Here is a 118,050-nt window from a genome sequence, read left to right as displayed (position 1 = left end):
CAAAACATCATTCCAGTTCAATTTCAACAGCCATAATTTCTGCATAAATATTTTTGCTACAATTATAACTGGAGAAATTATACCCAATGGGTCAAAGATGCGAGATATGACGGATAACACTTGCCGTTTCGTAACCTTTACGTTGTCTTCGATTTTAACGTTGAAGCTCAAACAATCTCCTTTTGACTTCCATAAAATACCTAATGCTTTAGATTCTTCTGATTTACCAAAGGGATATGTTTTGTCGTTTGTTTGACACAGTTCAGTAGCATTACTACACCACTTATGGAGTAACATACCTCCACTCTTCAAAATGCCTATTAACTGATTTTGAAGTTCTAACGCAGAACTTAGCGACTCAGCTCCAGATAGAATATCGTCCATGTACATGTCTTCTCTCAGTACAGGTGCTGCTAAAGGAAATTTATCTCCTTCATCCTTTGACAGCTGTACAAGTGTTCTCATTGCTAAAAATGGCGCACTCACAGTTCCATAGGTAACGGTGGTTAGCTCAAAGTTTTTAACTGGCTTATCAATGCCTTCTTTCCATAAAATCCTTTGCAACTTCCATTGATCTGGATGGATAGAAATAGCTCGATACATCTTTTGTATATCAGCAGTGAAAGCAAAAATATATTTCCTGAATCTCACCATAATTGAGAATAAATCATCTTGTATCACACCTCCATTATACTGTATAGAATTTAGAGAGTTTCCTTTGCTTGTCAAAGAAGAAGCGTTAAATACTACCCTCAAGGGAGTCGACTTACTTTTCTCTTCTCCCCTATATACTCCAATATGAGGAATGTAATATGAACCTCGTTCCTCCTCGCTTTCACTCACCTCAACCATATGTCCTAACTGTTGATATTCTTTTAAAAAATCTGAATATAATTTTAAATATTCGAGGTTCTTTACTAAGCGTTTCCATAAGGAATTTAATTTACTCGTTGCAATTTGTTTAGAACTTCCTAAAGTGTCTGGATCCTCCTTTAATGGCATTTTAACAACGTACCTACCGGTTTTATCTCGTGTGTAATTTTCTACGAAATGTTTTTCACAAGTTAAAAATTCTTTGTTTTTGGGTTTATCAGTTTCAATATTTTCTAATTCCCAAAATTTTCTAAGAGTTTTATCTAAGTTGTCTTCTTCCTTTATCAACCCACAATGAACCCTGTTTTCAGTCTCTGTTGGAATACTTCCAGACACGATAAAACCAAAAACTGTATCTTGAAAAATAAGATCAGGATTATTCATTCGAATTTGACTTGGTTTCAAAAGTTCATAAAAAACTCCCGCTGCCAACAACATATCTACCCTTTCTGGAACATTAAATCCTTCATCTGCTAATTTTAAATTAGGAAGATCTTGCACTGAAATTTTAATTTTGCGCGAAGGTGTTAAATCAGCAGTTATTTTTGGAATTACTAAAAAGTCGAAATTCTTTATAAAAGTTCCTTCTTTATTGCATATCGAAGCATTAATTTTATGCTTTATTGTTAAAGTAGCATCATTTATTCCCGAAACGGAAATGTTTGTTTTTTCTTTCTTTAACTGCAAATGCTCAATAAAATTCCGTGTCAAAAAGTTCGACATATCCCCCCGTCCAGCAAACACTTCACTCTGTGTTTTTTCCCCTCGTTATCAATTAGAAAACATACGGCTGTTGAAAGCAGAACCGTACTCTGTTTATTCGAATAATTGCTAATAAATGCCTTTTGAACGAACTCCTGCGCATTAACATTCAAGGTCGATGAGTCATCTCGTTTGGGAATGTTGCAGTCAGATACATTTGTTTTGTTTTTATTTTGTTCCGATGAACATTCTTTCTCCTTTACGATATTATTTACTTTCGGAAAGTGAATAGTTTTGTGGTGCCGTTTTTGACAAAAACAAGAATATTTCGATGGGCAATTTGATACTGAATGCATATGTAGACAGTTAAAACATAATTTATTAGTTTTCACAACCTGTACTCTTTCTTGTACCGGTAATTTTAAATACGATGGGCATTTTGCCAATCCGTGATTCTCGTGGCATAAAATACAGTTCTCAGTTTTAACATCTGATAAAAACACTTTAGCTACACTTTTTGAGCTATTATACTTACGATTAACATGAGAATTCTCAATAAGAGGTTTTCCTCGTGACGTGAAATATAAATCTATTTCTTTACCCAACTCACTAGGTGAAAACCATGAATCACCTTGCCTCACAGCAATGTGAGAAGCTGTTCCCGTATCTAAAGATTGGTATAATCTATCTGAAACTATTAGTTGTTTGAGAGTCTCGAAGTCAGTTACCTTCCTTAATTTTAAATAATAATCCCAAGTAGTTACTAAGCGAGAAGCAAACTGCACATGAGTTTCATGTGGTTGTTTAACAGTTTTTCTAAAGTTTTCTAAACACGAATATGGTGTTGGCTGAAACTCCTTCAGAACTACTACTTTTACTTTTTCATAATTCGCGATATCCTTATCATGTAAATAGGTTATTATATTCGAAGCTTTGTCTCCTAACAGATTTAACAGAATTTCTGCTTTATAGTCCTCCGAAACATTTTTTGTAATAAACGCTCGTTCTAATGACGAAAAGAAAAATCCCCAACTCTCAGGCCGTATAGGAATTTTTACAGTTAAGGTTCTGATACTTTTTATTAATTGATCTAGTGACTCTGATTTTGTTTCGGTTTCGCTTACACCATCAAGTTTAGCTTCTGCTTTAAGCTTAGCCGACTCTAACTCATTCTTTGATCTCTCAAGTTTTATTTTTTCTAACTCGACAAGTTTTTGCTCTTTTTGCTCTTCCTGTTTTCTATTTTCGATAATAGAGTTTGCTATCTCTTTTACTAAATCTTGTTTAGTTTTAAAAATTTCACTATTCTCAATAATATCAGTCAAATCTGCTATAGTCATTTTTTCGTCAACATTTAGATTTATTTCTAAGGCAATAAGCCTTAAATCTTCTTTTTTAGCACCCTTAAATAACATTGTTATTTATAACAGAACAAGCACAGAAAGTACAGAATTAACAAGAGAGGAATCACTTACCTCTGCAGTGATTCACTTTCGATGAATATCCTTATCCAAAATCAGCGATATTCGTTGAAAAGAACAAGCTTGGAATACTGGCAAACACAAACACTCCTGTGTTCTCAAAAACGAAACACTATTTACTCACGCTCCGGTCGACTACGACCAGATATGTTTTGGTCTCGTCCCGAATAACACACACTAAATAAATTCGCTGGTTCGATTCTTTATTAATTCTCATAATTAATTACAATCACTCATTAACTCATAGCTGTGACCAGCCCTCATACACCGTCGATGGCGATTCTCAAACTCGTTAGATCATCACATTACAGATGCGCATGCGTGGATTACATTACAGATGCGCAGGCGCGAACAATGAACTTTTGTATTACAACTTAGAAAATAAACAGCTCATGTTAATTAACATAACAAATCATCCACTCTTGCGAGATTTAACAGAACATAACGGTCAAAGTAAAACATACGCAATTAATGTTTAAGATCACATGCCAAAGCCCTACTGCAAGCTTTGGCTCTGGTCCTTTAACCACATGAGTGAAACACAACTGGCAAAAGACTAAAGCCTATTTGATCCAGGTAATCTAGGAACTGGATGTAAATTTAAGGAGACAGGTCAGCGGTCGCCGTCAAAAGCATTCTCTTAACTTCAAGAACTATTTTCCAATATACGTTAACTAATTTGTATCCTGGTGGGAGCGACGAAATTAGAAGTGGCACTAAAGGTAAAAATAATAAGATAACGAATTAGTAAACATAAAACGCTACACATTTTATTTGGAGCAAAAAATAAGACTTGTAAATCAATATTACTTCCGAATGCGTGCCTATCTTTTCTTGAGAAACAAACTCTTGGATTGATTAAGACATTCAAAACAAGAAAAAACACTTCCCATCACACACACCATACCTACACAGGTTTAAATTTTATCTTCCAGGAAGTGCAATAAATATACGAGAGCTTAATACGATGTGTCTTAACACGAGAGCTTGCTTGAGAACGGATAAGCTTCTTATTTCTGATAGTTATAGTAGCGATCATGATGATCTTGTTGTTGTACAACTCCGGCCTCAGAGTCTGTGCAACCAGTGCGCCTGCACCAAACGACGGTAATTATGGGCAGCCAATTTTTTAGAATTTAGGAAGGCTGTAGGCGGCAGAAGCTTGTACCGGGCGGCAAAAAGTACGACGCCCCCTACTCTGCCGTTGAATCTGCTGACTTCGTGCCGGTGATTTCAGGTCCTCGCGATTTACAACAGAACGGGAAGCATATTTCACAAGTGCACATCTGTGTAGCCACCGAGGGAGTGGTTTCTAGGATGGACCAATGGGCATCAGGTAATATTTCTGTCATGTCACATGACCTTTCGCATGCTTTAAGATTTAAGTAAGATGGTTGAAAATATTCTGTCACGCAATTTTCTGTACAAAATAATTAAAGCATCGTCGATTTCTTCTGAAACTTTTCATTGTGAAATTGGATCAAATATAAGCAATTGTGAAGATTTCACTACCTGGATGAAGGAATTTGAAATAAACACAAACAAATGCTGGATACTCCGCAAAAATATCCAAGTGAAATATTACTTAATAAGTGGTAAATAAGATGAAGAAAGAAATATGTGATAACATCTGAGCCCAAATGATATCTTTACAAAAAACTATACATATGAAAAAAATATTTATACCAATTATATATGTAAATAGAAGTCAGTAATTTTTATTGCAGTCTATATGAAAAAGGTGTTATAATAACCAATGCAGAATTTTATTCGAAGTGAATTTTACTAATTTGGATTCGTATATATTTAGTGTGTTAAATTTCACATTTAATAACTGCTCACTCTTACATGTACTGCATACACAAGAAATACTCATCAAACTGAACGAATTTATCTTATTCACAACGAATATATTCAATTTACTCACGTATTAACTTTTAATGTTAACAATGAATATAATCAGATCATACGCAATATTACTCTGAATCTTAAAGCAAAAGAATGCAAGCACTGAAATAAGTAAACACTAGATTCATTGTAACACTTACAGTCCTTATCAGCAGAATTTAAAAAAAAATTGTACACTTGAATTCTCTTAATCCACAGGTGTTAGTAAATGCATAATATTCGAGGCTAATTGTAGCTTGAGTCATTTTCTCAATGTAAAGAGCGATGATATGCCGTGAACATGAATCCAAATATTAATGCGTGATAAAAATCGCGAAAGTGAAATGTCAGCGATTAATTAAACTCGTAAAACGAAAGCACTACGAGATTTTCTACTATTACGCCATACATTTATAATTGCGAAACAAATACAAATTAAAGCGTAAACAACATATGCTCAGAGGCTTGAAGATTTAGCGTCACAAGAGCAATAGAAGCTCATTGGTCCATTTTCAAAGCCCCTCCCTCAGTGGCTACGATGATGTGCACTTGTGTAATATGCTTCCCGTTCGCATATTTCACAAGTGCACATCAGCGTACCCACTGAGGAAGGGGTTTCGAAAATGAACCAATGAGCTACTATTGCTCTTGGTGACGCTAAATCTTCGTGCGTGTGACCGTATGTTGTTTACGTTTTAATTTGCATTTGTTTCGAAGTTATAAATATATGGCGTAATAGTAGAAAATCTCGTAGTGCTTTCGTTTTCTGAGTTTGATTAATCGCTGACATTTCACTTTCGCGATTTTTATTACGCATTAATATTAGGATTGATGTTCACGGCATATTATGTGGATTAAGAGAATTCAAGTGTACATTTTCTTAATTCAGCTGAGAATGACGGAAAGTGTTACAAAGAATCTAGCATTTTCTTATTTCAGTTCTTGCATTCTTTTGATCTTAAAGTGTAAGATTCAGAATACATATGATCTGATTATATTCATTGCTAACATTAAAAATTATATGTGAATAAATTGAATATACTCGTTGTGAATACGATAAATTCACTCTGTTTGGTAAGTTTTTCTTGTGTAGACAGTACATTTAAGAGTGAGCAGTTATTAAATGCGTAACACACTAAATGTATACGAATGCAAATTAGTAAAGTTCACTTTGAATAAAATTCTGCATCGGTTATTATTATAGAACATCTTTTTCATATAGACGCAATAAAAAGTGCTGACTTCTATGTACATGTATAATTGGTGTAAATATTTTTCGGATACGCGTAGTTTTATGTAAAGATTGCATTTAAGCTCAGATGTTTATCACATATTTCTTTCTTCATCTTATTTACCACTTATTAAGTAGTATTTCACATCGATATTTTTGCGAAGTATCCAATATGTGTTTGCATTTATTTCAACCAGGTAATGAAATCTTCATAATTTCCTATAATAGATTTAACTTCGCAATGAAGAGTTTCAGAAGCAGTCGACGATGCTTTAATTATTTTGTACAGAAATTGCGTGGCAGTAATTTTCAACCATCTTGCTTAAATCTTAAAGCAGGCGAAAGGTCATGTGACATAACAGAAATATTACTGGATGCTCATTGGTCCATCCTAAAAGCCACTCTCTCGGTGGCTACACAGATGTGCACTTGTGAAATATGCGAACGGGAAGGAGACTCGTTGCGCCAAGTTTCCAAATACTGTCAAAGTTTTTAAAGGGCTAAACAATAGTAAAATATTAAGATATCGGCTCAAACACATCCAGGGTTGTGACTTCACATGGAAAAGAACACTTGCAGACTTTTTAGAAGGATGTAACCCATAGGTTCCCTAAGTTCTTTTTTTTTTTTTTTTTTTTTGGTTAGGCCTCCCTACTGCCGAAAATATGACTTCCAGAGCTCCTTTCCCTAATAATAATAATAATAATAATAATAGTATTATCTACCTATAAGGTATTTAGAACAAAAACATAATTTAAAGGTTTTATTTTATAAATATACTCTTTCATACACATATGATAAGGAAACATGTGATACACATATGATAAATCAATGAGACGGATGTGCTTGCATGTTTTTGACAAAATATTCAGTTCTTGGCTGAATAGATGAAATTGCACAATGTAAATCATTTGCAACATTGAGTTTGCTTCTACACTTCGTTTTAATTGCTGCAACTGCTGAAAACGCTTTTTCTCACAAATGAGTACTTGAAAATGGTAAGTACAGTAGTAGTGCTTCCTCTGCTAAGCTGAGATAAACTTTGAGATATTTCACCCAAAATAATAGCCTATCTATCCTCTAGAATTCATATTTGGCTGCAGAATCATTTTAATTTCCAAAGCTCTCTCTTGTAGTGTTTCTTTTTTCCATTTTCATCTATGTCAAAGTGAAAAGGATCGTTCAACATTCTATAAATATTTTTATAATATGAGTTAGGAAAGTAACGTTTCAATTCATACGTGAGGTGTTACAGATGATTTGATATTTTATTCTTAGTATTGGTATCTTTAAAAACCTCCTTAAAGCGCCGTTCTTCCAGGATTTCAAATAATTTGGGAAAGCAGGAATAATCGCAGGATTAAGTTTTACGATCCCAGAGATGCAACTTATTAGTGCATGCTATAATTGCATCCAGATGATAAATTATGTTAGAATCTCCATCTAGTAATTTCAAGTTTAATGAAACGAAAATATCTGACAGATGAGCCAATACAACTTGAATTTTCGGAATTCCACATACAATTCAGTTTAAATTTCCAAAAACTGATTCACTTGATCTTGAAATTCAAATAATCCTCCTAACATATTTTCTTTTAAGAGCCAACGTACTTCCGTATGAATTAACACTGTTTTATGTTCTGTTCCCAAATCTTCACAAAGGGCCGTAAAAAGTCGAGTATTTAAAGCACTCTTTTGAACATGATTGACAATTTCGATGAATAATTTTTAAGACATCGTTGAGTTCGTTTGGTAGTGTTTTAGCTGTGAAGGCTCTATGGTGTATAACGTAGTGAATAGCTTTGATATTGAAATTTTTTTTTTTTTTTTTTTTTTTTTTTTCTCAGACCATCTGTACGAATACTGAGGGTAATCCAAGCATTGACGGAGCGCCGCATGTGCATACGCCTATCAGCTTTTGCCATGGCAGTTCATATTTGCCAAAGTATTCAAAGATTGCTGTCATTATATGAACTGCTTTTGAAGTAGTGGTTAACTCTGTAGAAAACAGAATCTTGTCTTCAATTGTTTCATTGTGTATGAACCGAACGCAAACTATCAGTTGACAACATTTTGCAACATCTGTACTCTCGTCCAAATGTAGAACGAAAAAAATTAATCATTTCACGGCCTGCACTAATTGACATTTTGTCTTCGGCCATATTATCAGTGCGACAAAGTGTTATCGGAAAGCGGTATTTGTGAAAGTTTTTGTTTACTTTCTAGTCACCTGCTTTCAACAGGCAAGATTTGACAATTGTTTCTTCAGTAATATGACTTTTCTTCGCCTTTTGCGGATAATTCATACGAAGCTTCCAGCGCTTTTTCAGATAACTGAGTAAAGGATTCAATATTATGATGCTTCAGATTTGAACATTTTGCAGCAAAAAACTCCTTTGGCTTTTCTTTTGACGCTCTATGTTTTTTTCCGACAAATGTCACTCCAGCCGAGAATATCTTATAGCATCATTGCTGAATATTTCGAACAAATAACAAAGTGCGGCTGGTCGACACCATTTTTTATTATAGCAGTAAAACCATATTTAATATAATCATCATTGTATGTGAGTTTTCTCCCCAAACTCATGTCAAACAAACTATCGATTTGTTTTTACAAAATAACAAATCGATAGTTTATTTTCGCACTAAAAATACCCTTAACTTTTGTATTTAGAACTCGCACACAGTGGTATCACAGAACTTTGAATCGTGCAACAATGGCACGCAGCCATTGTTACTGATGTTGCCATTGTTGCTGATATCAGCACTGTTGCCACTAGGAAAAATAAGGGTGTTAATTCTGTGCAGTTTTTAAATTTAATGTTTCTCTTGGATACTGGACGCTTGTCGAGAGGCACTTGGATACGACGTTTGTCGAGAGGACGTTTGTTTTCCGGTACATTTTAAAAGCTAGACGAAGGCTGGCCGCATAGCGGCTAATTTGCAATAAATAACTCAAGAGTAATTGTTGGATTTATTTTTAATATACAATGGTATCCTCTTATCCTTGGGTAATTTGTACCAGGATTTAGGGCGAATACGTGAAACTACGGATAACAAAGAAGGGAATGGGACTCTTCACCGTCGCCATTTCGCTTCTGCCGTTTCGATGTCGCAATTTCGCCGTCATGCCATTTTGCCATCGAGGCGATTCGCCGTCAAGACATATTTTTCTTTACATGCCAATTATATTAAGTTTATTTAGTTTAATAACTTTGTTTAACTATAGTATACCTCTGGCTAACTTAAATTTTAAAAGAAAAGAAAAAGCTTTTGCAATTAAACACATCTTCTAGAATTACTAAAATATTAACGAAAACAAATGAATTAAAACTTTTTGAATACTACATAAAATGTTTTTGCATACAATTTTATACAAATATATCCTTAACCATAACATAAAAGTTAATTTACTAACCTATATACCTCTCTATATATTTATTCATTTTAAGAGAGTAATGAGCTAATATCCAAAGTAATTCCGTTTCCAATTAAGATTTTATAAAAGTGTGACTTTCCTGCTTGCATGAGTCATTGGCTAGCATTCTCTGAAATAACTGATTAAAACTTCAAGAAATTTTCTCGAATCGTGTAGACATTGTACCTGCATAATTTTAGAAACTATAATATAACAGAATACCTCAGCGGTTTAGCCTATAATTATGAAATTTGATAATTTTGTTCTATTTGATACTGACATAATTTTCTAACTATGTGTAATTTCTTTATATCCCAAATTTTCAAACAAGTAATTATATATTATAAGCAACCTTTATTACGCATTTCATTTCCACTTGATGGCGAAATGGCCCAAAACGAATCAGCTGCCGGCGGATTGCCTTAACGGCGACGGCATTTCGCTGACAAGTGCTAGACCCAATAACGAACGATATGTAGACAGGAATATCCACATGATATGTATAAATTCCATGAAGTTTAGTAGATAAATTAGGCATAATAAGACATCATCAATATTTATAAAAAATAATAAATTCACTGTACACTATACCCCTTCATACATAGTATTATGATTACAATAATGTAAAATTTTCACATGGCTTTGCCATACCATCACCTTAATCACAACGGATGTATTACAACTGTGAACTATAGACTGTACGTATCGCATGAAAAAAAAAAAAAAAAAAAAAAATGGGACTGCTACTTTATCTGACTGATAAACCGTGAGATCTCTCTTAATATTCTCAACAGTAAAAATGATGAGGAAATAAATTATGTTTTATCCCCAAAACTAATTTAATAAAAAATTTAAAGCATAAATATAAAGCACAGTAATATTTTATAGTATCAATAAAGGCAATTAAATATTAGCAATTTTTAGATTTTGCCGTTTTTTACAAAATAAAAAAGGTACTAAGAAGCTAGAAAATTTAAGTAAATTTAAAATTTCGCTTACTGCATATTTATCAAAACATGTATAAACAATAATATCGCAAAAGAAAAAAATTCAAATTTAAATTTATTTTCTATTTTAAATATAAAGTTTAGTACTTGCAAGGCATTTTTATTGGTTATACTTTGTAATTCAAATTAGCAAAAAATTATTCTTAGACTGATACTTTTTTAGTCCGGACTGACGCTTTTTTAGTCTTAGACTGACACAATTCAGAAAAAAATTAATTTTAGACTGACACTTTTTTTTTCAAATAATTCTAACATGTTTAATTAATAATTAAATAACTTACTTTAATTTAAACAAAAAATAAATGAATTATGATTTTTTTTTTAAAGTTTTCGGAGAAAATTTACCAAGTAGGATAAAACTAGAGAATAAATAATAACAACGTAGTCTCTTTCTCTCTCTCTTATACTACACTGACTACCAATAAGTATTTGGACACCTATTCAAATGACGATATCTGCGGTCCTAAGGTACGTCACGGACTCCGCCGGTATATATCGTGTAGGAAACAGCATCGGCTTTAGTCGCATGCAAGATGCCTCGCACTTCGGAGCTCTCTGATTTCGAGAAAAGTATGATTATCGGGTATCACAAATGTGCCCGATCCTTAAGGGACATGTTTAATGATCTGAAGTACCCAAAATCGACAGTAGCCTATGTGATTAAGAAGTGGAAGGTGAGCGGTGATTGTCGGAATGTGCCCCGAGTCGGCAGACCAACGAAACTGGGAGATAGAGACCGACGAGTGCCGTCCAGAGAAATTCGGAAGAACCGCACCCAACCGATGGCCCTCATCCGCGAGGAGTTTCAACAGGCATCCGGGAGTATTGTTTCAATGATTATCGGGTATCACAAATGTGCCCGATCCTTAAGGGACATGTTTAATGATCTGAAGTACCCAAAATCGACAGTAGCCTATGTGATTAAGAAGTGGAAGGTGAGCGGTGATTGTCGGAATGTGCCCCGAGTCGGCAGACCAACGAAACTGGGAGATAGAGACCGACGAGTGCCGTCCAGAGAAATTCGGAAGAACCGCACCCAACCGATGGCCCTCATCCGCGAGGAGTTTCAACAGGCATCCGGGAGTATTGTTTCAATGAATACCATCCGTAAGGAAGCACATCTGCTTGGTTTTCATGATCGTACTGCTGCCCATAAGCCTTTGATCACAAAGTCCAACCGCGCTGCTCGGTTAATGTGGTGCAAAGCACATCGAAATTGAACTATACATCAGTGGAAACGGGTTCTTTGGAGTGACGAATCAAGGTTCACCCTTTACCTTTCGGATGGCAGGGTCTGGGTCTGGCGTCTACCTGGAGAACGTCTCCTGCCAGAATGCATTGTGCAAACAGTCAAGTTCGGCGGAGGTGGAATTATGGTCTGGGGGTGTTTCTCCTGCTATGGGCTGGGACCCTTTGTCCCCATTCATGGTAAGCTCAACTCCGATGCCTACTGAACTATTTTGGATGACAATGTGCTTCCTACGTTGTGGCAGTTTTACGGGTTGAACCCCTGTTACTTTCAGGACGACAATGCCAGTTGTCATGTTTCGACGTTAACCAAGGCTTGGTATGGTGCCAATGGAGTTCATCGAATGGACTGGCCTGCCCAGAGTCCAGACCTGAACCCTATCGAGAAACTCTGGGACGAGTCACATCGCCGAATTCAGGGGTGTACTACCCGTGCAAAATTGGGGAATATATCTTCTCCAAGCCGAGTGGAAGAAAATACCACTAGCTGTCATACAAAGACTTGTGGAAAGTATGCCCCGGAGGGTCCACGCTGTAATTACCTCTCGTGGAGGCTCTACCAACTATTGATTTTGGATAAAGTTAGTTTTTCTTTTCTATCACAGGTGTCCAAATACTTATTGGTAGGTCAGTGTATAACTTCTCATTTGATGGCATTTTGATTTTGATGAAGTTTACAGCTTTGAAATTACCTTCATCACCGACTATAGACGCTCATCGGTCAACCGAATTCTTTTCTTATTAATTTCCAACTGCGAAAAAAAGCTGCTCGCATATAAATGTATTACCTAACAAAGGGATTATTCTTAGTGAAAAATCCATAACGGAGTTTATTTATTTTTTGACAAGTAAGAATAAAAGTTAATAAAAATCTGTATTTTCAAATCTTCGAATAAGATTTAGTCACATTGTAAATTAATTGCCATCATTTGAAGATTTTCTTGCTGCGTTATTCATGCTTGTTTTTAAAGCTAAAATTTTTTAAATACGTATTTGAACAAATAAATAACTGAAATGTACTCGCGGGCCGCCAATTTGAGACCACTGATTTAGAGCACTCCAGGTAATCCTCAGGGAATATTTTATGATTTTCGTGAAATATTCTCAAAATGTTCTAAGCATATTCCAATTAGGAATGTTCTTTTAATCTAATTCTAAAAACAATATGCTTGAAGCATAACTGTATTTCATTCCTCAAGTCAAGTTTGCTATTTCAAATTCCAATTTATTCTTCTGATTCAGCAAGGGCAGATTTCTAACATTTCCCGAAATCACGAAGTTACTTTGCGCTTCAGAATCAAAAGGTCATTCATTCCTGAAGTCCAGTTTGCTATTTCAAGCTCCACTCTCTTGTTTTGATGTAACACCGTTAGATTTCAGGTTGTTTTTTTCTTTTAAATTGAAATTGTTATGCGCTCCTGAACAAAAAAAAAAAAAAAAAAAAAAAAAAAAAATCCTGAAAATTTGTGAAAAATCATTGCTGAAGTTAAGGATGCTATTTCAAGTTCCTCTTTTCTTCTAAATTGAGTACTAATAGATTTCTGGACCTATTTTTTCCTCCAGAATAAAGTAATTATTCATCCCTAAATATTCCTGAAAATCATTCCGGAAATTAACTCTGCTATGCCAAGCTATTCTTCTTTTCTAAAGCTAGTAGAGTCCTAACTTTTCTTACTATCAAGGCTAAATCATTTAAATCCTGAAAATTTCTGAAAAAAGTTATTCCTGAAAGCAAGGCTGCTATCTCAAGTCAAACTCTGTTCTGATATGTATATCCATCTGCATATGTATATGTACATGGTAGTTATAATTAAAGTTATCCTATTTACATCTATGTAAAGCACGTTCTGGTAGACCTATTTCGTTGAAACTTGATATATATACTTTATAGACTATCGGGAAATGAAAACTGCAATTAAAAATAATAGTTCAAATATCAAACACCAAATGAGGAGACGCATGAAGGACAATAAACGCAAACTGTAAGCCCAAAATTTTATTTAATCACAACATTTGTCCAATGTGTAGTCCATTTGCGTCAATCGCACGTCCAAAGTGTGTTATCACGTGTTCGACACTAGCGCGGTGAGTTTCTCGATCAGTTGCAGCAACATACTTCCTCCACAGACGCGATCTTTCAGACATCCTCACAACCATTCAGACTTCATAGGATTTCAGACGGAGAATGAGGAAGGTAAGAAGTCAAAAGACTTCTCGAAATGACACGATCATCTCCAAAGATATCCGCGATAAAACACTTTTGAGTGACCTGAGGAGTGTTCTCCTCAAAAAGGAACCAAGATTGAAATCAGTAGTAAAACCATACCATATAGGAATGTAATCAGCATGCAGAGACTATTCACGCACAACATTAGGTCTTGCAGAACTCCATATGCGACATTTCTTAGTAATAACTGCTCCATCTAGAGTAAAACGCGAGTCGTCCGACTGCAAAATGTTCCAAGGCTATCAACGGCTATTCAAGCCAAAAGAAGGCTAGCAAAACCAGTGCGTTTGTCTGGGTCTGCAAAAAGCAGCTCTTGCGGAACATGGATCTTGTATGTGTATGTATATGATTTTGCAATAGATCGCAGAATTCCTATTATCGACCAAAAGAGAAACAAATCCCGTGACACCACACGAGCTCTTGTCAAAGAATATTGAGAACCGAACGCTTTCCCACCATGGCAAGAGCGACTTCTTCCAGTTTTATATGAAATTTTTTTCCGTCATCTTCCTTGCTCATTACACAGCTCCCCAGTCTCTAGAAATTTATTATACATCTTTTTCAAAACCTTCCTTGACATAAGCCCTTTTCGTAAGCCTCTCAAATGTCGATATTCTCGCTGTCCATTTGAAAAATTACTGCTGTTCTGATAAAACATCTTGATCAGTAAAGCACGATCTTTCTTCTCTGAAGGCAAGATGAAGAACGATTCTACAACATTGACTACTGACATTTTAGAATGCTCCATATTTGCATAACTTCCTTTCCACATTGTATGAGAAACGCCTTCTGTCAGTCGAAATTTGAAATATTAATTTTTATTTCAGATTTCTTTTCCCCGTGGTCCACATAATGTATATACCAAGTTAGAACAAAATAAGTCCATCAGAACGGGCTCTACGTAGGACTAAATAAGGTAATTTTAATTGTAGCCACTCTATAGTTTACATTTCACATGATGCGGAAGCAGTTAATGTTACTTTAACTAGAAAAAAATTCCTTTGCTTTTTCACTGCCACATGTTTAATATGATCACTATTTTCAGTTTTCTATCGACGAAAAAAGATAATACAGGCATTCCGTCAATCGTGATAATGTATTTGAAGCATTATTAGCAAGCCACCCAGACGGTATAGTAGTTAGTGGAGCCTAGTGGGGTAACGAAATGGCCCGGGTTCGAATCTTGAAGAAGGTATGGATGATTGTAAATGTATAGTGTCTTTGCGGCATCGGGGCACTCTAAAGGTATGGCAAGCCGAAAGTCTTCTCGTGTGGTTTGCTGGCAGGGGAGAGGGGTGGGTGCGATCCACGGATGGAAGACCCCCTGACTGTTCCCCAGGATCCTCTCCCTCAAAGTTGGGTGGAAGTAAAAGTCCAGTCTCAGGCTCTAGCAATCAATCCTCCATGAAATGTGGACTCGACAACAATATTAGCATTTAATGCTAACTTTGGTAAGCAGAAAGGATATGTTTAAAATAAATTTTGAGTATAAGATCTTAAAATCTGTAACACAAAAGCAATAAAAGTTTTGAAATACTAAAATATATTTGTATTCTCATGGCCAACTATATTATAACCAGTGTTAGAATTTGACAAGAATGAGAATATATGTATATAAAAGACAAAAATAACTATACACATGAAACGATAATACAGGCAGCGGATGGTTTACGCAAATTTAAATGGGACACGTGCCCTGGGCTTCCACTTTCAGGAGAGTCTCCAGATCATTCAGAAGTATTTAAAATATGACAAATTTTGTATTCTCCCCCGTGACTAGATTTAAACGTAAAATTAGAAGCAAGAACATGATTTTCAATTTAATTTTTTGGGAAGGGAGAAGTTTGTGGGTGAGTGTCTTTTTTTCAAAAATAGACTCTTATCTCCCACTCTCACAGGCAAGCGATACCGTAAACTTAAAATTTTTAAGTCCCACCACTGACTGAGCGTGAATACTGTTAGTTCGACTTGGTTTGGATTCCAGCCCAGATGAATGGGTTGACTGCTTGGTTGGCTTTTGCGGTTTTCTCCACGGAATACCAGCCAGTTTTCCTCAGAAAGTCCTCCACGAAGGACATCTCTTAGGCAGATATCCCAAATGGTTTTGCCATATTCAAATAACCTAATCACGATTTGTAAATTAAGTTATTTAATAATGGCAAAGCATATAAGGGCCATCTGCCTTAGAAAAGGAATACCATCGTGGAGGACTTTTTAAGGGAACTGGCTTGTCTTCACTTTACACATGGAAAAGACAAAACATCAAATACTGTTCACCTAGAATTGAACTCAGATCAAACTTCCAGTATTCAGCGGTCAGCCATTCGCACGTCTGATTTGTACATTAACGCTTACTTGCATAGCCATCGTGCAATCACCATATTTTAAGCTTATGATATGTCACATGACTATTATTGACATAACTAGAGAGGAATGGAAGACGTGTTCCTCCCTGGATGGCATTTTTCAAGTTAAACATATTATGGAAGTTTATTCACATTAGATCTTCAAAGCACAAAGAAGGATTGGGATTCATTTAAATTATATAGCAAAACTCACTATATTTATCTGTCTAATAGAAGGGACGTGTTTGCGAAGGTCGAAAGTGACTCATATTCACGCCATGCATGCATGAATACAATGTTGCATAATCTTCTCACATATAGTAAAACACGAAAACGCTCATGCAGCCATCCTGAGATTTAACTAGTTTATACTGATAGGTTGCACTATCAGTATTTAGCAATCTTAACGAGTTTGTTGATGTGAAGATTACGAGTTGTTATACGATATGGAGAAGACAATTGTTCTCACACTGGACAAAGTATTCACAGAAATTACAAAGCGATTTCATTTTAATAATGTTCTTCTTTTGCCTTCCTTACTCCATCTAAACGTTTGAATGAAAATTACGAATATCAATAAAATTATGATCACAATGACAAAAATAAAAAAAAGATTTCCTTATTGACAGAGAAATGGCTCAGAGTTTTATTTCTGTTACTGCTTAGGAACAGGAAATAGGTTTGAAAGTTTTTTTACTTAATTCTCCGAATTTTCCTCACATTTGCTGTTAAGTGCCACTTGTTGTGAGAGGAATTTTTCTAAACACAAATGCGTTAAGAAGGTACATACAAGATCAAAATATGAATACCTCATATTTAAGAAATCTTACTGTACCGTCTCTGGAAAAGCAACAGGAGTACAAACTTCTAAAATGGCATTGGCGATTTTACTAACAGAACAACAAGCAAAATAGCATTTTAGAATATTGAAATTAAAGTTTTATTTCAAAGATAAGCATAAAGCTTTCACCCACTATATATAAATATAGTTTTGATATTTTAGTGATTTTTTAGAATGCACAGAGAGGGGCGGCAAATGGGTTGGTCCGAGCGGCAGAACCTCTGTCTTCGTCACTGGTGACTATGAGTGTCTTCCGACTATCATACGCATTATTCGATTATTAATTTTATAAACAATCTAACAAGCAAATCATTATTAAGAGCAATGTCACGTCTTGTACAAGAAACATTTTGAAATGTGAACAATAACTTTGGAAAAATTTTGATTGAAACGAAGGCCTAAAAATGTTTCAAATAGAGTTGAGTAGTGCTAACATATAAAGAAAAGATGAAGGATGACTACGTTACCTGGCATTTTTATGGAGGGAACTAACTTTTCATTCAACGTATCTTCTTCATAACTTTCTACATATGTTATCCACTGTCTTTCGAAAATGTACAGTAAAATTAAATTAAATTTTCATATATTTTATCAGTTTAATATCATGTTAAAGCTTTTTGTCTTAGATGTTATCATTTCCATTTACTTTATATTAGGAAGTTTTGTATGAACTAATGTTGCAAATTTTAAACGAGTAATCATCTATTGTCTAGGAACAAAATCCATTTTACATTAATTTCTACAGAGAAAATAGTTTCGGTTTATGAGCATTTCGAGAAGAAGGAATAGCCTTTGTGAACAATCCAATTCGTAAACCGAGGTGTCATTATATTAAAAAAAACTTGTCTGTTGGAAATGTGCTAAAATGAATTAAAACCTTTAAAGAAGCAGATTCCACCCCAGGCCTCCAGTTTCATAAACTGGGGCTTGAATACTGGACATATTTCTTGAGATATCAAATTAACAAAGGTAAATGAACTATTTCATGCTGGTATATGCATTTGCTATCAAAAGATAAAGTCTAATTGCCCAAAGCAATTTTTATTTCAATGGCTACATATAAGGCACAAGAAATATATCTTATTACATGTTATCACAGAGAGTATTACATATCACAGGTTCACAGAAAATTCATCCTTTAGTGTTATGTTAACATAAACTGAAGGAAAGCACCTCACTGAAATATATCATGAATAGCAGCATACTTATTTATTGATGGAAATTTTAAAAAATTATTAACACTTAAAATATGCTAGAAATATTAACATATGCCTTTCCTTGTTCAAAAAAGATTATTTACATTTTAAAATCGATTATTTAGAAATTATTAAAATTATTTAGTTCATAGATACAGCTAATTGAGTTTAACAAAATTCAGAAGATTTAAAAACTTTTAAAACACCATTAACAAATTATTAAAATTGGAATACATTACGGATATCATTTTCTTTCTAAGCATGGATGACCCAAAAAAAAAAAAAAAGGGGGGGGGGTTTAAACATTTCATTGAATGATGACAATAAATAAACGGTGTCCTAAATTAAATTCTGAATTTAAAATTTTCAGCATACAGTTTAATGAAATGCAACAAATGATAGTAACATAATTTATACAAATAATTTCAAGTATTTTTCAAGTAAAAGTAAAAAGTAAGGTGTAAAGTATCTAAACTGAGATGTCTGTGTTTGAAATATCCAAATGGAAATATACTCTCTGTCATGTTTAATTATAAAAATGTTTCTTGTTTGGTTATTTTAATTTGGCAAATTAAAAGATTATCCACTTATGCAGGTAAGTTCACATAGGAAAAAAAGAAACTCGCTTATATATTTTGCAGTGTTCATGCACACAATGCAGTTTTCCTATCGGGAATAACACTGTCAATGCTCTATGGATTTCTGATACAGTCTGGTGTCTGATGCTTCCTTGGTCTGGTGTCTGATGCACGTATATAATTTTTGTCGAAAATAGCTTATACAACTCAATACAATGGGCAACTGTAAAATATATGAAATATGGACCAGAGTCAAGTAGGAAATCTTTGAATGTCTATTACTAAACAGTTTTTCATGGTTGTTGCAACAAGTTTTATGACACTGAAAAAAAAATCTTATTTCAAAGACTTTGGGGGCATGCAAGTCCACAAAACTGCTGAAGAAAGATGTTGAAAGGCACTGTAGTTGGTCGTGACTGTTAAAAGGAAGACTGCTGAAGAATAACATTTCATAATTATCATTGTTATATACACCAAGATGTAAAAGTAAAAAGTTATTTTATAGTTCTCCTAACCATATTCCATCCTTCTAACCTATTTGACAGAAGACACCACTTGAAGTTAACATGCAGACTACTGATCCTAGGGAAAACATTCTTGTTTCACAGATATCAATGTACAAGTTTTGCAACAGAGATCAAGATTCGATTTACAAACTGATTCTCATTTCTCTAGAAAAAGTACAGAGCTTGCACTTGATCGCGAATGAAACATTTTTGAAAGTGGTAGTTAACTATTTCTGGTATCATTATATTAAAGAAGTTAATCATTACTCCAGATGTTTAGAAACTAATATGAATGTTATTACTAGAGAGAAAAGGTAAAGTCTTTCAGAAAAGCCGTCGATTTCCCCCCCCTTTCAATACATCACTGTATTTAACATCACAGTGCTCAGTTTGTCAATGAATACTTGCAGAAACAAGAAATTCAAAGACTGATTTGATTAGCCAGGATTTCTATCGAAATTCAGTTTTTAATATCCCTCACTTACTCCGATTTTCTGTCCCCAAACATGGTAAATTAATTATCAGATTTAATATGAGTAATGGAATAATACTAACATTTACTATAAAATAAATGAAATAACAATTAAGAACATTAAAAATGTTTATCTTACTTGTCATTATGAACCAAATGAAAGATATATTTATATATAGAGAGAGAGACAGACAGAATATACAATTAAACCATTAAAAAATAGCTAGTATTTTTAAAAGGAAATATCAAACACTGGGAAAACTGTTCATTCAGAAAAAGAAATTTGAACAGTATCTCATTCAAAATAAATATTACTCTTCTGATATTTTATAATAAAACAAAGAATTTAAAATTACATTGGACTGACTATTATCTAAAAATAATATTTAATATAGTATTACACTATACTTATTACATTATTGAGAAGATCACTAGCAGGTGCAGGGGGAAAAAACAATAGTATGAAAGATATAAGTTACATAAAATATTTTCTTATAAGAACAACAAAGGTGCTGTAACTCCTCATTGGCTTCTTTTTAAGAGGGGCAATATATATTTATTTTGCATTATTTTAAAACATGAGTTTGTCATTATTTGACAGAATGACCCATACTGCTTAACTTCCCTCACTTTTTGAGAAAAGGTTTCATTTTCCTCAACATCATTGTAAAACATTCATACTTTTCCTAATAATTTTTCATTCCCTTGACTTTCTACTAAGAGAGAACCCTGCTAACCAGACTGTTACATCAGCATTTCTTCTGATCAAGCACAGAACTTTCATAAAAGATATGCTTCAGCTTTAGCATCCAATCCACAATTCTTCATTAATTTAAGATTGTTCTCATAAAGAAATAGAATTCCTTATATTAAGGCATCACCAATACTCTTGTGATGACAAAAATGTGTTGATACAGTAGTTATAAGAGGTGATTGTATACAGCATGTTATATAGTACCAACCTATTGGCATGGTGATAAAGGAGCTGGATGGCATAGCCTTGGGCCCTGGTTTGAATCTCAGAGAAGGTACGGACAGTTGTGAACATATAGTGTCTTGGCAGCATGGGAGTACTTAAAATACCTGTCGAGCCAAAAATTCTCTTTACAGGTTAGATGTACGAGAAGAGAAATAGCATCTGTTTTCAAAGGAGCTTACCATCTAAATTAGGACAGAGCTAGGTAAACTCACACTATCAGCTATAAGGTCCTCAAGGCTTAGGCCATGAAAGGCATAACCCTTTCCCTCCTGGTTATGATGAATTCATGGATCTGTTTAAATTACTGATCATATCAGGAAGATTAATCACAAGAACAGGCATACTGAATACTTTTTATGATGTGTTATGGATCACACTAGGTGACAATGGATCTGGTCTAGACCATGGATTTAGACAACAGATCTGATCTAGACGATGGATAGATTATATATAGATATGGTTTAGGCTTTACCTAAATATATTTATAGATCTGATCTAGACTATATATAGATACATACAGATCTAGTGTAGACTATGAAACACAATGGGATGTTAAGTCATATAAACAACATTTTAAAGAGTTCACATGATATTTAATTATCAAACATTTAAAGTTCAAGATTTGAAAACATAACTATGTGTATGCAAAATATATACCTAGTATTTTTTTATATTTAAAGATTTATTAAATTTATCAATTTAGTATTTTTATATGCCAAAAGTTTCTGCTTTCTATTGTCTAACATCGCACCTAATTTACTTTGTGGAATTTAATTTTGGACACTAGAGAAGCACTGTATAATAGATATATCTACAAAATATATATAAATATGATTTAATATGATCATATAAAAAATTCATATTACATACAAAAGATAAAAATTGCCTGCCTTAAAATATACCAACATTAAAAACAATTACAAGTTTTTCTCACACTGAAGTACAACACTGATGTTACAAGAACCACCAAACATTACTCCATTTTGAATTCATAAGTTTACACTAGACGATGAATGTTAAAATGCATTCACAATAGATATATCAAATTACATATTTGAAAATGAACAGAAATATCTACAATCAACAAAGTACACGTTTCAATATTTTTGTCATCTAATAAATTCAAACTAAAAAGTAAAAGACTTATACTCCTTGTGATCAGACATATGAATCGTATCTGCATCACAATTTCTTTAAGAAATAAAAATATACTGTAATTATTTTTGTTTACCTTTTTACTAATCTGCTATTGATTTTACATATAAAATACATTTCATTCATACAAATTATATGTACTGGAAAGACTTAGCTATACAATCCATTGATATTATAATTGAATTATATTGTATTCTAATCCATAGTATTCATTCTTCAGAGTTCATGTGTACTGCTAAATTGTGGTCAATAATCATTACACTAAAGACTGAAGCAGACTGATTCTTCGCACACAATTTAAAAAGAGCTGAAATTATTTGTATTCCAGCAAACAATTAAATTGATATTTAGTTTCTAATATTTGCATTACTAAACTATTAAATATTAAAAAACAAATTTCACTTTGAATAGCATAGTTTGTTAAATATTTAGCATATTAACCATTACTTTTCAATTAATAAAATTCTTGATTAAATTAACTGACATTTGATCAAATCAAAACTAAAGTGTTATCTAAATAGATAAATGGAATGTAAATCTTGTTCTTTTTCTGTCAGAAACATATAAGCATGCACATACGGGGGAAAAAAAAAAAAAAAAAAAAAAGAACTGGGATCAATGTACAATATTAATTTAAAGTTCATATATTTCCTAAAATTTAACAGTTATAACTAAACAATTATCACAATGCAAAAAACTAAAATTTCATAAATAAGACAATCACCAATTTGGTAAAGAAAAAAAAGCAGGAAGAAAGTTTATTCTAGCAAGTTCCTTAATTTTTTCCAAGCATTTTCTAATTACAAGCTATTACAAAATCTATGGTTTATTTGGTAATTTTTTCTATAAATATCAGTTATATTTTTTAAATTTTGCTTCAGTGATAAATCGGATCAAGATTTCACAATTGGCAGATGAATATTTTAACCACTGATGACACTCCTTTTATCCAATTCTTTAACTGTAGCAGTTTTTGAGATCTCTCTCAATATCTTCCTACAACATTTTCTTTCTAAATTCTTAAAACAAAATTTAAAACATTATTTTGCACTTGGATATTTGTCAATATATCACCAGCAATTTATTGACTCCTTTTGACAATAAAAATATATTTCCCACATCAGCAGATCAATTAAAAAGTTTTTTTTAATTGCCAGGGCATATTTGCAGTGGATATTGCATACATAATCACATCAAACAGATTGTTATTCTCTGCAATTATCTCTGCCTCCATAGGAGCTTTATTAAATAAAAAAGAAAATAACTTCCCTCACACCAATTCCCAGATCTTATTCTAATGCTTTGTTAGCTGTTGTTAGCATTACATTTTTATCCAACATTTTCTGTTATACATAGTTTTGCTGCGGGGTAATTGGAACACTCATTATCCTTTGGTAAAATACTACTATGCCAAGAAATAAAGGATTGCTTTCTCTTCATTTCTCAGCAAGTCTACCATACATATGATGTAAAAATGCAGGAAAAATTGACACTAGGTGAACAAGCATTGTCTTGAATACATGACTGCCTTCGTGATAAAAAAGATTACCAAAACATTACACTATGTGGATATGTGCTTGCTGTAATTGGTCAGAATTCAATACTGAAATAAGCGGAAGGAAAAAAATTATCCCTTTCTATAAGAATATGGAACAATTTCCAGGGTCCCTAGAATGCTTGCAGAAAAGCAGGCATGGATAGTATTACTATGGGTTCCAGCTAATACACAAGTTTCATTAATTCAATGCATAAGGGCTTTTGTACATGCAATTCGAGTATTTTAAGATATAACAGCTATAAGCATTAATACAGATTTGGTACTTTCTCACTGAAGTGCCCACCATGGTTACTCATCAGAACTGGCACACTCAATTATTGTAATTTGCCAACTTATTGATTCTCAGACGCTGGTCACCAAAATATTGCCAAAAGTATATATTTATATATATGGTAGTCACTTTAACAAGGAAATATCATTGATTTTTAATTGGAAAAAACATCAACTATTCCAAAAAAAGGAAAGAAAATAACTAACACATAGATATGAATGTGGTTTTGAACCCAAACAAAAAACTGCATACGCAATGATCTCACTGATTGCTAAAATGCATCTGCCTGATATGGAAACAACAAAGGGAACATAATGGAATGCCAGACATTATCTCAGCTTATACACTGATTAAATTTTGAAACAGAAAAGCATTTACATGACTTAGTTATGAGTGTGAGTGTTTTTAAATAAAAAACTTTCATTGATTTGAAGCATTTTTGATAGCAGATATAAACAGAAATTAGTGCAACATGATTAAAATGTAAACTATGATTATCCAATGAAGTTTTCAAAATAAAATATTAGAAAAGTACACTTGGTATATGCAAGTAAATAAACAATTTTTTTTTTTTTTTTTTTTTTACTGTGGATGGATTCAATACTTTGATACAGGCCAATCTTGAAGCATGGGTGACATCTTCAAGAAGCATGGCAGACTTTAGGGTCATTATGGAAAGTGTTAGCCATATGTTACTCACATGTCTTCATGGACTAACACGGTTAAAATATTCAACTAGTACGATGTGAAAATAAATCAAGGAGTTATTCAAAACCTTAAATGTAAATATAGGAATTCTTGGTGCTTATGAACTATCACAGCCACCTTAGCAGAGGTCAAGAAATTTTCAAAATGAACCAAACTCTGGTAACCATGCTCGTAACAATTCTTCAGTCAAGCAATGTCACCTTTTTTGTATGGTTTCAATTTGTGGTATTCCAAGTTCCAACTATTTTTAGAACCAAATCATTATATTTTTGCCATCAAATTAATTTTAAAATATTTGAAATTTGCCAGCAATGGAAGAAAATGCTGTTCAACATCTGCAAAATCGGTAAATGGAACAATGGTTTTGAAGCTGTTGTTAAAGTGCTCGTCATTAAATTTCCTCTATAAAAAAGAAATAAAAATTACTTGTAAGTACTTTACTGATTGATTTTTGGTACAAATACCGAATCAGAATTTAAAAATATGCATGTAATAACATTTATGTATGCAATAAAATTTTCCTTTGAAATGAATGAAGATTTATATCATTCTTTTTTTTCCCCCTGTAAAAAAACACCAAATTATGCCAGGTGGTTGCATTACTATGTAAGTACCAAATTCTTTTGTGCAAAATTTCTGGAATTCCAACTGCAGTGTAAAAAATTTAAGTTGAAATCAAGACAAATGACGTAATTTTCATGGCTGCTTGAAAATTGTAATTATGTAAAAAATATAATGTAACAAAAAGCTTGCTGAAAACTTCAATCAAATACAAAAAGCTAATGAGACAATGGACAACCAAGTTGAAGTATTGAAAACAGTCAAAAGCCTTCTTTTAAATAACCCATTAATCACACTTTCAGATAATGCATAATAAAATTTTAGTGTGATATTCCAGTATGTTTGATAATACAGCATCACTAAAGTCTGAAGGTGGTTGAATTATTTAACTTTTGCTATACATTACTTTTGGTAATGTTACATACATTCTTATAAGTATGTGTATGATAATAACATATTTATAATAACATATTAATATGCACTTAAAATTCAGCTCCAAAGTTTGCTGATGTTAAATTCTTCATCAAGAGAGGAAGGGCTTACATCATTAAAGGACTTTTATCCAACGGGGAAAAAAAAAGTGTTATTGCACAATTAACAAGTAATCATAACTAATACTATTATATAACATACAACAAAGTGACATTTGTGTTACAAGTATATATACATTAGTATATTAATAAAACAATAATATTCATTAAGAATAAGGGACTAGAATTTATATGTAGTTGGTTGACTGCTCTAAATCTAACAAAAATATACAATCCCTGAAAAATGCATTTTAAAAACCTGACAAAAACTAAAAATTTATTCCCTATAACAAAAACAAAACAAACTAAAGGCTTTTATTAAGGGGTCTGATCAAACAATTTTGAAATAATGCATTTACATAACCCCCCAAAAAATATCAAAAATGTACACTTCATAAAAGTTCGAAAACAGGCCTTACATCTTAAACCTAGCATACATGAACATTTTTCTGATACATGTTCAACATCAACATCTTTTACCATATGCATCTAATTAATTATTATCATAAGTATTCAAACCTAATAATTATCATCAGAAACTTATAAGAGATCGAATAACGAAAGAGAAAACATCTTTGCTCACCTACATTGAAGAACAAGGTTAGCAAAAAACACAAGCCTCCGCCAATATAAATAATATACATGCTCGAGCATTTCCACAAATTGGAAATGTATTATGTGTAGTTTTTTAATTAGTGCAAAGGGGGCCCAACAAACTAACAGATTGTGATACTGTATAATTTTTGACATACTGTGATGGTACATAAGAAGTACATAGCTAAGACATTATGTCGGAAGTTCTGAATCAAAGAGGACTTTTATTTCATCTCACCAATAAGTTATACAGCAATGTAATTTCAAAAAAGTAGGAAAAATCAACATCAATGAGTTTTCCCCCTTCCCCACCCCCTTCTGAAAAAAATAAATTACAAAAAGAATCAGCATGGATAACATGATTTTGCAGTTGTCAACTAACAAAGAGTAATGATTAAATTCTTCCAAAGCAAAAACATAATCCATACTGAAACATTTTATTCAAGAAACAACAAAATCAAATTGTATTTTACTACTCTGAAGTATCAAAACGGCACTGTAATGAGAGACCAATCTGGAAGAAAAAAGCTTTACAGAGCGGATACTGGAAAAAAAAAGATTTGCAGATTTCAACAGCTTTTCAGTTTACATACTTTCTGGTGTCAAGAGTTATAGAATTCTGGCAACTGCAACTAAAAATGAATCACTGTACAACTACCAACTGCAATAATTACATATATTCTTATTTGTGAATCTTTGTTCCCGCCTGCAATAATTACATACATTTTTATTTTACAGTTTTTGTTTCTTGTATTTACTTTGGATTTAATAAAATTAATTTCTTGAAGCTGTCTACTTGCTATTCATATCAGTTAAAATTTATGCCAATATTTATCTTTGGTACATATATATTTGTATATTCCATTAATAAAAAGTACCTTGATATGCATGTATAATACATATGCAATAAATATAACTAATACAGTACAAAGTCTTTAATCCGAACGTCCATAATCCGGACCTCAAAGCTACAAACTTTCTGTGCATGTGTAGCGTTTACACATGCACATATGCTTTATGCAGGTGCATAATACCTTTACGCATATGCATAATACCTTTACACATACGCATAATATGTTTACACATGCATGTTTAATGTATAATGGACGGTATAAGCTAGGCTAAAATTATCTAATTATCTATTTCAGTTAATGTTGCAGATTGCATTGTTCCTTAACTTTCTAAATGGATACGGCTTATTATTTTTTGCAGACTGTTAGAGCAATTTTATAAAAAGTAAGCTTGAACTTTCGATTCTGTCAAAAAGAGTTTCCGATTCTGGAGCTGCCAAAGGATCTACAAATCAAAAGCATGTTTCAATGTTCATCAAACAAAAAGTGGAATTGCTGCAAAAAATGGATAAAGGCATGAAGAAAGTGACAGAGAGGTTAGTGAAAAAGAAAAAATTTCGATTGGCAAGTTAGTCAGTATTCTCGGCACTGCAATTACAGGACTTGAACAACGGAACTTTGTAACTGAACAAGAAATTATGTCTGTTTATAGAATTACAGAGAAAGTATTAGCACATAAAAAAGCAACTTAAACAACTTACATTGAAAGAAATGTTTAATAAAGTAAACAAATAAATATATAGCTTTTTTTTGTTACATTTTAGATCATAATTGCTCTTTATTTCATAAATTACAGTTTCATATTTTTAATTTAATAAGTTCTGCATGCCATCTTACCAGATTTAAACTGATTATCTATAATCCAGAGAAACCCCTAATTCGGAATCTCCAAAGTCCCGACGAGCCCGGATTAAAGACTTCATACTGTATATGTGTATAAATAAAATACACAGAATACAAATTCACAAAATACACTATATTTTTTTAAATACAATTTTTTAATCACCTTTAATGGAAGTGTACTTTAAAGAAAGCGCACCAACATAAATTTTAAAAGTACACTTTTGTAATTATTTTTAATGAAATAAATACAGAAGTATGCTTTCTAAATTTAATAGATTTATTTTGCTTTCTAATATCATACACTAGATATATAAAAGTAAATATATCAAATAAATAATGTATATACGTAATATTAAGTAAAGAATATTCATACACATTTAATGAGTTAGGAATAATCAGTAGTAATAAGAATATAATGAAGAATAAACAAGGTAAATAAATTAAATAGGAAAAGAATGCCAATTTAAAACTTCAAATTAAGCAGAACAGCAACCTTAGTTTGACAGAGATTTTAAATAAAATTCTACTGATTTTGAGGGTCTTCAGATACATGTGCCTTTTCTTCAAGAGCAAAAACAATTCTGCATATTGTGAGAAATCTTGCAAAGTCCACAAAGTTTTTTTTTTTGCTCCTGAAAATGAGGAACCTATGTCTAAATGTCCTCAGAACTGATGGCTTTGTTTAAAATCTATGCCAAACTAATGTTAAACTAAAACTGAATTATTTTAAATTTTCATACGAAGTATTTTTTACATAAAAAAATTCTTGTCATTATCAGAAATGCTAATTCAATTCAGGATTTTATGTGATTACCGATCGATTAATATGTCTTTTGAAAATAAACAATATATGTCACATTTAAGAAACTACGATATATATTTAATGGAGCATAAGTTTTCAAAATAATGATAATGCCATGTGCAAAGTAAGTTATTTTTGTTTTGTTTTGTGTGTGTGTTGTGTGCAGTTTGTAAAAATGAAAATTTGTACTGCTTAATGAATTTCTGGTCAAGAGCAAAATATTTTGTAATATAATTAATCATAAATAACAACTTTCGAACGAAATTGACAAATTTACTAAAGCAACAATTAAAATTCATTATTTATATTTAAATACTTTTTACATCTGAAATATATTTCATCATGCAGGACATGTTATTTATGCACATGTACGAGAACAGTTTAAATTCACATTAAGGAAGGAAATTTACATTACTTTTCTAACATTGTTTTCTCCTCTTTTATAACCACATAACATTCATACTCTATTTTGATTTGGAATATTTTCTATTATAGGACAAGATGCATCATACACGGTTTTACAGAAAGATAATTACATGCATCAATGTTGCCATTTTGCCAGGGTTAGATTAAATGCATTCTTATCTCTAGTAACAATATTCTTGTTTTCAGAATAAGTATTATCAATAATTCAAAATAACTATCATAAACAAAAAGTATTTAAAGAATGTCATTTTGTTTCATTTTTTTTAATGAAATGACGACCTAAAAAGTATATTTCTTATGTTTAGAAAATTTTAGTACAGCTAAAACAAGCTGATGATAAAAGTATGTTTTTTTTTTTTTTTTTTTTTTTTTTGTTAGCAACAGAAGTTAGCACACATACTTTTCCAGAGAAAACTATTTTACACATGCTGTCCTTTAATGAAAAGTATCCTTAATGTATTCACTTAATCAAGGTTTTTTCCCCCTCATGCCAAATATTATAACTTCAATTCCTTGTTTTCTATTAATTGAATACTGCAGAACCAATTACTTAATGGTAAAATTCAAGTATCATACATGCCTTTTATATTATCATACCAGAAAAAAAAATACTGATGACAGTTGCACAAGAAAATGCAAAACTCTACAGTATTATTTACAATAAAGATAGCATTCTCATATCAAAATCAGACTTAATACTCATAATATATTCACAATCTAGACTGGACAATCTAGATTTGGATTTATGTTATCAAAATAAGCAAATTTTAATTAAAATGATTCTCAAGAATCTGAATATAATGATTCATTCCACTTTGAACCATGAGCATCGCTAGATGAACGTCTGTTCTTCTGAACAGTTTCCTCACTTCTAGAGGGTTCTAAATTCTGAGCAGTGCCATAACTGAATGAGTAACTTCTTTCATAAGACGTTCCAGGCCAACAATTAATAACTGCTTCAGATGAGGTAAGAAGACCCGAAGTTTCACCACAGTCCACTGTGGGTAATAATGGAGTAGCATGGTTGGGAACTGTGACTGATTTAACAATACTACGTGTCCCAGATGTTGCCAAAAAGCAAAACATAGGTACAAAAACAATAACTGATATTACCGCTATAACTATTACGACAATACCCCAGACAGTGTTCTTAACTGGAATTACACCTAAAAGAAAAAACACCAAAATACAATCACCAACAAAATACAAAATAAAGATTAATTTTAAAACTACAGAAATTTTTAGAAAAGTTTACAAATGCATTTTTTTGCTTTTTCTTAAAAACCAAGATATAATGAAAATATGACTGAAGAAAATAACAGATGCAGTGTTTAAATTTTAAGTAACATACAAAGCTATCATAAAATGTTATCATTTAAATACTACAAGTATTCAAAGACATCCTCTGAGCACTCTGAAGACAGAGGATAAATACAAATGTCCATAAATTTCTGAATATAAGTCATTCTGTAAATCAGCTGAGATATAACATTTCGCTGCGTATACTCAGCCAAAATTGAAAACCTGAGTATAAGCCTAATTTAAAATTGCTTTGAAGATGCAACAATACATCAATGAAATTGCAAATAAATGAATAACTAAACTAAACCTATAACACAAGCTGGAGGTAAATGTCAAGTTCTCATCGATTATAAAATTGACAATACTTCTTTTGACACCCGTAATTTCTTAATTCTCTCAACTTTGTGCACGCACAATGTTTAACACATTGGCAATGGTGTGGCAAATTTTTCTTTGGTTCTTCATTCTGAAAACCTGGTTCATAATCAGGAGAGCACTTTTCCCCTAAATATGCCCTTATTTTTAACAGAAAAATAAAATTCTGGATTTCTGCTATGTAGTAAAAGACACCGGGGTGGGGGGGGGGAACATTTTTTTGCTAATCTTAAATTAAAAGTTATCATTTTTGATGAGCAAGATCATATCATCTACAAAGCAAATAGCATCAAAGATAATGATAAAATGAAAGATGGTGGCATTTACCCACACCTGCCTGCAACAGACACAGATGTCCAAGAAGTACTACAAGGTTTCAACTTTGATACTGATAATAAAAAATTTGATTAATGTGTATTAGAATGAAATGAAATAAAAATAAGTACAAAGTCCAAAATCCGGAATGATCCAAAATCCGAACCTCAAAGGCACCACCACCACTTTCTTTTGTATGCTTTATGCATGCACATTTGATCCCCCCTTCCACACATAACACATGGAGAGTCTCGATTAAGTTCATTTCGGCACTAAATAAAATAACTTGTTATTGAAGAAACAACTATTTTAGAATAAATTTTTATAATCAATAATTTGGCTCCATTGCTGCTATCTGCTTAGCATACAGGGTTTGTTCAGGAAGTAGTAGGGCTGACTTTTTCCCGCCAAAACGTGGCAAAGAGGGGGATGTTACTGCACAGGTTGGGCTGTGGGGGATCATAGCTACCAGCACACCAGTCGCCAGTTATCTCCAAGCCTTCATGAAGTATAGATCGAGTTTCAGGTGAGCCCCTTTCAAGGTGCTTTGCCATCTCCACAGAGAATCGTTTGTTAGAGCAGCGTTACGCGGTGAAATTTTGCTTCAAACTGCAATTGAGATCCCATGACATGATCAAGACTGCTTATGGGAGTGAGTTCAATCAAGTGTTTTTGAATGGCACCAATTGCTTCAGGAGGGAAGAAAGCAAGTTGAAGGTGAGCAACGGTCAGGACGTCCTTCAATGGAAAAAAGTGACCAAAACTTAGTGAAAGTGCAAAATCTTTTGAATTCCTACTGCGTCAGACTCAGAAAATGAGTCGCCCTCGTCCATCCAGAAATCACTGGACCATGGAGACTCCATCACGACAATGCGCGAAGCCAAATTGCCTTTGTTGCCATGGACTTCCTGACTAAACATGGCATCACACAGCTTCCCAGCCACCTCACAGCCCAAATGTTGCTCCTTCAGACTTCTTCCTCTTCCCTCGACCGAAAAGGGTTATGAAAGGAAGGCACCACGGCTTGGTCCAGGGCATTCAAAAGGACGTAACAATGGAGCTGAAGAGCATTCCAGGGAGCCTTCAGTGATTCGCTGGAAGCGCTGTGTTGTTGCAGAAGGGGCATATTTTATAAACTATTAAGCTGATGTGTCAAAACTGTGAATATTCTTTCAAAAAAAAAAAATTTCAGTCCTACTACCTTCCAAACAAACCCTGTACATCTCAAACCGAAACACCACGGTGACACTAGCGAAGTAAAGCATTGCGGTTTTACTTAATTTCTGAGTAAGCTATTCGTACGAATTGAAATAATTCTTGCATTTAAACTTTTATTCCAAATTAAAATTTAACTTGAAATAAATGTAAATAATTACTGAGAGAATTAGATTTTTGTAGTGTAGTTTACGTGAGATGAGATCACTTGGGGTCACGTGATATGAACCAGCAAATCAGCTTGTTGAACCATGAAAGCATAATAAATTCTTAAATTAATGTCTTTCTACAAATTTATTTCATTATTTATTGGCTTTTTACAAAATTTTAAACGATATTAAAATGTTTATGTATTCAAAATAAAAAAATTCTTAGAACTAGCATTTGTTTGTTTTATGTGTATACTGTGTGTTGTCGCCAATAAAGTCTGCTTTATGAGATTTGCACCGGCGAAACGGAAAAGTACCTTTTTTTCGTACCAAATCGTAAAATTACGTTTTTTTTTTTTTTATTCTATGCAATGAAACTGGTGAATTATTCTCAGTGAACCACAAAAAATTAAGAAAGGAGCTTAAAGCAGTATAGGATAAATGGGATAGACTAAACAGAATGCTGAAGAATTTTACCTGTTATTAGCCTGAATCCCGCCAGGCAAAACAATTAAATGCATTTTTATTTAAATCAATCAGATTCACAGGAAACTAAAGAAATCTGCAATTTCCTTGCCGAGATTAGAACTAAGGACCTCTTGAAATATAAATACAATATATGTAAGAAAAATAAGGAATATGCAAAATATTAAATTAGCAGCATAAATTAATTTTCCTTCTGTTTTCTAAAAATAGTAACCTCTATTTGCACTGCATCATTTCAAAACTAATGTATGTCATCTGATTCTTATGTAATTCTGATGATGTAAATGGAACTAAAACAGCCAATAGAAATTTTACAGAAGTATTAACTATCCAATCAAACTGTATTGAGAACCAAAACTAACTCAGTCTGATTTCACCCTGAATGTAAGACACTTGCTTTCTACGCTTTGGCCTAGCTGGACTAATGTATGTCATCTGATTCTTATGTAATTCTGATGATGTAAATGGAACTAAAACTCAAACAGCCAATAGTAAATTTACAGCAGTATTAACTATCCAATCAAAATGTATTGAGAACCAAAACTAACTCAGTCTGAATTAAGATTTCACCCTGAACATAACGCACTTGCTTTCTAAGCTTTGGCCAGTCTGTGCTCCTTCTATCTTACTGCAAATTTATCTAAAATGTAAACTTTTTGAAATAGGCACATTTGTGCCAAATTGTTTTTGGCCACAACACGTTTGCTGAAATAAAAAAGGAAGATTTAATCTGCTTTTGCCTCCAATTTTCTGTTCATTATAGATTAACAATTCTACAGCATCAAAATTCCTACTGGTCATTACTTCTGACTTTGATTTTATCACATATTTATTATATCACTTTTCTGCAGCATTTGTAACTTTAATTTGTATAAAATGTATACCATTATTTTTTATTTTTATTTTTATTTATTTATTTACTTATTTGAAATTGAAATCATGTCAGGTTAGAGAGTGGGTGTAAATGTAATTGCAAAAATTGGTTTATATTCTTTTTTCCTTTTATTTTTATATAAATTTTGCTCAAAGTGTCAAGTGTAACAAAATGTGAATTCAGTGCTCCATAATTGTTCAGGTTTAAATATTTTATATTACTACACCTTGTAAAGTTGGTTTGAAGCATTAAAAATGAGTAATTAATTTGCATATTCTCTTATTTTTTTTAAAGTTTCTCAAACTATTTTTTTAAACATTTTAAAATTTTTTAAAGAATCTTTCCCTTTTAATTTGCCTTTTACTTCATTATAAAATTTAACAGTTTCCTTTTTTTTACATTTAATTTAGAGAATTTTCCCAGGTTGGCATAATCTTTTTCTCGTAATTTATAAATTTTAAGTTTTTGTTAATATATATATATTTTACATATATATATATTTAAACAAATCTGTACAATATATTTATATATATTGTACAGCCATTAGGGATTTTGAGGGCAGGACACAAAAAGAAATCTGCAATTCTCATGCCAGGATTTGAACTCCGGACCTCCCGAATATGTTTCGAGTGTGCTTCCAGTTACACCACAAAACATGTGGAAAGAAAGGAGATATAATAATGTACACATAATATGCATATTGCTAAGAACTGTGTTTACTCCATTTAAATCACTAATTATGGTCTAAAAGGTTTGTCATCAATACAGACAAGAAACAGAATCGCCAAAGTTTGTTAATCAATAAAAAATAGATTAAATTTGGAAGTTTAATAGCTTATGCTTTGGCAAAACACTATCATGTGGAAGGTAAAAAAAAAAAAAAAAAAAAAAAAAGCATTTTATTCATGATGGTGGCAACAGATTGCTTTTAAATAGCTTAGTTTGTTCATTAAATGTTAAAGTTAAATATCTTACATTTTACAAAAGGGCCAACACACGGGCACACTGAAGATGCTTTATTTCAAGTACTGGCAACATACTGTTTTCAAATTGCCCATTTTGTTAATAAAAAATTCATTAAAATTGCACAAATTATTAAATAAATTTTTTAAAAATTTACAATTTGTGTTTTAAGATACACATGTTCAGGTGACTATGTTGGTTTAAAATTTGATCGGTCTGGGGTTTCTTTTCCCAGGATGTGAGGAAAGAACATACATACATACAGATTCTTCATTATTTAATAACAGAGATTATTTAAATAAAATCCAAACTTGAGAAATTTTTAAGGATCAATAGAAACCTTACATAAAAATATTTAATTCATTGGAGTAAAAGCAGGCTACTAAACTATGGAACCATTACTTTCATAGCAATGCTGATTTACAAATGAAATCTCAAAATTCTTACTTACACTTTGTCTCATCTGATAAGTCCCCACAATTGTTGTGACCATCACATATTAAATTATAAGAGATACAATGCTTATTTTCACATAAGAACTGATTTCTTCTTTTACAAGCTCCATCTTTTGAATCAACTGCAAAGATTATAGATGAAAAACGCTCAATTCTTAAGAATTTTAAGGAAATCCTTATACTTAAATCATAGAGAATCATTTCTTGTAATTAATTCATATTAATTACAAGTTTCTATTTACATGTTTAGTTACTACAGAGTGGCAACAGTAAGAAATCTGTTAGAATATAACATTGCTTTGATGTTGCAGTAAAAGCCACTGAAAGCACGAATAAATTAAAACTTTGTGTATGCTTTTTCTCCATAAGGTGTAAGAAGATTTTGCTAAATTTAAACTGATGATCTAAAACCTGAAAATTTCTGGAATCGCCCAAGTCCTGATGATTCCATATATCGGACTTTGTAGTGTATAATAAAATTAGCTTATGCTTTTTAATGTGCTACAAGCTATCATTTAAGCTGCATTTTTAGAAATAGTACAATCCCTATATTCTTGCCCTCTTTGGTAAATCATGCACTAAAATTAGTAGGAAAAGAAGGAATAATTGAATAAACATGGTATTTAAAAATAATTTTCGGTACTTTTCCGTTTTGCCGGTGCAAACGATAAAGTCGTCAATAATGGTACAACTGATGCCAAATGCCAATAACCTTTTACGCTTCATTTTCAAAACAAGTCACAGCCATTTCTTATCAGATTGATCGTTTCTTTCAATACTGGAATACAATTACACAGAATTTTTACAAAAAATAATTAAATTTTAGACCCTAAGACCATTCACGGTAATTAAGCCAATTAGGATGCAATCAGACCGCTCACTCGAAGGCAAAAATATATGAAAGGCAAAATTAAGGGTTAAATTCATCAATTCTAATGAGAATGCACTAGTGAAGTAAAGCACTGCGGTTTTACATAATTTCTGAATAAGCTGTTTGTACGAATTGAAATAATTCTTGCATTTGAACTTGTATTCCAAACTAAGATTTAATTGAAATTAATGCAGATAATTACTGAGAGAATTATATTTTTATAGCATAGTTTACGTGAGATGAGATCACTTTGGGTCGTGTGATACGAACTGACAAATCAGGATGTTGAACCATGAAAGCATAGTAAATTCTTAAATTAATGTCTTTTTACAAATTTATTGTCTTTATTTATTGGCTTTTTACAAAATTTTAAATCATATTAATATGTTTATACCTTCAAAATAAAAAACTCTTGGAACTAAAATTTTTTATGTGTATACTTATGCTGTCGCGAACAAAGTCTGCTTGGCGAGATTTGTGCCGGCAAAACGGAAAAGTACCTAATTTTCTTAAAAGATGAGTTAGAACTATGCTTGTTAACTAGAACTAAAAGACTTTTATAAATGTAGAACACCTCTAATAGAAGATGTTTTTTGAACAATCCTGCCTGCAGAAAATTTTACGGAGATTTTTTGGCCAGCAATGTTGGACTATGTTCAATATTGAACACGTTTCTTTGCAGTGAAATACTGTGCACACCAGTTTTCTTTTGCTTGCAGGAGAAAAAGAAGCTCAGCTAGCACTAAGAATTGTGCTGTTTCTTAATATTCTAATTTGGTGCAATGTATTATTATTAATCTCATCAAAATTCACGATACAATAAATCAGGGATATCAAACTCATAGGTACACTTGGGCCAAACAAACAAGGTTTAACTTTAGGCAGGCCGAAAAAAAAAAAAAAACAATATTTATAGAAACGTAGATTTATTTCGAATAATACAATAACAAACATATATATATATTTATATAGAAAAGAACAAGAAAAATTTAATGTTTACATCCTGATACTTGACATCTCTTCTCTGCTATTATCTTTCCTATTTCGGGAGAAATTTTGTTTGCAGTGATAACTTTCAACGCTGACCCAAGGTGAGCATCATTAATACGGTTTCTAATAGAAGACTTATTACCTTTCATGACTGAAAATAACTGCTTGCACCGATAAGTGCTACAAAACATGGAAATAATTTCATATGCGAATTTTCGAGTATTTTCAAACCTGGCTGGTAAATATTTGTAAAATTCAGGCACACCCACTTCAATGAATTTTGCTTTCAAATTTGAGTTGCATTGAACCTCGATGACCTCCATTTGCATATGGCTGGGTACTGAGTCAATACTTATTGAGAAAATCAAAGAAAACAAAAAAAATTTGTCTTCGAGGGAACTAAAACCATTAAACCTCGTTTCAAATTCATTGTTAAATTTGCAATTTTTTCTGCGTATTTTTGATACGAACAAGTATCATCTAAACTTGATTTGTTCATGCTGCACGTCGGGTAGTGCGTCAAATCTTCATTTTTAAGTTGTTTTTCACAAAGAACTAGTTGACATTTGAATGCTTTAATTATGTCAAACATGTTCGTAATGATATGATCTTTTCCTTGTAACGATAAATTTAAATCGGTTAAGTGTTTGTTATATCAACCAAAAAAGATAAATCTTGTATCCATATTGGATTGTAAAACAAACTTACGTCTTCATTTTTCGTTTTTAAAAACTGACATATTTCTTCTTTCAAATCCCAGAATTGTTTGAGAATCTTGGAGCAAGATAACTAACGTACCTCGGTATAGTAGGACAAACCCGAATATTCACTATCTAACTCACTTAAGAAAGCAGTGAATTGACGCTGATTTAAACCTCGAGATCTTATAAAATTTATAACTTTTTTTATATATGACAAAACCTTCTCCATATTTATTACTTTCGTGCATAGAACTTCTTGATGTATAATACAATGCATATGATGAATGTTTGAACCGTGAATTTCACTAAGTTTTTTTCTAAGTAATGCTACGAAGCCCTTGTTTTTCCCGGTCATTGATGGAGCGCCATCTGTAGCTACAGAATTTAATTTTGCCAAAGGTAGATTGTATTTCTGCAGAAGTCCAAAAACACAAGTAAATATATCTTCTCCTGTGGTAGTACCAAGCATCGGTATTAGTTCCAGTAATTCCTCAAAAATGTTAAAATTCTTGTCACAAGAACAAAGAAACACTGCTAATTGAGCTTTGCCACTAATGTCCGTGCTCTCGTCACAGGCAATGGAGAAACTTTCGAAACTAGAGCATTTTGCTTTGATCTGATCACTTAAATTTGCAGCTAAATCAGTAACTCTTTCCGCAACTGCATTTCGAGACAATGAAATTGATTGAAAAGCCTTCACATTTCCAGGACAAACAATTTCTCCAGCTTTCATTAGGCATTCCTTGATGAAATCACCGTCTGTAAAAGGCTTTGAATGTTTAGCTATCAACTCGGACAAGACGTAGCTTGCATGTACCGCCGCTTCACTTTCTTGCAATACTTTACTAAACATGGACTGTTGCTTTTTCACTCCTAACTTGAGCTCTTTCAACTTTTCTTCTCTCATTAATCCTTTGTAATTGTTATATTTCGATTTGTGTTGTTCGTAATGATGTTTAATATTATATAACTTTGGTACATTAATAGTATTATTACATATCAAGCAGATTATTTTATCTTTTATTTCACATCAAAAATATTTTAATTCCCATTTTACTTGGAATATTCTATGTTCGTCAGCGATTTTTCGTTTAATTTTACTACCACTTGGTTTTGATATAGACATACTGAATATAAAGGGCTGGAATAAACATGGTTAAGGTTAAAAAGTTAACAAAAATTTATTCTTTCCACAAGAGATAAATCAAAATGCTGAAATATTTCTTCAAAAATATTCTAACAATATCACAAAATGTCAAACGTTTAGCAAAAATCAATTCAAAACAGAGAAACTAATTCTATCTCACAGCGAAATTGCTACAAATCAATCACAGCATTAAGTAAACAAACAGTTCGCTAGAACTACAGCTACTACTGAGTTGTTTGTTCTCGGCTTTTATACGTTTTATGATTAATTTCTCGAATATACTGGAAATATCTATAAATATCTGGATTTTTGTGGATGGCAATAGCAATTACGAGATATTTATTTATTAGGTATTAAATGCACGTGCTGTTCTATTTTTAACCTTCCAACGCAGCTGACTTTTCAAAAATCGTCTGCGTTGCTAAGGCAACATGAAGCAAATCTAATTACAATTCTAAATAAAAAAAAACTAACTAAATTAATAACTATGAAATCCGTAACAATATGAATTAAGTAATAATTACTAATAAAGCACAGTAACCAATATATCGTACAAAACTATGATTGGAAACTGAGACCATGAGTTCGGCCACATTCGGCTATCGGGGGATGCGTACAAGTTCTGAGTGCACGTGTCTCCCAAAAGCCGAAGGTAGCTGAATGCAAGCTACTCACACGCATTTGTAATTTTAAGTAGTGTGTGTGTCAGCTCGCTGTGAGTAATCTAACAACACTGAATAAATTATCGTTAATTACTTAGCAGTAAACATTTCATTTTTTTCTTCGTCGATATGTTATTTTATTATTATATGTTATTATTTGCCGATATATTGGCCGGGATGCAAAAATATTTGTTGTGGGCCACATGCGGCCCACAGGCCGCGAGTTTGACATCCTTGCAGTAAATGATACTCCAACAGCAAATCCATCATCTAGCCAATGGATATCAGAGGTTCAAATTCAGTGAAATGCAGATATAAAGCAGCCTTTACAAAATCAATGAAGCTGTAAGATCATCTAAATTCTTGAGCAGTTTTAATATAAAATCTCTTGTGTGAAGCACTAAAAGGTCATGGGTGGATGTGTCTGAGATTTACTCTTTGGTATATTTTATATGATAATAATTACGAATTTGAAGGTTTGGGTTATTAGAAGAAAAAAGGGATGTTTTTGGATTTATAGAATATGTGAACAAATGCTAAATAAACATGTTATACTGAAATCTTCAATAGCGATAACAACATCCCAATCAGTATTTACTTAACACCAAACAATTTCCAAGAAAAAAATAAGCCAAATAAAAAAAAAAAAAAAAAAAAAACTGTCAAAACTTTATATAGAAAAGAAATGTGAAATTTTCTGATTAATGGGGTATATAAAGAAATGCAAACAAATTATAAATATAGATGATGCAACTGATTACAGTGGCAATGCCCCCATCAATCAATTAATACACGGAGAAATCTGTAGTATGGATTTAAATTTAAAAAATATCACTATCAATAGTATAAAAAGTAACATAAAAACACTGCAGAGAATGAAAAGCATTCAGTTGTCAACTACCAGAAATTATTGACATGGCAATTACATAACTTGAACAACAGAACTTTGTAAATGAACAACAAATTATGTCTTTTCCTAAAATGAAAGAGAAATGCATTAGCACACATGCTTATACAGTACAAAGTCCGTTATCCAGACTCATCGGGACTTCGGCAATGCCGGATTATAGATCATCAATTTAAATCTGGTAAGATGGCATGCAGAAATTATACAATTAAAAATATGAAACCGTAATTTATGAAATAACAAGCAATTATGATCTAAAGGGTATCAAAATTTACGAAAAAAAAAAAAAAAGCTTAATATTTGTTTACTTACATTGAAACATTTCTTTCAATGTAAGTTGTTGAAGTTGCTTCATTTTTTGTGCTAATACTTTCTCTTTAATTTTCTCTTCTATAAACAGACATAATTTCTTGTTCAGTTACAAAGTTCCACTGTTCAAATCCTGTAATTGCTGTGTTGATAATACTGACTAACTTGTCAATCGAAATTTTTTCGTTTTCAATAACCTCTCTGTCACTTTCTTCACTATCGGAAGTGCGCATGTGTAAACGCTTTACTGGATTTGCGCGCATGCGTAAACGCTTTACACGCATGCAAAAGTTTGTGGCTTTGTACTGTATAAGCACGCAGGATTATAGATCATTCCGGATAATGGACGTTCGGATTATTAACTTTGTACTGTATATATATATTTTAAAGCTTAAATTATATTAAAATTAATATTTAATCCTCTCAGCAGCATGACCAGCTTTAACCGGTCATGAGATTTTTTGGTCACTTGGTATATATATTAGCTTATAATTTAATATATTTTGCTTCCTTACTTTCTTTAATAATGTAAATGCCATCTTAATGAATGTAAGTTTGTGAAAACACTCACTAAAATAAGTAATTATACAAATTTAGCTAACAAATGCTGTTTAAATACAGGTCTTCAAGAGAGATTCAAAAATCTGTGCCACTCAGAGAATTAATAAAGCATATAGAATGTAAATATTAAGCACTTTTTAAAATAAATTTTGGTCCCCTTAAGGTGATAAAAATGCTTCATTATTTCACAAACAGCCATTTTATATTTGAAATTTTATAATTTTGACATGTCATCTCATTAGATTTAAATAAATGATCTAAAATCTGGAAATTTTTGAAATCTTTACGATTTTGGATGTTGGAGTATTTCTGTTTCTTGTTTACTACTTAAAACATGAAATTTTAATTATTTCCATTACTTCAAAGGTTTGATCAGTACTTCTTAATGTTTTTTTGGGAAAAGTTCCAATTCTTCCCAATCTTTTTAAGGGGGGCAAAATAATTTTCTCCAGACCATTAACCATTTTCCTGGCAAGCGAAAACCATGTTTAAATATTTATTTAATGTAAGAAAATGTTAATGCACAGCATCAATCAAATCAAAAGGAAATAACTAATAATAAATTAAACATTATATTCTAGAAAACTCACCTAAATCATAAACAGTATAATGTGCCTTAAATCCTGTCACATTGCTGGGCACAGACACATTTGCACTAATAAATTTTAAAGTTAGGTTATTGAAACTTCCAGATTCAAATTTTAAACCCTGACAGTTTTCATTGGAGCATATTTGCTGTCCAGCAAGAACGACATCTGATTCTTCATTATTGAAGATAACAGTGAGATTATCCATGCTTGAGTTCCGTAAACTAACATTGGAAAAAGTCAAAAAAAGACGAAAGCCCTCTTCTGCAGTAAGAGTCACACTACAGTTCAGGTTAGGCAAATACCAGGAGCCATTTTCAGGCTTTGAATTCATTATTAAGCTCCCAGAAGACTTTTCTCCCAAACTGGGCAAGGTGTCAGGCAATGATTCACCGAGACAGTACTTTTGGAAGGATACTAGAAGAAATGAATTATTATTTAACAGAGGCAAAATTTATATTAATAAAAGTATACTACTGACAAAATTATTATAAATGAATTTTATAAACAAATTATAAATTCAATTATAAAGTTGAAAAAACCCAAGCTAATTAGAAAATATAAACTTCTAGCGTGAATAAAGTTTATACTGAAAGCAAAAGAAGACTAAAAAATATTCAGATAAGAATCTTCCAATGCATTCTCTCTATATAGTTTTTACATATTTCCTGTTGACCATTTTTGGCAAGCAAGGTAATTTAACATACTCAAAAGATCTTTGCTTAGTTTCATGTAACATGCATTAATCCTTGATAAGTCACTTTATGTGTAGATTATCCAACTGAATAAAGAGGATCTGTGTGGTCCAAACTTTCTCAGAATGACAGGCATATGTCTTCTTCTTCAATGGCTTGGCTTTCTCCAGGCATCTCTACCTTATATCCTGTCACACTGCTTTCTCTTTACCAGTTTTTAAACTTTAAAATATTAAGATTTTTCAACACAATCAATCCATCTTAGCGGAGGTCTGCCCCAAGGTCTATTTTCCATGGGCTTTGCCAGAAAGATTTTCTTGCAGCAAAGATCCTCACTCATTCCAGCCAGATGGCCAGGCCATTTAAGTTTCTGTAATTTGATGAAATTTACAGTATCAGGTTGTTTGTAAATTTTATAGAGTTCTAAATAAGATCTTCTTCTCCATGATCCATTTACTTGAACTCCCCCCTCCAAAGAATGCAAGATAAGATCTTTCGCTCAAAAATTCCCAAAGCTTCCTCATCATATTCCTTGTTTGCCCCAGTCTCTGATGCATAAGGCAAGACATAAGAATTTTGTAAAGAAGCAATTTAATTACTAATTTAAGAAAGCTTAATTTAAGAAAGCTGGATTTTAAATAACTCTTCAGGGCATAAAAACATCTATTTGCAGCAATGATTCTTTTATATATTTCTGGGGCCAACACATTTTTATTATTTATCTTCATTACCAAATAAGTAAAACTGTTAACTTTTTCAAATTTATATTGCCAATTTCTAAGTGAATAAGTTGTAAGTCAGACTTTAAGCAAGGTAAATATTTAGTTTTATTTTCATTTACGAATAAATCAATTCTTTTAGCACTTTGTTCCAGAGCCATAAATGCCTGTTTGAGAGACAGTGCAGTTCCGGCTATAATGCCAATGTCATCAGCATAAGCCAGTATTTGAAGTGACTTAGTAAAAATATTTCCTCTAATACTGATCTTTAGGTCTCTAATAACTTTTTTGAATGCTATGTTAAACAAAGGGCATGCCAATGTATCCCCTCGTCACACTCTATTTTTTACCTCAAGCTGTTCTATGCAATCACCCTGCATGCATACTCCAACTATAGTTTCTTCGAGAGTCAAGGCTACAAGTGCAACAAGTTTTTCTGGAATTTTCAATTCATGCACAGCTTTTATGAGAAGTTCTCTGTTAATATGCTGTTCTAAAATCGATAAAAACATTGTGAGTCTCGATTCCAAATTCTCTACATTTTTAAAGAATCTGTTTTACGTTGAAAATTTGCTCTTGTAGATCATCCTTTCCTAAATCTAGATTGATAGTCACCTATCAAGTTATCATAAAACAGCAAAAGTCTGTCAATTCTTTTATAAGCTGTAGACAGTTAGGTCCAACAAATTTTAAAAATTTTGATGGTATATTCTCAGGTCCAGGAGATTTATTGTTTTTTAGTTTTTTTTTTATAGCATTATTCACTTCTGTCAATGAGGGGGGATCAATACGCTCTAAATTTCTGATTGTTGATCAACTAACTTCTAAAGGCAAGTCAGAATTCATAACTCATTCAGGTGCTCCCTCCATTTCTGAAGAATGTCACCTTTTGCATTTAAAATACTGCCATCTTTCCCTCTGCGCAGTGTAGTTCTTGGCTTGAAACTTCTTCATATATGATTAATCTCATGAAAGAAAGCTCTGTTTTTCCCTACTACTAAGATGTTCAACATCCTTTAAGAGATTTTGATGAAAGTTCATCTTTTCAAAACGGTGGATCTTTTTTTCCTTTTTTCTGGCACATTCGTATTCGTCAACAGCTACGCTGGTGTTTTCTTTGTATCATGTTCTTATATGCCTTATCTATAAGTTTGGTAGCAGCTGTGCGCTCCAGGTCAAACCAATCATTACATTTTTTTTTTCAACTTTTCCTATGACAGAGTTGCCATAATAGCCAATTTTAGTGAATTCTATTTTTCATCAAACTTTCCAGTTCGTCCAATTTAATGTTTTTCAATTTCATTTACAATTAATTCTAGTATCTTTGCTTAATATCTGTCAACATCTGACAGTTATATTTTTCTAATTTCACCCCTTATTTTTTATGGGCATTAGAAACTCTTGCTCTAATTTTCATCATTACTAAGTAATGGTCCGAGTTGAAATTTGCTCCATGATATAATCTGACACCCAGTATGTCTGATACGTATCTAAGACTGATTAAGACTGTGATTAAAGGTGTCACTATCTGAAGATCTCCACGTCATTTTGTGTTTACACTTGTGTGGAAAGCAAGTACTGGCCACCATCATATCATGTTCTGCAGTAAAAAATATCAACCTCTATCTGTTATTATTTGAGTTGCAATGTAGACTGTGCCCAAAAGTGATGGGTCTGAACTTGTCTTCTTTCCCAAGTTCAGACCCACCACTTGGCATTTGCATCACCCAACTCTATTTTTATAACATGTTTGGGACTGGAAGAATACAATGCATAGTTTTTTTTCGTAAAAGGTATCTTTTTCTTCCTCATCTTTGTCCTCTGTTGAGGCATGTATATTTATTATGTTATAGGTTGAAGGATTGCCTCTCAATCTAATCTAGAACAGCCTAGGCGATTTGGCCTCAAAATCAATGGTAAGATGCTTAATCCTCTTAGGAACAAAGAAACCTGTACCAAACATGTTTCTTAGGATCACAACTATAAAATACGATGCTATTTCTGCCATCTTGAATTCTCTGTCCAATCCATCTCATTTCCTAAAGAGTCATCAAATCAATCCCATAACTATGATTTCCATTAAAAAGGATAGACCCTTGGTTCTGCAAAGTGAGTATAAATTCCATGTACCAAATCTCAAATTTTTTCCAAGTCGCGTCCACATCGACAGTCCAGAAAATTCTTCCTCTGATTTCGTAACAAGAGTTTTTTTTATGGGGTGAGGTAGTTGGCCTCATGCCCAACCCCCAACCTGGAGGACCAAGCCTCCAAATTTATAAACCTCCTGATGGCAGGGGTGCCCAGCTATACCCTCGGATACTGGGTACCCAGTTCAGTTGACTTTTACGACTTACATGAGCTATATTGGGACTATTCTTTCACACCTGGAAGTCTATGATCATGTTTTTTTTTTTTTTTTTTGTTGTTGTTTGTTTGTTTGTTTAACTTTTTTGTTGATGGGTGGCAGTTGCCAAATGTGTGCCAAAGCCCCAAATGTGATAGCCTATTTATATCACACTATGAACAGCCTTGCAATGAAAAAATATATATATATAATGTTTATCATGAGAAATGCCGAATTTATGCAATTCTCTGATTTTTTCTGGTGAAAACAGGTTATAGTGTACATGGGCAGAACAATAGTTTTGCTGTACCCACATACACAGCGATCTGTTTCCCTTGAAAAGAAAAAAAATCAGAATACTGCACAAATTCGGTATCATTCACAGCCCGGCGCTGCATACATTAAACGGTTTTATGTGTTGCAAACACCTTAATAGAAGTTGCCAAATTTTCACAATGAGTCAAACTCTGTCAATCAAGTACATCCTTCAGTTCAGCAATGTAACCATTATTGTATTCATTTTCTTTGTTGTGTTCTAAATCTCAATGTTTTTTACAAACAAATCATGATATTTTTTGTCTTAAACTTAATTTTAAAATATGTGCTTGTGGAATTTGTCAGCAATAGAAGAAACTGCAGTAATATTTCTGCAGGAATACAAAATATTGCCAAAAAATCTCTAGGGATACATGTGGTAATGAGGAAACAGGTTTGGTAAAAACAGAAGATACATTTGGTAGCTAGCTAGTGTTACCAAGGTTTGTGCAATTCCAAATCTCTACAGTCCTCTAATTCTGCATACTCTGAAAGTAGAATAGGAAAAAAAATACAGAAAGATTTGGTGATGAATGTAAGTACAGTCAAAAGTCGTTAATCCGGACTCATCGGGACTTCGGCGATTCCGGATTATAGATCATCAGTTTAAATCTCGTAAGATGGCATGCAGAAATTCTAAAATTAAAAATACGAAACCGTAATTTATGAAATAAAGAACAATTATGATCTAAAGGGTATCAAAATTTACAAAAAAAAAAAAAAAAAAAGGCTGAATATTTATTTGTTTACTTTATTAAACATTTCTTTCAATGTAAGTTGTTTACTAAGTTGCTTCGTTTTATGTGATAATACTTTCTCTTTAATTCTATAAACAGACATACTTTCTTGTTCAGTTACAAAGTTCCGCTGTTCAAGTCCCGTAATTGTTGTGCCAAGAATACCGACTAACTTGTCAATCGAAATTTTTTCATTTTCACTAACCTCTCTGTCACCTTCTTCATGTCTTTATCCATTTTTTGCAGCAATTCCACTTTTTGTTTGATGGACATCGAAACATACTTTCGTTTTGTAGATCCTTTGGGAGCTCCAGCTTCGGAAATTCTATTTGACATAATTGAAAGTTCAAATTTACTTTTATAAAATTGCTCTTACAGTCTGCAAAAAATAATAAGCCGCATCCAATTCGAAGATTAAGGAACAATGCAATCATCAACATTAATTGAAATAGATAATTAGATAATTTTAGCTTATACCGTCCGTTATACATTAAACGCGCACGCGAAAACGTATTCTGCACTTGCGCACACGCATATGCGCAGTCGTAAATGCCTATGTGCATGTGTCAACGCTGCGCAAGTGCAGAAAGTTTTTAGCTTTGAGGTCCGGATTATGGGTATCCGAATTAACGACGTTTGACTGTAATTTATTTTTTCAATGTATCAGGTAATCCTTATTTAAGAATTAAAATGTGTGTTTTAAAGTGCTAAAGGTTGTTTTCTTTTCATTTGTTAGTGACTTTTTCATGTGTAAAAAATCACCAAATTGGACCATGGTGGTTGCACTTATACATAAGTACCTGTTACATATTATATAAATATATTATTTTCTTTGTATATAAAATATTCGGTAAAAGTTTACAATTGGGTGCCCCTTGTTTATTGGCGATTCTTTTCTGACGCCAAGATCGGCACCAGGAAGTCACAATTTCAAGATGGCCGCTACACATAACCAAAATAAGAAGTCGAAGAATTGCATAAGATCTGTGTCCACGTACACATCAATCTGTTTTTACTTAAAAAAACATCCTAGAATTGCACAAACTAGGCATTGCGCACTGTCTTAAATATGTCCATGTACACATCAATCTATTTTCATTTGAATAAAATCAGGAAGCTAAAACAAAGTTAAAACTATCGTGGTAACCAGAAGTGAGGTTTCATCGCCAAAACTTTTTTTAAAATGTCGCCAATCGAAGGGACACCCAATTCTACACTAAAGCTAAATATTCTTTCCCTGAACACTTATGTATCATTAGGGTTATAGCCATCTATTCAGATTTCATACCAATATTTGTATTTTGTGCTAAGATGTTCCCATTAGCAAAAGTACTATGTTTTGTTTGTTGTTGATTTTTATATATTATATCTACAACTAGTATCTGTTGATTAATTAATTAATTAAACAGCAGTCTGCTTCTTCAAATTTCTGCTGGAGTAACTGATGTCAGTTTAACAAGACTTCTGACAATTTCGTGGTTCATCATTCTGCCATTCATGGCACAATACATATTTGGGAAAGGAAACACCTCCTGCTTTTCAGTGTTTCTTCAAAAGCTCCACACAGCTGAAGGCAGATGATCACTGAACTTTGTAGGAGGAAGATGTTCTCCAGAGTCAACTTCCCTTTGAAGTATAAAACAGTGAACTTTATGGCAGTTGGATATTCTCAAATTGGCATTTAATAGATGCTAACTGATTTTGAACTCATCATAATTAATTAATCTAGCCATCTATTTTAAACTGAGTATCTGTATTTGTCACTGTCCAGTCCATTAATTAAATAAATCTCTTGACAAAAAAGTATCATTCTATCGCACCAGTTAAAAAGTAAATCCTGAACATCCACACACACACATATATATAATCTTTTTAATTAATTAATTAATTTGCAATCTGAAAATTTAAGATTAAAGTCTGATATCTCAAAGCAATACAGTCAAAGAGTATTCTGATTTCAGATCACAGTCTAAAATTTCAGGATAATTTATAAATGGTTGATCTTTACAATATGGTAACTGGTAGTTTGGCGACATTTTGGAGGCGATAAAGGTTACTACCTGGGACTTTGGTAATAATGTGAGCAGTACTCAGTTCCGATTACGCATTATTTTGCGTGAGGGAAATGAGAGATCATGGGATATGTCATGTGATATTAATAGACGAATTACCGTTCTTTAATCGGAAAAGGGGGGAAATCGGGAAAAAATGTGGAAATTTTGTATTTAGCTTTATTCTGTGTTGTGTGAAACAGTGTTTAATTTTTGGATCCCATGGCCCTAACTAAAGTGAATTCGAAATGGGTATTTAGGCATTGTGATAAAGAGAAGTTTGCTTTTTATTTAGCGGAGGAAGTATGGAGGAAAAATTCGCAGAAAAAATCTTTCAATAATTTTATTGAATGAATTAGAAAAGTGTATCCGCCACGTAATCAAGATTCTGAAGAAGATTAGGTAAGTTAGTATTTTTAATTATTTGAGGATATTATTTTTATGCATTTGTTCTAAATGTAAGGTGGAAAGGAATTTGGTATTATTGGGAAAATTGTTATTAGCAATGATTTAGTTTAAAGTAATTAGGATTGTAAGGTAATTTTTATTAATTTAATGTATGTGCTCATTTATATTTTAAGTAGTGTTTTTGAATTTAATTATATTTTAATGAAATGATAGTTACTTTGTGAATTTTATGTTTGTAGGAATTTGGTATACGTTTAAGTTGAAATAAACGTGCATGGAAATAATTTAAATATTTGATACTAAGTATTTGTATTGCTTGCGGTATGAATTCGTTGGTGACGTGTATAATGTAATAGATGATTTAGAGGTAAAAGTTTTTGGATATTTTATTTATTTTATATGTGGAAATGTTCATATTTGTAAAGGGTAAATACTTTTTCGCGATCAGGTAATTTCATATATGTTCTTTTTACCGGGTTTAAAAATTGAGAAAATTGTCATGTATTTTCGTGAAATTTTTCTAATTTATGAGAAAAAAGCAGTGTACATGGATATAGTGAAGAGTGTGCGCAATGCCATTTTTGTGCAATTCTGGGATGTTTTTTTAAGTAAAAATAAGTCGACGTGTACATGGTTTAGTGATATTTTAATTAAATGATAGTTATTTTGTGAATTTTATGTTTGTAGGAATTTGGCATAGGTTTAAGTTGAAATAAACGTGCATGGAAATAATTTAAATATTTGATACTAAGTATTTGTAATGCTTGCGGTATGAATTCATTGGTGACGTGTATAATGTAATAGATGATTTAGAGGTAAAAGTTTTTGGATATTTTATTTATTTTATATGTGGAAATGTTCATATTTGTAAAGGGTAAATACTTTTTCGCGATCAGGTAATTTCATATATGTTCTTTTTACTGGGTTTAAAGATTCAGAAAATTGTTATGCATTTTCGTGAAATTTTTCTAATTTATGAGAAAAAAGCAGTGTACATGGATATAGTGAAGAGTGTTCGCAATGCCATTTTTGTGCAATTCTGGGATGTTTTTTCAAGTAAAAATAAGTCGGTGTGTACATGGTTTATGTGTATGTGTTATTTTCAAAAACGCGTAAGGATTATGGTATTGTGCACTTTTCCCCAATTTTGCAGTGAATATTTGTCATGATTAAGCAGTTTTGTTTGATAAAATTTCTAGCATAAGTGTAATTCGGCTAGTAGATTGTTGGAAGAAGTGTTCAGTAGATAAAAAGAAAAGAAACATGTCTTTACTTCGTGAAGACAAAATGGCGGCGGGGAAAAAAAGAGGGTTGCTGTAGGAGAGTTGGTTGCCAAATTTTCGCCAAAAAATCGCCAAGTTACCATAATGTAAAGATCAACCTTATAAATTTTCAGCTTACCATAAAAGTTTCAAGAAAGTCACAAAATACTTTAGAATATTAAAAATACAAAAATTTTTTAATTTAAAGAACTGTAATCTATTTTTCACATTTCAATTCCAATTTAAATCGACACAATTTTAAAGCAAACAGTTATAATTAGTGTATTAGTTTATAAATGAATCTCCCAGGAGTTCAAGGCATAAAACATAAAATTGTACATCTGAAATAAGTTGTAAAAAATAGCAATGCCTTGGAAGGGAAAGGAAAACTTGCTATAACATTATTTTGTCACAAATTAAGGTCATATGGCACTCATTTAATAAAGAAAGGACTTAATTCTGGGTCCCTACTAAAGCTTAACCTTTAATTTCCTTAACTTTCTCTGATTTTAAATGATTAAATAATTTCCTTGACCAAAAATGATAAACTAGTTAACAAATTAGATAAAAGTAACTGAATAAGTGGTAGTTTTGGTACTTACAGAAAATCACGTCCACCACAAGAGACGGTGCCAATCACGCCAAACCAAAAAAAAAAAATTTATTAAATACAATAAAAAGACGTTCTATTCTTATTTTTCTTTAAAATTTATTATCATTTATTTATATTTAATTTTTCATTAAAAATTTCCATTATTTTTTTATTAAGAAGATATACTGTAAAAGCAATTATTTTTGCTAAGTTTTTCCCTAGGTGCCATTTCATGGCCATTAGCACATTTTTTTGAGGCTGGTAAGATTCCATAACTTTGGAAATATTTAATAGCATGCTCTTCTGTAGTAGGCAGGTCTCAAATTTTAATTTTTTTTTTCAAAAATGCGTGATAGACGGGGGGGGGAGGAGTCTTTACTCAATAATAACAACTAACACGTGTAATCAAGGTTACACCAAACCCAGCATGTTTGAAGAAGACTTTTCCATTTTTGGCAAAAAATCGCGTAGTTTGGTATCTTTTCTTTAATAGGCAAAAATGGTCAACATGATTTTCCACAAGTACTGTAGTGGTATCTTATCTATACCCTTGGTTTCAACATTTGTAGAATTACTTACATCTTTTTTCTTTTGTACCATTGTTCTTCCTATGCATATAATAATTTGTTTTTGCTTTAAAAACAACAGAGATATGCTAAAACTTGCCATCCTACAATATCGACATAGCACACAGGCCAAAGCAGACATGCACTATGCACCTGGATTGCCACATAAATACTTTTGGCAACATCAAGGACTGCCAAAAATCAAGGACTACAGAGGCTGTTCGCACATTTTTTTAGATAATTTCTTAAAAATCTTAATATTCTTATGCAATGCTTCTTAATTTTTTTTTGGTTTAATTAATTGTCTTGAAGTCATCAAAATTAGCAAATTTAATTGTTTAGCCTGTAATCTGCAAATTCCAAATTGTCAAAGGCTTGTTTGACGGCTGCTCTAACAGGTTATTTGAATATGGAAAGCCACAAGCGCTATCTGCCTAAGATGCAGGTTTCCTTCATGGAGGTCTTTCTAAGGCAAACTGGCTCGTATTCATGTTACACACGAGGGAAAGCACCAAAACCAATCATTCAGCCGGCCCATTCACCTGGGATTGAACCCAAACCAGTCCGAACTACTAAATTCAGCAGTTTTACCTATTCACCAATTGGTAGAGAACAGCCTTTACATGGAGGTACCATTCCAACTACCATGTAAAAACAAATTACGGTATATTTTCGACATTATATTTGATTAAATTTCATTTTACACAAACAAAAAAGAACTTACTTCTATATCCATGTGAAACAAAGAAATTTAATGCCAGACAAGGAAACAGAATATAAAAAGATGAACCCATGATTCTGTACCTGTAATTAAAAAAATCTTAGAGCAAGAAGAAGCTTTCAAGCAAATACGACATTAAGATACGTATATCTTGAAGATTAAGGAATAACTCAATTCATAAGAAAAATTAACACGTTCACACCCTTTATGTAACTTTTAATTATTTACAAAACTAACTAAACAAAAACGGCTGTTGAAAAAGACTACTAGCAGAATTTTATAAGGACTTATTACAGAAATAGCTTGTTTGTTAGGCACATTTTACTATTGTTTCTTTCAGAAATGCAATTTGACTCCCAAATTAAATTATTTACAATGCTTCTTGAATGGCTTATATATTTTTAAAAGCTAACTAATGAAAATTTAAATTAATTCTGATTCTTTATATGACATCCGTTGACTGACCATCCTTTAGCACCATGTAATATATTTACTATTAAAATAAAATTAAAAAAAAAAAAAAAACTGTCTCTTAAGAAGAAGTCATTAGGATTAAAACAAAACTAAATGAACTTCACATTAGAATTAGAAAACAAGTAATTACTCCATTTTCAATTCAAGAAATTAATCATTTGATAATACAATTCATTTAAAGATGAAAATAGATTCTGATAATAATCATTAACTCTCAGAATATTTTTATACTTAAAAAATATTATCCACTTTTCGTTTGCTTCTATACAGTATTATCGAAATCCAAACGTCTCATATGTATTATTTATTTCAAATATGAATTATATTATTTCAAATATTAGTTTTAGACTTCAAACTCCGATCTCTGTAAGTAAGTATAATAATATGATGCTATAGTAAAAAATTCCCATTAATCTAATGATAATTCTAATGATTGACAAGTCAGCTACACGTCAGTTTACATTTATACAACATGACGTATGTGTTAATGACGTACCGAATAGATCACTAAGTCGTGACTCAACTAATAGAAGCAAATAAACAGAACACAGGATTAATCCATTTCAATTATTATTTCTGAAACATGAAAAAAATCATATGATAAATATTGACAACTTTTTTTTTCATTGACACGGTTTCAGTTAAAGAAAACATATAATCATTATACATTTACGAGTTTAAGACGAAAAATAAATTTCATTAATACGCTTTAGCTTAACGTGCTTTTATTTTTCAAAAATCACCTATTCTGACTAAAAAGATAACTTAATTATGCTTTGTTAAAAAATTATGTTCATTCAATTATCAGTATCGAATAAAAATAACGACTTCATTACCAATGTTTTCCTGAAAATAAAAGTATTAAGATATATTTATTTGCAATATTATTATTAAAAATATTCTCCGATTTTTGTTAACGACATATTAGCTCCGTTATATTTTCCCAGTTAAGGAACTGGTAAGCTCTGCCGCGTACTTACTGTGTCGAGACGTGGCATAAGCCTGTCAACTCCTTTCCATGCCCGCCATTTTCTGCGTTAAACGTTTACCGGTGGGACGAGTTCAAATCGTTCAAATACGTCTTACCTGTTTAAATTTCTGTCATCTAATTGTGTAAAATTATTAATATAACAAAGGTAAATATTAAGCAATGAGTTTAATTGCTTTTACATGCGAGTAATTAACATCTGAGTGTATTATAAAATTCTAACTTCGTATAAACTTTCCTGTTAGTACAATTACTTGAAATGTTATTTTTTAACTATGTTAAATTAATGTCAGCACTTTTATAATTTGTGTAAAATATAATTTACTTGGCTATTCGAGATGTTTAATTATTTTTAAATGCATGAAGCATTTGTTTAACGAATTTTTTTGTTCGTGCGGCTGTGGTTTTTAAAATGATCTATGTTTTGTTTTACTACTGGAGATCCTTTTAAATTTTATTTGATTTTAACTGTGTGATATAATCTATCGTATGGCATTCTATGTATGGTCATATTTCTCTAATTATTTTTCATTTATAACTTGTATGATGAAACTTTTCGCCTGTTAATCTGACCATTCAGATGTAGTCAGTCGTATTTAAAATATTTTGTAATGTAAAAATATTAAGATATTTTCGGCACTTAGATCTTAATATATGAAAATTTATAATTTGTATTACAGAAAAAAGAATTGTGAGCATCATTCAGGATGGGAAATATATTTGCCAATCTATTCAAAGGCCTTTTCGGCAAAAAAGAAATGCGAATATTAATGGTTGGTCTTGATGCTGCTGGTAAAACAACAATTTTATACAAATTAAAATTGGGAGAAATAGTAACTACAATTCCTACTATAGGTATGTTTTTCTTTAATGGTTAATATATTTGATTTATTGTATAACACAGTTACAATTATTTGCTATGAATTATGTTGGGAGCTTCCTAAAACCACCACTAATGGTTTCAGACTTCTGTGGTAATAATACATTAGGAGGAAAAATATTTAATATTGATGTTCTAAATAATATTGGTCATTTCTAGAGTTGGTGATTAGCATCTGAGATTTAGTTGTGTATTTAAAAAATATTTGTATTCAAGAATTTATAATAGTTTTTAATTCATTTTAATAAAAATATCAATTCTAATCGGTCTATGGAGTCAATATTATAATGAATCACCTTTCTGTAAATGTAATAAATTGGAAAGATCGAAGAATTGCACAAACTCAGCATCAAGCACACTATCGGCAGCCAAATTTATACAAATTACCAAATGAGAAGGGAAAAAAAACTGTGTAATGGCTTTAAATGAGCCACATTATGCTGTGTACAAAAAGCAAATTTCGGACTGCCAAAAAGTACAGTATGCTGCCCATTGATATGCTGAAATATTAAAGTTCCCATGAAAGGGATTATAATTTGTAGTCACACTGTCTAAAATATCCAGAAAAGGGAAAATTCAGCCCAGGGGTGTTATGTACATGTTTGCCTTGTCACATAGGTACTTTTACATTACATGGTGCATTGTCTCAATAATTTTTTGTTTTTAATTGAAGGTGTGAGTGATCAGAAAATACCTAACTATTTAAACATGGATGATGGATCGGAAAATTTTTTTATGTATTGATTAACAGATAGCATTGTGAACAAAGCCAGTTTCTTGTGCAGAAACAAAAATAATCATTAGTGAACAAGTAATTATTTATTTTGTGTTTGCAATGGCTGCCAACTTATTTTTCTTGCATTCCAGTTCTAATAATTTGTTGCTTTTAATTCAGTATGCGTGTGTAAATTGTTAAATACTGAATTTAGTTTTGTCATTTCTGGATTGCAGAATTCTCGTGGCAACTTATTAAGTGTTCAAATTTCCATTAAATGTTATTAACCATCTCTAAAAGAGTAATAGGGATTGTTGTCCATTAACTTTTATGTTCCAACAATTTCAGCTTGTATTCTGGAATTTTAATGAACAATTTTGATTTCACTTTCATTAAAGATTTGAAATTTAATTCTAATCAGCCTTTGGAACTAATATTGTAATTACCTTTCCTTGAATAAGAAATTCTTTCTGCATACTGCTTTTTGTTGCAATGTTGAAGAAAATGTATTCCGGGATGCCCCTTGGCGAATGGCCAGCAAGGCACAATTTCGAGATGGCCTCTACACAAAACCAAAATAACAAATCAAAGAATTGCAAATTGTGTTCATGCAGACATCCGTCTATATTCACTTCAAAAAACATCAGAGAATTGCACAAACTCAGCATTGCACACTCAATTGTCCATGTACACATCTATCTATTTTCACTTGAAAAAGGAGAATAATGATGTCATATAATGTTAAAGTAAAATTACTCCAGATTAAATAAACTGCATTTTAAATCACAAAATAAAATAACATAAAAGGAAATGTATGTTATTGCATATACACACTATAAGAAGAAATAGTGATTTGCCATATTTAGAAATTTCTGTGGTACACAGGATTCCTTAACAGCATCCAAAAACTTTCTAAAATTATCTGAACTAGAATATGCATATTGTCATCACATAAATTCACAAAAATAAGAGTAAAAAATATCCTCTGTACTGTCGGTGGCATTTCTTAACGACAAAGCCATCTGAACAATCTTTACATTCGACCATACGCATTTCCTTCATACAAACAGGACACTTATAATGACTAATAAGTAAACCTTTATTTACACACCAGTCAATTAATGCTTTTTCCCCTTTCGTTCCAAATTGTATAGAACTTCAGATTAATTTCATCACATACAGCTATTTTATCGTGTACAGCCCAGAATAAGCAGTGTACTTCCTGACGTCCAATGCAGAAATAACCCCTTACAAATATTTTTCTATTGGTCAAATTCACTGCAATAACGTCCTAATAAGATTTCTATAACATTCAACTACTCGGGTTACCATAATTGAAACAACTTAAGGATAATCCAAGGGGTACCCTAAAATATAGACTACTTGCAATGTTTATTTTCTTAGTTATTAGTCAAATACTGAAAATCTGTGTTGCCTCTCAAAATATAAACATTCAGTTTATAGGTTCCGGAAACCGCAACATTGAGTACGAAATATTGAAGAACAAATACTTACCGAATAATGAGGTCATAATAACGAGTCATAACGGAAATACCAAATTATTGACATAAAAAAGTTTTAAAAAATAAGATAGTTTTTTCCTTCTAATTTCTGCATCGAGGTAAAAAAGCAGACGATTCACTCAACTCTTCGTTCAAGTTCACGATTCAAGTTGTTGTATATTTTCTGAGCTTTGTTATTCCACGAGATTGTTTAGTGCTGCCTTTTTTTTTATCCTGGTATTTTGTGGATAAATTAAGAATATTTTAAATTTCATCTCTTTTAATACAATGACAAGAATCACACAAATAATTTTACTGCTTGTAACATTGAAAAACGTAAACACATTGCTTTGACGGTAATGCAACATGATTGTGTATGATATATGGAAAAATAAAGATAAGCTGTTGAAATTTTACAGCAACAGTGATTCGAAGACCGAAAGTCTTTGCGTGATGCGAAATCGGCAAACCTCTGTGTGGATGTGTACATATAATACAATGAATAATATAATCAATTTATATATGTAATAATCATTTAATGCATATAATAAATTATTGCAATAATGTATATAATAATTTAATAAAATGTATCTAATACGCCTTATTTATTTTGCACTTTTAGTCCAAACATTTTATCTTTTCTGTCCTGAAATCCGCAAAATCCGCACAACCTCTGGTCCCAAGCATTGTGGATTTCTGGACTTCTGCTGTATATGGTATAAGCAAATAAATGTAGATAAAATTAATCTGTATGGACATTACTTAAGTCTGAAATATTCAGTAAAAACATGATTGGGCTAATCTTTGGAATATGGTAACAGGTAGTTTGGCGAAATCACAGATTATTTTGTCTCGGAGAAATGAGAGATCATGAGACATGTAATGTGACATTTTTCAGAAAATTCCGATCATGATTTTAGCTAATAAGCACTTCGAAACAATTTTGCTGCTAAAGTGCAGAATCGCCCACTTATTTGTTTAGTGCTTTTTACAAGAGTAAGAAGAATTGGATTTTTGTAAATTTTCTTTCACTTTTTAATGTGTAATGATCCTAATAGTGTTTAAGAATCAGTGTCATAAATTACTTGCTAAAATGCAAGTGAGAGTAACTGTGAGATGTTATTAGATTGCGATTTTAATGAGGCTTTTTGACAAACATTTTATAATTATAGTGGCCTTGTAAATTTATAATAACTAAAAGTATGTAACTACCTAGTTTAATTATTTGTAATAGTTTTGTAATGATCTCTGCATATCAAAGCGATTTATTGCCTTTCATTAATCCCTATCGTGATTATAAGACAGCACAAGAATGAAAATTTATCTAAAATTTATTCTTTGCATCTAGTGAAACTTAAAATAATACAAAACAACTTGTCCTCTGGAGCTTGAGTATCTTATTGGTACCTTAAATTGTGTTAACTGGATTATAACTCCAGAAGCTCTATACGAAACTATGGCACTATCTGCATCAGACAGAGTACAACTAACTTTCAAACCATGCAAACCATAGATACATCAGATCTATGGTTTTACTGATCAGCAGGTTTCTCTCTAGAGAAGCAGCAGCAGTGGCAACACCAAGCTTCTGTTACGAGTCATGCTGATTATAACTTTATTTGACATAAAATCCTCTGCCATTTGACATAAAATCTGCCTACTATTTACTAAACCTCTAGCCTGAGGAAGTATGTGGCAAATTGAGACAAAAGAAAAAAAATCAGTGTTAAGCTGTTAGTAATGTAAGATCTATCTCTGCTTTCCCACATACACTAATTTAGATCCTACAATGAACCTGGCGAATTCTCGCATAGGCGTGAAATAACTACCAGCACAGAAGAAGAGTGCAAAATAACCCTTTATTAACTCAAACTAAAATAACAGACAGCACGGATTTCCTGCATTACAAAAATACTGTTCACTTGTGGCGATAACGAAGTGTAGACTAGGATACAAATCAAAATCTGAAAAATAAACGAGTGCAAGAATGCACTTCAAAATTACTCCTAAGAGATGGACTCGCAGAAATCTAACCGCTGTGATACTAAACTGATAAGGCCAAAAGGCTTACTCGAGTGACCACGAAATAACAATGAAACTTGTGCTAGGCTAGCGAATAATAATAATAAATAAATTGAGTAAACTGAGATAATCACACGTTTAAATAGCACTTCACTTTAAATTTACATCCTGACAAGAGAATGTGAGATGAAGTTTGAGAAGTTGAGAACAGGAAAACTTAAAATAAATTTGTTATGCAAATTAAGAAAAACCCTACAGTAAAACATAAATAAAATGCCACTATCTTCAAATATGTCCAACTATTGTAAGTAAGTGTACAATATCCAATGCTACTTTTTAAAGTTGATTTTTATGTTCAATTTTATTTCATAATTATGTTTAATAATAATGCATCCCACTTGCGGTTCTATTTTAGTCTTAAAATGGCATTATAAAAGTGAAGTTCAGGCATAGATAATATCTTTAACTGAATTTATTCAGCTTCCATTTGCCAATAGGTCCTTAATTTTTTCATTAATTGTCCTTAAAAGTCCTTAATTTCTGCGTGCAGAAATGTGTACGAACCCTGTACAAATAATAATTTTTAGGTACTTTTTTGCATTTAAGAATTAACTGAACTTTCAGGTATTAATTAAATACTATTTAAAGTAAATTCATTATTAAAAAATATTTTTCTTTCTAGATATTTTTATCATTTAAAAACTCTCTTTTTGTCATTGAGAAAATCTTGATTTTTAAGTGTCATAGGTTGTCATGTAATTTAATGTACTGTAGACATCTATAGAATGTTTTTATGAAAATTGTAGCCTATTATGGCTTTCTAATCAGCTACTATATGATTTAATTTTGTCTTGCATAAATATGTGATACATTATTAATTTTATTTGTGTCGTACTTAAGACTTCATTAACTTTTTCATTCTCGTGTAAGACTTTTCTCAGTATAAAAGTGTAAGAAGATTACAAAATGAAATTAGCCAAAGAATTAACATTTTCAATATCTAATTAAATATTGACATTAAAAAGGATTCTGTCAATTTCTGTTATTTTGTTGAGTGCTTACTTTGCCGATAATCGTTTCATCAGCCAAATTCACCTGACTATCATTTCCATTGATGCATACTTTAAAAAAAAAGGATCCATAATTATGAAAATAAACCACACTGCTTAATTTTGCCAAATTTTCACCTTATTTTTACCCTTCCCCTAAAATGTAAGGAAAAAATACAGCAGTAATAGTTTATATCCTTGTTCATAAAAGCAAAACATAACAGGAGAATCAGTTGGGATTGTATCAAATGAAAGCACATATTATAAGTGTTGTTATGTCCCCCTTATCCATAATTGGCTGTAAATCATCTTGTTTGGCTGCAGTTTCATGGTAGACAGGATAATATGTGTATACCAAATCATATTATAATGTAGTAACCTAAATAGTATGCTATAAAATTAAAGTAAATTTTCAGTCTTTTGAGATGGCACCAGCATAAGCATCTTCCAGAAGCTTTTTTTACATTTGAAGGTTGTTGGCTGTGCAGTTAAACAGTTCAGTTGCTTATGCATTATAAAGTGGAATTATGTTGATTCAACGTTATCTTGAAGTCGTGTCGTTGTGTAGCATGAAAACTAGCAGGGTTTTCGCAGTTGGCAGCTGTCTTATTTTTTTAAGTAAATCACGAATTAAAAACTGTTTCTCAGATATAGGTTAGAATTCATATTTAAATACATTTGATTATGTGAAATATGTTCTTAGCTATTTAGATAACTGTACATTTAATAACTATGTATAAAATTGTTTTCAGTAGAAAAATTTTCTCATACAAGTCACTAATTTGTTATTTTCAGGTTTCAATGTAGAAACTGTGGAATATAAAAATATAAGTTTTACTGTTTGGGATGTTGGTGGCCAAGATAAAATCAGACCTCTTTGGCGACATTACTTTCAGAATACTCAAGGTAAGTATTTCATTTAAGGATGCTTTAGCTGACAACTTATTTAAGTACACATAGATTTTTAAGGTAACCCTTTCATAAAAAGAATGCCTATCGAAGTTCAAGAAATTTTTTCACCGCCATAATTGCAGTTGTCATTCGAATAGCTTCAAAACTATTTTTGGGGTCTTTTTATTCATGCCACATAAATATAGCAAAATTGGACTCCAAATGATATCTTGCAAAAGAGTTTTGGCATATCGGATTGGGATTTCAAACCAAAAACACTTTTTCTTCCATGAAATAATATACCACATATCATTGCATGCCCACTGTGTATGTGCATCCAGCTATATTTTTTCTACAAAGACATAGTAGTATAATAATTTTATTGCATTGAACCAGATTTTTCGAGCAAAGCTGCTTCTGTAAAGTTAGTTAAACCAGCCAATGGTTTGGTAATAGTGATTTTTCATATTATATGATTAATGTTTTTTCTTTTGACCAACAATTAGTAGAGCATAATGCCGTCTAAAAAGGGAATTTTTTATCTGTGAAAACAATTTGTTACAGATGTTACTTCGATGGTGCTGTCCTCCATTAAGGCAGTTCCTGGGGCATTATTTATTTACCTGTATATACTTACAAGGTTTCATTTCATGATTGCTCTTACAAGGCCAGTACTTGAAAGAATTTTCTTTTCTTGATAGAGCACAACAGTTTGTTACCTGATAGCTAAAGTGCACTGGAATTCAGATAATTTGTGTATAATCTGTGCTCATTTGAATGGGAATGCGAACAAAATTTTGACTTTTTTAGAAAATTTGGTAGGATAATTATTAATTTATTAAGAAATTCAACGATTCCAAAGCGAGCAGTGGCAGCACTGTACGGGGGGGGATTTATCTCCAGCGCTAGACTATCTATCGGAAATTCTAAAGTTATGCTCTTTTAAACATTTTTTGGATATTGCTGTTGAATTGAATTTTATGCTTTATGTGCAAAAAATGGGATATTTAATAAAGGTAACACACAAACATTAAAGAAAAATGCCCTGGGCATAATATAAAATCTGAAAGCTTTTTATGTAATTTCACTCAGTGCAAGTTTTTTTATCCCCTACCCCTCAGTTCTGATGTTTGCGATTACAAAGCTAATAAATATATAAGATTTTTAATTCAAATATGCTGTATATTCCAGCATATATTGTGCACATTTAATACGAAAAAATAAGATTGAAATTTACAATGTGTGTTATGCACCAGATATAAAAATTAGGAAAAGGGAACGAAGAGTGTATAAAAATTAGATTTCTACATGTACCTAAATGCTGTTTATTTGTTTTTAAATATATACCTTATCTTAATTTTCATTGTTGTATAACATGAAGTTCTTCATATTCATCTTTCCTGATATCTTCAAGCACATCTCTGAATTCTGTTGCATGTTCACCATCACTGTTGCTTTGATCCGTAAATAAATATTCATCTTCCATTCCATCTAGATAGATATAATTCCATTTTTTAAATCTGGAATAATTTCATTCCATGCTTTTATTAATCCACTCACACATTACTCCTTTACTGGCATGACATATTCGGCCTTCTTTTGCAAATGTTTTTTCACTTTCTAACGTCCACGTATTCCATTGCCCCTTAAATTTTCTTTAAGTGGTGTATTGATACACACATCTGTAGGCTAAACTAATGGCGATAATCTGCGTGGAATAACTGCCATAGTGCTGGAATTACTATATTATACTTTTCCAGCAATTTCTTTTTATTATCCATTATACGGGATCTGAACATGTCCCGAACTAAAAGACTTCCTAGAATCTGTAAGGCAACAGGACGCTTTTCCCTAACATTTCTTATTTACGATTTCACACTGTTTTTGACCATTGGCGTTTTCGTGAACATGGAGAAAAATACCATTTGGGAAATCGCATTTTTAAAATGTCTTTCTTTTAAACATAACCGTGAGATTTAATTTTGTACTTTCTGCTAAGCTGGAAAGCACTACAGTGAGGTGAGGTGAGGTGAGATTTTTCATGACCTGTTGTTTTTATGTGAAGTATTTTTGTTCCTGTCACATCATTTATTTCCTATTATATCAAACAATTAATGGAGTTTTATCCATATTTTCGGAAGTAATTTTTTTGATTTCATAGTTGAATAACATACTTTTGGAAACTTATCAGTTGTCCAAATCTTTCAGAAGCCTGTGTGAAACTTGTTTTTCCTCATAGAACTAAATTATTTCATGCTATATATTGACTATGTCAACTTAAAGTTACTTTTCACTTTCATTGTATTCTTTTTTGTCACTTTGAAGGCAAATAAATGTATGTTGTTTCTTGAAACAATTAATCCATTATGGTATTTTCTAGGACCAATACTTTCTTGTAGGATAAAACATTCCATTAATCCTTTATGCAAAGTGCATTTATTTTTTGACATATTTACTTCCACTCATATAGTAAGCTTTTACCGATACCAAACATCCTTCCTGCAGCAGATTTCCATTTTCTTTCACAAATTGAATGGCTCTGCATTTGAAACCAGCACATTGTTTCTTTCATAGTATATATGGCTGGAGCCATATGAACTACTAAAAGGAATATTAGATCAACTTTTTTCAACTAAAGCAAATGTGATTTGTCAAAATCAGAGCCTCACATGGCTACAGAAAGAGAAAACATCTTTCTCCTAATTCCATGAATTCATTTGCCTCGGAAATGCATTCTTACTCCAAATTATTCTCCCCATTTTCTCAAAACCCTAGAATAGCATTCTTGTACACCCTTGCATTGTGTACATACCATCATCTTTGCAGAATTATTTACTCCTTCAAGTGTTCCCCCCCCTCACGCATATTATTACCCTTATTGCCTGTCAATTCAATGTGCCTTTGAAAATCTTCGAATTTATGACTTCAAAAGATAAGAGCAGCATGCATGTATCTTTCAGTTTCTTCTTAAAGAAAAGCATGTGCATTTTATGGTGAATATACCTAAAAATTAAAAAATGTCGTTTCAAATTAAAGGTGTGCATTAAACACCAGAATATACAGTATTTTAGAAGTTGACATTTTTTAAAAATACTTTTGTGGTATATTAGAGGCTGGAGCAGAATTTTCATGTGTCCATTAATTATATTAAATTCTTTTAGGTTTGATATTTGTAGTTGACAGTAATGACAGAGAACGTATTGGAGAGGCGAGAGAAGAATTAATGAGAATGTTAGCTGAAGATGAACTTAGAGATGCTGTCTTACTGATATTTGCTAACAAACAGGTTTGTAATTTGAATTTATTTTATTAATTATATAAAATTCAAAATTTTTGTGTTATTCCACCTTATATTTCCTTAATGGTTTCTTTGTCAACAAAACAGGAAGATGGAAAACCTTTTATGAATATAAGTAATTAAAAAGCTGAGAAAGCTCGAATTTATTTGACAAAAAATGCATTTAAAAAAAATTCAAGAGATAAAAAAATAGAAGAGGAAAAATACTTATGTTTTAGTGCAATCACCTTAATGCAATTCTGGAGTTTTTTACAAAACAGAAAAGACTTACTTAGTACATACAGCATACTTGCCAACCTATGATGCCCACCAGCGGCCGAGTGGTAAAGTCGCTGAACGCTGGTAGTTCGGTCCGAGGTTCGAATCCCGCGAACGGGCTGGCTGCATGGGTGTTTTCGTGGTTTTCCCCATGTGTAACGTGTATACGAGCCAGTTTCTCTTAGAAAGTCCTCCACGAAAGGCACCCCTCCCCTTAGGCAGATAGCCCTAGTGTGCTTTACCATAATTAAATACACCACACCGCCAACCTATGACACTAAAAAATCAGGAGATTTTTCACAATGTTAAAAAGACTTTTTAAATGATAAAAATATAGTTTTTAATAATGAATTAACTTTAAATTGTTACTAACTCTTAAATGCAAGCAACTTGTAAAAGACATATTTATTACTTGCATCATTTAAGAAAAGAAAAAAAAAAGACACACTTTAATCAGTTTTTGTACAAATGTTATGAACAGTGGCAGATTTTGCTTTCATTAAAGAAACTTCATAATTTTGTTCATAGCAATTGCCACGTAAGCCTGCTTTCGCTAATAAAAGTTTTTCTAATGGTGTCATCACTAATATTAGATTTAAATTTAGTCCTCGTTTTCGCAACAACACTGAAAATCCTCTAGCACTCTGCATTACTATGGGGAACTGTCAAGATGGCCAACATAATTCTAGACAGTTCACTATATTTTAAAATTCCATCAGCACCTTTCAGTTTTCCATTTAAACTCCACTAGGTGTCAATCCTAGCTGATTTTATAGCTTCATCCAAGTTTTCTAATTGTAAACTGCAAAATTGCGACTGCAATATTATCAGTGGCAACATCAATATCATCATCTTTCATGACTAAATGAAGTAACACATGAAATCTGTTCAAAAAGTACCTTATATCAGAAAACGATGCATTTGCTAGAGCAGAAACATCAACAACTTTAGCATGCAAAAACACTTCATCGTTGACTAGAAATTTATGTAGTATGTAATCACATACTCGACAGAAGTAACTTGTAACATGAAGATAAAACTTATTTTTGTCCTCTTCTGAAAGTCTCTTCAGAGAACAGACATTCTTCATTAATAAATGTTTGGTCGGTCCTTTGTTTCCATAGAAAAATTTAATTTTTCGTTTTTTCAACTCTTGTTGTTTTTGTGTACGCACATGTTTGAGAACATCCTCCCTTCCATTGTGCGAAATCGAAAGATTGCATCGACAGATGGTACACATCACAAATTTATTAAATTTCCTTGTGGAAATAATGGAAGGAAAGTCAACTATGTATGATTTTTGAAATGTACACGAGTATTTCACCTTTCTTGCAGACGTAACAAAAGATGATAATTTCTAAAACTATTTCCCGAAGGCACGTGTACTCGAGCAACTCAGGACAAGATGAACAAAATAACTAAAGAACATCGAAATAACAGCCTTGTGCTTGCTTTTTGCTCATTGACTAATATATGCCAGATGACACACAGCGGAGTTCGATGCTCATTGGAGAACTGGAGAATGACGTTTCTGGATACGTATATGCTCTCACTCACAAAGCAGAAGTTCTCATCTGAATCACAAGGTTTTGTTTTAGATATAATTTAGAGAAAATTCAATTGCTTTCAGACGTCCAAAATCTTTTTATTTTTTTTTTGTTTTTTTTTTTTTTTGTTGTTGTTGTTGTTGTTGTTATACTATGCGTATGGCAAAATCACTAACGTTCTGCAAAGTTAAATTTCGGGGGGGGGGGGGGGTAGGTAAAGTTCAGATTAAGAAAATATGTATAATTAACACAAATAACACTGTAATTAAAAGGAGAAAATGAAATGAATGTTAATTGAAAGGATTTCAGTTATTACTTTTAAATAGGTACATGATGCAGTTACTCCTTTTAAAAAAAAAAAAAAAAAAAGCTTGGACAGTGGAGCACCCTAACATTTTTATGGTAAGGAGTCCCAAAGTTTTCAGTACCTGTCATAAAGTATCCTTCTCTTTCTTTCTTTGGGTTAATCTCTATTACAAAATCAGACAGTTTCTATGCCTTTCTTAACAATTTCTTTAATTTCTTGTACACTGCACAAAAAAAAGGGGGGGCACTTCTATATTTCCCGTTCTACTGGGCCAATTGATAAAATTCAAATTGTGTTTTTCATGTCTCGAAATCGCAACTTAGGATATATATTAGATTTATATACATATATATAGCATCATTGAAACATAGGTATTTTGAAACAAAATTAGACTTTTTCTAAATTGACACACCAATATTTTTCCATAGTTTTTGCCGAAAATAAATTACTTAGGCAAATTTCTTAATTTATGGCAACCTAATTTCCTTTTCTTTTTCATTGCAGACGAACAGGAAAAAAGTCATCATTCATACTTTCAAATAATTTTAACAATGTGCATAATCCACATTTGGTGTTGTTATCGCTTAAAAAAACTTGCCAAATTTCAAAACACCGCAATATGTAAATTCATGTATATCTTGGAAAATTTTGAATAAAAAGACACTTAATTTTTTGCAGATATGCCTAGAGATACATCTACTTTAAGATGATGGTCAAAATTTTATAGGTTATAACAATATACAAAATTGTATTTGAAAAATTTATATTATATATTTTATTCAAAAAATATTTTTAAATACAAAATTTTAAAATAAATCATAAAAAATTGCCAATTATACTTGGATTAAGCTTAAATTTCGAATTTTGAAAGAAGGAATCAAGTAAGTTTAATAAAAAAAAAGATGATAATAAATGTAAACTACTCATGCGATTTTTACAAAACTAGACAGTTTTGCATAACTTGAATTGTAGAATCGAAATATGGGGAAAAAATTGGCTTGTCATTTAAGAAAAAGTTATATCAAAATATATCAAATTTTATATCAAAATACCTATATTAGGGCAGTGTTATATATAAATCTAATACATATCCTAAGCCATGCTTTCGAGACATAAAAAGCCCAATTTGAATTTCATCAATCGGCCCAGTAGAACTGGAGCTCTAAAACTGTACCCCCTTTTTTTTCTTCTTTTTGCACAGTGTACATTAAAGGCAGTTTGTCTCCTTTCATTATCTGCTTGTATTACAAGACCATCCAGTTCCTTTGTCATTCTCAACTAATTCTTCGATTTCTTCCATATCTGAAAATCTTGCACCACCTTTGCTTTTTGTGAAGTTTTTTTGGCTTATTTTCCAGTTGATGGAATTTTTTTTTAATTTGTTGGCAATTTGTGGCCAGAACTGATGCCAACAGACATTCTTTGTTGATGAATTCTTGGTTTCTATATGAGTTCATTTTCGCGGAAAATGAATTCCCATGACATCCTTTACACGGTTACAAAGTTTGATAACATTTGATCCAGTAGTTTTCCTTTTATGACCGTTTCAAAGTGAAATTTTAATTATAACCACCCTGTATATTATTAAATTTTAATTTGAAGCTATGCGTTATATGTATACCATGCGTAAGATTTTCGCTTTTATGGAAAAAATTAAGAATCGAAGCAAATATACTTAGGATATTAGACCAAAACTGAAAAAATTTCCCCTCCCTCCGAAAATAAAATATTGAAACTTCGATCATGAATTTATTGAATTATCAAAATATTCAATTTGACTTATCTTCTAAGTCCTAGTTCCGACAACAATTCCATCAAAACTTCCAAATTACTGAAGCTGAAGTAAAAGGTTTAGTATATATTCACTGTATGTTAATAAAGGTATAAGAGTGTAACAAAAAATAGATTATAGAATTTACGCTGATGCAACTATTTGACTGAATGCACAACATGTAATGGAAGAGAAGGCTTGTAGAGATCTGTTTTTGACATGCCTCTAAAAGTAGATGTCATACTCCTTTTGTCTCTTCAGGCCTTTAGTTTTGGGGAGGAAAAAATCATAAGAAGACAAATTTGAAGAATATGCAGGACAATTGAGTACACATACTTATTTTCGGAGCACAAGCGGTTCTCCGATTGGTTATTGAATAATGAAAAGATGCATTGTCATGCAATACAAAACATTTGGAATACGTTTTCTGACTGAAAACGTAAGATTAAAAGTCATCTGCTTAATTCACAGCCATTTACAAGTCAACTACTCGGGCAATTGCAGAATCGTTTTGATCCTAAGCTTGTAAGACAAACGTAATATCACTAGATTTAAACACTTCTTTAATCTTCCGAGAACATTCCTTCTTTAGATCATATTTCAAGAATATTAAGTGAATACAATTATTGCAAAAGAAATTGAATATTCATTTGCACTACGGCTTGGTAGTTTACTAACCAAGTTAACAAAACTTAAATTCTGCTTTTTGTGTCTATGTATACAACAATATTTTAAATATTTACAAATAAAATATTAAATTAGAGATTTAATTGGAGCCTCACCAGTTGCCTAGCATTTGAAGATTGTTAAATACTAATTGTTTGTTGCGAAGTCTAACCCAGGCTGCATGGTTGGTTTTCGTAGTTTTCTAGGTTCTCTTTACAAAGGTTCTCTATGAAAGCATCTTAATCAAATAACTCCCATGTTCTTTCTATGTTCAAATAACCAACTAACCTAGTTTAAGCGTGATTTCCAAGGGAAGTTACTAGCAAAACCCGAATACTCGTTAAAAATCATGTAGCTTGCCAATCGGGAGTAACATGGAAGATACGGCGCCAATAATTGAATTGCTGTTACGGTACGCTGTTTCTAAACTTAGATGGTCATTCCTTAATTAAATAGCCTGCTGAGCGGTAAAGACGCTGATCATTTGTAGTTCGGTCCGAGGTTCGAATCTCGTGAACGGGCTGGCCACATTGGCGTTTTCGTGGTTTTCCCCATGTGTAGCGTGTATGCGAGCCAGTTTCCCTTAGAAAGTCCTCCACGAAGGCATCCCTCCCTTTAGGCAGATAGCCCTCATGTGCTTTGCTATAATTAAATAATCCAATCCTTAATTAAATATAATTGATTTGTAACTTCTACTAGGACTGACGGTAAGAATTGAAGTGCAAATAAATAATATCGTGTGCAATCTTGATTAATATAAAATTAAAAATATGTGCATTCAGGCAGAAAGTTTTTTGAAATATTTGCAATTACTTTATAAGAAGGATTTATTAATAACCATAATAATTACTTATTATATTACTGATGATTAGGATTCAGTTCTTGACAATTACATTCTAAATTAGAATTTTAACGATATAATGAAAATATGCTACGCACAAAAATACATTTTAGGATAAAAAATGAGTTTATTTTTTATGTTTTAAACCTTCTTAAATTCATTTAATAAACATCGTATCCTCGTTGTTAATTGAATCCAGAATTTTGGGTGTCGTTTATATAATTATACTTGTCTACAGAATCTGCTGACTTATCCAGCCATTAAGTAGCTGCATATCATTTCTACATAACCATTGAACTTCCATTAATTCAGTCTCTAGAGGGTTGTATGTTTATATCATAATTTGACTTTTATAAAAATGATTATTCTAAATCTTATGTTTCTATAAAAATATACTGTGCCTTAAAAATATGGATGATAGTATCAGCCACTTCAAAAGCAACAGTTTGTTTAGAAATAAATTATGCAGTTAATGTCATAAAATTCAAATAAATATCAAACGAAAATTCTCAGTTTTAGACAATTCGACTTAAACGAAGTAAAGTAGCAGACGATAAAACGCTGAAGGTAAAAATTTACTCTTATATTTAAAAAAAAAAGACAGAAATTTAAAAAAAGTTAAAAATTTGAATAATATCATCTATAATTTAAAAAAAAAAATAGCTTTTCATATAGTATTAATAAATATTTATTTCGCATCATTGAGGGAAAAAATGTCATATAATTAATTCTCTGTAAAATTTTACTTGAAATTTAAGGTTAAAAATAGCTGTGGCAATTCACTGTAACAAAAATCCATTGACCACATTTGATGTTATTATCGCTCAAAAAAAGATGCCAAATTTCAAATTGCGAAAATATGTAAATTCGTGTATATCTTGGAAAATTTTGAATAAAAAAGTCTAATTTTTTGCAGATATGCTTAAAAATACACCTACTTAAATGATGATGGTAAAAATTTTACTTAAGATGATGGTAAAAATTTTGTAGGTTATAATTCAAAAATTTTTTCGAAAAATTTATAAAAATTATTTAAAAATAGAAATTTAAAAAATAAAACACAAAAAATGGGTAATTTTATTTGGAATTAACCTAAATTTCGAAATGTGAGAGAAAAAATCAAAAACATTTAATAAAAAAAGAGATATTAATAAATATTTGCCAAATTCAATTAACATTGAGGAGCTAATATTTTAAAAACTACTCGTACGATTTTTGATTTTTACAAAACTTGGTATTCTGGCATAGTTTGAGTCGTAGAATCGAAATATGGAAAAAAATTGGTATGTTATTTCAGAAAAGTCCGATTTTGTATCAAAATATCTGTGTTAAAATAGTGGTACATATAAATCTAATATATATCCTAAGTCGCGCTTTCGAGACATGAAAAAAGCAGTTTGAATTTTGTCAATCCCTCCAGTAGAACGGGAGATATAGCACTGTCCCATTTCTTTTTGAGCAGTGTACATCTAATTATGCATTTTATTTTCATCTTATTTTAAAATAATAAATCAAAGCTTTCTTTCTTTACTTAGATTTTTTTTATATAAATGTGTGAAACTAATTAACTCTCAGAATGCCACAACAGCCTTTATCTGGTCATCAGAAGTTCTGTTACTTATATTACCTTATAATTTAAGATATTTTACTTTCTTTAATGTAAATATCATCATAATGAATGTAAATTTATGAAAATACTGGCTAAAATAAGTAAACTACAAATAATAATGTTTATAGACTGATCTTTATGACAGATCTAAAATCCTGCGCTACACAGAAGGTTAAACATAAATGTGTTGTTTATCTGAGGAAGAAGTTATAAAAAAGAACGTCATGTACATCTGAAATCGATGTGTTTGTGTTTCCTGCTTGGTTGTCAGTAAACAAAATCTTATAAATAGTTCAGTAACGTGAAATATGTGTTATAAAATGAATTTAAGCCAATTTGGAGTTCTTTTAAAATGGTGTCCTTGTGCAGCAGTAAAACTTCTAGGAAGTCCTTAAATTTTCATATTTCAGGGTTGATAGTTATGAGTCTCAGTAATTTTTTTATCTTCAGATTTTTCATTTTATTGAAGACGATGTGGGAAATATAATTTCTGCCATTATATTTTTTAGGATCTTCCCAATGCCATGAATGCTGCGGAAATCACCGACAAACTTGGCCTCCATTCCCTACGGAACAGAAACTGGTACATTCAGGCCACGTGTGCAACAAGTGGAGATGGTCTATACGAAGGCTTAGATTGGCTGTCAAACCAGTTAAAAAATCAGAAGTAGCCCATGGATCTTAATGAACAATTTCACATAATGAACTTTGAGGACCTGTGCATGCAGTCTTTCCATGAAAAAAGTGGAATTGTTTGTTCCAGATTTTCAAGCGCTACCCTCATTTTATAAGCCTTCAACTAAAAAGCTGTTATTAAATTTAATTTCTTCAGTTTAGTTTAAGGCTAATTAATTTGGGTTGCAATCAAGAAACATGTAATACTGTGGATTAAAAAAATTCTGGAAAAATGGCATATGTTTGTAAATAAACAAGGATTATTTAAAACTCTCGGCTTCATGTTTAGGGCCCAAATGATCATCTGTTTAACATTGTAAAAGGTGTCATATGACACTGTATTTGTTTAGCTTTTAAGATAATTTATCGCATCAAAGGTATGCTCATATTTTTTTTTGTCTGTGCTTGGTGAATGTGACTGGTATGTGAATGAGCTGGTACTCGTTTCATCAAAATATAGATAGTTCTCTTGATTCAGTATGTTTCTTGTATTTTTCCTTTAAATAAAATATCAGATTACTATTACTTTGAGTAATTTGCATTATCAGTTACACTTTTGTTCAAAATCGGGAAAGATCTCAAATAAATTACATCTTGCAACCTGATTGAGGCCAAATTAAATTTTAGTATGGTAGGTTTTAAAATTCTTTAACAGTATTAATGTTTATGAACAGCTTTTGTAAATCTCACTTCTGAGTGTGTATTTTATTGCATTATATCCAAATGATAATTTTCCTTTGTGTTGCTAATTTATTTTCTTGAAGTTTATTAATTTAAAATTTATCAGTACGTTCTGTTAATTTCATACACCCGTATCCTTTATTATGTTTTCAATCATTTTGTCATAATTTGGTTTTATTAAAATGTGTAGTCATATTTAAAGAATATTTCAACTGAAAGGAAAATTAGAGTTGTATTTGAAGTAGTTGTATATTTTTTGTATTGAATATAAAATATTCGATAGCATGTGTTGGTTCGTCTGTATTTTGTTCATTCTTTTTATTAAAATACCTTTAAAAGAATGATGATATTTTACACATTCAATAATTAATACAAACATTTTATTCTACTGTAATATTTAGTTTTTTTTTTTTTTTTTTTTTTTTTTTTTTTCCAAAGATTGCAATTGATATAACAGCTCTTGTTGTCAAAGTAAAACTGGTATGTGATACATTAGTTCAAAATTTTACCGATTTTAGTCTTAATTATTTTTCTGAAAGTTTTCTTATCAAATTATGATTCTAATAATGTATAGATATTAGAGTATTAAAATATCTGATTATTCTTTATAGAATGTTTTTGTCTGCTGTTGGGGGGAGGGGTAGTTGTCTTTAGCAGTAATTTTTTTACTCTAAAATGCAAGTGCCCTTCAATTGGAAATAATAGTTTTTGCTTTATTAAATTCCATTTTTACAAAAAGGTAAATGCTCTAAAATGAATGAATTTTTTATTTATTTATTTATTAAAATGATTGCGTTTTAAGTATGCTCTTTAAAAATGCCCTGCCATTAAATAATTTTGTAAAAACTGATGGATTGATTTTTAAGTAGTTCTGTGGTATTGCTGAAGTATTATGTTTTATATATTTTTAAAATACATTACAAAATATTTATATTAAAATACTGTACAGTTTTGTGGGTTAAAATGATGTATTCCAGAATTAAGTTGAGTAGTAAGTTTATTGTGCCATGAATTTTAGGGAAATTTCTGAGACTTTGCGAATATCAAGTTTTTCACGATTGTCTAATAAATCCATGAATTTCAGATTTTTCCTAGTAGTTTATTAATTTTGTAACCATCATAGATTTCATATTTAAATATGTTATGTTTAGATAATTTTAAAACTGCATTTCATTAAAATTTGCTCAAAGAATACATTGTAGAATAATTATCTAAAATCTGCAGAACTTTGAATAATGAATTCCAGTTTTTGCTAGACTTTCAAAATATGAAGGAAAAAAAACTGTTTTCCAAAATCACTTTAATCACCCTCTTTTCTCAGAATCCAATAATTAGTTTTGATGTTGAATATCTTATCAAAGCATGCTATTTAATAAAGAACTAATAACACATCAAAGTGGCATTCTTTTACTTGGAAATCTTAGCCTTTGCAGGATGGGCATGTCAAATGTGCATCTGCCACCAACTGTATCTCAGACTTGGTGTGTCATATTACATATGTGCCTCATATAATTTTTTTTTTGGGGGGGGGGTACGTAAACAGAGCTGATAGTTAATTGAATCAGCTGATGTAAACACATATGGATGTTCTCGAAGCTTTGGATATTTTTGTTTTTATTTCTGGTGGCATGGGGATATGTCTCCTATTTTTTCCATGTTTAGCTAGCATTCAGGTGAATATTATTTCAAATGGCAAAAAAAATATAAGGATAAAGTTTTCAAATTAATTCTAACAACTACCTGGGTGTTTTGCTCATAATGTGCAAAAATTGGAATAGTTAGAGCACAAATTTATGTAAATTTTTTCCCAAAAGTTAGGCTTAGCTGTGAAAATTAGACATCCTAACAAGAAAATGCATCCTGTTAGCACAATATCAAAGAGAGTGGCTCAGTGACTGAGTTTAACTGCCATATTTATTATGCCAAATTACAAGTTTCTTAATATAAGATTAAGTAACTGAATGTTTATAAGTTTAAGAGATTGTCACTATAGTTCTAAAAATTTACTGTATGTGCAATAAAGCTTCATATTATGTACTGTCAAAGATGAAATTTTCTTTTTTATTATGAAGTTTTTATGAAAATCCGCAGTTGAAGTCTGTATTCCCTGATGGTTCTCAGTAGTAACCTTCCCCCCTCCTGTAAGATCTCACCATCTATCTGTGGGCAATAATGTTTACGATGGGAATATAATTATTATATGCAATATAGAGGTAAGCTAAAGATAATGAGCTGTAGTATTAAACTGATGCGAGGGACTAGCAAATCAAGTGTTTATTATATTTCAGTTAATACTTGTGGCAATAGTTTCCAGAGGGAAGGATTTTTCTCCTGTTTTAACATTCTGTAATTTTCCTGATGCAGATGGCTTAAGTCTGTTCACACTTATTAAACAATTTTATTATTTTCAACCAAGGATAAGAAACAAGAACACTCCAAGCAAACAGCTTAGCTTTCCTCCCATAGCATAACAATATATGCCTGTTTGCAAAGGTAATAATTTTATTCAGTGCCATCCCATTATTAGAACAAGCATCATGCACAGATGGAATCTGAAAAGAAGGCCAATAAATGTTGAATTGTTTAGTGGCAAAATATGCACACCTTTTAGATATAAGAGGAAATCTCCTGCAGAAACACTTTTATTTTAAGTCATTTGTTTTAGTGATTACAGTTTCATGCTATAAAGGCTAAAAATCTAAGGAATTTAAATAAAATATGAAAATATATATCTGATATAAAGATATTATAATAGGGTGTGACATAGCTGCCAACTCTATACCTGTTTTTAATTTTTAACTTAAGTAATGGAAATATTTCTCTAGAATAAATAAAATTTATTCACTTAATGAAATCTAAATTGTACAAACATCATCCTCCCAGCCTTGAAGATTTACAGCATAATTTTTCTTATTAAATTTTAATTGATATGAATTGTTTTAATCTTCTGTAAACATTTGTAGAAATTTTTATCTAGATTCACCTAATGCACAATCAGTAAATATCTCTATTTAATTTTATATTTACATTAATATATCACTCATTACTAAGGTTTTCTGTATAATAGTATGTATGTTATTAATTTTATTTTCATTATATTAAAAAGTACTGTGATAAATAAGTTTTCTTTCCCTGCATCGTATTTTCTCAGTTTAAAAGTATATAAAAATTAGAAATAGAAGGCAGAGGGGATTTTTTTTATTTATAAATAAACAGCTTCATCGTATGTAAAACGAGTATGAACATAAAATATAGAATATCTTCATTAAATTTTAATTTATTTAACATCAGAATCGTATTATAAATAATATAATATCGGTAGTGAATCATGCAAATTCTGTTAAAAGAGCATCGCCGCACAGTGCAGAAACTTCTCACAAGCTAAGATTTTTCAAGATTGGCCTATAGTATGATTTAGCTAATAGCAGTAGTGCCTAACTTAGCATGTTTATCATTTTCATCTAAATTAGTACCAGATTCGATTCTTCTTAGCTTTGTTTCTCAGTAATAATCTACTGCTTATACAGGGCTGGATTCTTTTGGGTGCAAATCCATTTCTAATTACAAGAGTGATTTTTTATATGCACATGGTGTAAGTTTGATTTTAACATATGCACTTTCTTGTTTTCTTTTTCCTAAATGCATCAGACATTGATTCATTGGGACATGCAAGTAAAAATTTAAGAAATGGTAATAAGAATTAACTACCCTCTTCTAAAGTGTTTGTTTTGTATTTAGACTAGCCATTATTGCAACCTTTATTTATTTATTTTTGAAGACTGAAATGTTTGCATGTGTACAGAACTGAAAGTTTAAGATCAGTTGAGCAAAATGCTTCTGTTGTTAGTAAAGTAAGCAACGACTGTGTAGATCTCTGAAAAGTACTGTTCAATATAACTTTTTCAAAAAGATTAACAGAACTTGAGTTCTGAAAATACAATAGCAGGCCTCTATTGGCACATGACCAATTCATAACACATCTGCATAAGTTAAGAATTAAAAATATATATATTGTAAGTATGGTTCTAAAATCATAAAATTGCCTGAAAATAATTATAAAGTATTTACTGGTTTGGATTATTTCAGCGTATCAAATGTTACAAAATTATGAACTAAAAATGCCAGTAAATTACCGAAGAATATCAGCAATTTATTCACAACTGACTTCTGAGCGCAAATTTTAAATGACGTCAAAAATTTCAAATTTTGTGAAGTCAAATATTTCCTTCTGTTTTTTCGTAATCAGACATTTTATTTTTTTAGAATGCGTGTAAATCTTTGCTTAATATAAAACTAAAAGGAGCAGAAGAATGTGTAAAAATGTAAATTTTGTAATTATTATTATCAAAAATACATAATTGCGGCATTTAAATCCTTTTTGTACCTGGAAATACGATCATCGGCAGTGAAAATAAAGCCCAAGTAAAATATTTTCCAAGGGCTTGGTGTGTATAAGAAACCATCCACAGAGCCCAATTTGCAAAATTATGTAATTTTTTTAAATTACCTTATTCAATTCTAAGATCTGATTTAAAAATTAAATTCTGTAATAGTCTTAATACTTTTTTATTTAAATAAACTAAATGCAATTGAAAATATTAGCTTAGAAATATAAACTACGCTGCTGGCCATTAAAATTGCAACACCAGGAAGGAATGATCTGACAAACGCCAAAGTCACATGAAAGGAAGAAGAGGTTGGCAAATAATTTGTATTTCAAAGCATTTAGACGACAGGAGGGAGGAATGACATTTGTAACACTGCATAAAAGAAAAATTGCTTAGTGTATTTCTTATTTGGAAAGTGCTTTAAGGTTGGAGTTTGCTCATAATATTGTGTCATGCCTCGATTATGAAGAGGAAATGCTAACTAGGAAGTTCCGAAATTCAATAAAGGCAGGATTGTTGCCTGTCAAAAGTGTAGATTATCATTCCGTGATATCGCCAGTCGCACTGGTCAACATCCAACTACCATCATGCGAATATGGAATCAATGGATTGCTGAGGGTCATACTGAATGGCATGCAGGATCTCAACGCCCTCCCATGACTAATGAGAGGACAGACATATTGTGAGGTCAGCCGTGCAAAACCATATGACCACATCACGGAGCATTCGTCAGGAAATGGGCATGCTTGCAGCATGCCCAGTATCATCTCGCAAGGTGTGTGGACTATCAGCAGGGTGACCATTACTTCGGCTTCCCTTGACAATGCAGCATAGAGAGGGACGACGACTCTGATGCACCAGACGACAAAGCTGGGTACAGGAGTGGCACAATATCGCCTTTTCAAACGAGTCCCGGTTCTATGTGCGTATTATGATGGCCGTATATGTGTGTGGAGTGTCTGAGGAGGCTGCACGTCGCCTGCTTGCATTCGATATCGTCATAGGGGCCTTGCACTTGGATGCCTATTCTAGGATCACTGGATTTGTCTACAGCGTAAATGAATAATATTGACAAAAAAAAAAAAACCGGTATGGACAGCCAGCACAACTTATCGCAGAAAGCCATTCTGTGGTCCTCAGTTGGTGGGCGGGTGGGTCCATTTGCCTTTACTGAAAGGGGACAAAGCTTCACCTTCTTTAGACCAGTACAGTACAAGTGACGAAATTTATAGGGTGCGATGGCTGAAGTTCTAGGAATATTCTCCTATTATTTCACTAACTCACACGCTGCATTTGTAGTTTAAACAAAATGGCACAAAACAGTATTATGACCAACATGCAGCAGAATATGCTGCTGTGTTATGTGAAGGAAAATCCCGTTTTTTAAGGGATAATCAACTGCAGGAGACTCTGTTGAAGTCCTTGTCAAACCAGCGTTTCGACACATTAACTAGAAAACTAATAATAATATCTCTTTTACAATATAAAAATGAGAACTCTGCTATGAACAGGATTTTTTTTTTCTCTTAAGTTTGCAAAGAAACAATGATTTTTTAATACTAAACGCACTTTAATACAAAAGTACTATTCCATGAACAAAACCTCGGTCTTAAAGCATTGTTACTTTATAGCATAATGCAGTATAATTCTGCTCAGCGGTAGAGTCGCTGAACGCAGGTAGTTTGGTCCGAGGTTCGAATCCCGTGATCGAGCTGCCGCATCGGCGTTTTCGTGGCTTTTCCCATGTGTAACGTGTATACGAGCCAGTTTCCCTTAGAAACCAGTTTTAAATCGTATTAAAATTACACACACACCAAAAAAAAAATCTGAAGAATCTTCAGACTTTATATTACTCCCAAAGGGCTGTTTTTTTAACGTTTTGTGTGTTACCTTTATTTAATAAATATCGTGTTCTTCGCACTTAAACCATAAAATTCAATTCAACAGCAATATCGTATAATTTAAAAAGAGCATATCTTTAGAATTTCCGATACATAATCTCGCGCGTTGGAGCTGGAAATGTTTTCCTCTTTTTTTTTTTCCGTACGATGTTGCCATTGCTCGCTTTGAAATCGTTGAGTTTCTTAATCACTCATAAATGCGTTCTGAAATTTGAAATAGATAATAAAACAAATTCCCACTTCCAAATTTGGGCCTTCAGATCCCTATATTAGGATGGAGGTTTATGTTATTCAAAATTTCATGGCTCTAGGTACCATTGTTTTATCACAGTGTAAGAAACACTCATACATTTATGCAGATTCCTCATTATTTAATTTATTTAAATAATTATAAAGCTATTTTATAGTTTTGTAATTTTATTTTACAGTAGTGTGAATTTCGCGTAATAATGAGCGACATTCCTTTTTGTGTTCACAGTATTGTTCGTAAGGTATTCAACTGTTAGATTTTAAAATAAACGTAATTCTTGCTGTACATAAATCAAGTAGAAGCGTATTGGATGTCTGTATTTGTATTAAATGAAGGTTTATGTGCTTGATATACTTATAATACATTCTACATTTTTAGTTTAGGTTTTAGGTTATTTAATTACTGCAAAGCCTCGAGGGCTATCTGCCTAAGGGAAGGGGTGCCTTCGTGGAGGACTTTCTAAGGGAAACTGGCTCGTATACACGTTCCTACATTTTTAAAGCATATAATTACAATTTATATCTATAATTTCAGAAATAGTATAAATAACCTTTCTTTCAGTAGAAATTGCGTCCTTGTTTTCTGAATGTTGCTTCAAATACTCTCTCAGTTCATCACGAATTAAAATAAATATAAATTTTGGCAATCTGAAATACGCGGCGAAAACATCTGGCAGAGCAAAAAATGAAAAAATATATATATATATATATATATATATAGCGGCGAAAACACATACCATTGTCTACTTAGTACGTCAACTGCACAACCCTGAGACGACGCGGCAACACTTTTTCACGCGCTTTCGACAACTTCTGTACTCTGAGAATATAGGATGTCGAGCAGACCTGTTTTTCACGGTCGCCGCTTTTTCAGATGGCCCAGACTTTCCTTTCCCCATCGATGACGAATAGCTGATATGCTTTGCACTTTGTAATCGATTACGAAGTGTCGATACTTTGTTTACGTTTTATGCGGAACTGTGGTAAGGTTGTATGTGGAAAATCTTGTGGAATTGATAAGGGCTGCTCTTCATATTTAATTTTTTTTTTCTTCCTGCATACGAGAGTGGACGCAATACGAATAAATCTCTATGCTACAGTCAATTATTTCCATTATTCGAATTAATTCATCGTGAGAACCTTAAAAGTCTTAATAAACAGAAACGTACTCATATTGCTGATACAAAAGTATTTGTTGCGCCTGCGCGCGCATTTCATTACTAGCGTCGGCGCATGCGTCTTGAGCTCTTGGAGTTTGTGACATGAGATTGTGAGCTAAGAGCGTGTGAGAGAATTCGTGGCTTCGAGTGGCCATGAACGATGTAAATTAATGAGAATTAAAGTGAGATATAATACAGTCCATTGTTCCTGAGTTTATTGAATTATAGTGTAGTGCCTGTGCAAAACATCGTGGTCCGTCGAGCCGGAGATCTATGGATTATGAGTTATATACAAGTAACAAGTAAGTCAGCAGTTTCGATTTAAGAATAAAGTGCCATTTTGTTATTTTGAGATACTGTGTAAGAGTTTTGAGAAAATTTATATACTGTGTTACTGTGTTTAAGTAATTGAGAAGAATTACTTATTATCTTGTGTTATTTCATTAAGAGTATAATGTTGATAAAAGGTGCACTTAAAGAGAATTTAAAGCTATTGGCTGTAGAATTGAATATAGAGTTAAGTGAAAAGATAACTGTTACAGATTTAAATTTAGCGATTAAAAGTAGTGAAGCTTTTAAATCCGATCCAAATTCGGTAATAGAGTTGGGTAATTCCATAGTAGAGCATCGTAAATCTGAAGAAGCTAAAGTATTACAGTTAGAACAAATTAAATTAGAGAGATGTAAAACAGAACTGGAAATTGCTCGATTGCGAGCTGAAACCAAAAGTGTTAATAACGATCAAAATGAAACTAAAGGAGAAAGTTCCGATTCCTTAGATTCTCTTATTAAAAGTATAAGAACACTAACATTGAAGGTTCCGAGTAAACCTGAAAACTGGAGTTATTTTTTCTCGTCTTTAGAAAGAGCTTTCGCGACAAAAAATGTGCCTGAGAAATCTAAAGCGGAAATATTGTTAAACTTGTTAGGGGAACGGGCTTCGAACATTATCGTGTATATTAGAGATGAGGAGCTAAGTGACTATGAAAAAGTAAAAGCTATTATTTTAAAAGAATTCGAACCTACACCACAAATTGTTTTAGAAAATTTTAAAAAGGCTCAACGCCTAAATGAGTCCCATGTGCAGTTCGTGTCGCGATTAACCACAAATTTCGAATATTACTTAAAATTGAGGAAAGTGTCTGATTTTGAAACTCTGAAGCAGTTAATAATATCAGACAAATTGTTTGAGACAGTAGATCGAGAAACGTCAGCCCATATTTCTGTAAGGCAAGCTGAAAGTTGGTTTCCTCTTCAACAAATGGCTAAGGAAGCAGATTTATTTTTCACATCTCGCGGAAAGCCCCTTGCCGCAAGCGTGGACAGTTTTCAAAAATCTCGCAACAATTACAAAACGTTGAAAAATGTTTCAAAGGTATACCTTGCCGATGTAAAAGGATTAAAGTGTGTTCCTTGTGAGGAAAATCATTTTTTGGTAAAATGCCCAAATTTCTTGAAACAACCGGTGAATGATCGGGTTGAAATCATCAAAAGTCATAAATTATGCTTTAATTGCCTAGCATTAAACCATTCCGTCAAAAACTGCAAAACAAAGTTTTCGTGTTCCGTTTGTGGGAAAAGACACCACATGACATTGCATTTTCCAGTAGAAAATAAATCATCGAAAGAGAAGATAAAAAATAAAAACGAAACAGCGAGTAGTTCCAGTATGCTTTCCCCCCTAGCGCCAGACTTTCTGCCTAACAGCGGTAATACTCTACTTACAGCGACTAGTGTAAACAGATCCAAAAAAAGTGTTCTTTTGAGCACGGCTATTTGCTTTATTAGTGATGGTATGGGTAAGCTACATCCAGTCAAAACATTACTTGATGGCGGCAGTATTTCATCGTTTATAAGCAGAGACTGTGCGAATAAATTCAACTTTGATTATGAGAAGGTAAACATTGCGATTTCCGGATTAAATGATTCCTTGTTTACAATTCGGAAAAGAGTTACGGCATGCATTAGCAATAAAGATAAAAGTTACATGAGACATTTAGACTTATTAGTAGTACCAAAAATCACGCAAGATTTGATTCCTTCAAGGAAAATTGATATTAAAATGCAGGATTTTTGTAACATAAAATTAGCTGATGAGAATTTTAATGTTCCAGAACGTATAGAGATGCTTTTAGGAGCTGAGGTTTTCTTTGAGATATTAAAATCTGAACAAATTCGATATGAAAACTCGAGTCTTATTTTACAAAACAGCGTGTTCGGGTTTATAGTGTCGGGAAGCGTTACATCAGAAGAACAGAGCCGCGTACATTGTGGGTTAATGAAAACATCTAATGACTTAGAACAAACAATGAGAAAATTGTGGGAAATAGAGAATGTTGAAATAGCCATTCCAAAAAATAAAGAAACAGCAATATGTGAAGAACATTATATACAAATTCATAAGCGGGATGAAGAAGGGAGATACATTGTAACAATGCCACTAAAGGAAGATCCTATTTGCTTAGGAAATTCAAAGGATGTTGCCCTTGAGAGATTAAATTCCCTATGGAAAAGATTAGTTAAAGACCCTGAATATTTGAGTCTGTATCAGGATTTTTTAAAGGAATATGAAGAGCTAGGGCATATGACTGAGGTTGAAGAGAAAAATGAGCCTAGGGTAGTGTGCTATATGCCACATCATGGGATATACCGACCTCAAAAAACAACAACTAAATTGAGAACAGTGTTTAATGCATCATGTTTAACATCAAATGGAATTTCGCTAAATTCTTTACAACGTAATGGAGGGGTTATTCAAGATCTCTTTTCAATCATGCTTAGATTTAGAAAGTACTCATTCGCATTTACGGCGGATATTAGAAGAATGTATAGAATGATTAAAATTAACCCTGAACAGAGATGCTTGCAGCGAATCCTGTGGAAAAAAGAAAATGATGCACCTGTGAAAATCTACGAGCTTAATTCTGTGACTTACGGTACAGTTAGTGCGCCATACTTAGCTATGAGAACTCTTAAACAATTGTCGATTGATGAAGGTCCAAAATTTCCATTAGCTGCGCCAGTCTTACTTAAAAACTTTTATATGGATGATGTGCTTAGTGGAGCGGAATCTTTGAGTACAGCTAAGGAACTTAAATCTCAGTTAACTGCAATACTGAAGAGTGCAGGAATGACACTGCACAAGTGGTGCAGTAATCATGCTGAACTTGTGGAAGAAGATCACTCCTATTCCTTTCCTAATGAAGCAGAATCTACAACACTTGGAGTGTCTTGGAGGTCTAGAAGAGACTGTTTCTGTTTTAGAGTGAAACTCGATAATGACATAGTTGTTACCAAACGACAAATATTGTCCACAATTGCAAGATTGTTTGACCCGATTGGTTTACTAGGGCCAATCATAAGTAAAGCCAAAATATTCCTCCAACGGTTGTGGTTGTTAAAACTGAATTGGGATGAACCACTACCAAAAAAAGGAAGCTGATGAGTGGAAGAAGTTCTCTACTGAACTGGAAGTTTTAAGTAAAATAAAAATTGAAAAGTTTATTCTTATTGCAGAAGTAGACTATGTGGAACTTCATGGATTTGCAGATGCCTCTGAGGTAGCATACGGAGCAACCATATATTGCAAGTGCCGTTCGAGAGATGGAGAAGTGAAGACAAGGCTAGTGACGAGTAAATCCAGAGTCTTGCCAATTAAACGAGTTACTATTCCGAGACTGGAGCTTTGTGCGGCAGTCCTACTTGCAAGGTTGATGGTTAGAGTAATATCTGCATTAGAGATTTCTGTGAACAACGTTTATCTGTGGAGTGACTCCATGATCATGCTTTCATGGATACAAAAGGAACCTTACCAGTTGAAGACATTTGTTGCAAATCGAGTGGCAACAATTCAAGAGTTGACTAATGGTCATCAATGGCGTCATGTGTCATCAAAGGAGAATCCGAGTGACCTTATAACCCGAGGCTTGGATCCCAGTAAACTTCTACAAAATGATATGTGGTGGAAAGGCCCTCTGTTCCTGAGATACGACGACTACCCAAATAGAGAGATTCCGGTGGAAGTCATTGTGAAGGACTTTCCAGACGAACTTAAAATCCTTAGTGACTCTAATATTTTTCTTAATGTGAAAGCTAACCCTTTCATTGAGGATTTCTTAAATTTAAGTAACAATTACACTAAAATTATTCGTGTTTTAAGTTTTATTTTTAGGTTTGTAAACAACTGCAAGGGAAAGGATAAGGTTTCAGGTCCTCTTCAGAGCTCAGAATTAAAGTTAGCTGAACGTAAACTGATTAAGCTAATTCAAGATAGTGAATTTAAAAAAGAAATCTCAAGCCTTGAAAAGGAGGGTAAGGTACCTCCAGATAGCAAGGTAAGAAGTGTTTTTCCATTTTTAGATCAATATGGAATTTTAAGAGTTGGAGGCAGATTAGCTAATTGTAAGTTGAATTTTGATAGAAAATTTCCTATAATCTTACCAAAGAATCATAAGTTGACTAATCTAATTATTGTGATGTTTCATAAGAAATACATACATATTGGTCCACAAGGCTTACTGTCTATTGTTAGACAAGGGTTTTGGCCCTTAAACGGGCGCAACACTTGTAGAAAAATAGTACATGAGTGTGTCGTATGTTTCAAAGCAAAACCAGTGCCCTGTCAACAACTTATGGGTCAACTCCCTCAAGAAAGAGTCAGCCCGAATTTTCCATTCAATTGTGTTAGAGTTGATTTTTTTGGTCCTTATTTTATAAAATACCCACATCAGAGAAAAGGTCGCCTTAACAAGGTGTATGTGTGCATTTTCGTTTGTTTTGTTACCAAAGCTTGTCATCTTGAGTTGGTAACAGAGCTGTCTAAGTCAAGCATTTATTGCAACCTTAAAGCGTTTTTTCAGCAGGAGAGGCAAGTGTGCACGCATATTTTCAGATAACGCAACCAATTTTGTTGGTAGTAACGCAGAATTAAAGAAATTGAATAGGCTAGTCAGCAAACCAGATTGTGAATTAGGTAATTATTTATCGAGTGAGAGTATTGATTGGTCGTTCATTCCCCCTAGAGCTCCCAATCATGGAGGTCTTTGGGAGGCAGGTGTCAAATTTGTTAAGTTTCATTTGAAACGCGTAGTAGGCAATTTGAAACTAACCTATGAGGAGTTTCTTACAGTAATTGCTCAAATTGAAGGCATTTTGAATTCTAGGCCCTTGCAACCTTTATCATCCGAACCAGAGGATTTTGATATCTTGACACCAGGCCACTTCCTGATAGGCAGACCTGTCACGGCTATTGCAGAACCTAATATTTTAAACGTTAACGATAATAGATTAAAGAGCTGGCAAAAATTGACTAAAATAGTACAAACAATTTGGAAGTATTGGAGAAATAACTATTTGAGTGCAATGCAAGGAAGAACTAAATGGTTCTTTGAAAAAGACAATGTCAAGGTTGGAACTATGGTAATTTTAAAGACTGATAATGTTCCTGTATGTAACTGGCCTCTTGGCAGAATCGTAGAGATATTCTTAGGTAAAGACAATAAGGTTAGAGTAGTTTCAGTGAAAACGAAAGGAGGTATTTTTAAGCGATCAATTAATAAAATTTGTCCTATGCCAATTTTAAATTTGTCCTATGGCCTATGCCAAATTAAACAAAAAGTATGTTTGTAATTAATTATTGTATTTTCTTATTATAGTAGTTTGATTTGTTGATGTTTACAATTATTTACCTGTATTTCGTATTGTCACTCTGTGTAATTTTTTATTGTAAAATTTAATTTTGAATGATTACATCATGTCAAGGCGGGCGGTATGTCGCGCCTGCGCGCGCATTTCATTACTAGCGTCGGCGCATGCGTCTTGAGCTCTTGGAGTTTGTGACATGAGATTGTGAGCTAAGAGCGTGTGAGAGAATTCGTGGCTTCGAGTGGCCGTGAACGATGTAAATTAATGAGAATTAAAGTGAGATATAATACAGTCCATTGTTCCTGAGTTTATTGAATTATAGTGTAGTGCAAAACAGTATTGATATGTTTTGTTCAGTTCTCTTGTTAATAAAAAACAGCGATTGTGCATGTAATGACAGTAAAAAAATAGTGAAAATTTATTGAACTGTATTGTTGTCTAAGTAGTAATAATGCATGATTATAAAATAAATATTAGAATCTACTGAAGTAATAATTACATATGTTAGAACACAAGAAAAGAATCTAAATTTTTATTTATTTTAGTGTTCTGTATTTTTTTTTTTTTTAATATGTTCACAGAGTTCTATTTTAACCCGCGAGCACACGCAACGGGTATGTCATACCCATGGGCATTTTTCTTTTTGTATATTTATCACTTATTCTTTCATAAAAGGACGAAACTTGGTGTAGCTGAGTTCAAGGCCACATACTTAAATGGGGGAAATTCCTGAGGTGACAGGTGCAACGGTTTTTTAGGAACAGCATTGTTCGGGCATGTCATACCCGCGCGTGTACTCGCGTTTCTCAGTGAGTCACTTCGCACTTCTCGTTTTCAAGCTTTTATAGCAAGCTTTTTTTTTCAAGTATAGGTTTTTCTTGAGTTGTAAGCATGGCGCCGTATATTCCTTACGATGAAGAGATGAAAAGATTGAGAAATATTCTTGAAACAGTTTCTTCTGATGAGGATTCATTTAGTGAAGACGATGAAGATGTTGATGACGAAGAATATAATAGTAATCATGATTCATCCATAGAGAGCAGTGATTCAGATACAGAAACAGAAAATGAAACTTTGCAATGTAGCAATGAGTTTTATGTTGGAAAAAATGGAGTAAAATGGAACAAAAATAAATTCCGGACTAATGTTAGAATTGGAGTCAAAAATTTTATAACTAAACTCCCTGGAAATACGAAGTATTCTAAAGACGTTTCAACACCTTTAGATTCCTAGTCACTGCTTATCGATAAAGATATGTTAAAACATGTAGTCGACAATACATATATTTATATTGATTGTACGTGGAAATTTCACTCGTGAACGGGATGCGAAAGCAACAAATGAGTTGGAAATCAAAGCTTTAATTGGATTGCTGTATTTATGTGGAGTTTATAAATCATCCCATGTGAATGTAAGAGATTTGTGGGCAACAGGCGGAACGGGAATGGACATATTCCGGGAAACAATGTCAGTGAACTGATTCCTCTTTCTTTTACGATGCCTCCGTTTTGATGACATTAGAGATCGTCCCAGTAGAAGAGACATTGATAAATTAGCTTCGATCAGAGAATTTTTTGGAAATTTTGTCACAAATTGCCAAAAGGCTTATACTGTAGGAGAGTATGTGACCATTGATGAGAAGTTGGAATCATTCAGAGGTCGTTGTTCCTTCAAACAATACATGCCCAACAAGCCAGCAAAGTATGGCATAAAAATATTTGCTCTTGTAGACGTAAGGGTATTTTATACCTGGAGTATGGAAATTTATGCTGGTAAACAACCAGATGGGCCATTTCAAGTTGAAAATGGTGCAAGCGAAGTTGTCAAACGTTTAATAAGGCCCTTATACAACTCTGGTCGAAATTTAACAGTTGATAATTGGTATATGGGATTTGAATTATCTCAAGATCTCCTAAAAAAGAAAATTACGATAATAAGTGCAATGCATAAAAATGAGAGAGAAATCCCACCTGAGTTTCTGGCAAAGAAAAGAGAAGTATATTCTTCAATTTTCGGTTTTCAGAAAGAAGCAACACTTGTATCTTATGTGCCGAAAAAAAATAAGAGTGTGATCCTGTTATCCACAATGCATTCCGGCGATCAAATCGATGAATCTACTGGGGAATCTAAAAAGCCTGAAATCATTACATTATATAACATGACAAAAGGAGCAGTCGATGTTGTAGATGAGATGGCAGCTGCGTATTCTACAGCAAGAGTAGCACGTCGATGGCCTATGGTGATTTTCTTTTCAGTGTTAAACGTGGCTGCCATTAATGCAAGAATAATTCTACTATCAAAGAAGGAACAACCAGCGGAATACCGTACCAGGCGTACTTTTCTCAAAGCCTTAGGGATGCAGCTAATAGAAAGTGTTCAAAATGAATGACGACGAGAATCTGTAGTTCCTGATTCTAGACAAACACTGACCACCGATGAACATGTTAACAATGACCCCCCCCCCCAAAAAAAAAAAAAAAAAAAAACCTAAAATTACTTACAAGAGGTGTGCAGAGTGCCCCAAGAAAAAAGATAGAAAGACTAGATACATTTCTGAAAATTGTAGCAAAAGTACGAGTATATATATGGAACATATGACCTCATTTTGTAAACAACGTTCAAAATATTGTAAGTAAATAATTTTACCTCTCCTTATTCTTTCATATTTTGTCTAAAATGAAGTATTAACTTGGTTTTACATTTTAATTTCTTTTAAAAACCGATTAATTTTATTCAGCAAATTTTTAATTACAAACTTTTTATTCGGCAAATTTTTAATTACAAACTTTTTATTCGGGTATGACATACCCGGCGCGTGTTCTAGTGTTCGTCGGATCGGTGCGTGTGCTCGCGGGTTAAGTTTCCTCGAAACAGCACAGATGCGTGTCCTAAATTTTGTACTGAAAAACACAAAATTATGTTCAAAGAAAAGAAATTCATAAATTCTGCATTGCCTACGATTGCTAGTTAAAAAAATCATGTTTTCCATTTCTCCACATCGAAAAATTATACTGGGGGGGGGAGACACCACTTCATTTGACATTTGATGTTTTATATCAATAAAAATCCCATGGTTTTAACCATTAAATCTAATTTTAATCCCTCTTCATTGTTAGCTTTTAAGGAAATTTGCTTCTTATTTACATTTTTGGTCTCTCTCTGTCAATAGTGGTATTAAGGATTTGGTTTTTATCATTTAACCAAACTCTCCAGTTTCTTCTGTTGCTTCTCTTTCCTTACACCCAGTGTGCATGCCGTGCTCAATGCCTTATTTCAGATTCAAAATGTATAGACAGAGAACAGTACCAGGACGACAAAAGTGGTAATTTAACAACATAAATAACATTGGCATCAATTATCCTCTCTCTAAGACAACCACTTCCGTAGAAAAAATTTTACAGCAGCTGTGGCTGGCTGTCACTGTATTTTATGATTTAAAATTAATTAGCTCGTTTTAATACTGATGCAATTTAAAGTTTTTTTCTTAGTTCAAACAACCCATGTTACTGATCAAAAAATAGTATCTTACGATTATTAGTCATATTATTAAAAATTTCAAAATGGCTTTTGGAAATTTACCTCCTTACAGAATGATTTGCAGTTTGGCAAAAAATATTTCACAAGTTGGTCTTACTATGGGCAGGTATTAAATTTTGTTTTCGAAATGATAACCAGTAATTTTGTTTAGAGTTAAAAATCATTTCTATGGTATATGTACATCTTTTTAGTTCTTAATGTACTTCAGAATTTTCTTTTCTTATGCCATAAAACATGTATAAAATAAGCTTATTTCCTTGTATTATTATTAAGGCATCTAGAAAAAGCCTTTCTGACAATTGATCACTGAAACTTATGCCGTACCTTTCTGTTAATTCGAAAATAATTTTGGAGAATAAAATAAATATATTAGAAAAGTATTATATTATTAAAATATTTTTTAAAATATATTAAATTAATATATTAGAAATCTCTAATTTAAAGCAAGCTTTCATTCTTCAACTACATGTCTATTTCCGATACCCAAAGGCTAATTCCATCATAATAACTTATCTTTTACCCGGTCATTATTCAGGGAAACCTTTCTATTTGAAAATTCTGTGATCATCCTTTGTAATAAAGGCCCAAGATACAACCTCCACCACATGCGAAATGCATAGCTCTCTCTGTACAGGATCTCTGTGGCTGTTACTAGAAGGCACTAAATAGTATGTATGTTCAACCACTAAATAGGCTTCCTTATTCTCTGTTTGAAATTTATTGAAATATTTACATTTATTACTTTTTTTCCATTAGATAAGCCAAGAATTTTATATATGGTACAATTTATGGTATAGGCTTGTATATATGCAATATGAATATATTTTTTTTAATTTTCCAGAAGTAAAAAATTCTGATCTTCTATTTGTGATCTTATTATCGGATTGTGTTATAAGGTATTTCTCTTGCCTTCGTAGCATGTCTGCATGATCAGCACACTCGGCACATATTCGAGAGGTCCATGGTTCGAGTCGCGGGGAGAGCATTGCTCGTTTTTCACGTCTCTCAGCTTCAAAAAAAAAAAAAAAAAAAAAAAAAAAAAAAAAAAAAAAAAAATCCTAATGTCTCTACAGTGTTTTCTTCAAAATAAACAATCTGATGGAATGAAAATATTTTGGTGATTAAAACTTTTTAATCACTGTTGTTTACATCTACATTTCTTTTTTTCACATAATTTGAAGTTTGCAAGTAGTTTGAAGGTTTTCAAACTGTTTCAGAGAAATTTTAGATCTCATGCAGCTCCTCTGGGGCATCTGCAAGTCAAAATCAAAATTTAAAACTATTTTTAATATCACTGGACATACTTAAAGAAATATTTATTAATCTATTGTTATTGTTACAAAAAATAATATTAAGCAGATCTGTTTTTATGATTAAAATTATAATGAAATAATGATTTTCTTTTCACTTTCTGCATAAAATCCACAAATTTTGTATTTCAATTCTTCTTTAACATTTATTTTTCTGAGGATGGAAATGCTTCTCTGGAAAAAATTACAATTTTAGAGTTTTCTCTGATTTCACATATTTGAAGACAGTTGGATAGAAAATCCACAATATTTGAAATGGATGAATAAATACAGCGCTGGCTTTTGTTATGTTTTATGCATTTAATAAATTTCCGCCCGAGTGTTTATTCTTTAATTCTACCTAACACAATCAATCAATACTTGTTTCTAATATAGAATTTTAGCATCAATTCTACATAATAACATGAGTAATCTTTTTAAATTGAATTTTATCATTATTAACAAAATACTTTGGCACTATGAACTGAGAATTTTTTCCTTGACTTTCATCTTTCAATACTTTAGGAACTGGTCATTGATTTACATCTATAATAAAAGAAATAAATGCTTGTATGAGTTTAACATATTGTTAAAAGTGCAATAAACCTTAGCTCCTTTGTTCCATGAATAATGTTAAACTCCCTGTTAAGTATTTTTTTAGCATCTTCTATGTAATAGTATAGACTCCATGATTATTCCTTAAAATTGGAAGTATCAGAAACAGATGTAAATATGTATTGTCTTCTGCATTAACTTACAAAAATAAAAGTGTGAATATCTGAATGAAATTGTATAGCTACAGGACGCTATGTTTTCATGATGATCATTCCACTATACTGGAAATATTAAATCAAACAATAAGTGCAGGAAAAGATTCAGTAAGAGGATATACTCTCTTCTGAAACAATACATTTGACTGTAGTTGTTCCATATGATATTTCTATACAACATCGCAAAATCTTGGTAAATAACTTTGTAAACCAAGTTTACAGTGTAAAAAAAGTAGTGGAAAAATGTTGTAGTCATGTAACTGGGCTACCATACATAAAAATTAAGCAGTGTTAAAAGTGTTTTTATCTTAATTGCCTGTTACAACCAAATAACTAGATATGAAAGAACATGCAGTGTCAGTAGAGCTAGATGATCCCTTTTACAGAGTTGCTAATTTGAAAACAAGTTAACCTGTAAAACTACCCTTCATACTGGTTTGCTTTAGATTCATTTGGTAACAAATATGCCATTAAAGTCTGTACCAGTCAATCAATAAACCTTGGTTACAAGCAAGTTTTTGTTTGCAGGACGCTGTTCATAATTGGTTTTCTTTTGGTGGTAAAGCAACAGCGAAGGGAGAAAGATTCTGGGTAATTTAAATTCAACTAACATAGCAAATTCCATTCTTCTGTAACTTTATAATTTGATACTGCTTTATTTTTTCAGAATTTTATTCATACTACTATTTCATCCATTGCAGACAAATTCCACAAGTGCATATTTTAAAATTAATTTCACATTTAAAAAAGTATGATTTGTTTATAAATGATTTGTTATTAAAATAAAAATGAGTTATAAAAAATCATTCTAACTTGGACAAATACACAAAAAAGAGCGAAAAAATACAAAAATGATGATGCTGCTTATTAAAACGGAAGAATTGTTATATGCACATACACATGGTTGACACAGTTTGGTGTATACTGCGAAATTTGTTGTGGTAATATGGTAGCAAAAAAAAATTTTGGTTGATCTTTACATTATGGTAACTTGGCGTTTTTTGGCGAAAATTTGGCGACCAACTCTCCTACAGCAACCCTCTATTTTTTTTTCCCGCCGCCATTTTGTCTTCACGAAGTAAAGACATGTTTCTTTTCTTTTTATCTACAGAACACTTCTTCCAACAATTTACTAGCCGAATTACACTTATGCTAGAAATTTTATCTAACAAAACTGCTTAATCATGACAAATATTCACTGCAAAATTGGGAAAAAGTGCACAATACCATACTCCTTACGCGTTTTTCAAAATAACACATACACATAAACCATGTACACGCCGACTTATTTTTACTTAAAAAAACATCCCAGAATTACACAAAAATAGCATTGCGCACACTCTTCACTATATCCATGTACACTGCTTTTTTCTCATAAATTAGAAAAATTTCACGAAAATACATGACAATTTTCTGAATCTTTAAACCCGGTAAAAAGAACATATATGAAATTACCTGATCGCGAAAAAGTTTATACCCTTTCCAAATATGAACATTTCCACATATAAAATAAATAAAATATCCAAAAACTTTTACCTCTAAATCATCTATTATATTATACACGTCACCAACGAATTCATACCGCAAGCATTACAAATACTTAGTGTCAAATATTTAAATTATTTCCATGCACGTTTACTTCAACTTAAACGTATACCAAATTCCTACAAACATAAAATTCACAAAATAACTATCATTTAATTAAAATATCACTAAACCATGTACACGTCGACTTATTTTTACTTAAAAAAACATCCCAGAATTGCACAAAAATGGCATTGCGAACACTCTTCACTATATCCATCCATGTACACTGCTTTTTTCTCATAAATTAGAAAAATTTCACGAAAATGCATAACAATTTTCTGAATCTTTAAACCCGGTAAAAAGAACATATATGAAATTACCTGATCGCGAAAAAGTATATACCCTTTCCAAATATGAACATTTCCCCGTATAAAATAAATAAAATATCCAAAAACTTTTACCTCTATATTATCTATTATATTACAAACGTCACTAACTAATTCATACCGCAAGCATTACAAATGGTTACAAATACTTAGTGTCAAATATTTAAATTATTTCCATGCACGTTTACGCAAATTACTTTACTTCCACCTTACATTTAGAACAATGCATAAAAATAATATCCTCAAATAATTAAAAATACTAACTTACCTATTCTTCTTCAGAATCTTGATTACGTGTCCGATAAACTTTTCTTATTTCTGTTTCAGGATCTTTAAAATCATACTTATAGTTCACACCAAGGTACCAGGTAAAATAAATAACTTAATAAAACATCTTTACTTCTATCTCGCACAACCTTGAAGAAACACTTATTATTACACCTTTCAATCCCACTAAATACCCATTTCGAATTCACTTTAGTTAGGGCCATGGGATCCAAAAATTAACGAACACTGTTTCACACAACACAGAATAAAGCCAAATACAAAATTTCCAGATTTTTCCCCGATTTCCCCCCTTTTCCGATTAAAGAACCGTAATTCATCCATTAGTATCACATGACATATCCCATGATCTCTCATTTCCCTCGCACAAAATAATGCGTAATCGGAACTGAGTACAGCTCACATTATTACCAAAGTCCCAGGTAGTAACCTTTATCGCCTCCAAAATGTCGCCAAACTACCAGTTACCATATTCTAAAGATCAGCCAAAATTTTTTTTGTCATTTTGTATTAAAATTATTAAGGTGTTGATGGCTATGCTAAGTTACACAAAGCTAGGTAACGTACAGTAAGAGCTATGTACCTTAGGTAAAGGGATGTCTTTGAGAAGGTATTTCTATGAGAAATTGACTTGTATTCACATAATACATGACGAGAAACAGGAAAATTCCCATTCACCAGTATTTGTACCTGGATCAAACATCCAGTGTTCAGCTATCTTATCTGCTGGTCTACTGTTGCCAGTCAAAATAGACAGTAATGTAATATTATACAAGCTAAGTAGCATTGACTTATACATCACTAAAGAAATAAATACACTTCAGAAAACTTTCCTGTTTTCCGAAACTGTCAATATCTTCATTATTATAACTTCCTGATATTTCAACGCATGTAATTTTATGGTGAACTATTAGCTTAAAATAGAATATTTTTTTGAATTGGTTGTGTTTAATTATAAGATTATTTTGAAAAACATTGTTCATGATAAAACTAAAGAATGAATTTTCTTTACACACTGACTGTTAAATTATTATATTTCAAATCAACAGATTGCAATTATACAATAAGACAAGATGAAAAATACAGTAGTCATTGAGGCAATTGTTGAATTTCTGAAGAAACAATAAAAATTTCTAAATCTAACACAGTATACCCTGTTTAATGTTTAATATAGTATGAAAGGTTTTGTAAAGCATCAGCTATTAAAAAAAAAAAAGCATGCAATAGCTGACAATGAAACCAAATAAATATCAAACGAACTCTATTACAGGTTATAACATTTTTTTTTTTTTTTACTTGGACCGGATCTCGAAACATCAACTAGATCTTAGGCAATAAAATTAATAAAAATTTATGTTGATAAGTACTTAAGAACAAATAGAACAAAATGGCCAAACTTCCAACTAGATAACCAAATAAAGCATTTGCATTCTAGAGGATTTTATTTACTTCACATACATACATACATTATCTTTACATTTACTTTCATAACTCGCATCATACATAACATACTTCACAATATACTCTTATCATCGAATGATTATGATTTTCTATAGTAGTAAGCAAATTTTTTTAACAGTTTCTACTTCGTGTCTGCAAAGTATTCCTTTAAATTGCAAGGTTTCGCGATATTCATTTTCCTTCTGACAAAGTTCATATACGAATCCAAAACATCAAAACCTTCGCAATCGATAAACAACAGCCATTTCATTATCGATGACAAAGGTCTGCCTATCGCTAGTAAAAGGAAAGTCTGGGCCATATGAAAAAGCGGCGACCGTTTTTCACTAGCAGCGAGATCTGGCAGCCCACAACTTGCTGTCAACTCTCGTAGCGTAGAATAACCGTCCTGGTGTGATGGTTTGGTCAGCAATTGGGTACATTACATGCACGTTTCTAGTTCGAATCGTCGGTAATTTGAACGTAGATGTATACATTTCTGACATGTTACGGCCAATGGTTGTGCCTTAGCTTCAACGCTCCCAAACGCCATGTCCCAATAAAATAATGCAACACCACATGTTGCATGTCGTCTACTGACCTTCCTAGATACATAGGGTATTCAATCGCTGCGCGGTCTCCAGATCTGTCACTCATTGAAAACATCTGGTCATGAGTTGCCCATTTCTGTCATCCAATCCCAGTTTGATTTTATGCCGAAATGGGTAAGAGCCGTTTTAGCTACTAATTTCGCACCCCTGTAAACCTCCAAAATGCTTACAAATTTAATCATTTTGTTTTCATGCCATATTGTTTACGTCAGGGTTGCCACGCTACCTGGAAAAAGTTAGGGAATATAAATCTTTTAGTCAAAATCTGGAAAAGTAAGGGAATTTCATATGGTGATCCCCCCCAAAAAAAGCGAGTTTTGCGCCGGCGTGGGAAACGATCACTTTATTGGCGAATTGTGTATCGCGTGAGCGTCGTTCGGGCAGCTGCCATAGAGCCAATTTTCGCAGCTGCAATTAGATTGTCTTTTAGAAAGGCAAGGCAAGTTTTCAGTAACCTCAAGGATTGCATGCGCATGTTGAACTAACAAAATACATATTCTCGTATAAAACAAAATCGGTTTAATACTAATATACGGTACCATGGAAGTTAGAATCAAAGAATATGTATTGTTAAGAAGGAAAATTTCTCTGCAACAGAAGTAGCTCCGTCGAACGTAGAGGGGAAACAGCTGCGCATGCGCGAAATATCTGTCGCCAAAGCTCGAAACAGGTATCGAAGTTCGAAGGTCACGTTATCAAGAGTTCATAAAATGAATATCGTTTAAAATTTCTTTAAACTTTAAAACAACAGAAAATATTTTTCTCCCAAGTAAATGAATGGATTAGTTATTTTGAGGGAAAAAACTATGAAAATCCGTCTTTAAATAATTGCGAAATATCAAAGAAGAAACGTTTTGTCAAAGAATGTTTCTTCTTAACACGTGTTCCTCAATTTCCTGTACACATCGCGAAGGGAGAAATTCTGGTCGCCAGGTTCCGCCGCCAAATCCCTTGGCGAATTTTTCCTCCGCTTTCTAGCATTATGTCTATGGAACCTTTCCTTCTTTACATAGACGTTCTTTGGTCAGGTCTTTGGTCTCCATGTATTCTATTCTAACTTCCATGTACGGTACACACAAGGAGGTTAGAATAGAAGGAGGGAAGGTTCAACTCAAACGGTGAAGCTTGGCGGCCATGTTCCTGTTATTACTGTGACTTGTGCAAGAAAGTCTGTAATTGCAATTTTTTTCTTTTTTCTACTTTTCTTTTCTTTTTGAAGCATGTCAGCTTGTGTTGTATATGGATGCACAAACAGATTTTCGAAAAAGATTCCTGGGATTACTTTTCCCGCGTAAGTATCGATTTTCTTTTTCTTTTATGTAATTTGATAACTATAGTAAAAAATATCACAACAATCATGACAACGTCATGTTGTTTTCTTTCCAGATGTGAAAAAAAGGACTTAATCAAAATATGTTAAATACATTTTAATGTTTCTGTTTATAGCTGGCATCTTTGTTTCTTAACATACAATGATGTATGCTAGGATTTAAACTGTATAATTTGAACGTTTTAGGTAATTCGTTTGATAATTTTCATGAAAAGTAAGACACCAATTGTTACTATTTGTATGAATTGTAAAGGTGTTAAATAAAATAATGCTTTTCTTTATGTAATAATTATTATTCATTTTTAAGTTTTTTGAACTGTTAAGAACATAATTTGTGTATTTGATCAAGGTAAACTAATTTTTCTGTTTTTTAAATTTTTTTTGCTTAAATTTGCAAATTTGTGGGCAGTATAGCGATAAAAGTAAGTAAAATATTTACGCAAGTGAACATGTGGAAAGATGTGTCCAAAAATATAGGTATAGGTATATTTCTGTAATTCAGCTTAATTCAAGGCAATTTCTTTGAGATTTATAAATATTAAACGCGCATAAACTGAATTCACATAAATCTTTTATTTTATTAATATTTATTTTCTTGCTGTTATAAGGCTGTTGGTTGTGAAAAGAATCTATTTAAAACTTTCATTTAAAAAAAATGCAACCTGTTACTATTTTTTTCGATAATTATCTGCTATTAATTTCAGGTTAAATATATTTTAAATGATCCTTTAATAAATTACAATATTGTGAATAAATCAGAAATATCACTTCTTAAAGAAAAAACTGGAAACTACAGCGAACAGGTTGCTAATAAAACCTAAACAAATTCTTGAAATATGCAGAAACATTATTTTTAAAGGCTTTAATGTTATGCGCATGCATTTAGATTTCGAACTATTTCTTAATGATTTTCTGTACGTAGTAAATTACGGATATCATCTTTAAAACGAAAACTAACAATAGCGAAGTATTTCGTTATAAATTTTACATATTTTTAGTGGAAAATACATGCACGGAACAGCTTAAAAACATGTACGTTTCACTGCCGTAATGCAATGTTTTGAAGTTAGAAACATGGACGCCGCTTGTTCGGTGGAGTTTCATTCCCCGATAGTGGAGGAAACTGCGAACCCTCCCTCCTTCTATTCTAACCTCCTTGGGTACACACGAGATTTGGCGACATTATGATGAGCAGTAAACGGGTTATTTTGGTGTTGGCGACAATTTTCAAAATTGTGCCAAGGCCTTAGCATATACTAGGATTTTATTGCATAATCTTTTAAACTCTTTATATATAATATACATATTTGTGTACGGTACACACGGGATTTGGCGATGTTACGATGAGTCGTTTTGGTGTTGGCGACAATTTTCAAAATCGTCAATCAAAAGGCCTTACCGTATATTAAGATTTTACCACAAAATCTTTTAAATAAAGCCTTTGACCGCGTCTGGCATGAGGGGCTTGTTTTCAAGCTCATCAACCTTGGATTGCCTAGAGAATCAATTTTCCTGATTTATTCCTTTTTGCAACATCGCAATTTCTTGGTCTCACTACGCAATGAAACCTCTACTCTGAGACCTATAAGATCTAGTGTCCCACAAGGAAGCATCATCGGACCGGTTCTTTACCTGTTTTATATCTCAGACTTTCCTCATCCTGGACTTGACAACTACTTTCTTCTTGCATGCTACGCCGATGATACGGCGATAGCCATCAAGTCTATCAACGCTAATCATTCAACTGATAAAATGCAAGATTTTCTTTACACTGTATAGGACTGTTGCACCAATTGGAGAGTTAAAATTAACGCCAGTAAGTCTCAGCTTTTAATCCTTCACAAAAACAAAAAACGCATTAAGTTTAAAGAACATTTCCTTTTCCAAGAGCCCGTTCCCTTAGTTACAAAAGCCAAATACCTAGGAGTGATTCTTAACCATAATCTCACTTGGACCAACCATATTAAGAATGTTAAAAATAAAGCAAATGGAATTATGTGCAGATTTCTTCCAGTAATTAGAAAATTTTGTAACCTTAGCCTAATCCGACCTATTCTTTGTTATGCATCCCCAGCTTGGAATACTGCATCTCCTAATGAATTACATCAACTCCAAATAGTGCAGAATAAATTTCTTCGTATTATCACTGATGCTGACTTTCTTATCCGAAATGAACTTCTTCATAGAGATCTTAAGCTTGAAACCATCAGAGAATTTATTAAGAGAACAAATGAGAAATTCTTCTCTAAAGCTGTCCAATGCGACTATGTGAACTATTCCCAAGTCTTCAACTACGAAATACTCATTGAAAACCGCAACATAAGACCACGTGCTGCTCACATCCTTCATGGAATGAGACTTCTTCTCATGCTCATTATTAGAGGCGGTAATTTCTTTCATTTTATCTGATAAAGACAGTGCTGTACTCTAAGTTGTTTGGATTGCTAGTGTGATGTTGTAACAGTCGTTGTGTATTGATTTTCTGTTGTATGGGTTGAATTTGAGTAGTTTTATAGTAGTATTGAACTTTTGTTGTTGTTGTATAGCATTTTGAACCATGTTTTGCATTTGTCGTCTCTCTGAATTGTGAAGGATCCGTTCGGATTTTCTTCATCTTGTCAAGTTCCGTTCGCCTGCTAGATGCCTTTGGCCTTTTTCCTTTTGGTACCCCTCACACTTTTCCTTTCTCCGTTTTCTCATCCGAGATGTTTTCCATTTCCTGAATTCATTATATCATGTGCCATGCTTAATTTAAGGAACCGGCAACGTTGCACCTGCAATAGCTCGGTAATATAGAACTGTCTATCTTTTAAACCTTTTTTTTTTCTTTTTAATAAATGCCTTATTTGTCATTTTGCAATAAAATAAAGTTACTAATCTAGGCTAACCATTAAATATAATTAACTATATTCGCTAAAATATCGTTGATTATTCTAATTCAATTTTTAATTATCTTTATTTTTATGCTATTCGTATCATTTAATGTTGCTTCTTCCCTCTAAATTTGTTTATTATTAATAAGTAATACTTTCAAGTTTGAGGAAATTTTCTCTCGCATAATCCTGAAATTAAATCTAGCAGTAGTAGCGTACCATCACGGAATTTAATGCATATATTTTTGAGTAGCGTACCATCACGAAATTTAATGAATATATTTTTGTAGTTCCTGTTCGATAAATTAGACCAGTGGTCTGAAACTAGACGACCCGCATGCGGCTCCCGAAGCAATTTTATGTGCCCCGCGAATACATTTCTCGTAAAGCATTATTGTGACGTTAATTATTTTGACAACAGTTTAAGATTTTATTGATTTTTAGTCCAAATTTTATATTATTTTCATTATCATTAAAAAATAACATTGGGTAACGTCTCAGAAAATCTGCTATTGCAGTTAATTATTTTAGCATATGATATAAATCTTATTCAAAAATTTGAAGATACGAATTTGATTTTTACGCTTGTTCAAAGATAAATTTCCTCAGTTACCAATTTATGCAATAAAAATAATAGTTTTGTTTGAGAATACATTTGCATGTAAACGGTACCCCCTCCTATTGTTTCTAAAAATCAATCATATTGACAGATCGTATAAAGATAGTTTCTAGTAATATTTCTCCAAATTACAAACTTCATCAAATGCTGTAGTAAGAAAGTGATGCTGTAGTGTTATGAGGGGCTGTAGTAAGAAATAAAGTTTATAATTACTTACATACACTTATATATATTTTTTCTGTAAGCGTCAAAAATTAATAAATGAAGGAACGGTAATAGGTTGTTGTTATTTATTTTCAAGCTTTGTCCCGCTTAAATTTTCAAAATTTTAATATTTAGCTATCAATACGTGTGCGTTACCAAGTGATGCTTACAACAGAAATAGCTTAGAGATATTAGCCCTTAGATTTCCGATGGAAAATAAATATAAATTAGAATGTGTTCATTTTCGTAATGATTATTACAGTTTATGTAAGTTTTGTTACTAAATATTCATATTTAGTAACATTTAGTTTAAAAAAAACTGCTTTCATATCGTACAGTCCGGCCGCATGCACCATAAGTTTGAAACCGCTAGGATTAGCTTGTTTTGTTCATGGCAAAGCATATAAGAGCTATCCATCTAAGGAGAAGATGGTTTCGTGGAGGCTTATTTTAGGACAACTAGCTCATATGCACGTTACTTACGAGAAAAAGTCATGCATCCAGGCCGTTTACGGAGACTTGAATCTGTATCGAACTACCAGTGTTTAGTGGCTTCAGTAGTTACTGTGGAATGAACCTAATTTCGTAGTAACCAGTTTGTGTTATTTGTTACTAAATTCCTACTAAATTCCAAGGTACTTTAGGGACCTGGGGCTCGTGCGTCATTTGTCCCTGAGGAAATCAGGACTTCGCCATTTATTAGCATAATTATCGCCAGTATTATCCTCATTTTTAATAAAACTGTGTAAGATTTATTTCTTCGTCTTAATAATAACAAACTGCAACTAAATTTCATTATTTTTTCTCGCTCCACCCTTTACAAACAAATGCTGTTTTAGGATTGTGTAAATTCAGTCGCGATTTCTTATTTCCGTGATCACTTCAAGATAAGCCCAAATCATTTTTTCCCTCCGCTATCGCAGTTTAACTTAAATGTTGACATCTCTATTTAAGTATTTCAAAGGCCAGATCATCTTTTGTAATAAGAGATAAAATTCCTTTCTGCTTTTGGAATGCAGTAAGCTGTTTGGATCTAATCCAGAATTTAGTTGTAGGTGTATCTTTACAAATGAGAGTAGGATTCTTATTTTAATTCTTAAAGAGTTTATTAGCTAGCATAAAAGTTCTCAACTTTTCCTATTTTATGCACCCCTTTCACCGCTGCTAAATGATCATCTCCTTTCCTTTACAAAATTTCATACACATTTATTTAAATTTAGATTATTTTGTACTGTGTTTTATAAACTAACAAGAAAATGTTTATAAATATCAAAACTCGAATAAAATAATAGTTCATTCTAATCATAAACTAAATTAAATACTTAGCAGGTAAATAACCCTCCACCTGAAATTTAAAAACATAGTTTTGAGATACATCGGCCAAACTAAGCTTCAGTTTCGCATGGAAATACATGAATCCTATGTTCTCAAGCCAGTGCAGCAGTAATTGCAAAGACCGTCAAAAACGTCTAGTGGATTCGAAAAGGAGAAATAATAAATTTTCGATATCTAATCGTTGATGGTGATTTAACAACAATTTTAGTTGGTTCTGCGGAAGCTATCCCATAAAAATTGCTTGTTTGGTGAAATCGATTTGCTTTTGAAGCCTTTCGCGTTCATAAAAAGTAGCTTCTTAAGTGATAGCTTTTCTATGATTTTTTAGGCTGCAAATTCTCAAAGCTTTTGATTTACATTTTGTGAATCGGGAAGTCTACGCAATATAAATGGCAGATTTTAAGAAAAGCATACAGCGTTATTATTATTATTATTAATTAAATTAGTGGCATTATATGAGTTTCATTAGCAAGTTTTATTTAATTTACAACTTTCAATTGACCTCATTTTGCCATTAGATTCACTTACTCTAGAATTTATATAGATTTAAGCGGCAAGCAATTCTACTCATAGGTATAGCTGTACTAAAGTTGTAAGAATAGGGCGTAGACGGTGTGAAAGAGTTTTAACTTTCAAGTCTATAGTATCTACTGTAGAATTTGTCTTCGCGAGGCACCGATGTCTCTCATTAGATCGAACGTCGCAAGATATTTTTGGTTTGATAAGTCAGAATTTCATGTCACTGTTAGAAATCTTAAATAAATCTTGTAGCTTCTGTTAGAATAAATTAGATATTACAATTGGAAACACTTTTAAGGATAGCTTGTGTTCTCAGCCAGACGCACGACTGGTAATTTGTGTCGTATTATTTTAATTTAACTATCATTGGTGGGGTAAAATGATTTTAAAGTGCTCATGTCTGTTTGCTTTAAGTCTACAAAGTCTATGTCTGTTTGCTTTAAGAATTTAATTATTCTAGTGGTGCAACAGCGCAGAGTGATAAAGTCGCTGAACACTGGTAAGTTTAATTCCAGACGAAAGGGCGTATTATAGTTTTGCTAATGTGCAAAGTGTATACAGCCCAATTTCTTTCACATATGCCTCCACGACAACATTTCTTCCTTTAAGCGTGCTTTGCCATAATTAAACAAAAAATTCTTGTGGTGATAACTCACACATAGAATCTACCTAATACTTAGTCAAATATGTAAGTTGAACTAGCTAAGTAAGTTAGGCACCAACTAGGCTTACAAGCTTCCATAAAAGTGAAAGAAATTAAAAATTCGTACTTGGAGGATCCCATTTCGGTTGGAGGAGGACTATGTGGCAGACAAAATTTGGTGGCTATAGGTGTCGTCGTTTTTCCACAGTGCGAAGAGCAAACATAATACGTAAAGATTCTTCATTATTGAATAACAGATAAGTGTACTATTATACCTTTCTTTTCGTTTGTTTACCTTAAAGACTGCAGTAGAGAATGCAGTCTGATGACAATCTTGTCTATCAAAATAAAGAAAACAGTTACTTGCCAAATTTAAGTCCACGAGCCTCTGATTTCAGAGGAAAAAAAATAAAAAAAAAAAAAAAAAAAACTATTTTGAAATGCGAGAATACATCTCCGAAAATCTATATTTGTGTTTACTAGATATAGAATGGATGTTGTCTGACGTGTAATAATGTCAGCATCCATGCCTAAATTGAGTACTTCCAGAATTTAGATGTGGCAACACCATCAGAGTTGACTGATGCTATTGTTATCATTACGTCATATGACATAACACTGGTCCAAAAGAATGTTGCAGAAAATTCACCTGTGCTATTATTTCTATCGCTATGCATCAAAAGTTTTGCTTTTGATGCATAGCGTCATCATCAAAATTATGCATCAAAAGTTTTGCTTTTTCTCATGAGAAGATATAATATCAATAACAAGTAGCTTACAATCACGCATAAAGAAATACATATAACATTATATTTTGATGTGGCGCTATCTCTCCAATAATGATATACTATATAATATTAAGGCTGCTGAGCATAGAACAGACAAAACCCTCTCTATAGCCAGAATAACGTTATAAAACTAGTTCTTGAAAAGTGGCATTTGTTTCATCTATTAGAAAGGGTGAATCATTTTCAGCTGTCTTGATATAGCCTACAAGATTCATGCTTAAGACTGCTACAACATTTAAGAGGCCTCCTAAATAATCGTGTAATCTCCTAAGCCCTTTTTCCCTGCAAAAACGAGTAAACTAAGTTCTTACTGCCATTGAAAGATTGTGCGCAGGGTCCCAAGTTGCTTTAACTGGACGCTGTACACAGGTATAACTAGGGCGGAATAAAAGAAGTTCTGGTAGTACAAGTGTGTAGTCCCACCGCGCTAACTGTTAAGCTTCGCCTCAAGTTTGATAGAAAACACTTCCTAGGACTGTTCAAGGGTCTCTCACCCCTCTCCCTCTACCATCAAACTGCACGAGAGGAATTTCGGTTCGATGTATGTTTTGAGTGCTCCCGTGCCGAACAAAATTTAAAACATCCATGCCTTCCCCAAAATTCGAACCTGAATTTAACAATATAAGCAGCCAAGAGCACTAACCACTATACTTACTAGGGTGCTGAATCGTGTATAAATCAGCGCTTCAGCCGATGGATAAGGCATAGATTCCGTGGTCAAGGTACAAATTTAACTGAATCTGAAACCGAATAATTTGTAAGGTCCTATATTCGATTTCAGTAAGTGTCAAACTTTTGGACATTTCTCGTAATACAGTAGCAAGAATGTATTAACAGAATCTTAAATTCTGTAAAACCCATGTTAATCGTAAAGCACGTGAGAAGAAACCAGCAACAGAAACTTGGGATCAGCAGATACTTCTGTTGCGTAAGTTACTTACGCTTATGAAACTGTAACACATTGAAGGAATCAGCAAAATGCAGTGGAACTTACGCAGATTATATGATCAGAAATGCAATGTAAACGCACATGTTCGGGGAGCAGCAGCCTCTGAAAGAGCTTTGTGAGACTGTTGAGCAGCCGAACATACGAAGCACGTCTTCGTCAATGATCTGGAAATTGCCTTTGACTCATTATATCTCTTCGAACGTCAAAGTCTATCACATGAGCAAAGAGAGAGACAACCTGTGCTAAGGGTTTTCGCATCGCGGCCTTTACTGTGCGCAAGGGACCTTATTGTGAATTCTAGACTATAAGTAGCCCAAATACATCATTACGGTGTTACCCAATCAGTGTTCTGATGCTGCTTGTGAGTATAGTTTATTTCGAACAGTCGTTTATGTTCCCTGTTTGTTGTGCTAAATAAAGGATTGTTATTCAAATGGAAGGTTATTTACTTTTTTGAGAAACTCCAAAAAATCGAGAACTAGATAAGAACTTTTTATTTTTAGCTGAATTTGGTGACTTAATGTTATGTTCATGCGGAAGGAAGGAACTGAACAGAATCAGACGAGTCAGATTCTGATAACATACCACGAAATTTGGCTATGCCACATACATCTCATCTTCATCGCAGTGACGAATCGTATTATCATCTTGTCGAGTGTGCATAGTAGTAAAATATTTCTACTGATAATGGCAAAGTTTGCTTCCGCAGTTCGATAGCATCTACTGAGCAAAGGACTATGTGCAAGTGTTTTCTGAGAAGTATTTTTTAACTACCATATTTTCCAGCTTACATTTCGAAGCACATATAGTTCGACCCTCAAATTTTTATCAAAGTGATTCGTAATTTTAATCGCATCTGGCGCATAAGTTGATTTCCTATTTATGACTATCGATAATCCAAGTTTTCTATCCTTGAAAGCAAAAAATCCGAGGCTAATGTAAAATCATTTAAAAATGAAGTATTTAAGTTCTTTGGATAGAGAAGGAGATGACTGTTACTGAAAATAAACACTGTTTGAAATAAATTAACAAAATCTGTTAATTCAGACACGACAAGAAATCCACGCATTCGTGCAATAGCAGCAGCGGAAGATAAATAAATGGCTCAATTTCAGGCGATGCTGGTTGTCTATGATTTTAAAAATAAATTAAAAAATAAAGATTTCGCTAGTAAAAGTTTGTTTCTTTTTTAACATGCTTCAGCAGCGCATATGGACACTATTATTTTCTAACTTCAAAAGATTTACATAGAATATTATTGGTTTTTCATTTTTACAAATAAAAATAGGCTTTATTAACTTAATATTTATTTAAAATGATTGAATATAGTAATAATTATTAAATACTAAATTGTTATTATAAAAACAAAAAATATATAAAAGGATTGTTATAATTCCAGCTAGTTTAATTTCATTGACCTAGCTAATAATTATTAATAATTAACAGAAATACTCGATGTCAGTTATGTTAGATTAAGAGTAATGCATCTAACAACAGAGAGAACGATACCGCTGTAATCCCTTTCTAATAAAGATGCAAAAATACAATTCATAGTCAAACATTTTTCAATCTGATGCGATATGGAACCCACATAAAAAATTTCCTTAGAAAAATAAGCTAATTCTCTCTCATTATATTAGCAACAATGGCACGTAGTTTTTAATGATTTTCGTCTTTCCAATCACCTATATTCAATTTTAGTCGATTAAATGTGGCGAAAAATTTAACATAATGTAGCGAAAATTGCTCTTTGCGACCGAGCTCCTCATAGCTTAGCGGAGAAGGCGCAGGACTCGAAATCCGAAGGTCCTGGGTTCGAAACCCATCAACTGCAAGATGCCTGATAATTGGTTTTTATGTTATCTTATTTCTGTAATCCTTCTTGTTATTTCTGTAATCCTTCTTGTTAATGTTATCTTATTTCTGTAAATGTCCTCCTTATTCTTCCAGAACATTCCAAGTCTGGAATGTGTTCACCAGCTGTATATAAGTAGCTCTTCATTCAGTTCGAGTTAATAAAACGTCTTGAGTTTAGACTCGTACTTGCCTTTTCATTTGTAGGATCCTCTCATCTACGCGACAGTTTGGTGGAGGCGCCGAGTATTTCTCAGTTACTATGGCAGAGTTACGCCGAAGCCTCCGGATTCGAAGACTTCCTTCTAAGTTTGGGCTCTTACAGGACTGCGTAAAAGATGAATGAGTACTACTCACACGTGCCCAGCAAATCGATGAGACGTCTGAAGCGTACATTCAAGATATTCTCGCTCTCTGCCGAAAAGCAAACCCATCCATGTCTGAAGACGGAAAAGTGACCCATCTTATGAAAGGTATTGCTGAAGACTTGTACCAGGTCCTGTCGTCCCAGGACTATGTCAGTGTCGATGCATTCGTGAAACGCTGCCGTCACATGGAAAGCCTTCGACGAAGACGTACCGCCCGATCACGATTCCAGAGGCTGCCTAATGTCTCTGGGTGTCGGCCGATGCGGACGCCGGTGAACTAAGGGCTATAGCGCGCGCCATCGTCAGGGAATAGCTTCAGAAGGTCCTGACGCAAGTTCAGGGCTACACGGAATTAGAACCCGTAGCACCGAATGACATAGCGTCTGTGGTCCGGGAAGAGGTTATAGAGGCGCTGGCACCACTCACAGGAGCTGGGAGAAGCAAAAACACTACCCAATGTTCACTTCCAGTTAGGTCGCAGCCAAGACGTGAAGCTAGCCAGAGACCTGCTCCACAACGTAGGACAGGTCTGTGGAGGACTGACGATAATATGCCTCTCTGTTTTCATTGCGGACGCCCAAAAAATGTTCTGAGGTACTGTAGGGAAAGACACCAGATATTTGAAAATGCAAGAGCCGCAAAAAAGACGTCCAACCCTCGACGAGACAGGGATACTGAATCTACATACAGCTTTCGACGACGAATATGCACAACCTAGTTCTCCCCGAATAAGGAACAGTTCACCTTATCCGCGACGCTCTCTCAACCGCCGACAATCGCAGTCCCCAGTACGCCGTACCCCATGCCGAACCAATGAGGAAAACTAGCTCAAGCGACGTGTACAGGAGGTGAGGCCGCAGTTGAAGAAAATCCTCCGACGTACACCACAGCCAAGTTAAAAAAGAATAACACTTTTATCACCGTGAACGGACAGTGTGTGAAAGCCCTTGTTGATTCGGGTGCCGATTATTCTGTCATATCTGAACAGTTACGTCTACAGCTAAATGCTCCTATGTTTGCTGAGAATGGACCTGTATTGAAAACTGCCTGTGGTAAAACTGTAGCTGCCTCGGGACGCTGTGTATTAAAAGTTGATTTGAATGGGACTAAGAAGCCGTTTGAATTCCTTGTGTTTCCTGAATATAGTCATCAAATGATACTTGGATGGAACTTTTTCCGTGCCACCGATGCCGATATCGATTGTGGAAATCAAGAACTTACCCTTGTAGAAATCCTTCCAGACAATGAATATTTAAATAAGTCAGAGCCATCCTTGTTTTCCGCAACCGATTATGTAATTGAAGCAAACACCGCAAGGCGAATATGTGCCTTGAATTCAGAACTACGGGAAGCAGATGAAGCTATGATTGTTAGAAATAGATTTCTGATGTGCGAAAAAGAACTATCGATACCAGCTTCAATTGTCACTATAGAGGATGGTTGTGGTAAATTATGGGTAACTAATTGTTCTTGACGAACCCAACTGATACCGAAAGGGATGAATGTAGGCTATTTAACGACCATAAAAACTACGCTATTTGCTCCCTAAAGGCGCGTTTACACTAGCGGAACTTTGGTCCCAAGAAACGTACGTTAACGTTAAGTTGTTACTCCCAAGGATCCCACCCGTTTACACTTTTAAGTGTCAAAGCCTAAGAATTACTACCCCCAACCAATCAAGTCGCTTTGATTTGCGCATGGGCAATATTACCTATTTTGGGGTACAATGTCGAAAGTTTGCGGTAGAATGTCTAAAGTTAAAAAAGCTGAAGAAAGAAAGCGCGTTCGTTATGCATTTGTGTGTAGAAAATTTAATGTAATTAAATGAATCACAGAAATCAAAATTTTAATGTGTAAATATTCAAAATTTTAGCTACACAACAAGTTTGGATATATTCATTTATTTGGTTATTATTAATTATTGCAATCAGTTTGGGTTATTTGGTTTTACGCGAACTACGTCTTGAAACTTGTACACTCAGACAATGGATATAGGTGAATTTTCATGTAATAAACTCAGCTTTTCATGATCAAAATTAAGTTAAACTCTTAGTATTTGATGTCAATAGTTGCAGAAAAATTAGCTCCTTAATTTGAGACTACTTTCTTAATCCTAGCCTTAATCAATTTTTAGTTATAGCCTTTTAATTATTAAAACTTCCTAAGTTTTTCTTCTAACAAGAAAGGGGGGAAGAACGAAAAAATGTGCGTTCTTTGGACTTGGAAAGCCACTTCCTGTCAGGGTTGCCCGTTTTATAAGCGCAGGTGTTTAGGCGTGGCCTCATCTCGGCGCGATTTCTGGCGAGTTGGGAGATCCGTTAAAATTTCAAACTGGTTGGGTTTGGTAACATTTGCATTGCTTAAGGAGGGAGTTTTTGGTAATTGGTTTTTTCACCTTTTCGGGCGGGGGTTTAGCCAAGCTGGCTGCCACGTCTTGTCTAAAAGGGGTTGTTTTTCGCGGGAAGCTCACTTCACACTCACTTTTTGCTCTTCTCTTCTCTGCTCGCCCCTGACACCAGCTCTTGGAGTTGCGGTGCTTCTGGTTTTACAGTGAGAGTCCCTCTCCTTTCTCGGAGCCTTTGGGCCCGAGACAAATTGATGTGTCGATTCTCATAAAATCAGGTCTACGGTAAAAGGTACATTGAGTCAAATCAAAAAAAAAAAAAAAAAAAAAGGAAAATGACATCTTGAAAAAGGAAATAATAGTCCTATTGCATTCGCCTGATCCAGTTTACCAATTTTAAATTGCCAGAATAATACTTCCCTCTCCCGTTCTGAATCCTGTTGGACAGTCAACTGTATCCACTGGCCTGAATTAGCTGTTACACGTTTCTGCCAGGAGACCTCATGCTACTCTCTTCCGTTCAGAATCTTGATGGACAGTCAACTGTATCCACTGGCCTGAATTAGCTGTTACACGTTTCTGCCAGGAGACCTCGGTCTTGGAACCTCAGTTGGGTGATATTAAATTTTTCTTGTTATTTCATTAAATTCAGATATTTCTTAATCTTAAGGTCTGAAGGATCTCGCGGAGTTGTTATGGGTAAAGGTGATGTTAAGTGTTAAAAGAAAAAAAAAAGTTTCTCTTCCAATTACCAATTAAATTAGATAAAAGTGAGTTATGCATAAAGTGAATTTTTTTTTGGTTGGAATTATTAATGTTAATAATATCCTAGTAGTTTTCCTAAGGATAAAACAGAAGTAAAATTAATTTGGTTCGTTATCATTATCTTTATTATTAGAGTTATCTGAAAAAAAATATTTCAAAGTTCTAAAAGCTCATTCTTAAGGAAATTACCTTGTTTTATTGTCACTATTATTATTATTCGAAGAACCGTAAAGTAAACTGAATTATTCAGCTAAAGTTAATAATTAAGGTTCAGAATGTGAAAAGTTATATCTTGTAGTTCTGCAGTAAAAGAGTGTTCTCTGAAACCTAAATTAGTGCTAATAGTCTGTACATTAAGTCATTACTCTAGTATAAATTCTGTGGAATATAATTCCTCCTGGAAATTTTTGTTAAGGTTGCTCTTCTTTTGGAAAACTGATTTTATGTGTGTGCAATAAGGGTGTAAATTCAATTATATCTGAAAAATTTTGAAAATTGTTCTATAGAAAACCTGTTACGCAAAAGTCTAGAAATATGTTACACTTAATAGAATTAATAATGGCATTAAATTTTTATGTGCAATATTGAGAGATAAGTCTATAAAAAAAATAAACCGATTTGTATTAAGGATGAAGTTTTACAAATTAGAGATTATCTTATGTTGAATATTTTTTTGATATATTCCGGGAATATCTTTAATAACTATAATATCTATTTTATTTTTTATATTGATTCTATCATATGATATTTTAAGTTGAAGGATGTTCTTTTCCAATAAAGAAATTTGTTTTCATTGAAATATTTAAGTGTATTTTTTTTTTTTTTTTAATTTGCTCATGTCATTTCACCAGGTCACCAAAAATTGAATTAAGGGTTAATCCGATTACACAACGCAATGTTATGGCTTATTGGGATTAGTATATATAACTGTTGTTAGAAAAATCTGTGTGTTACTGTGTCAACTTAATAGGCACATAACATTTGGTGCCACTAAAAAAAAAAAAAAAAAAAAAAAAAACACGTAAAACATTTGAGAAGTAATTTAATATGTATGTATTTGCTGTACAAAAGCGTTTGTGTTTCAAGGCTGGAATGGGTTCGGTCAATATTTCAAGAGCGAGATGCGTATTCCGCTCGTGCAACATTGTTTCCGTCACTGAGGCAGAAGTACCCAGAATTATTTTTCAATTACACTCAAATGACGGTAAGTTATTTTTATTTTTTAGGAAAACCTGAAAGTAAAAATTGAAGGAAAGACTGTCAAATATTTCTTTTTATGTATCAGTAAATTAGTAATTTATACTAAGGAAATAGGATTAATGATTACATTGAGATTTAATTACCAACAAAATGAATAAGTTTCAATGTTTATTTTTTATATAATTATGGACTAGCATTAGTTATAACTAATTAGTTTGATTAGTTTATTAAGCACATTATTAATGAAGTTTGTTTATAATTCGATTACTTTAATGAAACATAATATCAGATTGAGTATAATGTAAAATTACTAGATGTGTCAGATGTCGGACAGTCAACATTTTAATGCACTATCGTGTATTAGGATATGTTCCTCTGTTAGAAAATACCCAGCATTCTGTATCCGTAGATTTTTGTAATTAAAACTGCCATGAATTTCATTAGTATTGCTTCACTTTGTCATGAAAATACTTTTGTAGGATCAGAAATATAAAATAATTAGGCTTTTAAATAATTTATTCTAGAGAATTTGGGAGATCCATAAAAAGACTTGCTTTTAAAAGATTTTCTGCATTTCTGTTCCACCTGTGTTTTATATTTGACAAATGAGCAATGAAATTAAATCATGTCAATATTTTAAAAAATCATTTTTGGAGAATATCGTAGAATATTAATATGATGAAAAACGCTTAACCTCCAAAAGAATGTAAGAATAATTGTATCATAATAGATTATTTAATGAAATTCTACTACCTGAAAAATTAAGCAATTATTAGAGTATAAAATTATAAAGTATAAATTAGCAATTATTAGAGTATAATATAGCAATTATTAAAGTAAGCAATTATTAGAGTGCAAATGAAATGGAGAGTAATTTTCATTTTAATCAGAATTATCATATTTTATTTTTTCAAATTAGTAAGATAAATAACTGAATATTTTTTACTAATCATAGTTGCAGCAACACAGTACATATTTCGGCAATATAGTATATAGTGATGCCTCTCATGTTGAGCACCTTCAATAGTCAAAAGTATTCCTGAGAATATAAACAAACATTGGTAGTGACAATCACAGATAACCATATTCTCTGAAGGTTGCTATAATATCCCGTCGGTGGCTAAATAAATAAAATCACTGAACATTAATTGTTCAGTACCTGATGAATGGGTTTAGAACATAGGCATTTTGTGCATATCTGTCCAAAATATGAATGTCAATTAGTTTACCTTAAAAAATCTTCCTGATGACATTATTTAAGTTAGTAGGGTTACCTTTAGGCAGGTAACCCTAGTGTGCGGTGCATAATCAAATAATCATGTTAAAGATGATCACCTTCACAGAAGGCTGAAATCATTTCTAATTATGGAGTTTATGTTATTTTTGTTAATAACATGCGAGTAATCGCTAAAAGTGTTAATTGTTAGAAATAGTAAGATTATACTTCAAGCAATTTTTCAAGACAACAAAATTATTTTCTCTTACTTTGGCTAATCATTTTAGCACAATATAAACTATTTTGTATTTGTTTTTATATTAATTAGATTATTAAATATAGTTCTGATGTCCAATTTACTAATAAGTATAATATTATTGAATTTACATGTAGGGAGAACAATATGATCATCTTCTACATTTACTGCAAGATAAACTACAGAAGCAAGAAACACGTTTTAGGAAATCAATTTCAGCGTCTGAGAGACTTGCCATCTGTTTTAAGGTAAATATAAATATATACATTTGTTTTGAAAGCAGTGTCGACGCTAGACAATTTATTGCCTGGTGCAAACTCCACAAATCCGAAATTCTGCCACCCGATTCCTTCTTAAATTCTAATAATTTTGCTATCTGGTGTGGTCACACTGGTTGCATACGCTCTGGCGCCAGCTCTATTTGAAAGTCTTCATTACATCTACTTCCAGTTTTGTGTAGTATGTATAATTAAAAATTAATGTTCTTGTCAGAACATTTTATACTTCTGTCTAATTGAACTTTTTTAAATTCATATTTTTTTTTAATTTGTAATGCATTTAAAAAATTATGAATCGGAACATAATTTTATCAAAGTAAGTTACATAAATAAAGCATTTATTTTCTGTGGTTTAATAATAAGAAAGAAAGAAAATTGCAATCTCTTTGAAACTGATCCCTCCCCCCCCCCAAAAAAAAACCCTTTCTTAAAACTCTACAGATTGCCCTGTGTTCATTTTTATATGACATGTTTCTAAAACTGCAAAAATTTAATTACTGATTCAGAATGTTTTTGTAGATTTCTTATAGCATCTGGAACTAATTATACAGACCTAGAATACACTTGCCGAGTTTCCAAATCTTCACTTTCACATATTATTCGAGAGACCTGTGATGTCATATGGCAAGTCTTACAGCCACTGGTTATGGCTATACCAGCATCATCAGATGAATGGGCTATAATAGTAGAAGGTTTTGAATATAAATGGAATTTTCCCAACTGTGTTGGTGCAATCGATGGATCGAATTCTTTGTTTCCTTGAAAGTTTGTCTGTGTCCTGTTTGGAAAGAAAACAAGGAAAAAAAATCAAATGCATATGAAAAATATTTTTAATACATTAATGATTATTTTGTGATACAAAGTAATTAGGTATTGAAATAAGCAAATTTAGAATCTTATTTGTTATTGCATTAAATAGCTTATTTTTTTATTTTTATTACTTATGAACTGTAGACAATTTAAATAGATCTTAAAATTTAGCATGAAAGATAATGTAAACCAAGAGTCTTCTTGCTTCAGTGTGATTATCTGAAACTAAAAAGTTTTTTTTTTTGGGGGGGGGGTTATTTGAATTATACCATCCCATAGGATTCTTTTCTTACATAATCTTTATTAATATTTGCAAGAATAATTTCTAAAAACATACAGTTTGTTACATCTAGTTGTATGGGGTAATTCCTAGTCACTATGTTCTTGGAGCAATGCTGGATCACATTTTGTTTTTAATTAAAATAATATTTTATCAAATGTGGGGAGGGGTGAAATTATCATCACTCTTTGAATCTTTTGTACTGCAATATACAACCGAATTGTCATATTTACTCACTAATAATTTTATCGTACAAATATGGAGAAAGCAAAATGACACGAATAATTTATTTTTCGAAGTACGGTGGTTATAGAAGGAACATAACGAGTGAAAAGTATTCATGCACAAAGTATCAGCAACTATCACAATATTATATATTTAAAATAAATCTACACCGCAATAAGAATACATTATTTAATAAGGTATTTCTACTCCCTTGTATCTTAAATCTTTCCCGCTCTTTTAATTATCATTTACTACTTAGGGGCTCACCAGCGGCCGAGCGGTAAAGTCGCTCGCTGAACACTAGTAGTTCGGTCCGAGGTTCGAGTCCCGCGAACGGGCTGGCTGCATGGGTGTTTTCGTGGTTTTCCCCATGTGTAACGTGTATACGAGCCAGTTTCCCTTAGAAAGTCCTCCACGAAGGCATCCCTTTCCTTAGGCAGATAGCCCTAGTGTGCTTTGCCGTAATTAAATACACCACACCACACCACATTTACTACTTAGACCTCATTGCTGCTATCTGTTTTAGATTGCAAATCATTGCCACTGTCACTGTTGTTATCATTCAGTCTGTATTCCTAAATAATACGATCTTTACAATTATCAAAAGCATTAAATATTCCAGTTTCATATCCACATACTGTTGAATATACAGAGAGGGTTTGGAAACACATAAAATGTCTGCTGATCTACAGAAAGTTCTGGATGAAGCGTAAAAATCCTTAAACCGTCCTTTGAATGCACATCTTTATTCGCAAATATGTGAAGAAATGGGAAATAGTCATATCCAGCTTCTTTTTCATGCCAAGGTTTGTTGGCTATCTCGAGAAAAAATTCTAAATCGATTATTTGAACTTAGACATGAACTTCAATGTTTTCTTGATGATAGATTTGAGTTGAGAAATTATTTAGATTACTGAAAATGGCTTTGTAAACTAGCATACTAAGGACTCACATTCTATAAATAAAAAAAGATCACTATACTTTGGGGACTGTTTTGAAAAATTTCATGCCATGAAAGATTTTAACAGTTAATTCAGTAATAAAGTATTATAACTTCACTTTTTTATTCAGTTTCATATATATTTTTGTATTTATTTTCATTATGAATTAATGTAATAATTTAAACACACCTCCTTGATCAGATGGTATGTGTTATGATAATTAATCCCAGACTTTATGTGCTAAGTGCAAAGTAACTCCATAAAATTAAAGCAGGTATGCATAATCTCAAACATTAACTTCTGAACAGCAAAATGGCCAGTAACACGTCAGTTTTGAGCTGTATGAGTACATAAATATGGGTATCAATTATATAGGGATAAACTATAAAAAGAAATTAATCACAAAAAGAAAAAAAATATATACAGATGAGTCTTCATCAAAATATTTAGAAACTCAGCTTTCAGAGGAAAGCGCTTTGTTTATATTATATGCTGTACTTTGTTAATGTTTACATTGCAAAAATATTGTCCTATTTTTAATTGGGAAGATAAAAAAAGTACAGAACAGCAACGTTTCTACAATATTTTTTAAGGGTAAGAACTTCAGTTGGCCCAAGCAGGTTAGAATAAAACTATAATGTGTAATACAGTTTTTATTATAACACATTTACAAGGTGTTAAACCATTCATAATGAGTGATGAGGCAATAAATGTTAAAAAAAAAATGTGTTGGAGAAGTTTTTGTTTTCCAGATCGTAAATATTTGGATAGAATTTGAGTTATGGCAAAGCATATAAGGTCTATCTGCCTAAGGGAAGAAATTTTTTAAGTAAATTGGTTTATATCTACATATGTGACTATCTAATATATTTAATAACTTTATATCAAAGTTACAATTTTTGATTGCTAGTCAACCTAGGATAACTCTAAATAATCCATTTATGCTTTATAATATTTCAGACTACTAACAAGTAAGATTGTATTTTGTTAATATGAAAATTTATCATTTTATATTTAACATAATTTGGTTCTGAATATTTACCTTCGATGGCGGATACATGGATCCAAAAATGACATTTGGGGCATTAGATGCCATTGCTGCTCTGCATACTCTGCACTAGCTCCACTTTTGTATTTTGTTTTTCTTTGGCTATATTGCTTACGCAGATTCTGCCACCGGTAAGTAACCTCTTCAGCTGTGAAATAAAGAAAAATATAACTGAAATTTTAATTTAACCACTGTAATTAATTACTGTTTAATTATCAATATTTTATGCAAACAGTTATACTAATTATATGAGACTCAAAATGTATCCATACGAAAATGAAATATGGATCTTATATATATGGATATTTATATATTTATGGATATTTTATGTATTTCGGAATAAACATTTGCATGAGAAATGAAGAAAATGTATTTCTGAAAATTGAGAAGGAAAACTTTAATCAAATTTTTACTACTGTTGATCTTCACACTTACTACTTTTACTTTCTTCTTCTCATAAGCCTTTAGTAACATGTTGCAAAAAAGAAGAGCAAACTAAGAAAAGATAATAGCTAAAAATATGTAATCATCTGAATTGCTATAATTTTGGAAAAATTTCAAATATATATAATTGAAGGTTGATGTATATAATTTTCATAGAACAGTGATAAAGTTTATTTAGATACAGTTTAAAGCAGTTAATAAACTTTAATTTTAAAAAATTCATCTACTGAGCTTATTTTAATTTTATAAAACTCAGATTTTCAGAAATGTTCTAAAATGCTATAATTTAATATATGTCAACAAATTTTTATCGTGTAATCATTATTAAACCTATTTTGTACTTGAACAATTGTGTTAGTCGAAAAAGAACTAGAATAAAAGAGAGCACATTTCAGTCCGAAAGGAGCAAAAAATAAATTAAATGGATACATACCATCTCGGTTTAGTCTTTCGGCAACTAGTAGCCAAGCAACGTCTTGTCCTCTTTTCATTCGATATTCTTTTTTTCTATTATCCCATAAACTCGGATGTTGTTGCACTTCTGCAATTAATTTGCAGTCAGAGGTAGTCAAATCTTCCGTCATGTTTTTCGCATATAGCATCAGCAAAACCCTCTTGATAGTTTGTAAGTCTGTGATTGGCCAAAGCTTTCATCTCATAGGTTCGGAGTTAAAATTTTCCATCTTTTGGGTTTACGTCAATTCCCTTTGAAGATTAACCGCTCGACTTAGGTTACGTTTCTTAGAACGTTAGCATACGTTTCTTGGGATCAAAATCAGGCTCCAGAAGGTTCCAAGAGACATAGGTCCAGGAAAAAGTTATCTCAAGAAAT

The 118,050-nt window shown here is 32.4% G+C and overlaps 2 protein-coding genes across 4 annotated transcripts; one reads left to right on the top strand and one right to left on the bottom strand.

Moving 5' to 3' along the window:
• Positions 1-18,282: 18,282 nt before the first annotated feature.
• Positions 18,283-53,698, bottom strand: LOC118197609 (uncharacterized). 3 transcript variants are annotated; one of them, XM_035369139.2, is made up of 5 exons: positions 53,540-53,694; positions 52,573-52,652; positions 42,163-42,576; positions 35,421-35,546; positions 18,283-30,456 (listed from the first exon to the last, which is right to left on the bottom strand). In XM_035369139.2, the coding sequence occupies exons 2-5, from the start codon at positions 52,640-52,642 to the stop codon at positions 30,074-30,076; spliced, it is 993 nt and encodes a 330-aa protein (XP_035225030.1). In that variant the 5' UTR covers positions 52,643-52,652; positions 53,540-53,694; the 3' UTR covers positions 18,283-30,073. The 3 variants fall into 3 exon arrangements, with proteins under 3 accessions (XP_035225030.1, XP_035225037.1, XP_035225045.1); XM_035369146.2 differs by lacking the exon at positions 53,540-53,694 and adding an exon at positions 53,275-53,498; XM_035369154.2 differs by lacking the exon at positions 35,421-35,546 and having other exon boundaries at positions 53,540-53,698.
• Positions 53,699-54,022: 324 nt separating this feature from the next.
• On the top strand, positions 54,023-72,587 carry LOC118197629 (ADP-ribosylation factor 1). The gene is made up of 5 exons (XM_035369166.2): positions 54,023-54,179; positions 54,712-54,886; positions 60,995-61,105; positions 64,252-64,376; positions 71,897-72,587. The coding sequence occupies exons 2-5, from the start codon at positions 54,739-54,741 to the stop codon at positions 72,056-72,058; spliced, it is 546 nt and encodes a 181-aa protein (XP_035225057.1). The 5' UTR covers positions 54,023-54,179; positions 54,712-54,738; the 3' UTR covers positions 72,059-72,587.
• Positions 72,588-118,050: the final 45,463 nt, after the last annotated feature.

Source organism: Stegodyphus dumicola, chromosome 1 (genome assembly GCF_044657685.1).
Source record: "Stegodyphus dumicola isolate Sdum_Otavi_A_Nest chromosome 1, ASM4465768v1".
NCBI classification, from domain to species: domain Eukaryota; kingdom Metazoa; phylum Arthropoda; class Arachnida; order Araneae; family Eresidae; genus Stegodyphus; species Stegodyphus dumicola.
The sequence above is the reverse complement of the archived record's forward strand: the minus strand, read 5'-3'. Positions and strand labels throughout refer to the sequence as shown.

Bases quoted from the DNA above. Each gene is read 5' to 3' on its own strand.
- LOC118197629 (XM_035369166.2), top strand. From the start codon at position 54,739: ATGGGAAATATATTTGCCAATCTATTCAAAGGCCTTTTCGGCAAAAAA. The intron at 54,887-60,994 runs GTATGTTTTTCT...TGTTATTTTCAG, and splicing joins AACTACAATTCCTACTATAG to GTTTCAATGTAGAAACTGTG. The intron at 64,377-71,896 runs GTTTGTAATTTG...TATATTTTTTAG, and splicing joins TGATATTTGCTAACAAACAG to GATCTTCCCAATGCCATGAA.
- LOC118197609 (XM_035369139.2), bottom strand. From the start codon at position 52,642: ATGGGTTCATCTTTTTATATTCTGTTTCCTTGTCTGGCATTAAATTTC. The intron at 42,577-52,572 runs GTAAGTTCTTTT...CATTTCTTCTAG, and splicing joins TGTTTCACATGGATATAGAA to TATCCTTCCAAAAGTACTGT. The intron at 35,547-42,162 runs GTGAGTTTTCTA...TAATCTTTGCAG, and splicing joins TTATACTGTTTATGATTTAG to TTGATTCAAAAGATGGAGCT.